At 43.6% G+C, this 144,179-nt stretch overlaps 1 protein-coding gene and 1 long non-coding RNA gene across 8 annotated transcripts; both read right to left on the reverse strand.

Moving 5' to 3' along the window:
• Positions 1-31,330: 31,330 nt before the first annotated feature.
• mtmr14 (myotubularin related protein 14) lies at positions 31,331-92,190 on the reverse strand. Of its 7 annotated transcripts, none has more exons than XM_077199129.1 (20): positions 91,820-92,171; positions 91,470-91,752; positions 80,389-80,537; positions 71,255-71,363; positions 70,784-70,859; positions 63,906-63,966; positions 63,487-63,606; positions 56,452-56,525; positions 56,241-56,311; positions 56,040-56,114; positions 55,526-55,592; positions 55,331-55,416; positions 55,067-55,143; positions 54,316-54,352; positions 53,977-54,047; positions 52,138-52,196; positions 51,560-51,635; positions 50,485-50,682; positions 49,853-50,011; positions 31,331-32,964 (listed from the first exon to the last, which is right to left on the reverse strand). In XM_077199129.1, the coding sequence occupies exons 2-20, from the start codon at positions 91,554-91,556 to the stop codon at positions 32,784-32,786; spliced, it is 1,833 nt and encodes a 610-aa protein (XP_077055244.1). In that variant the 5' UTR covers positions 91,557-91,752; positions 91,820-92,171; the 3' UTR covers positions 31,331-32,783. The 7 variants fall into 7 exon arrangements, with proteins under 7 accessions (XP_077055244.1, XP_077055238.1, XP_077055241.1 ...); XM_077199123.1 differs by having other exon boundaries at positions 50,485-50,694; positions 51,560-51,692; XM_077199126.1 differs by having other exon boundaries at positions 51,560-51,692; positions 91,820-92,170.
• Positions 92,191-100,570: 8,380 nt separating this feature from the next.
• On the reverse strand, positions 100,571-100,825 carry LOC143707264 (uncharacterized). Its single transcript, XR_013193143.1, has 2 exons — positions 100,732-100,825; positions 100,571-100,694 (listed from the first exon to the last, which is right to left on the reverse strand). It is a non-coding gene; the product is annotated as an uncharacterized LOC143707264 (long non-coding RNA).
• Positions 100,826-144,179: the final 43,354 nt, after the last annotated feature.

Genomic DNA, 144,179 nt, shown 5'->3' on the forward strand with positions numbered 1-144,179 from the left:
CCCGTTAGTGTTTGCCAGTGTTTATATAATCTGATGCAGATTGTATGAATATTGGTACTGCTGATGTGCCGCTAAAGGTTTTGTCGTATGTACGTAAGAATTTATGTTTACTGTTAAAGGATAACAGTTATTGTTTTTTCTTGTCAAGAGGGCCTTGAGGATGACAAGTGTACTGATAGAGGTTATCAGTTTTTTATAGATTTAAGTATACTGATATAGGGTATCAGATTTCTGTGTTTCCTATTAAGAGGGCCTTGACGGATAATGGGATAGCATGTACACAGATGAAGTTAAGTATACTGGTAAAGGTTACCAGAACTCTGTGTTACTTATTAAGAGGGCCTTGAGGATAATAAGTTAATTGCATGTGCACAGATTAAGTTTGGTTTATTGTTACCGCCTTGTTATAGGTTAACAAGGGACTGGGTAAGTTTTATGTGGATTTCGCCAAGAGGGCCTGGATGGATGGCGAATATTGCACAGATAAGTTTAGCTTTTGGTTACCGCCTTGTTATAGGTTAACAAGGGACTGTACGGAAAAGCTATGTAGTATATGACTCTGTTGTGTCGGAGGAAGTGAATCGCAGAGGTCTTATTGTTTAAAGTTATTGTATTGTCAATGTGTTGTGTGAGTAGAGTGAATGTAGGATCCTGTCCTGTGTGTCTGCTTGACTGTGACTGTGGTTAAAAATAGGTGACAATGAATGTGTGAATGTGCTTGAGAGACAAGTAATGTATAAATGAGTATTAAAAGTAAAGGAAATAGTAAAAGAAAACAATTGTTTCAAGATATTAGTCTTGCAGATTATTGTAGTATAAATAAGTTAAAGTATAAAATATATATTAATAAATGGACTGATATATATTAATGGATAGATAAATAAGAATGCACGTGCTTAATATATTATATCTTATATCTGAAGACGTCTAAAATTTGTATCTCATTATCCCTGAAGACAAAGTGAGAAAAATGATTCTATTGTAGATAATTAAGTTTGTGCTAAGAAAAAATAACTTGTGCAGTGTGCTAAAAGTGAACAAGATTGAGTGACAAAGTTTCAACAGTCATAAATAATTAACAGCAATCTTAGAATTTTGGTAATGTGAATTGTTGGAAATGGGTGAGAAAGGTTGATTCACCATGGAGTTATTTTGAGCACAGCATGCAAATATAGGAGAAAGATTGATGTCTGATTTATGATAGGGAAAATTATTTAATTGTATTATACTCAGATAGTCAAAAGTTAGAATATTGATGATATTGCAAAGAAGAGATAGCTTGCTTTTTCCTGCAATGAAGAACTTGCTTTACTAAAAACAGAATGGGAGAACTGCTGTTGTCAACCAGTGATTATTATATAGTATAAAAGAACTAGGAAAAAGATGGTTAAAAGTGGAATTTAGATAAAGAGCTAATAGCTCAGGAACAAATATTTATAAAGACTAATTTGATCTATGCAGCTCTCTGAGTGTTCAAGTTTCAGATGGCTTCAGTGTCGAATGGAAGAGGTGAAAGGTAAAAGACACAACTGCAGAGAGAAAAAGAAGAGTGGGTGAGGGGCGTTCAGCTCCCCTTCTGAAGATGACCACTTTCTGGAAAACTCAGCATGGAGAAAGACTGATTTAAAGCTGGAAAAGGTGAAACTTTCACTATTTCACTGGAGACTTTTTCCTGAGGACAAGAGGAAAATCCTGAGATGCAAAGCTGAGGCAAAATCTATCAAAAGCCCAAACTCAGCAGAGGCAGAGAAACAACAGAGCCAATATACAGTCTACTACACCAAGCCTTGAGTGACAGCTAGGCTGACGACACATGCAGAGCGACAGCCAAGAAGCTTCAACAGACTGTTAATCTAAAAACAGAAGAACTGACTGAAACCCTTCCCTTACGGGCAGCACAGGTGTGGCAACTCCGATTATCACTCTAGAGACTGCTTCAAATTTAGTTAATTATTAGATTAACTTTATTCATTCTGATTATTCACTGGTCCCATAAGCAATTCTTTATATTCTCTGCTAAACTAACACTCTCTGCTTTTTCAGTAGGTTCAAGTCCAGCCATATAAAAAAGAAAGAAAATACACTGAAAGAGACAAGTGGGTGCTCAACTCACCAAATAGTTCAAACTGAGGCAGGATTTGTTATAGTAAGGGCTATTAGAAACAACTATAGGGCTTAAAAGCATGAGAAAAATTAATCTGTAGAAAAGTAAAAGATAGACACAAAATGTCAAAGAATTGTTATTATTGTTTGCAAAACAATGATACTGGTCACTCCATTTTGTTTTGGTAAGTTTTTAGAGATATAGATTGGGGAAAAAATTACTCCAAAAGTCCAAAATTATGAAATCGCAAAAAATGCTGTCAAAACTGGGATAATGAGATGGAAATGTTGTTGGCCATGGATCCAAGATTATGCAGAGATCTCCAATTTCTTAAAGCAGCTCATGAGCAAAAAACAAAAAACAATTGGAAAAATCAGAAAAACAAATGACAAAATGTATTTGAAAAATTACAATGACAGGCCTATTATACTAAAATACTTAGTCTATTAGATTTTGTAAAAAGAAAAAAAGGATTATAACAACGGTGTTAAACTAAACCTTATGATCATTGATACTTCACAATAGTGTTTGACATAGTTGTGTTGACCTGATCAACCCTTGACTAAAATTATAGGATGCCTCATTTAGAGCACAACCTGCAAGAATGTATGCTGGCCAGTGTGTGTGTGAGAGAGACACTGAGTGTGAATGAGTGAGAGATGGTGTTTGAAGAAACATCTAAGGCAAATCAATTATTTTGCCAATACAGCTGTATTTAAAATTTAACATGTGGGCCCACAGGGCAAATTCTGCCCAGTAAAATAATGACCATGGATGGATTTGGTTAAATTTCCTGGTCAGGAACTGAAGTAACAACATGAAAAAACAAAGAATGAAAAGAGAAAAATAAAAAGAGAAAAAACAGTGCCACATTTGCGCAGCGCATAACATATCTCACTTTCTTTGCAGCATAACACGTCTGCCTTTCTTTTCAGCATATCGTGATGGAGCTGATCTTTGTCAAAAGTATGAAATATTGTCTTGTAACTTTTGTCAAAGTGGGTTGAGTATTGTCCAAGATGCCTAATAAATAGTGGGTTGATAGTGGAACTCAAGACAAAGAGATAACTGAGTTGAATTGCCTAATTATAAGAGTACATTGAAATTTATTGTGAAAAATTTTTAAAAAGTTGCAAATAATGATGAAAAGTCAAATTTATGAAAAACAAATAGGAATATATGGATTAAACTCCTGCTGTTAATGAAGGCAGAAAGGACACCACTCAGCCCACATGACCTTTCTACAGGTAACATCGAGAAGTACAATGGGACAGGTGAGCAGATGATTGAAATCACATGTTGTTTTCACTAACAAAAATAATTAAGCTTTAATTTACAGATAGCAGCAGCTCAATTCCAGGAAGGATTCTGGAACAAGTCTAACAAAAAGAACCAGTAACTGTGCTTTGTAATTTCAGAGGAAGTGATCAACAGTGTGACATTTGAGTCCATGCCTCTCAACTTAAAATACACCAACTGACTTCAGCAACCCCCCACAACTGAAGTGAGGGATCAAGGACATGCTGACAATGAGAGAAAGAGTCCATTGCAATGAACCCCTCAAGAGTCACCCTGGTGAAGACTAACAGAATGATCAAATTATGAATGGAAAAAGAAGACAAACTTGACCAGAAACACAGAAATGAGAGGAACTGTGCAAAGAAGAGAGAATCAACAGAAATGAGTACAAGCTCAAACAATAGTCAACATCAACCAACTTTCCTACGAATGAATGTTCAGCCCTTGAATAGATTCAGTAGCAACTTAATAATAACCCCACCATAAAAAAAATGATTGAAGCGAAAAATATATTACGCAACATAGAAAACAATGATGATGACTAATTAAGAAAAGAAACTAAAATAATGTTAACAATTAATTTAAGAAATTGATATAGCATAATGGGAATTAAGACATTTCATGAAGGAAAAAATTAGAACTAAAAATAACTTAAAATAAATCTTAAAGGGTACTCAGATGTAACTTGTCAATACAAGGGTAGACTTAATTAATTTAAGGCTACAGTTGAAATTAAAGCAAGTATTAACACTGGGTATTAACAAATATTCAATGTCAAAATTGAATTTATAAGATTTGATTCAATATGCAATTGACTAATATTAAGTAGTACTTATAGAAAGTTTATAGACTTACAAGAAGTTATTGAAATTCAGTAACAAACAAGCCCTTATGAACAATCTAAATGGCACCAGAGGGGGGGTCAAAAATTAGATATTTGGCATTCACATGAAGGACAGATTGTTGAACCAATGAATACTTTTGAATATTCTCAGTCCAGATGCGCAATGGGTTTAAACCAGTGCGCAAAGGGGGGAGTAAGGTAAGGAAATTAAAAATTAAAATGAAGATAAAATTAAAGGCATTTTAAATTAAAAGGCATTTTTGCAAAGTTTTGTGAAATTTGTGGCAAAAACAAAGTTAAGAAAAGAACAGCGACAAAAATAGGCCATATATCAGTATACCAGAAGAACGTCTACGGTTACGTATGTAACCCTCGTTCACTGAGTAGGGAACGGAGACGTTACGTCGGATGACGACGAATGGGGTTTCGCTTAGAACACCTATCGACTTCGAGTATTACAAAACGAGCCAATGGCAAAGAAATGCCATGGGTCTGCGGAATTTGCATAGCGTATCTCCGCCTTACCTCGTGGGTATAAAAGGAGGACGCCAGCAACATGCAGATATGTTTCTTCGCTGAGGAGCCAAGACTGAGCTCAGGCGATCCCCGCGGTACAGCGGAAAGTGGCAGGCAGACGTAACGTCTCCGTTCCCTACTCAGGGAACGAGGGTTACATACGTAACCGTAGACGTTCCCTTTCGTTGTCACTCCGAGTTACGTCGGATGACGACGAATGGGGTTACCAGTCTAATCACGCCACCTTCTCAGCTGTCTTCCAGTGCCCTGCGTAAATCGAGATCCCTGTCAGCCTGGACAAAGGACTCCATTTATCACAGGAATACCAAAGTACACTGGGAAGCATATCCCAAGCTTAGGGGAAGTATGCAATTAATGCCAACCCAGAGGGGGGGGGGACTTAGAGAATACACATATGACCCGAAGGAAGCATATGGAAAACACTGGGGTGTCCAGCCGCAGGTGGAATATTTCAACCCCAGGGGTGGCAAGGTGGCTTGCCAAGGGAAAGACACATGCTCAGAGAGGCTTACAGTGGAAATACACATGTGGGGGTCGCTCAGAGGAGGGACCGTGCACACGGGAGGCACCTAGCCGACGCACAGGCAATAGACACTGGCGCCGACGTCAGGAGTGCTGGAGTCAGGGCTTTCAGGAAAGCTAACCTGAGGAAAATATCGCACGTATCCAGTCCGTGGAGTGGAATGGCGAGCAAGCGAAGACACCTGAGCGGGTCCGGTACTAGCTGGTTGAAGCGAGTACACAAGAGGACACAGGCTCCACTCGGAGATTATAGAATCTGGCGAATGTGTTAGGTGTCGCCCAGCCTGCAGCTCTGCAGATGTCTGTTAGCGAGGCGCCATGCGCTAGAGCCCAAGAGGACGCCACACTCCGGGTGGAGTGGGCAGTCACACCAAGGGGGCACGGTCGACCTTGCTGCTGGTATGCCAAAGCATTGGAGTCCACTATCCAGTGAGACAACCTTTGCTTGGAGAGAGCCTTTCCCTTCAGCTTCCCACCATAACAGACAAAGAGCTGGTCAGAGGTCCTGAAACACTGCGTTCTGTCTACATAGGCCGGGGTCTCAGGATCACGTGAGAGGAAGCCGGCCCAAATTCCAGGCACGCTTCGTCAACGGAGAATGCGTGCAGGTCCCCAACCCTCTTGATGGAGGCCAGTGCAACCAGGAGCGCTGTCTTCATAGACAGGAACTTAAGCTCGACTGATTGCAGGGGCTCAAAGGGAGCATTCTTCAGGGCAGTTAGAACCACTGAGAGGTCCCAAGAGGGAACGAGAGGAGGCGAGGCGGATTTAGTCTCCTCGCTCCTCTCAGGAACCTGATGACCAGGTCGTGCTTCCCCACCGACTTACGGCAACATAGACCTTCAGGGTGGAGGGAGACAGCCTTCGCTCCAACCCCTGTTGAAGGAAGGAAAGCACAACGCTGATCGAGCATCTCCGGGGGTCTTCTCGGTGAGAAGAGCACCAGTTGACGAAGAGGTTCCACTTCAACGCATAGACGTGTCTCGTGGACGACGCTCTAGCGGAAGTGATGGTAGCCACCACTGCTGGTGGTAGGGTACTCAAACCTGCCTCGTCCCATCCAGGAGCCACACGTGGAGGCTCCAAAGATCGGGACGAGGGTGCCATAGGGTGCCCCGTCCCTGAGAAAGAAGGTTCTTCCTCAGAGGGATCGGCCAGGGAGGTGCTGTCGCGAGGAGTACTAGTTCGGGGAACCAGGTCCGGTTGGGCCAGTAAGGGGCAACCAGAATGACCTGCTCCTCGTCCTCCCTGACCTTGCGCAAGATGTGCGCAAGAAGGCTCACTGGGGGAAACGCATACTTGCGGCCCTGCGGCCAGCTGTGCGCCAGAGCATCCGTGCCGAGCGTGCCCTCGGTCAGGGAATAAAACTGGGCGCAATGGGTCGAGTCGTGAGAGGCAAACAGATCTATCTGCGCGTCCCCGAACTGGTCCCAAATCAGCTGAACCGACTGGGGATGGAGTCGCCATTCTCCAGGGAGTGGCCGAAGCCGTGAGAGCTCGTCGGCTGCACAGTTCAGGACTCCGGAATGAAAATGGCTCGAAGCGACCTCAGATGCTTCTGACTCCATAAGAGGAGGTGGCGGGCGAGTTGCGACATACGGCGCGAGCGTAGACCACCTTGATGGTTGATGTACGCTACTGTGGCGGTATTGTCTGATCGGACTAGTACGTGTTGACCCCAGAGCAACGCCCGGAAGCGGTGCAGGGCAAGGCGTACTGCCAGCAACTCGAGGCAATAGACATGCCATACTGCTCAACACTACATGCGAGAATCACTGAGCTTCAGGAGCAACCTTGCTCAACACCTGCGTGTGATAAATCTCACAGAATTTTTCAGGAGCATTTCTGCTCAACATGAGAGTGTGACAGCATGTCCATTGCGCATGGCGCCCCAGCCCGTGGAGGCATCTGTTGAGACAACAACATGCCGGGAAGCTCGTTCCAGGGGCACTCGGGCCCGTAGAAAACTGAGGTTCGACCACGGGGTGAGTACTGACGGCAGGTCGGAGTAACTGGTACTCGGAGGGTGCCGTGTTGCCATGCCCACCTCGGGACTCGGTCGCGAAGCCAAAGCTGAAGCGGTCTCATATAAAGCAATCTGAGCGACGTACCGCGGCTGCAGATGGCATATGCCCCAGGAGCCTCTGAAAAAACTTCAGTGGAACCGCACTCTTGCGCTTGATAGTCTCAGGCAAGTCAGCAATGGCTGAGTGGAGAAGGCGAGCAAGTCCATACCGAGAAAAGAGATCCTCTGCACGGGGCAAAGTTTACTCCTTCCCCAGTTGACCCGAAGGCCCAGACGAGCTAGGTGCCAGAGCACTGGGTCCCTGTATTCGCAAACCTGGTCTCAGGAGTGGGCTTAAGACAGCCAGTCACCGAGATAGTTCAGGATGCGAACCCCGTGTTCCCATGGAGGAACAAGGGCTGCCTCAACAACCCCTGTGAAGGCGCGAGGAGACAGGGCTAGCCCAAATGGGAGAACAGCGTACTGATATGCGCGTGCCCTGACAGCAAACCGTAGGTATGGTCTGAGTCGAAGGAGAACGAAGACATAAAAGTAGGCGTCCTTCAGGTCGATTGCTGCAAACCAATCCTGTGGCCGCACACATCCAGAAATGCGTTTGGCCAGGAGCACCTTGAACGGCAGCCTGTGAAGGGAGCGGTTCAGATGCGTAGGTCCAGGATTGGCCGTGACCCACCAGACTTCTCCGGGACAATGAGGTAGGGGCTGTAAACCCGGACCTCATTTCGGCTGGAGGAACAGTCTCAATCGCACCCATCGCCAGTAGGGTAGCAACCTCCGCTCTCATGATAGGGGCATAGCCACCGACCAAAGTGGAGCAGACTCCCCTGAAGCGGGGAGGAGACCGTGCGAACTGAATCGCAAGCCGAGCCGATGGTTCGCGCTACCCAGCGGAACAGAAGGGAAGCTCTAGGCAGGCTCCCAACTGTAGCAGCGGCGTCAAGAACCACAGACGTCCCCCGGGTGGTGCAGCGAAGCGGAATGACCGGCCCAGACGTGGACGGCATAGCGGCCCGGTGTGGGGGCAAGGTCATAACCGCACCCTGACAGAGGAACCCAGGGAAGGACCAGCGTTCCACGGGGGCCTGCTCTGTCAGGGGTCTGGCGACAGAGGGGGACAGGGGCGAAGCGGTCCGTGGACGGCACGCCGTGTCAACCGCCTCTGGAACAAAGGGGGACGAGGAGAGCACGGCTTGTGGGCGGCGCTCTGTGTCGTCCGAGAACTCTATATGCTCAGAGACGAGAGAGTCAGTTCTTTCTGAATAAGGATTCTTCGCCAGCCCTCCACCGGGGAAAGGAGTGGCCCTGCTACCAACTCCTGGAAGAACTGAGTCTCATCTCTGAGCAGCCCATCTCAAAAGTGCCGCTAACCCGGCGTTTAGCGGGGGGCGGGGCTGCAGAGGGCTGTGGCGTCCCAGCTACGGTCTTCCAGAGCCAGGCCCGGGTGAATGGGCGGGGTTGGAACCGTAGGAGGGTGCCTTCGGCGGTGGGCAGACTGAGGGATCTGAGCGGACGGCGGGGCCGTCGGGCAGAATAACCTCAATCTGCTCATGGGCGGTTGAGAACTGTAGGGCAGAAGCACTCAACCGCACCGCCGAAGAGGCCGACTTGGGAGATGGGGGTGTCGAGCAGACGGGTCCACCCGACATCGTGCACCTCAGACCGGTCAGCCCCAGAATGGTGAACATCACCTGACTCCGAGAGCGTACGGCCACTTTCGTCGCTCGGAGAGCAAGGTCAGTGGCGGCGCGCAGCTCACTGAAGAGCCTCGGGTCAGTCCCGCCCTCCTGCATGTCCATGAGCATCTGGGTCAGGTAGACCAGCAGAACGGTCATGGGATGCAGTGAGGCGGCTGCCTGTCCTGTGGCACTATAGGATTTCGCCACAGATTAGTGTAGACGAAAAGAACTACAGGCTTTGGACGGGTGCTCAGGATTGCGCCGGGAAGCACTCTGAGGACACAGTAGCATGGCAACAGAGCGTTCAACCGGGGGGACCCCAGTGTACCCATGGGCAGCGGCCCCTGAGGGGAGGAAAGGCGGATGAGACCAACGAGCGGACCCGTGATCTCATCATGCACGTCCGGGAGGAAAGATATTGGGGTTTGCCGTGGACGCGGGTCGGCGGCCTCACCCAAAAACCAATCGTCCCGGGAAAGCATGGCCGTCATCTCCGGATCAGACTCAGGCACAACCGTATGCACACCAGAGGGTGGCAGCTGTGACGAGTCGTCATTTCCAGAAGAATCAAGCCCACCTAGTGATGCTGCTACAGACACAGCATCATCCTCTGTAGCTTCAAATGAAAACACTGAGAGCATAACTGAGGGAGCTGGATTTTGAAACTACACTCTGGAAAAAAACTAGTGAAAGTGAGGCTTAGATAAGCCTCAGAGGAGGGAATGTAGAAGATTTTATTATTTAGAAAACAAGTAATTTTGCTATATATTTGGACACAATTATTTCTTCTGTCTGTGACTTTGGATTTCCTCTGTGTATGTGAAAGACCTTGAATGGAATGTTGTTTGCTGCAGAAAATTCTATTCTGAGAAGTCACATGGTAAAAGACCTTTACCCAAAACTAGCTATAGGGTGTGTTACCTTCTATGGGAGAAGATGTATGTATATAACTCTGAACCAAAATATACTCGGGAGCGCACTGGAAGGCCAGAGGGCCAGTGGGCCGCAGGCCAGAGCGTTAGAGTGTCGTTCTATGGAACGGAACGGCATTCGAAAATAAAGTCTAATTATTTCTGGCACCAAAGATCTCTGCGAAGTAATTTTTCAGAAAGATTGAAAACCACAACACCTCCCACAATCATCACTTAGATGTTTGCAGTTGGTACAAAACGCAGCAGCGCGTCTTTTAACTGGCACCAGGAGGCGTGAGCACATCACCCCCATTCTGGCCTCCTTGCATTGGCTCCCAGTCCTTTTTAGGATTCAGTTTAAAGTTTTACTGTTTGTTTTTAAGGCACTTAATGGGCTCGCCCCAACCTATATCACCAACCTTGTACAGCCATATTCAGTTCAAAGGTCACTAAGATCCTCAAACAAAGGGCTCCTGCTTGTGCCGCGCTCACTTGCTTAAACAAAGGGGTGACAGAGCTTTTGCAGTTGCTGCTTCACGGTTGTGGAACCAGCTCCCTCAGGATATTAGATCTGCCCCCTCCATTGCTGTATTCAAATCCAGGCTAAAAACTCATTTTTATTCCATGGCCTTCCTTGTTCCCTAACCTGGCACTCCTGTTTGTTCTAAGTTGTATTTCTGTGTTGTGTGCCCTGATATTGAAGGTTTTCTTTTTATTCATGTTTTATATGCTTATGACTATTGATTCCACGTGTTTTTATTCTTTGTCTTTTTAGTTATTCATTGTACAGCACTTTGGTCAGTTTTGCGCTGTGTGTAAATGTGCTTTATAAATTAAAATTACTTACTTACACTCACACAGTCCGATCGCGCCCGCGCGCCTCTCTCTCTCTCTCTCTCTCTCTCTCTCTCTCTCTCTCTCTCTCACACACACACACAGTTCGATCGCGCCTCTCTCTCTCCTTCTCTCTCTCTCTCTCTCTCTCTCTCTCTCTCTCTGTTATTTTTGTAGGTAAATCTGAGACGTTGGCAGCACACATGTCTGCTGCGTCTTCTGAACAAACCAAAGAAGTGAATTTGATGACGCTTCGCAGGAGACCGCGATGATTGGTCAAAGTTGCAGAAAAATTGCGGTGATTGGTCAAAATTGCAAGGCGCACTGAATTCACGGGGATTTGTTGAGTTGCCTTGATAGTTGCGATTGCGACATCCTGGAGGGACTGATTGCTCCAGAATGAACAGAACTGTGTCCATGGCAATGCTCTGTTTTTCATGGCAATGGTGTTATACTTGGCAGTGGTCTGTTATCAAGAAATAACATCAAGAAATAACTGTTATCAAGAAATAGCAGACCGCATTCAATATTAGTATTCAACCAAGCCATGTAATAATAACAATTAAACTACAGAGCTCCAGCAATAGAATAATATGTAAGCTATTAGTAATAATAAAGCATTTTAACATTTAAGTTACAGAGCTACAGAATACCATTTAAGGTCCAGTGCAGAGGAGACTATAGCTAGAAATTACCACTGCATTTGTGTGTCTATAGGCTGATGCTTTCTAGAAGTGTAAGGTACAAATTATGACATAGCTTGTCAGTACACTAACCTAGTCTATCCACCAAAATCTAGATGAATAAACGATCGAGGTGACAATGCTAATCGAGAAATGATATGCTGATTTGGCTAACAGCAGCTACATCAGTATAACAGCTTGCCCCCAAAACACAGCAACGTACTTACTGCTTTAACGTTAATATGTACAGCAGAACTTTAGTTAACTGCTAAATGACTACATTCAATGTAAATGTAGCTAGCTAGTTAACTCTGGCAGCTGAAAATCTTTTGACCATGTGATAAAAATATCAGTTATCGTTAGCCGTTAGCGCTAACGGACTTGACTACAAAGCAAAGCAAAAAGACCACCACTTATATGATTTATGAGGCGTTTGCCCTGTTGATCGTGAGACCGATTACAGCAGTTCACAATACAGCAATACTGAACCATTTTCCTAAAACTTAGCTTAGGCTACTAAAACGAACACCAAAACTAAATCATATGGATCAACGTTGTTTATCGCGGACTGTTTATCCAAACAACTTTTTTTGGCTGTGGCATTTAGTTTCATAATGCAACACTGCGTGACGTACCTTCACATTCCCTATAGCCGCAATGGTATCCAGCTGCAGAGCCGCAGCAGTCCCATAGACAGTAAAATAAATGGACAGAGCGACCCCCTTGATTTCAACGGAGAAAACTGAAGCCCATTAGAAGCACTCACTTCCTGATGGCTGAGCTTACTGCGCAGGCTCAAACTGAGCTTGACGACATAGATGTGACGTGAGCAACCTGTCTGACAATTGTAAGTCTTCTAGTAGCTGTGCCAAGAAAAATCTGAATCACCTAATAATTTCCAATTCCTCAAAAACGTTGGTGAAATATTTTGTCCCGTTGCTTTTATGGACTCTCTATCTATGGGCTTTTCCCTTGACTTTATGCCTCTATGTTCCCCCGATTGCCTCATAGACAGTAAAAGATTGTCTGCGAGCTTCTCCTCCTGTCTATACGGTAATTTCTCTAAAGTGCGACATAGAGTCACGTGGTTATGACGCAATCGTTAGCCTATTTTTACAAAAACGGCTTCTACGGGGCCATAACGTAAGATACAAAGTAATGGAGCCTTTTATACATTGTCGTGTTTCTTTAGAAATAAATAATGGACAAATGGAGTCTTTGGACGCCTCAGATATATAGTTATTCGCTGTCAAATTGACGCCAAAATGAATGGGAGTCAATGGAATGCTAACAGCAGGTGATGGTCTGCTACAATGGCGGCCCCCAGGGAGGCTTCAGTTTCCGGCTGATGAATTAACCCCTTGAGCAGTCCAGCAGCCACAGAGTGGGAGTCAGAGGTGGAGCTTATCGACACAATTTTCTTTTATAGTGGGTTTGCACCTACGTCACGATTTGGTCAGTTACCCGGATGCGCGGCCATATTGGAGATACTCGGATGTAAACAACAGCTGTTTATGTACTACTGAACACATTGTCACACAAATTTATGATGTCTAAACTACGGAAAAAAACACATGGAAGCTGCAAAATCATATAGAGAAGGACTTCTGGAGGATCTTAAAAAGTTGCCCACGACAGATCTAAAGTATCCAGATTGAAATTTGTTGCCCATTCTCAATGAGAAAGTGACCAAGCAACATTGCTCAGCAACATTGCCCGGCAACATTGCTCAAAAAGTTGCCCTGTGTATCATCACCTTTAGTAAGCAGGTAAGAGCGCAGAATTTTGACGAACTAAAGTTAATATGTGGTAAAGATCCAAATGAGCTAGCTTCTCTAGCCCTTAACGCCATTCTTCCTTCTATTTCTTATCCCGACATAGATTGATCTATTTGATTGATTGTTCAGATTGTCAGTCCAAAAAAAGCACATGAAATCTGTTTCAAGCTACATCCAAATGATCCTTGGATTTGAAATCCTATTCATATCACATTATCAGGAAATCTACTTCAGTCTGAACGCTCTGATTGGATTTCGCGTGGTATGTGACTTTCTCACGTCACGTAAAATGTAAACCTCAGACGTTGTTATAGGGAACATGCCTGTTGTATTTCCCTTGTGTGTATGTGTGAGAAGGAAGGAGACCGGGGTCGGCTGGCTGAGGCTCGTGGTTATTTTATTCAATAAACTCAGATCACACTCGCGCCACATGCGCTCGTCAACATAAATCTCATTCACAGTACAAAGTACTCGGTAACTTGTCAATAGAGTCCTCTTTCCTCCACGATCCCACGAGTCCTCAGCCCTCTCTCCTCGAACGCTGGTTCCCATCTGACTTTATACGATCTGACTCCCCACGCCAATTACTGCAACGAGACACAGGTGTCAGTCATTTTGCACTTGACCCACTTACCGCCGCTCGTCTCTCCACTCTCTCTCTCGTCGCAGACCTCGCTGAACCACGCCTCCCCCGCCACATACCCCCACCGCCCGACTCAGGCCGGGGAGCCATCCGGCCTGCAGCCCCCCCCCCCCATTCCTAGAGAGGAAGTCAGCCACAGCCATCTGCACCCCCGGCCTGTGGATCACCTTGAACTTAAAAGGCTGTAAAGCGAGATACCAACGGGTGATCCGCGCGTTGGTGTCCTTCATGCGGTGGAGCCACTGCAGGGGCGCGTGGTCCGAACAGAGGGTGAACTCCCGCCCCAGGAGGTAATAGCGCAGGGTGAGGACCGCACATCTGATGGCCAAACACTCCTTCTCTATGGTGCTGTACTTAGTCTCTCTCTTCGAGAGCTTACGACTAATGTACAGCACCGGGCGGTCCTCCACCTCCTGGGACAGGACAGCGCCCAGCCCCCTGTCCGACGCGTCAGTCTGCAACAGAGAAGGGAGAGAGAAATTAGGAGAGTGCAGGAGCGGGCCACCACACCAGTGTTACAAATTGGTGTAATCCAAACGGCGTGGTGAAGGCTGTTTTTTCTTTGGACATGGGAGACAAGGGGATCTGCCAATATCCTTTCGTTAAGTCCAGCGTTGAATAAAAGCGAGCCGTACCTAACCGATCAAGCAGCTCGTCAATCCGCGGCATTGGATAAGCGTCGAATTTCGACACTGCATTCACCCTGCGATAGTCCACACAAAACCGTAGCGAGCCGTCCGTTTTAGGAACTAAAACTATCGGGCTTGCCCAGTCACTGTGGGACTCCTCAATTACTCCCATCTCCAGCATTGCCTCTAATTCCGTCTGAACCACTTTTTTTTTGTGTTCAGGCAATCTGTATGGCCGCCCGCGAACTACCACGCCCGGCTCTGTCTCAATATGGTGCTGGATCAGATTAGTACGACCAGGCAGGGGTGAAAACACATCGGCAAACTCTCTTTGCAACCTTGTGATGTCAGTGAGCTGCGAGGGCGAGAGGTGATCCCCCCCCCGGGGCCAGGGCGAGAGATTTCCCTTTGATGATCGCCTCTGGCCGGAGATCCTCCTCTCCACTCACTGCCGTCGCAAGCAACACTGACTCCTCCTCACACCATTTTTTTAGGAGGTTGAGATGGTAGATTTGCCGTGAATCACCCCTGTCTGTTCGTACTACCTCATAATTGAGATCCCCTATCCGCTGTGTGACCTCAAAGGGTCCTTGCCACTTCGCTAACAATTTGGAGCTGGAGGTTGGTAGTAAAATGAGCACTTTATCTCCCGTTGTAAACTCTCGAAGCTTAGTTCCCCTGTTATACAGCCGGCTTTGTCTGTCCTGAGCCTGAAGCAAATTCTCCATAGAGAGCCGCCCCAGTGTATGGAGTTTTGCTCTCAGGTCCATGACATACTGAATTTCATTTTTGCTATCTGAGTGTCCGTGCTCCCAAGTTTCTTTTAGGACGTCTAAATCCCCACGGGGCTGACGTCCAAAAAGAAGCTCAAAGGGGGAAAACCCCGTGGAGGCTTGCGGGACCTCTCGCACGGCGAACAAGAGGGGTTCTAGCCATCTGTCCCAATTTTTCGCGTCTTGCTGTACGAATTTACGAATCATTGTTTTCAACGTGCGATTAAATCGTTCGACCAGTCCGTCCGTTTGTGGGTGATAGACGCTGGTACGCACCGATTTAATGCCCAATAATTCATATAATTCGCTTAACGTGCGTGTCATAAACGCGGTGCCTTGATCCGTGAGAATCTCTTTCGGGATTCAAACGCGGGAGATTAAACGAAACAGGGCGTCTGCCACACTTTTCGCTAATATAGTGCATAGCGCCACTGCTTCAGGATATCGCGTTGCGTAGTCTACTATAACTAACGCAAAGCGATGTCCCCGTGCCGATCGTTCTAATGGCCCGATGAGGTCCATACCAATTCTCTCGAAGGGGACCTGCACAAGAGGTAGAGGGCGCAACGGCGCTTTTGGGGCGGCCGGTGGGTTTACCAACTGACATTCACGACACGACGCGCACCACCTGCGTACGTTCTCGTGAATGCCCGGCCAGAAGAATCGGGTCATTAAACGATTTAACGTAGCTGTCATCCCTAGATGCCCCGCCATCAGATTACAATGTGCCGTCTGGAAAAGCATTTCCCGACGGCCCCGTGGAACTAACAATTGGGTTGTATCGTCCTTTGTCTGAGTGTCTTGGGTCACCCGATACAACCTATCTTTTATAATGGCAAAATAAGGATAGGAGAGCGTGCGGTCAGGTTGGAGGATCTGCCCATCGATGGAACGGACCTGTTCAAACGCATGTTTGAGCGTCTCATCTTGGGACTGTTCCAGGGGAAAGTCATCGCGGGTGGAGAGGTTTAGCCTCGCCAAGCCGCTCGGTTCCCCTGAAACAGTTCCGCTGGGTCCAGGAACAGCCTCTCCGACCTGAGCGCTCGCCCCCCTTCCCCGCCTTTTCTTTTTCCCAGAGACATCCGTTGTCAAACAATCCAATAATAGTTCAAAAGCTGGCCAATTCGTTCCCAAAATTAACGGATGCCGGAGGCGCGGGCTAACTGCAACCTCCACACAATGATTTTGTCCCCTGAAATTAATAGTGATGGCCTTTAAGGGGTATTCCACTATATCCCCGTGCACACACCTCACCTTAACCATGCGGCCCGTATCCAATGCCCCGGATTGTATCAGGCGTTGAAGGATGGAGGTCTGGTTACAACCTGAATCCACCAAGGCCTGATAGGTACCCCCCTTAATACTCACAGGTATCTGGTATAACCCGGCTTGATCGGGGGCGGCCTGTGGGACGTCCGGGATCCGGACCAAGGTCCACGAAATGGCCCGGATCCCCGCAACGCCAACAGGCCGGCCCAGGCCTCCCCGCCGCCCTAGTGGCAGGAAGCGGGTCAAGGAATTGGCGTGGGGAGAGCGCAGGAACCGTGTCGAGCCCTTCAGAATGTCCCGGCCCCCCTCCCCTGACGGATCCACGCGACCCGGCTGGACCCTCTGCTCCAGCCTTCCAACGGGGAGGTGCCCTCGGTGGTCCGGTGAAACGGGTCCTGGGAACAGGAACGGTCTTAGGGGAATGGGAAGAGAGAGAGACAGGGGGAGAGAGAGAGAGAGAAATAGATGGCAGGGGTTCGCCGACCCCGGAGCACGCCGCCAGTTGATCCTCCGCCAGCTGGATGGCCAGATCTAGCGACGCCGGCCGGTGGCACTGGACCCACTGGGCAGTCCTCTTCGGTAAGCGTGAGACGAACTGTTCCAGTACCACCTTGTCGATGATGGCCTCGGCGCCGCCTCCTCCGGCCAACAGCCATTTGCGGCACGAGTCCCGGAGCTGCTGCGCCAAGACAAAGGGTCGGCCTACTTCTGCCAGTTCCAGTGAACGGAAACGTTGACGGTGTTGTTCAGGGTTAAGGCCGACCCTCTGGAGAATGGCTCGTTTCAAATCGGCGTATACCAGGAGGTTCTGGACGGGCAGTTGTTGAGCAGCCTTCTGGGCTTCCCCCGACAGCAGTGGTATCAGATGGCGTTCCCGATGTTCCTGACGGAGTTTGCATCTTGACAGCGGCGTTCTCCTTCCTTCCCGGGTTTCGGCACCAGTGTTGTATTTCCCTTGTGTGTATGTGTGAGAAGGAAGGAGACCGGGGTCGGCTGGCTGAGGCTCGTGGTTATTTTATTCAATAAACTCAGATCACACTCGCGCCACATGCGCTCGTCAACATAAATCTCATTCACAGTACAAAGTACTCAGTAACTTGTCAATAGAGTCCTCTTTCCTCCACGATCCCACGAGTCCTCAGCCCTCTCTCCTCGAACGCTGGTTCCCGTCTGACTTTATACGGTCTCCCCACGCCAATTACTGCAACGAGACACAGGTGTCAGTCATTTTGCACTTGACCCACTTACCGCCGCTCGTCTCTCCACTCTCTCTCTCGTCGCAGACCTCGCTGAACCACGCCTCCCCCGCCACAATGCCGAAACAAGGCTGTTGTTGCAAAGTGCCGGACAAGCAGAAAATTATTATTTTGAAACAGGCGTGGAAAAAAAACTGTGAATACCAGCCTCCTACAGTTCTGCAGCTCAAGACACAGGAGTCCAGCGCAGCGGCTACACATTTCCATGTTGTAAAATTTAATAAGGCATCATCTGCAAATGCAAACCCCTCCATCAACGCAACGTCATTGCCAAAGAGCTGCATGAACACACAAATCGGATCTGAACAGTTGCGATACACAGTGTGGACATCACTTTAGATCAGATTCCAATCGGATACAAAGATAATCGTATTTGGACTGACAGTGTGAATGTAGCCATAGTTAACTACTTTACGTCAACATTTTAGTCATAGTAAATGCTTCATTTCCACATGTGGCTAATGCTGTGCCTCTCTCAACCACAAACACCTTTTTCATCCGTTTTTTGCACTCTTCTCTTTAACTTTTGGCAGTCTATAGAACTCAAAATGTTTTTTCCCGGTGCGACCGATTAGTACAGACCAAAACACGACCATTTTTCAGCAGCAATAATCAGCCAAGTATGCAAGTCCGTTCAGTTCAGTGGCATTGTAAACAGGACATAAAGCGAAATGTCAACAGTTAGTACATAATATTTAAATGAACGATTCATAATATATTTAAAAATAGTCTGGATGATTAAGACCTCATTACTGAAACAGAAGTTCCCTTTCGAGGTAGGTTTCTCAACATTGTTTTATTAACTGACGCTTTGGGGAAACTTCTTTCTTCGAAAAAGCTGAAGCCTGACCTAATCAAGCTATTGCAATAGCCAATGGTGCACGAGCGATGGACGGGTCCAACCTATTGCCTCAGAATCTTTCTCCCTCACTCGGCTATGCTGTCTTCAAGAAGCCACCTATCGCTCGCCCTTGAGGTACGCTCTTCAGAGGTCTGTGTACAAAGTACATCAGGATTTATGGGAAGTGTTTCTTGGTTCCGGCTGATCTAAACTATGCAGCCTAACATTGAATTATAGCAATCTATAATGTGTTATGTGTATGCTAAGCCAAAGAGATGTGTTTTTAGTCTAGATTTGAACTGGCAGACTGTGTCTGCTTCCCGGACCATGTTAGGAAGATTGTTCCAAAGTTTTGGTGCCAAGTGGGAAAAGGATCTACCGCCAGCAGTTGATTTTTATATTCTAGGTATTAACAACTGGCCAGAATTTTGAGATAGCAATAGACGTGAAGGCAGAGGTGGGCACAAATACATCAAAAACTATTTTGTTACAAAATACAAATACTGGCTCATGAAATGTAACAAAATAAAATACAAAATACTGATGTGAAAAATGTATTTAAATAAAATACAAGTAATTAGTATTTTGAAAATACAAAAATACTCCCACAATAATCGTAAGTCTTTTTTTATTACTGAAAGGTCAATAACACAAATAGTAGCAATAACACAAATATGAGAAATGTGTAAATTCAAAATGGCGAAGTAGCAAAATAAAAAAGTATGGGCATTTCACTAAATCTCTACAGGGCCTGAAATAGCTCCCTCTGACCTAAATGGTATGTATAGCTAAGTTCACATCAATGGTGTGGTAGGCTGCCCTCCATAGCAAGACGTGTTTGATGTAGGCTACGTAGCCATATTATCAAGTCAAGTCACCTTTATTTATATAGCACTTTTTACAATACAAATTGTTTCAAAGCAGCTTTACAGAGATAACAGGAAAGTAAAGTTGTAATAGTATTGTTAAATTCAAAATTAAATGTTAAATGTCCCCAACTAAGCAAGCCAAAAGCCAATGGCGAATAAAGGCGAAAAAAAGGCGACAGTGACAAGGAACCAAAACTCCATCAGGTGACAGAATGGAGAAAAAAACCTTGGGAGAACCCAGGCTCAATCAGGGGGCCAGTCCTCGTTTGGCCAACAAACGAACAGTGTTCGATTATGATTTAGGCGGCATAATAGGTCAGAAGTCAGATTGGATCAGAACTTTCACAATATTTATCCAGTTCATCTGGTTAGGGGTCGGAGTCATCACCGTTACTCTACTCGTGCCTTAAAGGACAAGTTCGGTGTTTTACACTTAAAGCCCTGTTTTAAGATCGTTTCTGATGAAATCGAACGGTTAAGATTGAAATTTGGACAAATGCTGCTGTCCCGAGAATTTTCGGTTTCTGTGTTAGCACCCCCTGCCACCTCCACAAAGGTTTCATAGGTGCACTGATAGAATCATTCATAAAACACATTAAACTTTAGTTTACAAAGACGTGAAACTCACCGAATGGTCTGAGGTGTTCACTGATATGCTCACACAAAAATCGCTGCAAAAGATGCTTTCCAACAGGTGTTTTACCATTCGTTGTAAAACTTCGGACCTATTTTTCCAAATGCCTCACAACCGGACATTCTTTCTTTGAGAGCTTAAATAATAGACACTCCAGCCCAGTTGGTGGCGATAATGCACCTTTGCCAATGTTTGGATAGCGTAACCTACGATACCGCGACTGGAAGACTACAGAAAGAATACAAACAACCCCATTTCCGTTTCCGGCGGCGGAGTAATACTGTACCTCACAGAACATCCAATACAAGTCAATGCAGTTGGACAAAAACTATGATAAAACCTGTTGGAAAGCATCTTTTGCAGCGATTTTTATGTAAAAATAACAGACCAAGAATTTTCGTCACAAAATCAAAATTCCATTTTAATCATAATATGTGTGGGTTTGTTTTACACACGAGGTCCACTACCCTGACCTTGTATGCCTTTTCCATAGTAGAATCGCGCTGCGTGCGCAATTACTGAAAAACAATAGGATTGATGATTATTTAATACAAAATCAATATCAATATTTCTCTTATGTAATATGTTTAAAAACATGTAAAAACTGCAGATGGATGTTATATTGTGAACGCTTGATTAGCATGGAGATTTCAGTGGAGTTACGACTGACGCGCTGTTTCATAATAGGTAGGGCCTATGATGTCCTTTTAATTTTATGAATGACAACACAGTGCATTGATCTCATAAGGCACAATTATTTTCTCTATAATGCCGTTCAGTGTGCAATATGCGTGTGTGTAGACTGTATATTTTTCACAAAACACTTTACCCTAATTTTGTTTTTAAGAGTTCAAAACTCATTCACTTCTTGGAGGGAGCCCGGTCTGCAGGGTGTCACGTGATTTTTTGTGCATCTAACCTGGACATTGCCATTGCCAATATCAGACCGAAAATGTGGCAAAATCATTTACTATGGTGATTTTTCTTAAGTATTTAAAATACTCTAAATACACTCCCTCAAAGTATTTTGTTACAAACTACATTTTATTTTTCCACACCTGCAAAATACAACTTACAAAATACACTAAAGTAATTAAATACGTATTTAAAATAAATTTAATTGAAATACTGCCCATGTCTGCGTGAAGGACTATAACGGGTTTAGAGCTTGCTCAAGTACTGCGGAGCTAAACCATTTAGTGCTTTGTAAGTAATCAGCAATATTTTAAAATGTATACAATATTTAATAGGGAGCCAATGCAGTGTTGACAGAACCGGGCTAATATGGTCATACTTCCTGGTTCTGGTAAGAACTCTAGCGGCTGCGTTTTGAACTAGCTGTAGTTTGTTTATTAAGCGTACAGGGCAACCACCCAGTAGGGCATTACTATAATCTAGCCTTGAGGTCATGAACGCATGAAGTAATTGTTACGCATTTGTCAATGAGAGCATATGACGTAATTTAGATATATTTTTAAGATGGAAAAATGCGCTTTTACAGATACTAGACACGTGACTTTCAAATGAGAGATTGGTATCAAAGAGCACACCTAGGTTGCTAACTGACGACGAAGACTTAACAGAGCAGCCATCAAGTGTTAAACAGTTAAACAGATTATTGCGTGTGGAAGTTTGTTGTCCAATAATTAGAATCTCTGTTTTTTCAGAATTTAGTAGTAGGAAATTACTAGTCATCCAATTTTTTATATCAGCTATGCATTCCGTTAATTTTGTGAATTGGTAAGTTTCGTTAGGTTTCGAGGAAATATAGAGCTGAGTATCATCGGCATAACAGTGAAAACTAATTCCATGTTTCCTAATGATATCTCCTAACGGTAGCATGTACAGAGTGAACAGGAGCAGTCCTAGTACTGAGCCTTGTGGTACGCCATACTGAACTTTTGACCGATAAGACATCTCTTCATTTACTGCTACAAACTGATAACGGTCAGATAAGTATGATTTAAACCATGCTAGTGCAATTCCACTAATGCCAACATAGTTTTCTAGTCTATTTAATAGAATGTTGTGGTCAATGGTGTCAAATGCAGCACAAAGAGCAAGTAACACTAATAGAGAGATACAACCGCGATCGGATGATAAGAGCAAATCATTTGTGACTTCAATGACAGCAGTCTCAGTACTATGGTATGGTCTAAATCCGGACTGAAAATCCTTGCAGATATCATTGCTTTCAAGAAAGGAACACAGTTGTGAGGATACTGCCTTTTCTAATTTCTTTGACAGAAAAGGCAAATTCGAGATCGGCCTGTAATTGACTAATTCTGTAGGATCAAGTTTCATTTTTTTAACAAGCGGTTTAATCATAGCCAGCTTAAAGGGTTTTGGTACGTATCCCAGAGACAAAGACGAATTAATGATATTGAGAAGAGGATCTATGACCTCTGGAAGTATCTCTTTCAATAGTTTAGTCGGTATAGGGTCTAACATACAAGTTGTCGATTTAGATGAGTTAACGATTTTGCAAAATTATTCTTCTCCTATAGCAACAAATGAATCAATTTTTTTCCTCAGGGAGACTACAAAGCACTCCCTGATGTTATACTGTAGTAGACAGTTGCATAGTTATAATTTTGTCCCTGATATTATCGATCTTATAAGTGAAGAAGTTCATTACTGCTGTGTTTCTTGGAAACTTCTGGGCTTGAAGCTTTCTTTTTCGTTAGTTTAGCCACTTTTTCAAATAAATACCTAGGATTATGTTTATTTTCTTCTAATAGGGTTGAAAAATAAGCAGATCTAGCAGCTGTTAAAGCCTCTCTGTAAGCAATCGAGCTCTCCTTCCATGCAATCCGAAATACCTCTAGTTTTGTTTTCTTCCAGTTGCGCTCCATTTTTCTGGCTGCTCTCTTAAGGGCCTGGGTGTGCTCGTTGTACCACAGCGCTGGACTATTTTCTTTAATCTTCTTTAAGCGCAGCGGAGCAACTGTGTCTAAAGTGCTGGAAAAGAGAGAGTTAAAAGTTTCTGTTGCAATATCAAGTTCTTCTAAGCTATCCGGGATGCTGAGATGATGAAACTGATCAGGAAGATAATTGATAAAGCAATCTTTCATGGCAGAAGTGATAGGTCTAACATATTTATAACACGGGGTCGGCTTTGCAGTATATTTAAAACTAGATTTCTTAGTGGTTTTGAAAATATTACTATAAATTACAGCAACACCTCCCCCTTTGCCTTTCGGACAAGGTTCATGTTTATAACAGTAATTTTGCAGGGTGGACTCATTTAAAGTAATTTAATCGTTTGGTTTTAGCCAGGTTTCTGTCAAAGACAGCACATCTAGGTTATAATCTGAAATCATATCATTAACTATGAGCGCTTTTGAAGTAAGGGATCGAATATTCAGCAACCCAAGCTTTATCATTTGCTCATCTGTATTATATCAGTTTTTTATTTGTTGAACATCAATTACATTTTTAACCTTAGATAGGTTTGGAAGTTTTTTGTATTTCCAAATTCGGGGAACAGACACAGTCTCTATATGATGATATCTAGGTGAAAGAGCCTCTATGTGATGGGATTTATCTGACCTTGGTGATGCGAGGCCGCTAGCAGACAGTCAGTTTAGCCAGTCTGTCTGCTTCCTGACCTAAACCCCAGATTGTCATGTTTTATCTCTAAGACTATGAGCCAAATTACTAGAGAGAAGAGCAGCACCATCCCAGGAGGGATGAATACCATCTCTTTTCAACAGGCCAGGTTTGCCCCAAAAACTTTTCCAATTGTCTACGAATTCTATATTATTTTGCGGACACCACATAGACAGCCAGCCATTGAGTGAACACAATCTACTATCTCATCACTTCTTCGAACAGGAAGGGGGCCAGAGCAAATTACAGTGCCTGACATCGTACTTGCGAGTTCAAACACCTCTTTAATGTTAATTTTGGTGATCTCCGACTGGCGGAGTCGAACATCATTAGTGCCGACGTGAATAATAATCTTAGAGAATTTACGATTTTCATTAGCCAGCACTTTTAAATTTGCTTTGATGTCAGGCGCTCTGGTTCCCGGCAAACATGTGACTATGCTGGCTGGTGTCTCTATTTTCACGTTCCGTGTAATAGAATCGCCAATAACTAGGCCACATTCAACAAAATTCTCAGTCGGTGTTTCACTGAGTGGGGCAAATCGATTTTTTATGGTAATCGGAACGGAAGAGCTGTTTTTTGATCCGCGACTTGAGCGATCCCTCACTGTCACCCATCTGCCTGGCTGCACGGGCTCTACTTCAGCCGGTACCGAATCATGTAAAGAGTTCTCTATGCTAGGCGCATCCAAAATAGTATCTAAAGCTCACGCACATTTACTATCCTCAATTAAAGTTTGGATGCCTGTCTCTAGTTCTGAAATCTTCTCCGTCAGCCTGACTGTTTCCTTGCATTCATCACATATATATCCTATATTGCAGACGGGGAAGGCTATACTAAACATGTGGCATGAAGTGCAGGTGACAATAACAGGACAAGACATTACTCACCGTGTTTGTTGACTGATTCTTTCTCACCTGGGCTTTTATGAACTCAGAGGCGCGGGCGCATGAGAGAAAATGAATAAATAAACTGAGCGCACGGGTGGCTCGTTAACAGACTAGCGAGTTACTAGTGTGTCGTGCTAAGAATAACGGAAGCTAGCGAATGTTAAGTAAGCTGTAATTAGTAGTATAAACAATTAGAAATGATAGTAAATGATGGTTCAAAACAGAAAGAAATACGAAGCTAATACGAGGCTTAGACGGAGCTTACAGCCTCAAAGCAGACAAAACTCACAGCACAGCAGAGTCTCAGAGTCTCAGCTCCCGCGTTCTCTCTCTAATCGCTCACACATTCACAATATATAAGCTGCCCATTACCACAGCAGCAGTCAGTCGTGTACAGTGCACAGAGAAGTTCCAGTCACTCACTCATTCATGCGATATAAGGAGGGCAGCTCTCCCCCCATCTTCGTGCAGTGGTCTGACTAGTACAAAGCAGAAAATGCTCGGGCCACTCGATATTCTCTTGTCGGCTATGCAGCTGTTTTCAGCGCTCTGCACGACTGGGCCTGAGCCAGATATGAAACCAGAAAATTTGTGGCGGAAATGCCAACCGTTCTTAACGTGAGGAAAGTGATGTTCCACTGTACCATGTCAAAGCTGAAAGACTATGCAGAGAGTGCTTCTGTATCAGAATTGTTTTCTCTAATTCGATACATGCCTCCCATCTGGAAGCGGCGGGTTACATATACAAAGCACGGGTTGCCCAGTTTGCCCATTATGAAGCTATGAAACGCCCCAGCGTTACGAGTGCATTATCGTTATTATAGTCCAACACCGTGGTACAACGACCACACTCTGGCCCTTAAGAGAGCAGCCAGAAAAATGGAGCACAACTGTAAGAAAACAAAACTAAGAGTTTTTTTGCATTTCATGGTATGAGAGCACGATTGCGTACAGACAGGCCTTAAAAGCTGCTAGATCTGCTTATTTTTCAATCCTATTTGAAGAAAATAAACAAAACCCTTGGTATTTATTTGAAACAGTGGCTAAATTAACGGGGGGGGGAAAAGCTTCAACCCAAGCAGCACAGCAGTAATGACTTTATGACCTTCTTTACTTACAAGATTGATAATATCAGGGAGAAAATTATAACTATGCAACCGTCTACTACAGTATCGCATCAGGCATTTTAGACTCCTTGAGGAAAAATTTTATTCATTCATTGCTATAGGAGAGGAAGAATTTTCTAAACTCGTTAAATCATCTAAATCAACAACATGTATGTTATACCGACTAAGCTATTGAAAGAGATGCTTGCAGAGGTCATAGATCCTCTTCTTAATATCATTATTTCATCTTTGTCATCAGGATACGTACCAAAAACCTTTAAGCTGGCTATGATTAAACCGCTGGTTAAAAAAGGGCAACTTGATCCTACAGAATTAGTCAATTACAGGCCGATCTCGAATCTACCTTTTCTGTCAAAGATACTAGAAAAGGCAGTATCCTCACAACTACACCGAACAACACTTTTGTTTTTGCCCCCATTTTTCATGAGCTGAACACAAAGATCTAAGACTTTTTCTATGTACACAAATGGTCCGAAAACCAGTCAGTATCTTGTTTGACCACCATTTGCCTCAAGCAGTGCAACACTTCTCCTTCACATAGAGTTGGTCAGGTTGTTGATTGTGTCCTGTGGAATGTTGGTCCACTCCTCTTCAATGGGTGTGCAAAGTTGCTGGATATTGGCAGGACCTGGAACACGCTGTCATATACGCCGATCCAGAGCATCCCAAACATGCTCAATGGGTGACATGTCTGGTGAGTATGCTGGCCATGCAAGAATTGGGATGTTTTCAGCTTCCAGGAATTGTGCACAGATCCTTGGAACATGGGGCCGTGCATTCCCATGCTGCATCATGAGGTGGTGGTCGTGGATGAATGGCACAACAATGGGCCTCAGGATCTCGTCACAGTATCTCTGTGCCTTCAAAATGCCATCAATAAAATGCACCTGTGTTAGTTGTCCATAACATACGCCTGCCCATACCATAACCCCACCGCCACTCGATCCATAACGTTGACATCAGCAAACCGCTCACCCACACAATGCCATACACGCTGTCTGCCATATGCCCTGTACAGTGAAAACCGGGATTCATTCGTGAAGAGAACACCTCTCCAAAGTGCCAGACGCCATCGAATGTGAGCATTTGCCCACTCAAGTCAATGAACTGCAGTCAGGTCGAGACCCCGATGAGGATGACGAGCATGCAGATGAGCTTCCCTGAGACGGTTTCTGACAGTTTGTGCAGAAATTCTTTGGTTATGCAAACTGTCCGGGTGGCAGGTCTCAGACGATCTTGGAGGTGAAGATTCTGGATGTGGAGGTCCTGGGCTGGGGTGGTTACACATGGTCTGCGGTTGTGAGTTGGTTGGATGTACTGCCAAATTCTCTGAACCGCCTTTGGAGACAGCTTATGGTAGAGAAATGAACATTCAATTGATGGGGAACATCTATGGTGGACATTCCTTCAGTCAGCATGCCAATTGCAAGCTCCCTCAAAACTTGCAACATCTGTGGCATTGTACTGTATGAAAATACTGCACATTTTAGAGTGGCCTTTTATTGTGGCCAGCCTAAGGCACACCTGTGCAATAATCATGCTGTCTAATCAGTATCTTGATATGCCACACCTGTGAGGTGGATGGATTATCTCGGCAAAGGAGAAGTGCTCACTAACACAGATTTAGACAGATTTGTGAACAATATTTGAGAGAAATAGGCCATTTGTGTACATAGAAAAAGTCTTAGATCTTTGAGTTTAGCTCATGAAAAATGGGGGCAAAAACAAAAGTGCTGCGTTTATAATTTTGTTCGGTGTATGTTCCTTTTTAGAAAGAAATGGTATCTGCGAGGATTTTCACTCAGGATTTAGATTGTACCATAGTACGAAACAGCTTTCATTAGAGTCACAAATGATTTGCTCTTATCACCTGATCGTTTTTGTATCTCTCTATTAGTGTTACTCGATCTAAGTGCTGCATTTGATACCATTGACCACAAAATTCTTTTAAATAGACTCGAAAATTATGTTGGCATTAGTGGAATTACATTAGCATGGTTTAAATCATACTTCTCTGATCGTTATCAGTTTGTAGCAGTAAATGAAGAGATGTCTTATTGATCAAAAGTGCAGTATGGTGTACCACAAGGCTCAGTACTAGGACCATTGCTGTTCACTCTGTATATGCTACCCTTGGGAGATATCATTAGAAATCATGGCATTAGTTTTCACTGTTATGCTGATGATACTCAGCTCTACATTTCTTCACGCCCTGATGAAACTTACCAATTCACAAAATTAACGGAATGCATAGCTGATGTAAAAAACTGGATGACTAGTAATTTCCAACTACTTAACTCTGAAAAAACAGAGATTCTAAACACCTGTCTTTGACCTAGCATACACATAACACATTATAGACTTCTATAAATCAATGTTAGGCTGCATAGATTAGGTCAGCCGGAACCGGAAACACTTCCCATAAATCCTGATGTACTTGGTACATCATAAGAACGATGCCGTCTACGCTAATATTAGTCTCTCTGTTTATCCCAAGGTTTACCGCAGTCCACCGGATCCAGGCCGTATCCAGATCTGATGAAGGACCTGCGCCTGGACATGACGACAACCCAGTCCTGAAATTTCAACTAGTCTCTCCCCTGTGAAGACCTCCTTCCCTTCACCTCTGTACAGATAAAACGTTGGCGGGATATATCCGGTTCACGTGGCTACACGGAAGCGATAAATAATTCTTTATTATAATTTTTTAAGGCCAGACAAGTAGTTTGTAACAATCTCCGTTACTGTTATTTCCTATTATCACTGTAAAGCTGCTTTGAAACAATCTATATTGTTAAAAGCGCTATATAAATGAAGGTGACTTGACTTGGGCTTAGTCTCAGGTATGTCTATTCAGAACATTTGTCTTGGATGGTCTTTGCAAAATACCTTCTCTAGATTCTATAACCTTGAAATCCCTTCTATTGCACCGCATGTGCTGCTGTCTGTGCAACGGGAGATGAGTGAGCCATCATTGTGGCCACACCCGTCCTCAGCGAGTGGTTTCAACTAAAGACCTATTCGGACGGGATTAGTTTAACATGGAGAGGTGGGGTAAAGTAATTACCAGAGCTTCTCAGTGATTTTTGTCCTGTCCGAATGTGCCATCTCAGTAATTATTACGGACAATGTCAGTAAAGATTACGGCGACTTTTACATTCTGTAAAAAGGTCCGGAAAAATTGCCTCAATACTAATCCCTTGTGAATTCGACCTGTTTAAAAGCAGTTTTCTGCGTTTTTTCAAGTATGAAGGTGCTTGAAAAAGCATTCAGTTGCATTCTAGGTAGTGGGACAAGTCTGTGGCAAAACTCAAGTGTTTTCTGCATACCATTCAGATTGAAAAGAAGGTTGAAAGCACTTGTAATAGGCACAAAACTTTTTAGCTTTAGGTAAGTGCCCATTACCAACTGAATCCAATCAGAATTTAATTAATAAATTGTTAGACCGGACCTAACTGTTACATATAGGTTATATATATGGATTTTATGTGTTTGCACACTTGATATCAGGAAGCAACGTGATATGCACATGACGACAGGGATGGCGGTGTGTAAACCGAGTTACCTCTCCCACTTCTGCTAGTTTTACCGAGATTTCTTATCCCGTGCAAATTGCCCATTAATATTACAGACGTTAAAAATTACATTACCCCATCTACCCTTGTAAAACTAATCCCATCCGAATAGGCCTTAAATCGTATAGTCTGGTATGCTGCAGGAAATGCTGGCTCTCTATACATGTTATTATTTATTTTGAACAAATACACAACCTGCAGCATTCTGCATTGGTATTATCATGTTAATCAGGGGCCTCCTGCTGGAAGCTGCCTGCCTCACTGAGTGTGTGTGTGCCATTGTTATTTTTACCTGTGTTATGCTTATGTATAATGCGCTTATGGGCTGTGTACAGTAATCTGCTTGTCTAAGCTGATTGTGTGTTGTGAGTGCACCAATATGTTTTTGTTGCTTCAATATCCTCTCATTGCATTGCACTGGTCTAATGCCATGGCATTATATGTGTTGGTGCTGAAGGCGCCAGCGCATTCTTGGCCGATTGCCAGCTGACTGGTTAAGTGTCTCCACTAGGTCCGGTGGCCGACCTAGGGGGAGCTTGGAACTCTCCTGTATTTATACTCATTCCCGTTTCAACTCTTTTAGATTTAGGGATTGTGTCATTTTTACACGGCAGGGATTTTATATGTACCCCAAAGCATTGCATAAGTTGCTGTGTAAAACCTCCTCAGAGTCTTTACATGTATGCTCTCGCTCGAAGAAAGATTCTGATGCAGTTGCAATAGCAGGAGTCAATCAAGCTTCAGCATATTCGGAGAAAGGAGTTTCACCAAAACGACAGATAGTGACGCAATGTCTCATTCCCTACTCTCAGGGAACCTGAGATGGAATGGTTACGTTGAGTAACCCAAGACGTTCTCTCTACCACAACTGGCCTTAAACTGTAGCGATAGTGTTGCGTAGGATGAGGTACCTTGGCTTTTTTTTTTTTTTTGCTAACAGAAGACAAGCCCTGATGATTTGGCCATTTTTTTTCTAAATGTAAGTTAGACATTAATTAAGTACATTTTCATATAAAATTATTAATATAAAGTTTTTCTAAATGTGGAAATGTAATGATAATCACTCTTGTAGTGTTACATTTTTACCTGGAGAATTATAAAGAGATCTGCTTACCAGCCATCTTGAAAGTTCTGGCACACGTTTTGCTTAATTCTTAATATTTATTTTAAAGTTCTGTGTGTAAACGGTCCTTAAAAATGTTGTGTAGGATGGCAACATCAGTCATGGACACTTCATTTTTCCCACTCTATTTTCATTATATCCAGTCTGTCATTTGAAAACATCTAGTAGAACATTCATTTATTTTTTTCCGAATAGTTTCACTTGAATCTTTTTAAATTACAACATAACATACATTCATAGCTAGACGCATTTCGGTAATGAGAATTTTAGCAGAAAATGTAGTAAAATACAATAATAATTAATTCCTACGTTTTTTTATATTACTAAAATATGTTACATATTTAAAAAGATTAGTGCCGCAGTTTTAATGGTTTGGTGAGAATGATCCAAGTATGTATATGGTTTCAATTTCAGCCCACTAGATTTCCAGCTACTTTTCTGAGGGAAAAAACACTTTTTTTTGTCAAACTCATAAGGTATTCATCTAGCTTCACTAAAATTGGCAAATACAAAACTTACACTATAAGTTTACACTATTAGGACAATTGGGGACATGCAGGCTAAATGTTGTTAGAAACTTTTTTATATATTAAACTGTTCTCATGTAACCAAAAAATATGATGGCAAGATGTCAAAAAGTGTCTGTATAGCAATGCTTTGACATACTTAAATATTGTATGAAACCATACCCTGATAATATCAACTTGGTTACAGTGCCACCTAGTGTATCCTAGTGTAGGTATAATTTTATTTTAATGACTTTCATAATATAATTACTGGGATGCTACAAAACAGATTTGCTGCTGTCATGCTTGACCCTGTAATTCAACAAAAAACAAAAATCCCCCCTCCCCAAAAAAAGAAAATCACACTCATGAATTGACAAGTCTGTATTTTGCCCAACACCAGAAGTTTCTACAGTACAGAAGGACGTTATTGTGTCATAAACGAACAAAAAGAGAAACAGCAAGACATGACCTTAAAATCTAAAAGATGCACAAAATGATGCAGCCATGCATGGAAACAGAATGGTTTTTTTGTATTTTTTTATCATTTATCTCCTTAAAATCAAAAGGCACAATAAAAGGCCCTGAGGTAAAGAGGCCACAATGGTTTTATGTCCAAAATACTAAAAATTCCATGTTTTCAATCCTTGAATTCAAGTGCTACTCTATAGCCATTCATGTAAGTACATGAATCAATATCTGTAATATACTGCCAAGGCAAATCAATTACTTTGAAGCATTTACCAAAAAGAAAAGAATCATTCACAAGAAAAACAAAGTTTTGTCTGATAATAAAACGACTTGGCTTCAGAAAAAGTAAGTGCAGGACATGGACTGCTGCTCTCGATAGTTCTGATAAAATACATTTTTACCATTTGTGTACTTATTTGATACAGTTTAAAAATAATCTGAGTCAACAAAAATGTAATTAACACACTCATTATAACACACTCATTAAATAATCAAAAAATTGTTAATTAAAAGAACAATGATATTGTCTTACATTACCACTGCCCAAACTGTTGCCATTCCTAAAAATACCACAAATCAACTGACAGTCTTTAGGCTTAGTTCAAATCTTGAACTCTGCTTAAGGTCTTTGCAATCTTTACAACAATTTTTACAGAATAATTTTACAATAATTTCTTTTAAGTGTATAAGACAATCAGCATTTAAAATAAAACACGCGTTTAAAATGGAGGAGCAAGAGCCTCTTTGTGTGAATTTTTCCCCCTCAACTACATTTACCTTTTTGTTCCTTGAAGTATATTATTTCATTGTTAAGTTTGGAGATAATTTTCCCTTTTCTGCTTGGATCTCATAAACCCCTCTCTATTTTTCCCTATTACAGTACAAATGTGCAACAATCAAAATAAGTAAAAGAGAGGGTAAAGAAAAATAAAATTGAAGCAGCGCTGCTTAAAATCTAAATTAGAAACAAATGGACATATCATTTGGTCTGTAGAAAACACAAACTCAAAAAGTAAAGGGTAAGTAAAGTAAAAAAAAGAGTAAAAGATAAACAGTCAGTTTAATGTAGCCCTGTATTTAGATTTGGCACTTTTCCTTCCAGCAAGTAGAGAATTGTATCGGAATAAGTGAGGGGAGTGAATAAGAACGAGAAAAGAGGAAGAAAAGAGATGGAAAAGAAGGAGATAAAGAAGAATTTAATGTACAGCTACACCAATGAATGAGGTACTCCCGATGTGGTAGATATGGTGCCACATCAAGGTGTAGTTAGAGGAAAAAAGACAATGACATGAAAAGTCCTGAGGGTGTGTAAAAGAGCTGAGTGAAAATTATGGGGGCAACAGAGGAAGGCTCAGATAATGGCGTTGGTGCCACGAAGGCCAACCCCACGGGCAAACTGCTCCAGCAGGCCTGAGATGGCACCGGAAGGGCTTGGAGATGATGATTTAAGTCCTACTGTAGAGCTATAGACTGAAAGGAACAGCTCCCTCACTGCCTCCAACCTTACCTGCCTTTCAGGTACAAATGTGCACCTTGAAAGAAAAGAGAGAGAAGAAAACTCAGAAACTGCATTCATCATATTCTCTCCCTTCACTTAACATTTTTGTGCCTTCCCTCCACACAAAAACACAGCTCAATATGTACAAAAAAATCTTAATCTATTTTGGGATCCTAAAATATCAGAAATTAACATAACAGTCTTTACATTTCCGGCATATTTACAGTTTTACACCAGCTGTCATGTTTCCACACACAGAATTAGTGATGTTAAAACTACACCATAATAAAACAATATATATATATATATATATATATATATATATATATATATATATATATATATCGATAATATCTTTCTGCAGTGATGGTAGTATAGACTTAAGTGTGTGCTCCATATAGTAGTGATCATTTCACATTTATGCATTCGGTAGGACCTTTCATCCAAAGTGAATTAGGATGACCTTGGACATGGCAAGCCCCATGCTCTACTACTTGAGCTACAGGAACACTTATCCTATTCACTTTGAAGACTTAACATTACACTGTAAGAGTTTGTATTTTACATTTCAATTTCGAAATGCCCTACTAAGGCATTGCTTATGCCATATGGAATGAAGGATATATTTGATGTAGAAAACTCACTCGCTATGTCCGAATATCTCTACTTCCATACTAGTAGGTGAAAAACAGTATATGTGCTGTGTAGTATGTCCGAATTCATAGTACTCATAAAAGAGCAGGTGAAAAATACCTGGTGACCTGCTAATTATGGCGAGATTTTGAAGTGTGCATACTATAGAAACTTTACTATCCCATGAGGCCATAGGAGAGGATTTGTGAATGGAAGTGAAGAGATGCAACTGACAATGTAGGTCACATGACAATGACAACATGGTGTATGTAGTACATCCGAATTTCATTCATACTACACACATTCATTCTATACAGGCCGTACTTTTTTAATGATCACGATGTAAGTTTCAAACCAAATGTAATACCTACTACACAGTAAGGGATTTCGGACACAGCAACTGACTGATATTGCATTTGTGACCCTGGACCACAAAACCAGTCACATGGGTCAATTTTTTTAAATTGCTGATTTATACATCAACTGAAAGCTGAATAAATAAGCTTTCCATTGATGTACGGTTTGTTATGACAGGATGATATTTGTCCGAGATACAACTATTTTTAAATCTGGAATCTGACGGTGCATAAAAATCTAAACAATAGCCGCGTTTCCACTGTCGGGCCAGGGCCGGGCCAGGGCTAACAGCGAGCCGAGCCGGGCCAGTGGTTTCGGGCCTCAAGCACCGGGCTTGCGTTTCCACTGCCGGGCCAGTAGGCCCGTAACGCTGCCCTAAACCCCGCCCTTAACAGTCCTTTCTGGATCAAACGTCATACAACCTAACCAATTTCAGCGGGTATTATGAATTTATTATTTTAGTTAGGAAGATAGCATGTATATGAACTCATAGGCCGTGGCTGCCATAGTGTCCCGACTTGTCTCGCCACTAACAGAGGGACTGTGACCCAGCACACTGTCCCATTAAGTCGAACCATGGAAAGTTCCTTCTCTCTGCTTCGCTTTGTCCATTGTGCGTTTTAATCGCCTCACACTGCGTCCGCAACTTTTTAATTTTTTCCCGAACTTAAAGCTTTGTTCGCTGAATTCTTAGCTTCAGCAACGATGTATTTTATAACGTCCTCGTTTCTGCACACGCCGTCAAATTGACGTTGTACCCTTTCTTCTGCCCAAATGCTCAGAAGAGCTTTGGTATCTTCGACAGGCAGTAATGTTACAGGCGATTCCCCATTTTGAGCAGCGATTATTTTGCGCTATATAAAAAAGTGAATTGTGCATCTTGCCGCAGACCATAACTTTCCCTAACACCGATAAACTATGCCTTTTACCTTGACAACGCCTCTAGCCCGAGCTGGCCCGCTTTTGCCCAAGGTATTCGACGGGATCGAAATCCTGTCCGTTAGCCCAGAGTAAGCCCCGATCAAGCCCCGGAAGTGACAGAGGAAACGCGACTGGCCTTGGCACGCACTAGCACGGCTCGGCCCTGGCCCCGCAGGGGAAACACGGCTATTGAGAAAATCGCTTTTTGAAGTTGTCCATTTATGTTCGCGCATTCACTCACAAAAATAAATGTTGTTAAATATCTTCATGGAACATGATGTTTACTTAATATGTTAATGTTTACTTAACCTAATGATTTTTGACATAAAAGAAAAATCGATCATTTTGACCCATACAATATATTGCTGGCTATTGCCACAAATATACCCGTGCTACTTGTGATTGGTTTTGTGATCCAGGATCACATTTGTGACATTTAATTTGTGTACATGCTCTATAAAGAGTTTGCACAATTATCTGCGAGCATAGGATCATCAAGCATAGGATAGGCTACCCAAATATTAAATTCTGTCAATTACTCATCCTCTTGTCATTTCAAACCAATAAGACTTTCAATTTTAAAACACAACTGAAGATATTTGAAAACGGAGTGATTTCTGTCCCTCCATTCCACCAATTGATACTTCATAAAGTTCATAAAGATATTGTAAAAGAAATCGTATTGAATCAAGTGGTTTAATCTAAGTCTTCTGAAGAGACGTGATCTCTTTAAATGATGAACAGATAATATTTTGGCCTTTATTCACATATAAACATTGATTAGTGCATTTAGATAGAGAATATCAAATATGGTAAACAGAAGCTTAACACAAGCTACTTGCTTGATGCACGAAAACAAACTTCTTTTGTTCTTTCTTAAGCTTAAACTTGCTTGTGTGACAAGCAGAAACAAACTTAATTGACAAATCTCAACAGTTTGAATCGTCAGTGTTTTGGGTAAATAGAGAGAGGGAGAGAAATCTCGGACTTCTTTAAAAATATCTTTATCTGTATTTCAAGAGGAAACAAAGTCTTATGGGTTTGAAATGAGGGTGATTAAATAATGACTGAATTTTCATTTTTGGATGAACCCTTCAAATGCACTTGAATGACGCAAAATTAATGTAAACAGTAAGTTATGTCTTAAGGGATTGTAAACAGATGTGACAAAACATCTTAAATGTCAGAATAGATCTGTACATTAGGTATGCCCATAAGGAAATGCAGCCTATTAGACCTGCCCTGTCTATGATGTCATTAATAATAAATCAAACACCAAAGCCCCTTTCACACAGCGCGTTGATCCCGGGAAATTGCTGGGAAATTGCCAGAACGCCTTCTGTGTGAACGCAAACACGACCCGGGATTGATACCGGCATCGATGCCGGGTTGGGGACCTAGTAACATTGCTGGAATCAGTCCCGGAACGTGCGCTGTGTGAACAAAAGCCAGGACCGATGCCATAAGGGATGTGTCATAGTGATGACGCTCGTGCCATCGCGCGACTCTGTTGCTTAGAAGAAAGTTTGTGTTCGTCATCAACAAAGAAAGGACGAACAAATGTCTAGAAACTGGAACGAAGCAGAGACCAGGAGCACTATCCAAGCTGAAGCTGAGATCGTTCGCCAGCTTTGTGGAACGGTATGCGTGTGTACATGTTTTCGATGCGAACGTACATGTCTCATCCCGATGTCGTGTCTTTACGGGATCTTTATGGGTTGTGTGTAAACGCCCTCACAGATCCCGGCAAATCACTGGCAGTGTGAATGAACCGAAATCAAACAATCCCGGGACAAATGCCGGTTCACATTATCCGTGTATTTTCCGGAATCTCTGTAGCCCCTTTCACACAGAGATACGAAATCAGAGAGTGCGTTCACACACAACCCGTAAAAATCCCGTAATGACAAGTGACATCGATGTGACATGTAATGTCTCAGCAGCATCTATAGTTTGCTTATTTCTCTCTCGAGAAACCACGCTTGTGCATTTTTTTCTCTGATTCGATCATAAACTAGCACATTACGTAGCCTACCGTTTCACGCTGGCGAACGAATCCGGCTTCAGCGCTATCATTACGACACGGCATTGATTACGGCTTTTGTTCACACAGCGCGCGTTCCGGGACTGAACACGGCAATGTTACTAGGTCCCCATCCCGGCATCAATCCCGGGTCGTGTTTGCATTCACACAGAAGGTGTTCTGGCAATTTCCCGGCAATTTCCCGGGATCAACGCGCTGTGTGAAAGGGGCTCAATAATGCTTAGAAAAAAAAAGAAAAAAAACTCATTGCTCTTGTCTAAAACTTTAGCAGCTATAATATGCCCTCTACAGTTAGATACTTAAATCATTCTTTGTTTATTGCTTGTAACGTGTTTTTCTGTTCTTCTTTATGTTTTTTGAAGTTGACGACATCACTACATGCTGCTGTTTAATTTTACTCTTTTCAATTATATTAATAGTACATTCAAAATGAATTTTTTTTATACCATACTCCTTTAAAGTAGTTAGGTTAAAGATTCAGTGAAGTAAATCAGTTGTCTTACAAACTCACTGATGTGTGTGAATACTAATGAAAGACCAAGAATTTTTTGGTCTCTTTTGGATTTAATAAAAATGTTCACATCTTCCACTGATGAAGCTGGCTTGGTAGCCTATTCCTATCATGAAAATCATGACTCATAATATCTACTTTTTTTTCTTTTTTGTAAATATAATACATTGATCTTTTAATCTCATTACAACTTTGTCAATTTTTCTACATGCCAAAATTCTGTTGTACAGAGAGCACATAAAGTTTGGAACAAGTATTTCTGATTTCTGTTAAACTACACAGCCTCAACCGACTGGGTCTGATGAAGCAGAATGATAAAAATGGTTGAAACAAAAGAGAATGAGGGAAAAGAGAGCTAAATTGTATACATCTATGATCTTTGCAAACACCTTGTGACAGTCAATGATCTGTGTTTTCCTATTCTGTACTGGGGATGGCGCTGTTGAGCGTGGGAACCAGGTGGGAAGTTATTTAAGGAAGTGTGATTGCGTTTCTCTTTCTCTCTCTCTCGCTCTTTAGCCTTTGTTGTCAGGTGCGGTCGTGGTCACTCTAGTGGATGGCTTGTGAGTATTGTTGTTGTAGCCCCTGTTGCATTGATGTGTTAATGCTGCGGTCTTGTTCTGTTTTAATGCTTAAAATTCATATTTTGAGGAATATGTTTCCCTGATTGAATTTCGTAAAGCATTGGAAAGTTGTGTCGAGAGCGATTTGGTGATTGGCGTTTAAATGGAGCGGTTGAGAGAGAGCTATTTCCAATCCGGTTATGTTGTGGTTTAGACGTTGACTCAGGGCATTATAGGTAGTATGTTTTGAGGAGGTTTTGGTGTTTATTTTGGGAAGGGTTTTCTTTTGGTGTTTATTTCGGCGCTCGGATTGCCGAATTATTTTGTAAATATTGTGTGTGATGTAATGAATTGCATTTCAGTCCTAGTAGGTTAATGAGTGACATGGTAAGCAAACGTTTTCTTTTCTTTTTGCCTGTTTTCTTCTAATGTGGTTGCCGTATTATATTTTGATTAATTTTCGTTCTTACATAAGATTTATTGCATTGCATTTAATTATTTGAATTATTTAATCATTTTGATTTATCTGTCATTCATTTATTGTTGTGAGGTAACTAAAAGGTAAATGTTTCTGGGACTGAAATTAATAGTTGTTTTGTTTAATTATTTTTTTTCTCTGCTCTATTTTTTTTTGTTGATTGAATCCATTGATGTACTGAATTGAATGTAATATGACTGGATTTGAACTTTGAATAGAAATCTTCTAAATCAATTTCCTTGTAGTTCCTTGTTCTGTTACTTTATAATTGCTAATGTTTCTAATGAGGGATTAATTCAATAATTGTGGTGGGGTTTTTTACCCCTGGCGCTCGGTTCAGGGAACCAAGCAGATGATTTAACTATATTTTCTCAAGCAATTGATTCACCTAGGAGTGTATTTGTGGACACTGTAGCCTGGCAAAAAAAATGGTTTGAGGAAAATGCTAGACTTTGTACTAAAGACGTTCCTAGAGAGACGTTAACACTAGTTGAAAAGGCGCAAACTGATTTTTTGATCGTTCTTAATGATCGTATGAAAATTTTTACCAATCAAACAATGGATGCCATTAAGTGGAATGCAAAACAGTCATGTACCGAGTTTAAGGAATTAGTTGATGATGCTAGTAATTCATTACTTTCTTCTTTTAAAACAGCTATCAAAGAACATAGTGTAGGTGGAAAGGAGTTGCAAGAAGAAGTACGCAGTCTGAAGCAGCAAGTGTTTACTATGCAAACTTCTCTGGATGCCTTTATGCAGAAAAGCCCGCAACTTGACATTAAGATAGTTGAACGGGAGGATGTTGTTTCTACTCAGGTATGTTTGGGTTCAACTGTAGAATGTAATACTGGTGATTTGGTTAGTCAGGTTTTTGCTCCATCTAATTTGACCTGTGGCCGTGTCCTACCTATTAAGATGATATTTCAATCCTTTGGGGGGGGGGGGGTGCATGATGAGAACGATCCACTAGTTTACTTGGAAAGATGTAAAGATTTCTTAACTCTTAGACCAATGTCAAATGGTGAAATTCTTGCAACAATGCGTAGTGTTCTGCATGCTTCTGCCCCTGATTAGTGGGAGACAGTGAGATTTAAGGTTGATACTTGGGAGAGTTTTCAGCAAGCTTTTTTAGCTGTTTGTTTTACCGGAAGACTATCAAGATGTGTTGGAGGATCAGGTACGAAATCGGTTACAAGGAACAAATGAAAGTGTTTTTACTTTCTCATTTCAAGCTTTGTTTAAGCGTTGGAAACCAGAAGCTACTGAGGATGAGGTTTTAAAGCTCTGTTTAAAGCTATGAACCCTTGTTTTGTTAGTCAGCTTCGAGGTCGTGTACAGACAGTTGAGGAACTAGTAAGGCTGGGAACTCAAATAGAAAGGGATCACGATCATCAGAGAAAGTATAATCAGCTTCAGTTGTCTAAGAGCACTACATTTGACCAGAATTCACAGGCTAGGAAAATAAAAGAGGTAGAACCAAAAGCTATCTTGCCTTCAGAGCAACGAAATACAAGCTTGTTGTGTTGGAGGTGTCATGAAAATCATTCTCCAGGTTCTTGTCCTAATTTCAAAGCTTCTTTGAGTGGAAAACACTTTGGAGGGCACGCACAGGGTGGGAAAGAACCTCAGGTTCGTAGTCATCAACAAGGTGTAGTTTCTGCTTATGATGTTCAACGATGTTCAGCTCTTAAACAGTTAGTTGTTCCCTTAACTGTGAGAAAATGCACTGGGAAAGCACTTGTAGATACAGGGGCCACCTATACATTGTTGCATTTTGATTTATGGAACAAGATGAAAGGACCTAAAGAGCAACTTGATGCATGGCGTGAAGGACCACTTTATCTGGCTAATGGGGATGCTACGGTTCCTCTTGGACAGAAAATGCTTGATTTTTATTTGCATGATTGGCAATTTCAGGTTACTACAGTAGTCCTTCCAGCTCAGAAACTTGTCTATTCAATGGTGCTGGGGTTAGACTTTATAGCGTTGACTGGTTTGCAGCTTAATATTAAAGATCAGTTATAAAGTTTTTCGGGGGACCTGGAAAATCGTGTTTTCCCCTTCCAACCACCAATTACCTCGGGGGATTCTTCTTGGAGGTCTTGTAAACCACCTGTGTATTGTAAGCCTATTGCTTCTCTTTATTCCTCTGTTTCTCCTGTCCAGCTGGAGTGGTCAGTGACTGAGTATATGGAGAACTATGTGCAGGAAAAAACTGTTACAGAACTTGTCGAGCTAGTACAAAGCAAAGTCAATGAGAGTAAGTTATCAGACAAAGAGTCTCATGTTCTTTTTACGCATTTGTATGATCATCCTGAAGTGTGTACTCCTTCTCTTGGTAGAACTCATCTGGTTCAGCATAAGATCGCTGTCCGTACAGATGTGGTTGTAGCGCAAAAGCCCTATAGATTACCAGTACATAAAAAGGAAATAGTTAAGGATCAAATTGATGATATGCTTTCAGAAGACATTATTCAGCCATCTCATTCTCCTTGGGCATTTCCTATTGTACTGGTTCCTAAAAAAGATGGAGGCCAGCGCTTTTGTGTTGATTATCGACGATTAAATCCTATGAGTGAAAGTGATGCATTCCCTCTCCCTACTGTGGGTGAAATCCTGGAGTCACTTGCTGGAGCCGGTGTGTTCAGTACTCTGGATCTTAACAGCGGGTACTGGCAAGTGGCAATGGACCCAGACAGTATGGCTAAGACTGCCTTTGTGTCCCCTTTTGGGTTGTATGAATTCAAGGTTTTACCTTTTGGTTTGAAGAATGCCCCAGCCACATTTCAACGGCTCATGAATAGGGTGTTGGCTGAATGTTTAGGACAGTGTTGTTTGGTGTATTTAGATGACATATTCATTTATTCATCAAATTTCAGTCAGCATATACAAGATCTCCAAAGGGTTTTCAGGTGTTTACAAAAGGCAGGATTAACTCTGAAACTTCAGAAATGTCATTTCTGTTTAACCCTCTGCTATGTGAAAAAACCCCAGCAAAACGCGCCGGCGCGTTTGTCGACCCCATAGGGTTAACAGAAGTTTCTTGGCCACGTGGTGACCACTGAATGGGTGAAAGCGGATCCTGCTAAAACCGAGGCAATTCAGAACTTCCCTGTACCAAAAAATCTAAAGAACTTCAGCGGTTCTTGGGGATTAGTGGATGGTATCATAGGTATGTTCCTAATTTTTCAGCTATTGCCGAACCCTTAAACGCCTTGAAACGAAAAGGAGCCCGTTTCCAGTGGTCAGCTGACTGTCAGGCTTCTTTTGAGAATTTAAAAATGCATCTTTCTTCTTCACCAATATTGGGACACCCTAACCATGCTTGCACATTTATAGTCTATACAGATGCTAGTTCAACAGGTTTGGGTGCTATTCTTGGTCAACGACCAACTACATTTGGTACGACTGAGGAAGTACTAGCATATGCAAGCCGTACACTTACTGGTGCAGAAAGGAATTATTCCACCACAGAGAGGGAGTGTTTGGCTGTTGTTTGGGCGGTCGAAAGGTGGCGGCATTATTTGGAGGGCAAGTCTTTTATTGTTGTGACTGATCATGCGTCCCTCCTTTGGGTGTTTAACACTACCAAGGCAAACTCTCGTCTGATTCGTTGGGCTTTGAAATTGCAAGAGTTTGAATTTACTCTGGAATATCGCAAGGGAAAGCTTAACAGTGCTCCCGATGCTTTGTCCCGTGTTAGTAACCATGACTCTACTCCATTAATTGCTGTTTATACTAAGCAAACCCCAGATAGTCTAGATATCTGGACAGCACAACAGCAAGATATAGAGGTCCAAAAAGTATATCAGAGTGTAGTTGATAATATGCAGAGTCCTGATGAGTCTGGTTCTGGATTTGTTATTTTAGAGGAAAAGGTTTACCGGAAGGTGAATCATCCTTCCAAGGGAACATATTTTCAAGTGCATGTCCCACAGATCCTTCGCCAGACTATGTTGGAAGCATATCATTCCGACCCGCTAAGTGGGCATTTTGGTCGTTATAAGACACAAAAAAGGTTAATGGAAGTTGCTTTTTGGCCAAAAATGTGGGGGGATTTTTCAAAGTTTGTTAAAAATTGTGTCAGTTGTCAACAATGTAAGCCTTAGTGTCGTAAACCAGCAGGCCTGTTACAGCAGAATGAAGCACATGAACCATGGGAATTTCTCGGCGTGGATCTTATGGGACCATTGCCTTGTAGTATGCAAGGTAACACCCAGTTAATGGAGATAGAAGATTATTATAGCCATTGGGTAGAGTTGTTTCCACTTCGAAAAGCTACTGCTATGGCAATCGCACAGATGTTAAGGAGGGAAATTTTGACACGGTGGGGTGTTCCGAAATTTTTGTTGTCGGACAGAGGTCCTCAATTTACCTCTGAAATTTTGCGAGAGCTGTTTAGTAGGCGGGAGTGGTGCAAAAATTGACAACAGCATACCATCCCCAAACCAACTTTACACAATGTGTGAATCGGACTGTTAAGGGGATGATATCATCTTACGTGTTTGATGAGCATAATCATTGGGATCATTATTTGCCAGAGCTGAGGTATGCAATCAATTCTGCTGTTCAGGAGAGTACTGGATACTCCCCAGCAGAATTACTCTTGCAAAGGAGGTTGAAAGGACCTTTTGAATGTGTTTAAGAACCCCATCAGACTAGTCTCAGGGTTCTTAAAGATTTGCAGGAGATTGTAGAAAAGAACTTGTCTCGAGCTAAGGAAAAGCAGAAATGTTTTTATGATGCCGGTCGTAGGAACGTGACTTACTCTAGGAAAGATAGAGTTTGGATGAAGGCACATCCCCTCTCCAAGGCCTCTCAACAATTTGCAGCCAAGTTTGCAATCGAATTGTAGAAAAATTAGGTCCAGTAAACTTTCGGGTTGTGCGTGAGGACAATTGAAAGGACTTGCGTACTGTCCATGTGTGAAATTTGAAGCCTGCCTTTCCTGCTGCTGCCGAGTTTGGTTATAAGGAAAGGGAGGAAGTCTTGAATTTTTTTTACTGAGGAGTCAGATGATGAGGAGTTTCTGGGGTTTTAGTAATTATGTTCTGGATTAATTAGTAGTCCGTTTTGCAAGGCCAATTGACTTAAAAATGACGGAAATCTAAATGTTGAATGTAGAAACTAATGTTTAATGCTGTTGTTATTGCAGGGTTTTATGCATTGACATTTCCCTGTTGATGAGCATATATATGTGTAATGTTACAGAATGTTAGGGGATCTTTCTTCACGGGGTGAAGAATGTGAATCTGTGTTCCCTTTCGTAGTCACTCCGAGTTACGTCGGATGACGACGAATGGGGGTTTCACCTAGAAAGCCAATCATCTCCATGTATTATAAAACGAGCCAATGGCGATGAAATGCCATGGGTCTGCGGAATTTACATAGCGTATCTCCGCCCCACCGCGTGGGTATAAAAGGAGAGACGCCGGCAAAGGCAGATCATGTTTTCGCTTCGGAGCCAAGAGCTTCTCTTCACTCCACAAGCCAAATCCTGAGTTTTCTGTGACATCATCTTCTTCGAGACGAGCGAACTCTCCGGTGTTGGTGTGACGGCAGTACCCAGCGAGTTTCACATTGCCTGCGATCTGAGCAGTGATCTGCCAGTCTGTGTGCTTCTCCCTGGTCGCCTCAGCATCGCTGAGTTTTTCCTCTCTAAAACAGCTGCACGTGGCACGTCTTTTTAAAGATGTCTCGCCCGTGTTCTTCTGGGTGCGGTCGATTCCTGTCTTCCTTTGATGGGCACAATCGCTGCTTTGCGTGTTTGGGCTTAGAGCACGCTAAAGCAGCGCTTGTGGATGACTCATGTTCCTTCTGTGGGAACATGGCCATCGCAACACTAAGGTCGAGACTCAATGATCTCATTCGAGATATAGTCCCCTCATCCACACCCCGATCTACACCCTCCACGAGATGTGGTACTTCGGCTGGTGGACAGGGTGACTTGAGGGTGACGGTGTGGAACAATCCGACGATGCGTCCTCGGACCACGCCCCCCTCTACAGTGTTGCAACCCGCGAGCTCTGCGGTGATTCTAACGGGTCCATCTACTGATGCCCCGCGTGTTTCATTCGGCGCTCCAGAGGAGGACTCGATGTCGATCGCGGCATCACAAAGCGGGCAGGAGTCATCGGGAAGTGACGATGTGGCTGCGTTGCCTCCTTCTGGAGTACCTGTGTTGCCCGTATCAGATCACGAGATGACGGCCATGCTCTCCCGGGCCGCCTGCAAGCATCGGGCTTGAGTGGAACCCTCCGCCCTGCCCTGAGCGCTCGCGGTTGGATGACTGGTTTTTGGGTTCGGCTGCCGTCTCATGGCCACAGCCAACCCCAATACCATTCTTCCTGGAAGTGCATGAGGAGCTGGCGAAATCATGGAAGGCTCCCTTGACCTCCCGTGTACGTTTGTCAGCTTTCTCCACCTTTCCCCCCCTCGATTGGGCGGTCGCCCATGGGTACACTGGGATTCCCCCGGTTGAACGCTCTGTTGCCATGCAACTGTGTCCTTAGAGTGCTTCATCTCGTGGTATCATCTATTCATCTCGGATATTCATCTCGGAGCGGTTGAGGACTTTGCCCAGCAGTTCTCAACCGCACAGAAGCAGTCTGAGGCGATCAAACATATTCTGCACCGACGGCCTGCTGCTGCCTCCACCCAGCCGTCGGTACAGACGTCTCAGCCTGCTCGCCGCCAAGGGCGCCCTCCTGTGGCTCCCTCCCCTCCCGCACGGCCCCAGCAGCAGCCTTCACCCGGGCCGCGTCGCGGAGGAGGCCGCAGGAAGGCGAAACAGCCCTCTCCAGCCCCGCTAAACGCCAGGCTAAGCGGCGCTCCTGAGACGGGCTGCTCAGTGATGGTGTCGGTTTTTCCCCAGGAGGTGGTTGCAGGTCCCCTCCTTCCCCCGGCTGAGGGCCTCGCCGCTCTCATCCCTCTCTGTCACAGAGTTCTCGGACCGCAGTGTGCGCCGCCCCCGGGCCTCGCCATTCCCGTCCCCCTCTGTCTCAGAGGGTGCAGATGACAGTGCGTGCCGTCTCCGGACCTCACCACTCTCGTCCCCCTCTGTCGCCAGACCCCTGGCAGAGCAAACCCCCGTGGAACGCTGGTCCTTCCCTGGTCTCCTCTGTCAGGACGCGGAGCATGACCGCGCCCCAGCTCCGGGCCGCTATGCCACCCACGCCTGGGCCGGTCACTCTGCTTCGCTGCCCCTCCAGGGGGACGTCTGTGGTTCGCTTGACCCCGCTGGTTCAGTTCCTGGCAGCTTGGTTAGAGCTCCCCAGCCTGTCCCGCTGGGTGGCCCGAACTATCAGGCTCGGCTATGCGATTCAGTTCGCATGGTCTCCTCCCCGCTTCAGGGGAGTTCGCTTCACTATGGTCGGTGGCAATGCCCCTATCATGAGAGCGGAGGTTGCTACCCTGCTGGCGACGGGTGCAATCGAGACTGTCCCTTCAGCCGAGATGAAGTCAGGGTTCTACAGCCCGCACTTCATTGTCCCCAAGAAGACCGGTGGGTTACGACCGATCCTGGATCTGCGTGTCTTGAACCGCTCCCTTCACAGGCTGCTGTTCAAGATGCTCACGGCCAAACGCATTTTCGAATGCGTGCGGCCACAGGATTGGTTTGCAGCGATAGACCTGAAGGACGCCTACTTTCATGTCTCCATTTTACCTCGACACAGACCGTTTCTCCGGTTTGCTTTCGAGGGGCAGGCATACCAATACGCGGTTCTCCCATTCGGGTTGGCTCTGTCTCCTCGCGTCTTTACGAAGGTCGTCGAGGCAGCCCTTGTTCCCCTACGCGAACACGGGGTTCGCATCCTGAATTACCTCGACGACTGGCTAATATTAGCTCACTCTCGAGATCAGGTTTGCGAACACGGAGACTTAGTGCTCCGGCACCTAGCCTGTCTGGGCCTTCGGGTCAACTGGGAAAAGAGCAAACTCTGCCCTGTGCAGAGGATCTCTTTTCTCGGTATGGAGATCGACTCGGTCGCCATGTCTGCGCAGCTTACGAGCGAGCGCGCACACTCACTGCTGACTTGTCTTCGACAGTTCGATGGCAAGAGTGCGGTCCCACTGAAATTGTTTCAGAGGCTCCTGGGGCATATGGCATCTGCAGCCGCGGCAACGCCGCTCGGATTGCTTCATATAAGACCGCTTCAGCTGTGGCCTTGCGATCGAGTCCCGAGGTGGGCATGGCATCATGGCACGCTCCGAGTCCCAGTGACTCCGACCTGCCGTCAGACCTTCACGACGTGGAGGAACCTCAGTTTTCTACGGGCCGGAGTTCCCCTAGAACGAGATTCTCTGAGAAAGGATCTCCTTTCTCAGAGACGGGGCACCCTCTGGCACCCTCGACCCGATCTTTGGAGGCTCCACATGTGGCTCCTGGACGGGAAGAGGCAGGTTTGACTACCATCACTTCCGCTAGAGCATCGTCCATGAGACATGTCTATACGTTGAAGTGGAACCTCTTCGTCAACTGGTGCTCTTCTCGCAGAGAAGACCCCAGGAGATGCTCGGTCAGTGTCGTGCTTTCCTTCCTGCAAGATGGGCTGTAGCGAAGGCTGTCTCCCTCCACCCTGAAGGTGTATGTAGCCGCTATCGCAGCATATCACGAAGCAGTGGAAGGTAAGTCTCTGGGGAAGCACGACCTGATCGTCAGGTTCCTGAGAGGAGCGAGGAGATTGAATCCTCCTCGCCCTCCTCTCGTTCCCTCTTGGGACCTCTCAGTGGTGTTAAATGCCTTGCAGAGGGCTCTCTTTGAGCCCCTGCAATCAGTTGAGCTTAAGTTCCTGTCTATGAAGACAGTGCTCCTGGTTGCATTGGCCTCCATCAAGAGGGTAGGGGACCTGCACGCATTCTCCGTTGACGAAGCGTGCCTGGAATTCGGGCCCGGTCACTCTCACGTGATCCTGAGACCCCGGCCTGGATATGTGCCCAAGGTTCCCACCACTCCCTTCCGGGACCAGGTGGTGAACCTGCAAGCGCTGCCCCTGGAGGAGGCAGACCCAGCCTTGGCACTGCTCTGTCCAGTACGCGCTCTCCGTGCTTACGTAGACAGGACGCAGTGTTTCAGGACCTCAGACCAGCTCTTTGTCTGTTTTGGTGGGAGAATGAAGGGAAAGGCTCTCTCAAAGCAGAGGTTGTCCCACTGGATAGTGGACGCCATTGCTTTGGCTTACCAACAGCAAGGCCGACCGTGCCCCCTTGGTGTGACAGCCCACTCCAACTGGAGTGTGGCTTCCTCTTGGGCTCTAGTGCATGGCGCCTCGCTAACAGACATCTGTAGAGCTGCAGGCTGGGCGACACCCAACACATTCGCCAGATTTTATAATCTCCGAGTGGAGCCTGTGTCCTCGCTTCAGTCAGCTAGTACTGGACCCGCTCAGGTGTCTTCGCTTGCTCGCCATTCCACTCCACGGACTGGATACGTGCGATATTCCTCAGGTGAGCTTTCCTCTCTGAAGCCCTGAGTTCCTCCAGCACTGTTGAAGCTGGTGCTAGTGTCTATTGCCTGTGCGTTGGCTCGGTGCCTCCGTGAGCATGGTTCCTCCCCTGAGTAACCCCCACATGTGTATTTCCACTGTAAGCCTCCTTGAGCATGTGTCTTTCCCTCGGCAAGCCACCTTGCCACTCCTGGAGTTGAAAGTTGCAACCCCTCGGGCTGGTCACTCCAGCGTTCCTCCATATGAAGCCCTCCGGCCATATGTGTGTTCTTAAGTCCTCCCTACGGGTAGGCATGCTGCGGCATATTTCCTCTGAGATATGCTTCCCAGTGTACCTTGGTATTCCTGTGTTAAGTAGGACTCCTTCGTCCGTGCCAGTATCACGACAGGGGGATCAGACTTTCGCAGGGCACTGGAAGACAGCTGTGAAGGTGGCGTGATTTCACAGGGACCCCCATTCGTCGTCATCTGACGTAACTCGGAGTGACTACGAAAGGGAACGTCTCGGTTACGTATGTAACCCTCATTCCCTGAGTAGGGAACGGAGACGTTACGTCTCCCTGCCACTTTCGCTGTACCGCTGGGTAGACGCCTGAGTTCAGTCTCGGCTCCTCAGCGAAGACATGATCTGCCTTTGCCGGCGTCTCTCCTTTTATACCCACGCGGTGGGGCGGAGATACGCTATGCAAATTCCGCAGACCCATGGCATTTCATCGCCATTGGCTCGTTTTATAATACACAAAGATGATTGGCTTTCTAGGCGAAACCCCCATTCGTCGTCATCTGACGTAACGTCTCCGTTCCCTACTCAGGGAACGAGGGTTACATACGTAACCGAGTTGTTTCCTATTCCGTACTGGGGATGGTGCTGTTGAGCGTATATTCAGGGAACCAGGTGGGAAGTTATTTAAGGAAGTGTGATTGCGTTTCTTTTTCTCTCTCTCTCGCTCTTTAGCCTTTGTTGTCAGGTGCGGTCGTGGTCACGCTAGCGGATGGCTTGTGAGTATTGTTGTTGTAGCCCCTGTTGCATTGATGTGTTAATGCTGCGGTCTTGTTCTGTTTTAATGCTTACGATTCATATTTTGAGGAATATGTTTCCCTCATTGAATTTCGTAAAGCATTGGGAAGTTGTGTCGAGAGCGATTTGGTGATTGGCGTTTAAATGGAGCGGTTGAGAGAGAGCTATTTCCAATCCGGTTATGTTGTGGTTTAGACGTTCACTCAGGGCATTATAGGTAGTATGTTTTGAGGAGGTTTTGGTGTTTATTTTGGGAAGGGTTTTCTTTTGGTGTTTATTTCGGCGCTCGAGTTGCCGAATTATTTTGTAAATATTGTGTGTGATGTAATGAATTGCATTTCAGTCCCAGTAGGTTAATGAGTGACATGGTAAGCAAACGTTTTCTTTTCTTTTTGCCTGTTTTCTTCTAATGTGGTTGCCTTATTATATATTTTGATTCATTTTCGTTCTTACATAAGATTAATTGCATTGCATTTAATTATTTGAATTATTTAATTATTTTGATTTATCTGTCATTCATTTATTGTTGTGAGGTAACTAAAAGGTAAATGTTTCTGGGACTGAAAGTAATAGTTGATTTGTTTAATTACTTTTTTTCTCTGCTCTATTTTTTTTTTGATTGAATCCATTGATGTACTGAATTGAATGTAATCTGACTGGAATTGAACTTTGAATAGAAATCTTCTAAATCAATTTCCTTGTGGTTCCTTGTTCTGTTACTTTATAATTGATAATGTTTCTAATGAGGGATTAATTCAATAATTGTGGTGGGTTTTTTTTACCCCTGGCGCCCGAACTCAACCTTTAAAGACCAAATACCGTCACAACCTTCTTACTTTAAGTTACTTAAAATCTAGTGCACAAATCATCTTAGTGGTAAACAGAAGGACAGGTAGCGGAGAATACAAGAATACAGTAAATAGGAGTGGTAGGAGTGTGTATGAGACTTGCATTCGTCCACTGGGACCCTCATCCTGGAAGCTGAATGGAAAAGGAGACTCTGAGGGCACCGGGGGAAGATCATGGATGCTCCCACATCCTGAGACAATCTGCCAACTGCCATAATCTGTGGATAGCGAGGAGCCTGATCGAGCATACTCGACTATTGGTCTGAGATTGAGAGAGACATTCAAAGTATTAAAAGATTAATAGAGCAAGAAAAAAATAAAAGACAGGTCATTTTGGCCAGTAGGGTTGGGTCCAATAAAAAATGTTTGGCTCTTTGGTACTTAAAATTATTATTAAAGTGTGTATGTGTTGACAAATTTCATTCTAAATTATATAATATCATTATAAATGTTATCATTCACACCTTTCGATCACTAAACTGCTCATATAATTATTTGTATCCACTTTCAAGTTCAAAAACAGGAATTGGTTATTCACTCAGTTTACTTTTGGGTTCACAAATGGGTCTAAATTGGCTCTTTTACAGAAGACTAATTGTGAAAATATCATAAGGTGCTTTCATCAAGTATGTACACTGAAAGACAAATTGGCCCTTCCAAACACAGACAAAACAAATTCATCAAGTTTCAAGCAAAAAACACAAGCACTACAAAATAAACTTTACAAGTACCCACCTCCTTCCTGGTACAGCTAATGGGGTGCTTCCCGCTGGCCGTGTAAAATTTTGATCTGAGTGGTTGGATGAGGAAGAGCTTGAGGACTTAAAGGACCCCAGAGGACTGGCCTCAGTGATAACATTAGGTATTCGCTCCTCTGAAGTGATCGGTCGGTTCCAAAGCATAGAAGTAGAAGACAATGGGATGCCCTTCCTCCTGTGATAAACACTAAATAAGTCAACAGCATTTAAAACTGCAATTGTCAAGACAAATATTTACTCATAAAATGTGAACAAGAAAATAACAAATATTTAGTTAATTTCTGTGATTATTATGGATTGTTTAATGCATTAATAATAATGGTAACACTTTACAATAAGATTGTAATCATTTGTTAACATTAGTTCAATCATGACAACTCTCGCAATGAATTTAACCAGCATTTATTAATAAACATAGGCTTGTATATATGGCATGTACATAGGCTTGGTCTTGAGGATAGATCTAAAAATTGACATGGAAACAGTGAACTGAATTCAGGCTGCTGCAAGGAAACATAGGGAGACCCCCCGTGCAGATCTTAGCAGGTGGTGCTGGGGAAGGTGGAGGGCTAACGAAATCCCATGGCATGAAATCCCATCCCATGCTTCTACAGCATCTTAGTTAATTTCAGCATTAACTAATATGAACAAACAATGAACAATTATATTTTTACTAACCAACATTAAGACATTAACAAATTCTTTAAAAAAAAATTATTGCTCATTATTAGTTCATGTAACTAATGCATTAAAGTTGTAACTAAAGTTACAAATGAGACCTTATAGTAAAGTGTTACCATAAAAATGCAGCATTCGTTTTTCCCTCCATTCCTGAGGTTACGCCTAATATATTTTCTCCACTTTCTGTGGCTAGATATGTATGCTCACAGTAGAGTGCTGATCTCCCTTGGCCGAGTGAAGCAGACCGGAGGACAGTGCGCACATATCTTATGATTGGCCACACTCCTGATCTTGCCAGTAACTTGTCTAACACAGGTGTAAGTGCATTCATACTATTAAGCCATGAAAGGTGCTTATTTTGTAAGTCCTACCCGCTAGAAGCCTGTGGTCCAGTGGTAATCAGGTCTGTAGCTTCTGCAGGTATACTGGAGGGAGCAGATGTATCTTCTGTGATGAGAGAAAAATCACTGCTCAGACTTGTCACACTACCCCGATCTCTGGACTCTGAGAGAGATAGAGAGATGGAAAGTAAGAGAAAGAAAGAGAGAGAGAGAGAGAGAGAGAGAGAGAGAGAGAGAGAGAGAGAGAGAGAGAGAGAGAGAGAGAGAGAGAGAGAGAGAGAGAGAGAGAAAGAAAGAAAGAAAGAAAGAAAGAAAGAAAGAAAGAAAGAAAGAAAGAAAGAAAGAAAGAAAGAATGAAAGACAGACCATAAAACAGCAAGCCATGTATAATAAAGTCTGTAGTCTATTTAAAAAACAATCCTGCAGGGACAACCACAAGCAGGAGTATCTACTATTGGTTATGTATACTAGACAGTTCTTATAATCATAGCATACATAAAGTTTTGTGAATCTGCAGTTTGGCCATTGTAGTCAGAATATTCACTGAATCACTAATTTTAATTAATAGCTATTCTGAAACTGCAGTAATTTAGGAAAACAGGACTTACTTAACTGGCAGAGGTCATCAACTGTAAAGTCAGCATCTTTGAAATGAGAATTTTTTCTTCTGTTAAGAGTTATAGAAAAGACAAAAAGAAAAAGAAAAAAAATGGGGAAAAGTACAATACTACAGTCATAAGATGCAATTATTTGGGTCCAAGTGCATTGAGAAATGGAACCAATATTAACTTAGTTTCCGAATTTATCAGAACAGAATACGTTTTTCATCAATTTGGCATTTAAAACTTTAATTTATGAAACAATCACAGAAATATGTTGAACTTACAGCCTGCCTTATTAGTGGAATTCTACGGAATTTTGAGTGCAATGCAAAATGTTTTTGCTAAACAATTTAATCTGTTTTTGCTGTGTGGGAATAATACATACAGGTACAACATTTCACAATTCACACTAATTAGACAAACAATCTGGGAGGAGCTTGATTTTCATTCAAAAAAATGATCTAATCTAAAGTTGTGAAAAGTTATCAAAGAAATAGAAATCCATATGGCCATTTGATTTGGAGGTACAGGCACATTTAGAGGAAGAAAAAGCCTTTTTCGTTATCAGGCTGGTGCAAATCTCACACATGGAATTTTGTAAAACTGTTTAACTTGTTCAGGTTTTATACATAATTTGTGATGTTATGCAATGCCTATAATTACTGACGGACCTGTAGATATGCTGAATTCAAAGTTCAACATTTATTTGATCATTACGGACCTATGAATCCTACTCCAAAGAATCTTCCTGCACAGTTTTTTTTTACTTAAGCAAAAATCCTTTTTTACTTAAGCAAAAATTTGTAAAATTAGGTTTCGCAAATAATAATAAAAAAAGATTAACTCAAGAAACACAAATGTAAAAGCAAAGTTGTTCAAAGTGAGGGCCTATAATATGTGGTTTTGATTTTTTTGTTGTTGTTTTTTTTTTTTTTGAGGAAATACAATTGGAGACAAGAGACCGTAATTCCAATGATACAATACTCCTGAGTCTATGATAAACACTTATAGGCCAAATATAGGCCAAAATGCTTTATTGCCAAATTGAAATATTTCCAGTTATTGATCTATTGATCTAACTGTTTATGTTGAGATCATACAAAAAAAACCTTATAGTTTGCTAACTTTATGCCATCTTAAATGTTTTCTAAAAGTTTTAACCAACACCTCTGGTTCGTAGGGCAAAGTTCATCTGCGGTAAATCAAACAATTTTGCCTGCAAGTAAAAAAAATTCAAGTGGGTGATTTTTTTTTCCCTACAAATTTTCCACAGACCCCCAAGATTTAAATAAGTCAACCGTATTGTGTTTCCAATTGAGCTTGTCTAATAGCTACTGTAAGTTGGGCTGAGCAACTCTGTGCCTTGAGATCCCCTTTCCAGCAGAGCTTAGCTGAAACTAATCAAATACACCTGAACAAGCGAATCAAAGTCTGATGGCACTACAGACAAAATAAAAAAAGTGCAGTCAGGTTCTGAAAAAAAGAAGACCAAGAAAAAAAGTTACATTTCTTAACCTGTAGGTGGCTCTAAGCCAAAACATCTACTCACATTGTGCATATTTTTTTCAAAATCAAGGTGGGAACCAACCTGTACTGAAATTACTGGTTATTACGCAACTTTAAAAAATCACACCCTTGTAATCCACCACATATGGTTGCACCAAAAGGTCACCTAACAGTAAGCTCACAATACAATTAAAATAAAAAAGATTAAAAGCTTACATTTAAAAAAAAAAAGCTTATTGTTTCTATTTAGATTCAAAGACTATCAAATTGCTCTATTCTATACTCATGAGACACACAAAGATTATTCTTATATTTAAAATCATAAGTATGATAGCTTACCTTTGTTTCTTTTTGACTGAAAACATTTCACAAACAATATGCTTCAGAAAATTGAAGCAGAAAAAGAAAATCTAGGAGAGAGAATATCAAAACTTAAATTGTTTTCATACAAAATAAAATGATGAAACACAACACTCTTGACTTATGTGCAATAAACACACCACCAATAATCATCTATACAATTCTCACACATGAAAAATGACTGTATGGTGCACACCAAACCATAATTACCATATAAATCACATATTCCATTCAAAAGTATTCCATATTCCATTCCATCTATTCCATTCCAAAGTAACAGACAATTTCATGGTGTAGGTTTAAAATGTGAAGTCTCACCTCCTCTCCTTTAGAGAGCCGGTCAGGCAACATGTGACTAGTGAAAAGGACAAAAAACAAATCTGAGAGAATATCCTTATATGTTAGATCAAACATCACTTCCTGCAGACATATTTTCTTTTTATTCACCCTTCAGACATGTAGCAAAAAATATATATATTCATGTTGTTGGACAAAATGTGAAAATCATATATATATGTATATATATATATATATATATATATATATATATATATATATATATATATACATCTTCGTGTTTTGTGATTATTGCTTGCAAATTGAAAACTGCCTTTTTTTATATATATATATAAAAAAAACTAAACTTGAATGAATCAAAGGGAACACTTGGTGCCGTGTAGCTTTCTGGGTTTCCAAAAGGTTAACATCATAAAGCTGCTATATAGTTATCAAATAATTTACAGTCACATGGCAGACTGCAGGTCACATACTTCCTGGGCTGCATGTGCCAGTCAAACAAGTGCCAAGAGATTAATGAAAATGTTAAAGAACTGCTCTTTCAGTATATCAGAACTCCTTGCAGTGTTAGTTGTGTGCATTTAGTAATATTAGGGTTAGTGCGATCATGCATTCAATGAGTTTGGTACTTTAGTACCATTAAATGTTACCTTGTGATTTATTTTATATTTAAGATAAATTAAAGTGAAAAGAATTATCAGCTTATGCCAGTCGTTTAATATTGGTACATTACAAAACACAGATGTGTAAGTCAAACAGGAATGAGACTAACCCAAAAAGAAACCAGTCATATGCGATTGTCAGGTAGAGGATCTCAGACGGCTCCAGACTAGCATGAATGGCACCGTCCTATGAAAATGCAAAATTAATTCAAACATTGAACTCTCAAAACTTAATAATTGCCAAACATTAGTCACAACTCAAAGAATTGTAAGGATAGGAATGGGGGAAGAAATGAGGGTAGTTAGCACTGTGGGGTGAATAAAGTTATACAATTAGGTCATATGTAATGAGAGACGGAAGAATGGATACTCACCGCCCACAAAGAGAGTCTAAGTAGGGACACAAAGAGAGGTGTCCTGTCCCAGCCTGATATACAGTGCACCAGTAAACCGTTCTCATCTACAACACACAACAGGCCACAACACACCAAATAGTTATCTAAAACTATACAGACGGGTAAAACATGTTGTACAGTTTGGTGAGGACGTGTGTAAGTATAATAGTTTACCATCAGAGTTAATGATGTGTAGAAGCAGTTTCAGGTAGTTCTGAGTCTGCTGCACCAGGTCCCATGACTGAAAAACACGAAGGCCATAATTCAATTTAAGAACATAAATCTGTGGATCACCATCCTGCATTCTTTATTAACCTTTGTTAGAGTATTAACCATTAAGCTACACTGTTTATGATAACAATGCCATTATTCAAATTTTTCATTTAATTTTGTGGAGACACCTAAAAGCTACCAGTCAATACAATCCTCACCCTCTAGGACTACATTTTATTATGTATCAGTAAGCATTGTGCCTTGCACCAATTACTAAACTATTTTTGACAAAAACTCTACAAATTCACTCTCAAATGATCCAAAAAGTATTACTGCAGGCAGTGTAGTTTGCATTTTGAATGTGAAATCTTCCCGCTGAGTTTACATACAGCTTGTGCCGTTTCCTTAAACCCAAACAATTCCTGTTTGTCCATCTAAAAGACAGTCAATAAAGGTGATGAGGAGGTCTGAGAACCTGGTATTCACTCCAGTTTGTGTTGAGGTTTCTTGTAAAGCAATCAGGGATTGTCAAAGGAGCATCCACATAGTCCTACACACACAAACACCCAAACATGATGGTCAGTGTAAAATCAACTTTGTTTACTCTGTCCAAACAACAATCTAGCCAAGTATGCAGACATATGAAAGTGACTTTGTGTTTGTACTTGGTATGGACCTGATTCCAGTTGAAGACAAGTCCTTCTGCTGTGTAATCTCTGTCTTTATATTCCCTGAAGAATTCACATCCTGAAAACAAGCACATGAAATTACTATTATTAAAACTACAGTACAATGTACTGATTACTACCATTTAATAAGTAGAATGTAACAAAACGTGTTCCTTAAAATGAAATCAGCATGAGCATTAAGTCAGGCAAGATCTACACCTGGATAAGGCACAGAGAGTAGGGTGAAGTCAGCATAGCGTTGGGCCTTGTCCACCTTTTCTGAGGAAGTCACACTGAAGACGAACAAAATTGTAAAGAGAGTAAAAGATCACTGAGAAAGACAACACAAACACAAAACACTGTCATGTCATAATGAACAGTGGCAAGGGTCCAAAATTAACTCCTGCAGAGTGCCAAAAGTGGGTAAATTCTCCATTTGGCCAGGAAAATGATGAATTCCATGCCAGCCAGTCATGACAGGTAATAAATTCATTGCAGATTATTTGGATATGCTGTGGTGTTACAGAAAACCTTACAGAAGTTGAAGTATGAAAACGTCTCCAGTTACTTTCGTAACCTTGGTTCCCTGAGAGGCGAGAACGAGACATTGCGTCAGCTGACGCTGTGAGAACTCCCGAAGAATCCCATTAGGGGAAAGTTTCGAAAAATACACAAATATATCCCATTCATACGCCTATTCATTCTTTTTCTCACGTGAAAAGGGTAAAAATTTTAACCTTTAGATATCACCATGAAAATTACTGAGTTGATTACTTACATCAAGACAAACAAAAAATGTATTACAAGTTTTTTGAAATTGTTTGCTAACATGGACAAACGGTGCATAATATAATTACGTATTAGCTAATTTGCATAATTACCCAAACAGGTCTAAACATTGGGTATAGCCCGGTGAAAATGTCTTGTTGAATCTTGTTGACATATAACAGTAAACTATTTAATATTAAGGTCTGAATGGAACCCATTTAGGCTACCCATGAACATTAATGCAGGAAGAAGTACTTTAGAAACCAGCCTTTATTAATTATTATGGCAGAGATGGGGTTTGGGGCTGGGTCAGTGGGACTGTTTCTGGGGGATGAGTCTGAGGGAAGAACAGGAGACACGGGTAAGGAGAATGCAGAAGACAAAAGGTAGGTGAAATAAAAAGTGTCTGGATCAAAAAATCTAATTACGTACACAATGCACTCAATGCCCAAACCCCATCACTGCAATAATAATTAATAAAGGCTGGTTTCTAAAGTACTTCTTCCTGTATTAATGTTCATGGGTAGCATAAATGGGTTCCATTCAGACCTTAAGGTCTGTTGTATAGGACTAGATGTTGATATCCCTCTATACATGCATACTTGAGGCACCGATTGGACTCCGTGGGATTGTCAAATGAGTGATGTCACCCTTGGGTTATCAAATGGGCGCCCTCCTTCTTTGGTGTTTCGCTGATAGGCCCACGACACCTCCAGAGGGTTCAGCAGTGAATCCCGGTGTCCCAGGTTCACTCCCTAGGTGCCATCAATTAATTTGAAGGCCCAGACGGAGTCCTTTCTCTTCATCCACAGCTGCTGGCTTCCCTTTTCAGCAGCCCTTGAGAGGTCTTTGACTGCCTGCCGGTGGGCCTTCCCTCGCACTCCCATCTCCCTTAGTAGCCTAGATGTTGAGGTGGCTACGAACCCTCTGCAGCCTACTTCCACTGGGCGTATTTTCGCTTTCCAGCCTTGTTTTTGCACATCGGCTGCAAGTTCAGCGTACATCAGCCTTTTCCTTTCATAAGCCTCCTTCACTGCACCCTCCCAGGGCATGGTGAGCTCGATGATGTAAACAAGCTTGAGTGAGGTTGACCACAGAACAAGGTCTGGTTGCTGATTTGTAGCTGCGATCTCAGCTGGGAAGCAGAGTTTCTTGCCCAAGTCTGCCAGCAGCTTCCAGTCCCGTGCTCTCCCCAGCTGACCAGTGTCTGGTCTTGTGGCGGTGAGGCTGGCTTGACCCTCGCCCTCTCGAACAAATGGTATTAGCTGCCCCCGGGATGATGGAAGAGGAAGGGCATTCACACTTGCCCGTCGACTTTCTAGCACCGCTGCAAGACTCTTTAGCACCTGATTGTGCCGCCAGGTATAACGACCTTGGGTGAGGCTGGTCTTGCATCCCACTAAGATGTGCTTTAGTGTTGCTAGACTGGGACATAGAGGGCACGTGGGGTCTTCGGCGTACCACTGGCTTAGGTTAGCAGGGGAAGGCAGGACATCGTAGGCAGCCTTGATTGTAAAACATGCCCTTGAATGCCTCCATCTCCCACAACTCTTTCCAGGAGATCTTCCTCTTCTCCACTCCTTTCCATGCCATCCCCTGCCCTTGTTTTGCCTGCGCCACAGCTTGGGCGCACCTTCCTGCTTCCTCCTCTCGACGTATCTCCTGGACCACCAGCTTGCGTCTCTGAGATGTAGAGGCCTTGCTCCACGCTGGTGTACTGACCCCGAGGCCTAGACCACTTTCCCCCCCTCCTGCACTCGGCCCACGATGTCCTTGTGTCTGAGTGCTGCCTTTGCCTGCTCAGTAGCAGCCAATGGGGTCCACTTCCTCCCGGTGGCCAGGATGGGGGCCGCTTGGGCTACAAAATGATCACTCGAGTCCAGCAGCATCATCTCCAGTCTGACTTTGACGCACTTGTACTCCTCTGTTAGACTGGAAATGGGCAGTTGTAACATCCCCTTGCCGTAAAGCCCAATTCTGCTGAGGCACCTGGGAAGGCCAAGCCACTTCCTTATATATGAGCTGACCAGTCTCTCCAGCTTCTCCACCTTTGAGAGCGGGACTTCATAAAGAGTTAGCGGCCACAGGAGACCTGGAAGTAGTCCATACTGCATGCAACAGAGCTTGATGTTCTACAGGCCGGTGGCTACCTTCCTCCTGAGCTGCTCTACTTGCTCTTTGTCTTTGTCTAGGCTTTTCACTGGCTTCTCGGAAACCGTTGGAATGGGTTCCTCACCAATGTGAAAGCGGTGGTCTGACAGCTTCCCCTTGATAATAGAGATGCTTCTGGACTTGCTTGGCTTGATTTTCATGCGAGCCCGCTCAATGTTTTCCTGGAGCTTTCTTAGTAGCCGCACAGTGCAAACCTTGGTCGTGGTGAGAGTTGTGAGGTTGTCCATGTAGGCTCTAAGTGGTGGCAGCCTCAGCCCTGGTCTTACTCGCTGTCCGCCAACCGTCCATCGAGAGGCCCGGATGATGACTTCCATGGCCAGGGTGAAGGCCAGTGGGGAGATGGTGCAGCCGGCCATGATTCCCACTTCCAGGTGCTGCCATGCTGTTGTGTATTCTATTGTTGTCAAGCAGAGTTGGACATCCTTGAAGTAGGCCTTGACTAGGGTTGTGAGCGCTACTGGGACCCTGAAGTAGTCAAAGGCTGTCCACAAGAGGTTGTGAGGGACTGAGCCAAAGGCATTCGCGAGATCCAGGAACACCACATGAAGATCTGTTCCCTCCTTTTTGGCGACCTGAATCTGATGCCAGATGACACTGGTGTGTTCTACACAACCAGAGAAGCCTGAGATGCCGGCTTTCTGGATTGACGTGTCAATCAGGTTGTTCCTTTGCAGGTATCCTGTCAGCCTGTGAGCGACTACGCTGAAGAAGATTTTTCCCTCGACGTTTAGCAGACTGATCTGGCGGAACTGCCCGATCTCTGAGGAGTCCTTTTCCTTGGGGATTAGGATCCCTCCAGCTCTCCGTCAGGACGTTGGTATCTCCTTCTTTTGCCACACAACCCTCATCAGTTTCCAGAGGAATCGTAGGACGTCTGGTGCGTTTTTGTAAAGCCTGTATGGGGCTCCGTTGGGACCTGGAGATAATGCGGCCCTTGCTCTGCGCACGGTTTGTTCTACCTCACTCCATCTGGGTAGACTGACATCCAGTTCGTGCTCTGGTGGATTGACTGGTGGCATGTCAGGAGGGAGCGCAACTTCTTCCTGGTGTCGGTCATCTGTGCAGGAATTTTTCAGATATTCTTCCAGGTCGGCCTTTGAAACTCAGAGACTTCCGCTCTTCTCCTTTGTAAAGAGGCTCTTCACAAATTTGAATGGGTCTTTGTAGAAGCGTGATCTTGTTTGCACCTTCCTTCTGCGCTTCCTCAGAAGGTTTTCAGCCCTCCTCAGTGTTACAAGCCTGCTCTGAATCTCTTCCTGTAGCAGGTTTATACCTTCCTTCTCCTCCTCTGTGACCTTCCTCCATTGCTTCTTCAGCTGCCTCCTCTCTTTGACTGGGCGGTCTATTTCTATCTGCCTTCTGGATTTGGTGGGGATTAACGGGGTAGCTCGTTTGCCTTCGATCACTCCAAACCGTTCCACCCCATAGGTATAGATAAGATCACCCATTCTATCCAACTTTTTCATGGTTGTACCTCTGATCCCTTCCAGTATGTTGCAGAGATCAGTGTTGACCTCCTTCAACTGCGTCTTGTCGCAGGCTTTTGGCCATTTGACTAATGGCCTTCGCCCCTGGATCTTCTTCTCTGCTGTTGGTCGTGATGGATTGGGTTCAGGCTGCTCTCCTGTGCCTTGCTCTTCCTCCTCTCGGACAGGGATGTTGATGTCCTGCAGACTGTGGTGTGTGTCCTGCTGCTGAACTTCTGTCGACTGACTCGGCCTGCTTCTCAGAAAGTAGCTGTCGATGCGACTTCCCTGTTGACCCTTCCTTAGGCACCCTTTCTTGCCCTGGTGTATTTAATTTTAATATTAAAGGGACACTTCACCCATTTGCATTAAGCTTTGTATTGTTAGAAACCCAGTCATATATTATAATTATCGTGGATTTTTCCTTTATTTTTCCCTGAGATGGGAGAAATAAGGATTTAAGTGTTTTACTTCCTGCTTTTTATGACGTAAAAATCGTCATTTTGCATCATAAAAAGCAGGAAGTCCCATTTAATTGAAAATTGTGTGGGACCCACTCACGCTACAGACCTATTACAGATCAGTGGGTGGGACTTCACTTGCAGATCACAGAAAGCAATACCAGCCATCTTGTTTGGAAGCTAAGCTAACAAGCGCTGTGGAGATAGGAAGTTACGACAATGACGGAAGAAACTAAACATGATATGGAAGAAGAGGATTGTGAAATTCTGCTGCTCGAATCCGGTTTTCGTGGCTATCTTTACGAGCCGCGATATAGTGAAGAGCAGCTGAGGCTGATCAGGAGGCTGAGGAACAGGAGGCGGCTGCCTGTCGCGGACGAGGAGCCCGGACTGGCTCGAGCTGGGCAGACTGCTGATGCCTGTGCTCTCGCTGTGCGCTACGGACACAGATAGAGTCCGTCTGCTGCAGAGAATTTCAACGATGGCAATTTCTCCTGGAAGAAATCTCTGAATCAGACGAGCACACGGACGTTTGTGTTGTGATCCATCCTAGTTTCGCACCGCATTCTGACTGAACATCCAGGTATCATGCAATAATTCACCATATAAAAAGAAATACAAACGAGGAGTAATTCACTAATGAGTTTGCCAATGTAACGGGGTTCGTTGTTGTGGGAAGAATGAGGCGGGAACCGGCGAACATTTAAACATTTTAATAGTAAAATAAACAAATACAAAACAAAAATATAAGCCAGCAGCCCCTCACCGCTGGCCACACACAACATAAACAAAACACAACATAAAATCAGGCCTGTTCCTCACTCGATCTGCCCTGTCGTCGCTCCTTGTTTTATGCGTCCGCTCCTCGGTGAGAGATGCGAGAGAGACCGGCGCGTCTCACAGGTGTCGTTCATTATCACTCACGCCACCGGCCTCGCGCCATCCTCTCACGTCCCTCGCCCTCGTCCTGCTCGCCACAGCCAACTAACTAGAAATTTTGTGTGAAATGAATTTCTAACTCTGGTAGCAGCTAACGTCTGCCTTGTAGACGGAAGAGTGATTTATCTGATGTTTGCGCTGTTCTGGATTAGTGGGAGTGGCTTGCGGAGCTGTATTTCGACTACATATATGACCCACTTTCAATAAAGATTAATGTTGAAATGGGTGAAGTGTTCCTTTAAATAGTTTACTGTTATATGTCAACGATTCAACAAGACATTTTCACCCAATGTTTAGAACTGTTTGGGTAATTATGTAAATTAGCTAATACATAATTATATTATGCACAGTTTGTCCATGTTAACAAACAATTTCAAAAAACTTGTAATACATTTTTTGTTTGTCTTGATGTAAGTAATCAACTCGGCGATTTTCATGATGATATCTAAGGGTTAAAATTTTTACCCTTTTCACGTGAGAAAAAGAATGAATAGGCGTATGAATGGGATATATTTGGGTCTTTTTCGAAACTTTCCCTTAATGGGATTCTTCGGGGCTTTTTTTTCATAAAATGACTGGACTATATAGGATAACGCCAGCTTGGAACAGCTGGCCAATTGTCGCGAAGAATGCAAATACTGAAAGGCTTGCAAAAATGCATGGGCACGACAATTGCGTCAGAATCACGACTGAACGCTTACACAACTGATCGAACAGTGAACACGCCGGCTAACGGAATGTCTCATTCCCACCTCTCAGGGAACCGAGGTTACAATAGTAACCAGAGATGTTCCCTTTCGAGAGCGGTAACTTCTACATTGTGCCAGCTGACACTGCGGGAACTGTATCCCACCATGAGAGTAGTGAAGATAAGCCCGGAGAAAACGGGGCCAAGCTACACCAGCTACGTAAGAGACAAACAGTCAGCCAATAGCCGTGCTTCTAGGAGTGCTCGCATCTGATAGGCGGAACTAGACCAATGAGACATCAGCTCGGACCCTATCAAAATTTGCATATACAAACGCAATGAAAGTGAAGGCTGCACTGATCCAGGGCAGACACAACATAATAAGTACTCAAGCATGAAAGCAAAACACTATGTCAACGATGGTAGTGGTAACAACTGTATTAAGCTGTATTAAGTGTATATTTTAACATTTATGTTTAATCTCTTTGGCACACAATATAGAACATATAAAAAATATTTTCAGAATAAATTTAGAATAACAGAATAAAAATAAAGATTTCAATGGTAATTGTTTTGCCACCTTGGCTGGTAGGCAAAAAGTTCATTTTGGACCCTGATATTTTGGGTGTGAAAGGCCTACATTATTGTACATTATTCTATTCTATTCATAATTATTCTACATTATGGCACATGCCATTCGGAGAATGGCACATTATGTAATTTTTAACAAAAGCATGAATTTAATTGGAAGTTCACTCACTTGAGGCCAAACTTGACCTTCTTCTTCTCCACCATGAGGTCACAAATGTAGTGTACAGACAAATACTTCAACAGCTTAATGTCAGAGCCCCTAACCTTATCAAACAACTGTGAATCATTCCTGTAGAGTGAGAAAGAAAGAAAGAAAGAAAGAAAGAAAGAAAGAAAGAAAGAAAGAAAGAAAGAAAGAAAGAAAGAAAGAAAGAAAGAAAGAAAGAAAGAAAGAAAGAAAGAAAGAAAGAAAGAAAGAAAGAAAGAAAGAAAGAAAGAAAGAAAGAAAGAAAGAAAGAAAGAAAGAAAGAAAGAAAGAAAGAAAGAAAGAAAGAAAGAAAGAAAGAAAGAAATTAGTCTCACAAAATCAATTAATAATTCGAACATTTGGCTCCTTGTAAGATTGTGTTCCTTGCCAGCTTATCTTACCGAACTGCACAGTCATCCTCCAGAACCTCTTCAGCATCACCCAAGGTGTCATCTGAACCGCCTGAAATAGTTTGAGATTAAACCTAATGCAACCCAACAAGTAATTTTCACAGCAACATCTATACTGCCCCACAGTTTAAGGTCAGTCAATAACTGTAGCTTGAGCAGTTCAGATTAATGGCAGGCAGTCGCGGCCTAATGATTAGAGAGTTAGACTGGATTCTAAAGGATGCAGGTTCTATTCTCAGTACCAGCAGGGAAAAAATGTAGGTGGGGAAGTGAATGAACAGCACTTTCTTTCACCCTCAATACCCACGACTGAGCTGCCCTTGAGCAAGCCACCAAACTCCAATTGCTCCCTGGGTGCCCAATCACTACCCACTGTGTGTGTGTGTGTGTGTGTGTGTGTGTGTGTGTGTGTGTGTGTGTGTGTGTGTGTGTGTGTGTGTGTGTGTGTGTGTGTGTGTGTGTGTGTGTGTGTGTGTGTGTGTGTGTGTGTGTGTGTGTGTGTGTGTGTTAGGGCTGCAACTAACGATTATTTTGATAATCGATTAATCGGACGATTATTTTTTCGATTAATCGGATAGAAATTAAATTAGATTTTTTTTTTATTATAACTAAATAAAACCGTAAATCAGGGTATTTATGTGTAAGATTGTACTTTAAAAAGTGCAAAAGCCACACATTGAGTTTTACTAATATCAATATTTGCATTGTTTTTAATGATAATTACTGATGGCAAGTTGACAAACATGCTTATTGTTAAAAAAATGATATCCAACATATTATGTTTTAACACAATTTTTGTTAAAACAAATTTACACAGACATGTTGTTCAGATGTGAATATCTGAACTAAAAACAAACTAAAAACATCCATTTAATTCATTTAATTTTTATTTAAAATTAATTATATATAAGGAATATAAGGATAAAGAATATAATATATATTATATATATAATATATAAAAGAATATAATATAAGGATAAATTGATTAAATAAATATAGAAAGACTGAAAACAATTGTGTGAATGTAGAGCCGCAGTAGATCGCGTTTGAAAAACAATTAAAACTTAGTAGACAAATGCTATAAAAAGAGAACGGAATGGAGGTAACGTTACCCAGCAAGCTAACAGGCTTGAGTAAAGGACAGGAGAAATTATGCATTAGTGCACAAGCATTCGCTGAAAACCACTGAGTACAGTGACTAAAAAACAATATTTTACTGCTGCTGTTATTAACTGCCTTTGTATTTAATGCTTCACTTTGTAAAGACCGTTTTAATTTAACCTATTTCTGCGGTAGCGCTATTTTAATCCATCACTTACGTTGCGAGCGAACTGATTGCGCAACCTGATGCTCGAGACAAAATACAGACATCCCAAGATCCCGGAAGTCCCGGGAGTCTCCCGCATATTGATTGCGGCTCCCTGATGCCCGCGAATTAGTTCAAACTCCCGAAATCTAGAGCGCGCAAGCAAGAGCGCGCATGCGAGACTGCTCCAAACCGTGTAGCGCGCGCGCTCGGCAGGGCGCCTGAGGGAGAGAGACCTTGCGTGTGTGTGCGTACCAGTAAACGCTCCCCGTGACGTAAGCAGACCAACTAATCGATAATGACATTCGTTGACAACGATTTTCATAATCGATTATAATCGATTTTATCGATTAGTTGTTGCAGCCCTAGTGTGTGTGTGTGTGTGTGTGTGTGTGTGTGTGTGTGTGTCCACGGTTTTCACTATGCTGTGTGTGTGTTCAATACTCACTTTTCGTAATATGTTGGGAGAAAATTGTATTTGGATGATCCATGCATTAGTTCTTAAAGTGACAGTAGCCTAAACCCTTAATATTAATATAATATTAATTCAAACAACAAAAGATAAAGAGAAAATCACTCACTGCTCTTGACTAACTTTGGTATTTTGAATAAGGGTTTATACACGGGAGACTATTAACTGTTATTTTACATTTGATTACATTATTCAATTTCTGTAGGTATTTTTTCTTAACTGAATACTACTGTTAAACCTACCTGACAACCTTAAAGGGATTGTTTGCCCAAAAATTAAAATTATCTTCACTTACTCACCCTAGAGTTCCAAACCTGTACAAGTTTATTTCTTCTGTTGAACACATAAGAAGATATTTTAAAGAATGTTGGTAATCAAACAGTTGACGGTAGCCATTCACTTCCATAGTAGGAAATAAATACTATGGAAGTCAATGGGTACTTATCTAAATGGCATTTTAGTCAAAAAACGTTGACAAAAACTAAATCAAGTCCGCTCGTGCGGACGTGTCGATTATAAACAAGGCTTTAGGTGTGAGATCTGTGAGATCTTTAGGTGAGGTTTGAGATCTGTGTTTATGACGCTGAGGAGAGGACGCTGGCGTTGTTTGTTCGCCGCTTCTTCGTCCGAAAATCCTTGTGGCAACAATTGTTGCCATTTAACCAGGCTATACAGTATGTTTATTGACCAGCACTACTACGTCCAGTAAATATAACGAGTGCAAACTTTATGGATGTGTTTGTGCGGATTTCGCCGATTCCAGCTGTTGTCAACTTACCAGTCTGCCTTCGCCCGGAGCTTTTCCTGTGTCTGTGCATCGCCTCCTACCATCGAGAGGATCCTGACCAGGCTGTTGCTGAGGTCTGCGGGATTCTGTTGAGTCTGGCGGCTCTCCTCTGCTCAGCACGGGCGCTGTGGCCGGACACCAGGCCGTTTTCCGCGAGTGGCACAATGTTTAAGTATTCCGTCACCCAACTGAGGAGTTTCAACAACTGCATTGTTCCATCATGCATACCAGTTATTAAACAACTTGGATTGTTTCGCCGGCCGCGCTACACTCACAGGAGCTGCGGCAGAAAGTTTGTTTTCTCCCGGTCTGATCATGGCATTCCATCCCTCTGGTCTGGCGCACACCCTGTCGCACTTCCAACACGTCATCAGGGCGCTACCCTTCCCAGAATAAGTAACGCTGGAGTTTCAACGGCAGCGCTGAGCACGGATCGGGAGGGAAAACGTGGAGTGGATTTCAGTCTACTCCGGCCAATACAGAGACACACTGCTCCATCTACCATCACGATTGAACTGTTCAATGCACAATCCATCACAAATAAATCCTGCCTTATACAGGAACATATTCTGGATAAATGTCGAGATTTGGTGTGCCTTACAGAAACCTGGCACAAACCAGATGTTTTCTCTGTTTTAAATGAGACCTGTCCTCCTGGTTACTGTTACCTACAGAAAGCCCGTAATACAGGGCGCGGCGGCGGTCTGGCTGTCATGCACCGAAGTGATCTGGGCCTGTCCCCCATTACCATGCCTGAGCCATCTTCTTTTGAATACCTCGCTTTTAAGTGCAAGCCTCCTCTCTCCACAACAATATTTCTCATTTATCGGCCACCCAGACCGAACCCGTCTTTCATCCCAGAAATGTCTAACCTTCTGACAACACTCTGTACTATGTCTGCCAATATCATAGTTCTTGGAGATATGAATATCCATGTCAACTCCCCCACCTGTCGTTTTGCAGCGGAATTCCTTCAATTACTGGACTGTTTTAATCTAACTCAACTTGTCGATGTCCCCACTCACACTAGGGGACACACACTCGATCTGGTTATTACAAACTCTGACCATCTCAGCAATCTCCGGGTTTATGATCTGGGCATCTCTGACCACAAGGTCATTTCTATGACGATGTCTTCACCGTCCGCCCTCATCAAGCCTAAGCGCCAAATCTGTTTTAGAAATCTAAAAAACATCAACTCAGATTCATTGGCACCCGACCTTCAACATCTTCTTTCTGTTAACTGCTCACCAGTCATTAACCCTGTGGACTACTACAACAACACCCTCAAGAGCCTCCTAGATATCCACGCACCAGTAAAAACTAGAACAGTGAGCTTCTCCCGAACAGCCCCCTGGTACACCAGTGAGCTACGGAAAATGAAGGCATTTGGGCGGGCCATTGAGCGGAGATATAAAGCCACTGGTCACACTGTCCACCAACAAGCTTTTCGGAAACACCAAAATAAATACTCTAAGTCGCTAATAAAGGCACGGTCATCATTCTACTCTAATATCATCAAAAACAGTCCCGGAAACTCAAAGCAGCTGTTCTCCACCATTAATCATCTTCTAAAACCACAGACCCACTCATTCACGGAAAACACAGAAGAACACTGCAATAACTTACTGGACTTTTTCAAAACTAAAATAGATTCAATCCGCTCTTCCATTCATGGATCCTCAATCCAATCTGCCCCATCTGTACACTCTCAGCTTGCAATCGCCCAGCCCCTGAAATGCTTTCCAGAAATCTCGAATAAGGAGGTAGAGATGATCATCAAAAGGATGAGAGCCACCACCTGTGCCCTGGACCCTTTTCCTACTGCTCTTGTCAAAGCAAACTCCGTTATTCTAAGCCCTCTCATCACCACTGTAATAAGCCAGTCTATCCTGTCCGGCATTGTTCCATCTGCTCTTAAAACCGCCATAATCAGACCTCTTCTGAAAAAACCCACTCTTGCTCCTGATATATTATCAACCTATAGGCCAATTTCAAATCTTCCGTTCATCTCAAAAGTCTTGGAAAAAGTTGTTGCCACTCATCTCCAGGACCACCTCAAAAACAACCACCTATTCGAAAAGTTCCAATCTGGTTTCCGCACAGCTCTTAGCACAGAAACAGCGCTCGTCAGAGTCACAAATGACCTACGAATGGCAGCTGATGCTGGCTCACCTTCCCTTCTCATACTGCTCGACCTGTCCTCTGCTTTCGACACTGTGGACCATGGCATTCTACTCGACCGGCTGCATCAAACCACTGGACTTACTGAAATTGCCCTGGACTGGTTCAATTCATATCTGACGGACAGAAAAGAGTACATTTCGCTTGGAAAATCAAGGTCCCGGGAACACACAGTTACCTGCGGAGTACCTCAGGGGTCGGTTCTTGGCCCCATTCTCTTTATCATTTATATCCTGCCACTCGGACATGTCATCAGCCGCCATGGAGTGTCTTTTCACTGCTATGCTGACGACACACAACTGTACATGAAATCTGATCCACAACCAACTGCAGCACCGCAAACATCATCTCCGTCTCCAACACTCACTGCCTGTCTCGAGGAGATAAAGGTGTGGATGAAACAGAATTTTCTCCAACTAAACAGTTCCAAAACTGAAGCAATTCTCATTGGCACCTCGCACCAAATTCAGTCATCCTCACTTTCCGGTATAACTGTCTCTGGCCAAGACATCCCCCTTTCCAAAACAGTTACCAATCTCGTTGTGAGATTTGATCCACAACTCACCTTTGAAGTCCATATCAAAAATCTCTGTAAGATCTCCTTTCATCATCTCAGAATCATCGCAAAACTCCGTTCTACGCTTACCTTAGCCGATGCTGAGAAACTGGTCCACGCCTTCGTCTCCTCTAAACTGGATTACTGTAACGCTCTTCTCATCGGGATCCCCAACAAGAGTCTGCAAAAGCTGCAGTACGTCCAGAACAGCGCTGCTAGGATCCTGATGAGAGTGCGAAAGTATGAACACATCACTCCCATCCTCCACACACTTCACTGGCTTCCCGTGTCTGCTAGGATCGAATATAAGGTTTCACTTCTCACTCACCAATGCATCTATGGAAACGCACCCCCCTTCCTGAAATAACTACTTACCCCTGTTTCTACAGCACGATCCCTCCGATCACAAAACTCAAACCGCCTTTTAATACCAAAAACTAAACTCTGCACAATGGGCGATCGTGCTTTTTGCTCTGCCGCTCCCCGGATTTGGAATGCCCTCCCGGACCATCTGAGGTCACCACAGACCACCAAGACTTTTAAAAAGGGACTAAAGACATTACTTTTTAGCAGATCTTATGGATTTTAACAATGTCTAGATATTGTTCTTAGAATCAGACCTGTAGCACTTTGAGGTTTTTTCTTAAAACGTAAAGTGCTTTTACAAATAAAATTTATTATTATTATTATTATTAGGTGTATATGACATTCTTCTTTCAGACGAATACAATCATAGTTATATAAAAAAAATGTCCTGGCTCTTCCAAGCTTTATATTGGGAGTGCATGGGTGTATTTCTTTGGAAGTCCATCAAAGCGCATCCATTCATGACTAAAGTGCTCCACGCGTCTCCGGGGGTTAATAAAGGCCTTCTGAAGTGAAGCGATGCGTTCGTGTAAGAAAAATATCCATATTTAAAACTTTATCGACTAAAATAACTAGCTTCCGGCAGACGGCCGTATGCATCGATTTACGGCAAAGGAGTAACCTTTGAACTGACGCACAAACTTTCGTTCGTTTGTCAGAAGAGAACTGTCTCCCTGACTGAGCCTGATTTGTCCCAAGGTTTTTTCTCCATTCTGTCACCTGCAGCAGTTTAGGTTCCTTCCCACTGTCACTTCTAGCTTGCTTAGTTGGAGACACTTAATATACAACAATATTATTGATCAGACTGTACTGACACTGATGTTTGAGAAATGAAAAACTGAGCTGGACAAAGACATAATTAATTGCAGAACTGGTTTATAGATTAAATGAAAAAATTTAATAATTGATGATCTTTACAATGGAATTGAATCAACACTGAACTGACTTCTGCTGAACAACAGCCAAAATGCATAATTTTCCTGTTATCACTGTAAATCTGTATTTTCTAAAGCGCTTTATAAATAAAGGTGGCTTGACTTGCACCATTGTTGGGAAAATGTCTTTGGCAGTTGCACCACAGCTCCTGATATTTTCAGCATCTGTCAACTTTTGACACATCATTTTGATGCTGGTACAGCTTGTTTTGGAAAGAGGAACAAACACAGAGCTGTCTTAATAACTAATAGAGAGTGTGTACCTGAAAAAATGTAGTTGTATCCAGTGCGTCCATAAAGTTCGCCCCAACCTGCTAGTGTGGAGGATCGACACACATGCTACAACAGAGGACAAAAAAATAAGAGTTAAGGTTGCCACAACAAAAAAAGAAACACAAAAAAGAAAAACCCTGGTAAAGGAGGCTTGAAGCTTGTTGTTAGCTCCCAGTAAATTATACCAAGTTAAAGGCTGATAGTCCAGAACTCAACACTTCAGTACTAAAAATCCTGACAGCCAGATTTCACAATAAAACATTAAATCTGTTATTTACACTTTGATTGGTCTACTATCAATATATTCAAATGTCTAAAAGGGGCATGTGATACATGGATAACATAGTTTATTGAAGCAGCATGAACATGAAACATGAAGCAGCAACAGAAAGCATCTGGTGGTCGAAAAAATAATACTATGAGGCAAACTACCCATTTGATTGGAGTGGCAAGATAGTTACCTTTCCATTGTAGAGGATGACAGGACAGACAAATCTCCCTCTACAACGAGCCATCTTACTACGGTTGACCAAATCCTGCAATTTACTGATCTGCACTGTACTCTCAAAGCTGAACAAAAATGAAGAAAAAGAAGAAAAGAACAATTAAAAAAAATATATTACAATACACTGGTGACAGACCAAAATATTGGCTGATAATCTACCATTTGATCAACCAAGAACTTTGCCCACTTGACCAATTAACAAAAATTAAATTTCAACATTATGCCAAAAAAGGTATGGCTTCAGATTTCATTACAGATTTTAGCCTGTATTTAGAGAACATTAGGGGATCAAACATAAAATGTCTTTCCATGAAGTCTTCCCACATTGTTCTTAACTGCAGATATTGCATTACAATTGAGCAGGTAGATAGAGATGTAGTTGCATTAGACAAAGTAGATCAAAATTTCTATATGAATAATTAAAAGGCAATTACAAGGTAGTAACTGATTAATCTAAGTAGTTAGGCTACTTCTGTTTGATCAGCTACGATAAAGTTCCATGTCCATGTTTTAACATTTAAATTAAAAGCATTAAAAACTGGCCACTACAATGGAACTGTAAAATTTCAGATGCAAGATTCTGGTTTAGTGCTAACCAAGCGGCAACATTCTAATCTGAAAAATGAAGCCTACCCGGAAGTGCGAAAAACTGCAATACATCGAAAATCCGCTAGGGGCAGGTCCCAAAAGGGAGCAAAATATCCATAGACCCCCATGTTAAAATGTCCGTTTTCACAGCATAAATTAATGTTTTTACAGGTTGGTCCCATGGACTTTTATTGTATTTTTCGATAGGTTCCGAGTGCCTGACAACTGTGAGGGGGTGAACTCGTTAGTTTAGATCGTATTTAGATATAAAATGTATGACAAATAAGGGCGTGGTTAACTTTGATTGACAGGGTGATTGACAGCTGATAACGGGCTGCACTGAGTGGAATTCCTGAAATTTGGCGTCTCGGCCATGATCTGACACAACACATACCTTCTCTGTATCCTTTCTGAACAAGATTTTCTAAGATGGCGCCACCCATACCCCCCATAAACGGCCTCAAAACCGTTCTTCAGAAAGTCTATGGGTGACGTCACAGACGCTTTGTCCATATTTTTTACAGGCTATGGTGCTAACCTAATTTAGATCTAAATTAGCATTGTTTTGGATGTTCGGTAAGTTTCGTCTCAAAATAGGGAATACGTCATAAGAGCCGACCAATCAGGTTGTGAAGATATTATCTATTTGCCTTGAGGTTTGGTGAAAATTTCTTCGGACACTGCAACAGATAAGGCATTACATCATCCTCTGTGGTGCCTTCTTTAAAAACATGAATTTAAAAAGTAACGAATAATAATTAAATCCAAAACATAGACTTATTTAATATACTCTACTTTCCTGCAATGATGAAAACAGCTTAATTAAAAAAATTGTTAAAATCTTTCGTAAGGAAACAATACTCCCCAATTTGATTTTTTTTTTCTTTAACACTCCACGTAGGGTTTTGCAGTTGCACGGTCTCTTATTAATTGTTTTATTTGTTTTGATGTATTTATCACATAGTCTGTAATGTGATCCTTAACAAGTCCCAGTCAGGTCCCCACTGTCCTTTTAAATAAAAGAGCAAAAAGCTAATAATCAAAACAAAAAAGGATTTAGATATATCTATCATCTATAAACACAAAAGTGTGATTTACATTTAAAAAAATTACAGCATAAAAAAATTAACAGTGAATATTAATTTCTGATATTCGGAACCATTTGTTAAAGCAGAACTCAGCTACTTGGTTGTAAGAAAAGTAATGTCGTCACATAATATGGCATTGATACAATAAAAAGCATTAGAAGTAGTGTTGATGAGCTGTGCATGTCTGTTTGCTGGTTTTAGAACTTAGTCAGGGTAGACGCCACACTGAATTTCATGTGCATGAAAACAAGGCAGTGAGTGATATACGTAAGGGGGTCACATATGGCGTTTCGATCGGCTATTTAATATGACTTTGCAACATGCACTAGTCTCAATGAACGTGTCTGCATCTGCCAATTATTTTTTTTTTTAATTATTATTATTTTTAAATTGAACAAAGATCACAGGAGACACATGTAATCACACACAAGAAAATAGGATAAGGAACTCGAGGTAGAGCAAGGCAAGAAAGTACATTTTCAAACAAGATACAATAAGAAAACTACTAAAAAAAATTCATGAAACATTTAAAGCATTAGAAATTAAACATACATGATTAAAAATAAATTTCACTTTTTTTTCCATCTTCAGGAAATCAGGAGATAACATAATGAAACCATTTTTTTTTAACAACAAAGCAGTTTTAGTGGCTTTCTTGTTAGCTGACTGTGGCGAACAGGACGAGGCCGAGAGACGTGAGAGAAAGGTGCGAGGCCGGTGGTGCGAGTGTTAATGAGCTACACCTGTGAGGCACACCGGTCTCGCATCTCTCAAGGAGGAGCGGAAGTATAAAGGAGGAGCGACGACGTTGATGATCGAGAGAGGAACAGGCCTGCGTTTTATTTGCGTTTGGTTTTTGTTTTGTGTAGCCAGCAGTCGTCCGCGAGGGGCTGCTGGCAGACTTTTGGTTTTTGTATTTGTGTTTTATTTTGGTAGACAGCAGTCGTCCGCGAGGGGCTGCTGGCAGTTCTTTTTGTTTTATTTGAAAATTAAAATTATTTGAATGTCTGCTGGTTCCCGCCTCCTTCTTCCCTGAATCATAAACTTTGTTACACTGATTAACAAAGAGAGTCATAGAATAACTTTAAATGAACACAGAAAAGCCTAAAATTGGGCTTAGAATTAGTGACTACATTTATGGAGATGAAACTGTCCACATAGAGTTAGAAGTTTTAATCTGTCGTCCATCTCTTTTGACCCAAGTCCCAAATCAAAAAATTGAGTCCCAAATCAAAAACAGTACATTCTTTATTTGAAAAATAAAAAGTTTGTTGCAAGCAGAGAAAATAAAAACACAGCAGCAGGTTTATTAAATGCACGGAATTAGGGCTGGGCGGTATATCGAGTTTGTACAATATATCGATATTTTTTATCCCCACGATATGGAATGAGGTAATACCGTTTATATCGATACAGTAGTTTGATACGAGCACATCTGAAAAATAGCGGAGGACGCAGTGTGAGCTCCTGCAGTGAAAGTAGCCTACATGGTAGCCTACAATTTGTCCTAAACATGACACAAGCTTATATTAAGCGCTTTAAAATAACTGGTAAGATATAGTTAACAAGTTTAAAGCAGCTTGCCCTGTCAGATGCTGTTGCTGACTGACAGATAAATACTTGCGCTGTTTAATGCGTTTGAGACGTGGTGCTTTCCTCAGTGCTTAACTTACATTTCACAGGTATATTCTCCATCTGTAAATGTTAGAAAATCAAACAAATATGTCCATTTCACTGTCAGGAGAGGACGAGCTTCAGCAAGTGAATCTCCGCTAAAATTCAAGCTTCCGTTATTGAGCGCCGCCGCGCGCATGTGTGCCAAACAGACGAGCACAATAGAACAGTAGCGCAATAATTCTGACTAAAATATACATAGGCTATTGCTAAAATATTTGTTGTTGGAGACAATAAATGTGCCATATGTGGAATTTTAAACCTACAAGTATATTTTTATGAAAGTATCCATTATAATGGGGTAATCAAATGCAGGCTAATATAATTAGTTTGTGCTTTTGTTTTTATTTTTTATTTTTTATTTAGCCTTTAGTCATTTTAAAAACAAAATAATTATATATGTTTTTAGTTTGTAATGTTACAATGTAATAATAATGCATAAGTCTTATATAGCGCTTTCCAAGGAACTCAAAGACGCTTTACAAATGAAACAAACAAAAAATGATGAGAGTGTTATTATAGGTTGTAGGCAAGCTGAAACAGGTGGGTTTTGAGCAGTTTTTTGTAGGTGGTCAGTGAATCTGAGTTTCTAATGTGGATAGGGAGTGAGTTCCAAAGGGTGGGGGCAGCGATGGCGAATGCTCGATCCCCCAAAGTTCGGTGCATTGATTTGGTGATGGGTTTGAGAAGGCCCAAGTCGGCAGAGCGGAGGCGTCGGGAGGGGCGGTGATGCTGTAAGAGGTTTGTGAGATATGGAGGTGCCAAGTTATTGAGGGCTTTGTAAGTGATGAGCAGAACTTTGTAATGGATGCGCTGTTGTACAGGGAGCCAATGAAGCTGTTGAAGAACAGGGGTGATGTGGTCTCTGGAGCTAGTGTGGGTGAGGAGGCGAGCAGCGGAATTTTGAACGTATTGCAGTTTTTTTATATCAGAGGATGGGAGGCCATATAGGAGACTATTGCAGTAGTCGAGTCTTGATGCAATGAATGTATGGATGAGAGTTTCTGCAGCAGATATGGAGAGGATAGGGCGTAGACGAGCAATATTTCGTAGGTGGAAAAAGGCAGTTTTGGTGATATGACGGATATGGGGCTTAAATGTGAGTGTGGGGTCAAAAATGAAACCAAGATTTCGGATCTGGGGAGAGGTGGTAACTGTATGGCCATCGATGGAGAGAGTGAAGTCTTCGGAGGAGGGGAGGAGAAATTTGGGACCGATGACGATAATTTCCGATTTATTGTAATTGAGTTTTAGGAAGTTGGCGTTCATCCAGGATTTTATTGCAGAGAGGCAGGTTGTGATGGTTGATACTGTGGCAGAAGTGATGGATTTGGTGCTGAGGTATAGTTGTGTGTCGTCAGCATAACTATGGAATTTTAATCCATGATTATGAATGATAAGTCCAAGGGGAAGCATATACAGGATAAACAGAAGGGGACCTAACACCGAGCTGACTGATAGAGAGGGGAGAATTATGTGAAATGGAAAGGATGAGGTAGATTGGTGATCTATACTAGGAGAAATGTTCACAGAGAGTTCTTGGTGAATGCTGTCAATTTTGTATTTAAAGAAGTCGATGAAATTATTGCATTTGTCCATGGTGAATGAATGAGTGATTTTGTCAATGGGTTTGAGAAATTTATTAACTGTGGCAAACAGAGTCAGAGATCCAGTTGGTGGATCGAGAGTGAATGATCCCAGAATAAAAAGCTGTTCGGGCTGATGTGAGCGCTGATCTATAATGATGGCTGTGATCCTTGTAGGCTTGAAGGTGTACAGTGAGTCCAGTTTTCTTATGTAGGCGTTCCAGTTGTCTGCGCTCTTTTTTGAGTTTGTGCAGTTCAGGAGTGAACCAGGGAGCAAAGTGGGCAAATGTAACTATTGCAGTTTTTACTGGTGCGAGAGTATTTAGGCTCGATGTGAGTGTGCGGTTGTAGTGAACTAGTAGGTCAGCGGTGGTTGAATTTTCAGGGATGCTGGATATGGAAATTGTGTTTGCAATATGGGAGGAAAAAGAGGTGAGACAGAGGGACTTTAGATTTCGGTAAGATATGGTGCGTGTCTGGTTGAAGTAAGGGCTGGGGATTTTGAGGTGAAATGTTATGGCGAGATGATCAGATATGGCCAGATCTGTGTGTGTGAGAGTGTCAATATTAAGTCCAGTAGAGCAGACCAAGTCCAAAGTGTGTCCACGGGTGTGGGTGGGGAAATTGACATGTTGTATGAAGTTAAAACTGTGTATGATGTCCAAGAAATCCGTGGCGGGTTTGGAGGTGGAAGAATCGATATGGAAATTGAAGTCACCTACAAGTAATATGGTTAATGAAGTTGTACAGAGTTGAGTTATAAATTCTGAAAAATCTGACAGGAAGGAAGGATTGGGTTTGGGAGGGCGATAAATTGTTGAAATAGTCAGAGGAGTGGGGCCTAAGAGCTCAAATGAGAGGTGTTCAAAAGAGGGAACAGATGGGATGGGGAGAGGGCGAAGCTTGAGGGTTTGTCTATAGATGACAGCAATACCACCGCCCCTGCCTTCAGGACGAGGTTGGTCCATGTATGAGAATCCAGTGGGGGTGGCTTGGTTGAGGGAAAAGTAATCGTGGGGTGTTTGCCAGGTTTCAGTTAAACAGATTAATTCTAATTGTGAGTCCAGGATGAATTCGTTGAGAATGATGCTTTTGTTGTTAAGGGATCTTATGTTCAGTAGTCCAAACTTGAGAGACTTTTGTTTTGAAGGGGATGATACAGAAACGGGAACTGACCGGAGGTTGAAATGGTTCACGTGACGTTGGCTCTGATGACGCTGTGCGTTGCTGTTTCGGTGCCAGGACGCGGAAGAGAAGCAATGAGGGAGTGTTGCGCCGAAGCTTTCATTCCCGGTGGATATGTGTATTAAGTTTCTACGGGAGCCTCTGTGGATGTAACGGTGTCGTTGAAGTAATCCGAAGGTTTTTATTTCAGCGATGAGTTCCGGAGTAGCCGATGGATAACAGTTTAGCTGGAGTAGCTGTTTAGCTGAGTACCAGAAAACCATGAAGTTGTTAGTGGAGTTTTGCAACCAAGGAGGCAGGATGGAGAGCAGAAAAATAACTAGGACCAGGTACTGCATCGCCAGGAGGAAAGATTGAGTCGTCTTGGGAGAAGTTAGCGTAGCCGCCCGAAAGCGCGGGTGTTAACCCGATCGATCCAGCGGCGTTGCCAACTATACAATCCGTAGTCCCAAAATGCTGCCGAACCAAACTGGGTCGGGTCCTTCGGTAGCGGAGACGTGCAGGCGAAAAGGTCCAGGTAAGTGCTGAGGCAGTTTTGAATCAATAAGTAGTTTTGATTTGATTTCCCCGGAGGGAGAAGCGGCAGCCAAGAAACGCGCCAGCGTCCTCTCCCAGCCGAGTTTTAATGTGATTTTAACCACCTTTTTGCACATAATAGCCTACATTACATTCACTATATTTGTTTCCATATCCTTCAATATCAACATTGTTTGGATATCATTGAGCAGGTTGTGAAATAATTTTTTAAAAATAAATACAGATTTTCTTTATCCAAATAGAAAAACGTAGAAAGTACCGAGATATATATCGTATATCGCCATTTAACCAAAAAATACCGAGATATGATTTTTTGGCCATATCGCCCAGCCCTACACGGAATATACTGTTACACATCCGTTTAACGTTTATGTTCACTTAAAGCAGGTTTTATCAAAAGTTTAGAGTGAGATTTAGGGGATGAGCCACACAAATATTTGCAGCAGCGGTCCCTCGACCCAACCAAATTCGCTTCAATTTTTGCTAGCAGTTCAATTTTGCCTATTGTTCATAATTGACCAGCACAAATGGAAATTATAACAATTGTTAAATCTGATAAAAAGACAAATTCATCCAAATAAAATAAATAGTTACATTTAAAAAATACAAATTTATTGAAAAATAAAAATAAATTTGACCCCAAACAAGCCAGCTGAACATCAGTGCTCAATGTAACATTGTGTCATAACAACTTGGCCTGAGCATGTATAACCGGTCACCTTTACAGGGGTCATCGGATGCCCATTTTCCACAAGTTGGTATGATTCTTTTGGGTCTTCATGTAAAGTTTGTAACATACTTTGGTTAAAATTTTTCAATCGTTGTGTAAAACAACACCCTTTTTACCTCTTCAAAAACAGCTCTATTCACAGTGACCCGTTTCGGTGCATGTCTCTTTAAATGATAATGAGCAACAACCTTTTGGCTTTTTGAGGATTAAAAAAAACGTGAATGGATTTTTTTCATTGCATGGTGATAGTGTCCACACACTGCAAAGACACATTTATTTGCAAATACCATATAAAAGTGTATTTTGCATCCGATGACCCCTTTAAAAGCAGTTGGAGAGTTTTTGAAGGCATCAAAAATAATTTAGCACGAATTTGGCTGTACTCCTTAACATCAGCTCTCACTGTCTTTGATCACAGGCAAGAGATATCGTCCAGGAATCGTAAAATCAAAATGCTAAAAAAAATTTTTTAAATAAATGAAGATGTCCGCAAACCGCATTCATCAGATCGTGCTCTTTCAACTTCCACTCCGTCTGTGCGCGTGTTGTCTAGTAACGAACGTGCTTGCAGTGGGAACACATAATTTACCCGGAAACAACTAATTCTAATTTCTGATTGGCTGGTAGCTAGCATTTAACTCTGTATAACTCGTCGAGACAGATGCTATGAACTTGGCAGAGAAATTCCCCCCGTTTGCCTGCGCCTCGTCCATTAATTGTATAGCGGGACAAGTTCCCTTACTCCTCAGGGTGAGAAATACAAGGTGTGGCGTGTGAGCGTGTGAACGGGTTGAAATGCGTGTGTCTCACGCCCAATGCGTGAGACTTGAGAGCCCTGCTTAAAGACATAACCAACTACATTTACTAGGATACTCGCAAATATGCTTTTTTTACACAATTTTTTGTGAATTCATCAGTTCAAGCACAAGGCGGCAGGAAAGAATTCAATACAGTATACAAAATAAACTTCTTGTCTGTAAATGTCCTGTAATAATGTTGGGAACCACTCATTATACATAAATTATGTACCAGTTCAAGTTTTTACTTGCATATATGATTTAGTTTTAATCCAAATAACGCATGTGTGCTGAGTGAGTGATCAGCAATCACCATGAGTTACATTTACATTTTACATTTATGCATTTGGCAGATGCTTTTATCCAAAGCAATTTACATTGCATTTCAAGGTACAAATTTCCATTCTTATAAGTTCTTGCTTTCCCTGGGAATCGAACCATGGCGCTGCAAGCATAGCATATTGACATAGGCCTATACGACCAAACTACAAACTTCCCAGCGATGTCTGTGAAAAAGGGATGTGCTTGACAAACTTGTGAATATACTCAGAGTTTCGCTAATCAGCTCACGCAGAGCATCTTTGGGCATAAATATTTAATTTGTTTTACATTCTATTAATTCAATACTTCATTGACATCCTTCTCTGATATATCTATTCTGCTCTTTGTTTGCTCTGTTGTTGGTGTTTCTGTCACAAGCACTGTGTAATGTGCATGCTGCGTGGTATCAGAGCATTTTATAGTACGAGTACCTGAGCGCAGTATTGGGCGTGATATCGATACTGGTTTCGGTATCGGTGCATCCCTATATAAAATGTTTTTTGCTGAAATTCACTTTTCCCCAATATTACTACTATGTCTACTGTGCGTCTTCAGTAGACTAACAGAGATGGTGATTTTATTACCTCTCTTTATTATTGTCTGAAGATTCATATTCCAGAAACACGATCTTCCGTGGGTAGTGACCACACACCTCCCCATTGGTGTTGTGGATGATGCTATACTTGTAGTCCCGGTCAAACAGCTCCAGATAGCGCTTCTCTATTCTTTCTATCTGAAAATACATATAGAATACATAAAGCTTTTAAATGCTTTTTAAAAACTTTTCACACAGCAAAAAATTATGTTATCAGAAGAAGCAAGTTCAAACACTCTAATTTTAGAAAGAAAATAAACCCTAAGTATTTTACTTTTTTGAATGATGTAATTTAATCATAAGTTAGCAGCAAAAAATAATTGGTAAATAAAATGAGATTCAGTCCTCTTAATAAGTCCTATTATATACTTGTGTTTGTATTGTACTGTATATTTGCATTTCCTTAAATTGTGACTTCTTCTCATCACTCATTTACACGGATGTTACACCTTTGTAAAGCATTCACACTGATTTTGGCCGTTAGGGCCATATGAGTGTCCGTGTCAGTGCAAATTAATTTCAGAGAGCCGGGGTTCCATTTATTTATTGCTTGGCTTCTGAATTGAACTGTAGCCTGAACCTATTAACTAAACTTAAACTGAAGTGATTCTTTAACAGTTCTGGGTAAAACAGGGTAACTTTGGAATGAAAACCCAAGAGTGGCATCATTCTACATTCTACCCAAAATCCATAAGTGTACTGAGAACCCTGCAGGGGGACCTGTTATCTCAGGTAATGAATGAAAGTCTCACTGATCCAGTCTCTAAGTACATTGACTATTTTATTAAACCTTGTTTGCCTTCACTTCCAGCATTTGTCCAAGACACCACAGATGTTCTGAATAAGATCACACAACTACAAGACATAGGCTCTGAGATCTAGTCACTATGGATGTAGAAGCGTTGTACACTAACATTGAACATACGCAGGGTCTGGCAGCTCTGACTCATTTTTTAAGTAGGAGACCTGAGTCGGAAATGCCACCCACTGATTTTGTTTACTGTCATTAACTGAATGGACATTGAATAATAATATCTTCATCTTCCAGGATAAGACTTTCAAACAGATTAAAGGTTGTTCAATGGGGGCCTGTTACAGCCCATCATATGCAGGTCTATTTCTGGGAAAATGGGAAGAAGATTTTGTCTCTATTTCTGGGAAAATGGGAAGAAAATTTTGTCTTAAACCAGGAAAGGAATGCCTACTTCAAATATATTGTCTGGTGGGGAAGTTTCATTGATGATGTTTGAAGGATTTGAAGGAGTTCCCTTTATTGAATAACATTAATCCCAACATTTAACTATCTTTGGAATATAGTAAAGATTGTATTAATTTCCTTGATCTAACTAGGGCCTATCTTTAAAGACAATCATGGTCTACAGACTTCACACTTCAGAAAACCGACTGACAGGAACACCATTCTGCATGTTAAGTGGTTGAAGGAAAATGTTCCTTATGGGTAATTCTAGAGTCAGGAGAATTTGTGACCAAGACAATTCATTTGTAAAGCAAAAGATTTGACGTCACATTTTAAGGAACGGGGTTATAAAAGCACAACTCTCCAAAAAGCATATATCAGGGCCAAATTTGTAAATAGGGCATCACTTCTACAAAGAAACCCACCCAAGCCAACAAAAGACAGACCCATTTTTGTCACGTATGTACATTTGTTTACGCATAGTACAGAGGAAGAACAAATTAAGAGAATAATAAGAAAAAATGGGGGTATTATTGAAAGTGATGATGTGCTTGGCCAGCTGTTTCCTGAGCCACCTCTGGTCACTTTCAGGAGATGTCCTGCAATTCGAGACAAACTGGTCTGGAGCCATTTGAAATCAGAAGGCCAACAAACTTGGTTGGGATCTAAGCTCAAAGGGTCTTACAAATGGCAACACTGTAATCATTGTACAAATGTATTATCGACTAAAACCTTTGGTGATGTTGTAGGCCTATCCCAAAAACAATTTACCATTAACCATTTCATAAGCTGTAAAACTGTATTTGTTCTAGACTGGAATGCCCTGAATACAAAATGTTTAATATAGGATGAACAAAGAGCTGTTACAGGACAGATTGGCTGAACATAAATATGCAATCTGCACGGGCAACATGAACTATCCTATGGCGAAGCACTACAGGGAACACCATAATAGTGACCCATCTACAGTACAGGCCTGTGAGATTGACCATATACCACTGTCACTAAGGAAAGGGGACAGACAAAAACTAAGCCAGAGAGAAAGTTTCTGGATTGACAAACTACAGGCTACTAGATACCAGGCCTAAAAGAAGAACTTGATTTTAGTATTTTCCTGTAAACCACACCCTTTATTTTAGACATGCAGGACAGGAATTGGCTTGTGACAGGAATTGGCCGATTTTCACGAGATCGGCCATGATCGGCGACCGGCCGGTCAGTCTGACATATTCCGATTTTATGCCGGTCAAATGCATTCGGGCGCCACGTGATTAACATCGCGCAACAACATCAGCATCCCACGTGCACGCGGAACGCACAAGTAGGAAACCTCCCGAATAACGGACGTTTCACACCGTAAGCGTGAGCAGCGCATTTATTTTCCGCCGTACATGTTAATCAATGAGTGCATTCAGATTCACACCACGAGAAGGAGCAGCGCGTGATCAACGGTGAAGCGGGTTTCGGCGCAGTCTATTTTTGCTGCGCTGCTCGCGCTCAATTTAAGTGAAAGCACACTTTTGATGGACAAAGTAAATATGATTTCACACAAAAAGTGCCCAAAATGCACAGAATTTGCATGTCTGGTATGTTTTAACAGAACTGTTTGCGAAATAAAACTTGCCATTGATGTAACGTTACAAGTGATTGCAATAGGCCTGTGTGTGTGTGGGTGTGTTTTGAGAAATATCTTTATACTTCAATCAAGGCTATATTTATTTTATTTTTATTTTTATTTGCTATTTATATATTATTGCCATTACCTGTTTTCATTCAGAAGTTGAAGTAAATATATCACTTTTTTTTAGTTGAATATTGGAAGTCAAAATGGTTCTTCCATACCATAACACTGCACTTAGGCCCCGTCCACACTACTGCGTTTTCGTTTAAAAACGGAGAATTAAAACGAAAACGATCTCCGTCCACACCAGCGTTTTAGCTGCGTATTAGAATAGAGATTGCTAATGTGATGTCATCGTGACGTTTTACCAGTGGTGAACGCAAAGCATTTTGGGAATCCGCGGCACAAACAGAAGGCGCCAGATTTGATTGCATGGAGGGAAGAACGCAGTGTTCAAGATGCCGTCTACCTGCTGTGTTATAAATTGCAATAGTCCTTCTTGCACAGTTTTGAAAACGAACGCTAAGTGTTGTTTTAAGGACATGTTTGTGTATGCTCGTAGACAGCCACTCTGAAGCGGTCAGAGGCGATTCTAAAAGATTCAAAAAGTCGAGACAGGACCTATCCTCAAAATTATACCCACCACTTTAACTTAGTTCATCCAAAACAAACTAGAAAATAGACTCAAAGTGCTAAATACCTGAATTATCCTTTAAGAACGGATCAATATATTTGTTTTCCTTAATTTTAATGAACCCTAACTTTATTCTCATCTGAATGGTAAATAATTGATTTTCGTATAAAATTATTCTACCATTAAAAACACATTTGATTTTTTTAATCAATGTAGAATATGTAACTGCTCTGAAGAAAATAAATGAAAACCAATGCGATATGATTAATGTCCAAAAGATGTAACCCACAGACTGTTTTGAAATGGGGTTGGATAAATATGTTGCTTTTAAAACTGTGTGTGTTTGGTTGGGTGACAGTTGTAGGTTACAGTTTGACAAGAGTTTAGAGTGTGACAAAAGCACAATGTTGTGTTTTATTGCGAGTGTAAGTTACACAAATATTAGTAAACACTTTGCAGTTTGAATGATAACCTCTATGAACAAAATGACGGAGTATGTTTTTTTTATGTTTCCAACTTCCACTGTTCGACCGCGCCTCTCTCTCTCTCTCTCTCTCTCTCTCTCTCTCTCTCTCTCTCTCTCTCTCTCTCTCTCTCACACACACACACACACACACACAGTTCGATTGCGTCTCTCTTGACATGAATTTTGACTGCATGCAGATAGATGAGAGAGAGCGAGGAGTGTGGTGCTTAAAACATTACATTTGAACGGACGACAGTTTTCTGGTATGGTCCGACAATGTTTTCTTTAGCCCGCTGCATTTTGTAGGATTAGCCTATATTCTGTTTTTCACGCTATTTTTTTTTTCATGCCAGAACACTAGCCTGCTATGCCAGCCCATGTAATCGGGCCAAACATACCCATAATTCTTTGCGTTCTGATGACGTTGCCGCCCAGTTGGTCACATGTCTTAGCGATCTCTATTGATCTCCGTCCACATTTAAACGACTGAAAACTCGGAACACGTGACCATTCTCCAACACTGTGCATGCGCGTGCCGGTGTAAACAGGAAACGGATGGACTATTCCTCAGATTTGATGAGGAAGCAAGTAACGTTAGCTACCTCTGCAAAGATTAGAAAATGTCGAAGACCAGAGATTTCTTTTCATGGACCGCCGCTGCACACGGGAATTGTCATAGATCGCTCGAATAATAGTTTGCCTCCGGCGCATGTAGGCAGTTATAGCATTGTAAAATGCAGAATTTGCTTGCACAACAGCTGCTAACAAAGACATCAAAGTCAGTAACGCTTGTAATTCGTTATCCATGTTGCACTCACTGGGTGCTTCTCATTTCTTATTTGTGCATCCTCGTTTCCTTTCCTCGCTTCCTTTCCTAGCGCCTCAGCTCCTCCCCCTGTAGGTTGTGAGGGAAGGACGCAAGGAGAGAAAGTGAGGACGGAGGAATCGAATGAAAGTTTTTTTTTATACATTGGAATACTTGATCACTCGAGCGTCACTTCACAGCGTCATCAGCAGCGCTCAAAGGATCTGCCCTTATGTTGTTGAAGTTTGTTTATTTAAGAAATGCATAATGAATAATAATAAAACAAGATACCCTGTTGAAATATGGGAGATGTGTAGTTTATATAAACAGCAAGGGTAACTTATAAATTCAAATTATTTGGACCGAAATGAAGGGGGAGGAGAATAGGTGCGTCACGTTTAGTCAATAAAACTCTTCCGCATAGGATACACCTGTGTATCCTCGCTCATGACTCCTCTGAAAGCCTCCTCACTCCTCGATCCTCGACTCCTCGCGGTGCACTTAGAGAATTGAGATGTCCTTCAAGATGGCTGTGCTTGATTGGTTTCCGGGTCATAGGATGGAGGACAGAGGAGCGAGGAGACGAGGAGGGATATTGAGAAGCACCCACTAACATCAGCTACGTAGTCCAGGATGTTTTTGTTTGTTTTCTTCCGGTGACGGGACATGTGATGGGTGGCTGACGAATCAGGGAAGGATACGTCATGGGTGATGACACCCAGTCATAGAGCTGAGCGTGACCTTCTACATCATCGTTTCTAAACTCCTCCGTTTTGTCCCGTCTACACTAAAACGCCCTCCGGAGATTCAAAACGAAAAACGGAGCTGCAGCGTTTCTAAACTTCTCCGTTTTGGGTCTTCGTTTTTCCCGTTTTAGTGTGGACGGGAGGTGCAAACGTAGCAAAAGGTCTCCGTTTTTAAACGAAAACGCAGTAGTGTGGACGGGGCCTTAGATATGTGTGAATTTCCCACACCAGGAGTAATAATTTATAATTCTAATTTATTTTATTTGTACAAAAAATGTTCTATGTAAAATGTTCTATTAAAGAAAAGATAGAAAATAAATATTTGTGTTTGCTGCAAAGTGGTTAGAAACAATGAAATCGGAATCGTATAAAATCGGTATCGGCAGGCCAAACTCATGAAAAATCGGAATCGGCCAAGAAAATTGTAATCGGTGCATCTCTACTTTATTTCTATTTTTACTTTATATGTATTGTAGTGATGCATGCATTGTATGTAACCTTGGTGTGTAGTTACGAACATTTTGTTCTATAAAGTACAAAAGAGGACATCTAGTGGTCTTTCTATAATACTACAACTCTGAACCGGCTTCTGCCAAATGGAGGCTTCTGATTGGTTGTTTGAAAGCTTATAAGAAAGTCTCTCCCTTTTTGAATACGGTCGACTCCCTGACGAAGGCTTGTATGATGAAACGCATCAGAGTGTTTTTTTTAAGTTTTAAGATGACCAAGCCATAACAATAAAGGCTTGTTAATCTTCCTAATGAGAGTGCCTTGGAGTTTCCTGAATTTTTGTTACAGGGTAACTTAGGTGTCAATTATGAAATGCTGATGCTATGAGAATACTTTCAATAAGACAAGCTGACTATGTTACAATGGAATATTTAACTGTGTTTAAAAGTATGATAATGAAGTTGTTCAATATGGCTTGGCCATCTTTATTTAGCAATTATCAATGCTAAAACTCAACATATTTACATTTGCAGAAAAGCATTAGGCCACAATGTATGAGGACGGTTATGTCATTTTGACAGAACATTCATTATTTCCCTGGACTTAAAATCTCAAAACATGCACAGGTTTGAAACGACACCAAATATTTACCTAACATTCCATTAAATTAAATTCACATTTATTTGTACGTATAGCGCTTTCACACAAGCATATCATTTCAAAGCAGCTTTACAGAAAATACAGAAAGACAGAAACAATGAGCTCATTTAAGTAATGAATACATGTTGTTAACAACATGTTCCACAACACTGAGCCATGATGCTCATGTGGGAAATACTATGGAATTATTTTTGTCTAAAAAAAAAATGAACGTAACTTTATAAAACTGAACATAACTTTTTCAAAAACTATCAAAAATATGCCATTACAAAAGAAGAAAAACACGATGAAAATGAAAAAAATGAACTCAGTCGCACAAATTTAACAGGCTCTTCAAATATGCTTCATTCTTTGTTAATGTTTTTCAAAGATTCGTTATTGCACATCGTGGATTCTGAATGCAATGCCACAGACTTCGCTTACTCTTCGCAGTTTTTCGTTTGGTGTTTTGAGACAAACCCCTTGTGGGGGTGGGCTTAACAGTGACCTACTCTGATTGGATAGGGCGCTTTTGATGGAAAGGTGCTCTCTGACTTGGAAGTACAGACGTCACTCAGTGGCGCGCATATTTGAAAGCTCTCGCAGTGATTTGTATGCAATACATCGTGCTTTTTATTACTAAATATGTAAATAATACTTTACCTTCGATCGTCTCAGTCTGTAAAGATGAGCTCTCAGGAGAGACACGGAGCGGCATCATCTTCCTCCGACGCTTGTCCTTCAAGGCAGCTTGCAGTAGTTCGTATTACTGAATTAACCAATAATATCGATACAAGTTTTATTCATGTAAGCCTACAGTGTGCAACAGTTCTGGCTTTATTTTAAGTCCAAACCTTCTTCCATGAAATATTTCCCACAAATGTGTTCCATTTTGTAGCAACAAGAGGAGTGGAAACACAATCATTGAGAAAGAGAAAACGAATATCTCTATTATTATTTTTTTTTATGTAGATTTAAAACATATTCTGCCTAGTGCCTACATAGGCTACGTGTCTGCCGGGTCTGGGAGAGGCAATTCAGAACTTGTCAAAAAAACTATTATGGCCCTTAAATAGCATAATGACACCATTAGGGATAGCACCAAATACAGTGGCAAACTGTTTTGGAGTAACATTAATATTATAATGAGAGATAAATTCTTGATAAGTAAATAAGTAACCATCCTGATTAAATAATTGTCTAACCCGATTGATCCCAATCACCGCGAGAGCTTTCCAATATGCGCGCCACTGAGTGACGTCTGTACTTCCAAGTCAGAGAGCACCTGTCCTTCAAAAGCGCCCTATCCAATCAGAGTAGGTTACTGTTAAGCCCCACCCCTACGAGAGGTTTGTCTCAAAACAGCAAACGAAAAACTGCGAAGCGTAAGCGAAATCTGTGGCAATGCATTCAGAATCCACGATGTGCGAAAATGAATCTTTGAAAAACATTAACAAAGAAGAAACCTGTTAAATTTGTGCGACTGAGTTCATTTTTTTCATTTTCATTGTTTTTTTCTTCTTTTGTAATGGCATTTTTTTGATAGTTTCTGAAAAAGTTACGTCAGTTTTATAAAGTTACGTTCAGTTTTATAAAGTTACGTTCATTTTTTTTGAGACAAAAATAATTCCATACAATACAAGGTTGAAAATGTGTCCTGCATTTAAAGATAGGGTACTAGGCAATTTCAGATAGGCTCGCAATAGAGTAGCTTACTAGCTTTAAAAGCATAAGATCCCACCCTTCCTTCAGAGCGCTCTCCAAAGCCATGCCTCCTCCAAAACACATGAACGCAAAGTCTGCAAAGCGTCACGAGAAGGCATTAAATTGCCTCATTTCACACAGCATATATAGTCATGGTCAGAATTAATGGCACCCCTGGTAAATATGATCAAAACTGGCTGTAAAAAATAAATCTGCATTGTTTATCCTTTTGCAGGGGGGGGGGGGGGCAATCACGTTATTAAATAAATGTTTTTCTCCAAAACACGTTGGCTACAATTATGGGCACCCCATATAATTTTTTTACGAGTAAAATATGTCTGAAGTATATTCCCATTAATATTTACATTTTTTAGCACACCAGGGTGACTAGGAACATGACATTGTCCAGCCATGACTTCTTGTTTCACAGGAGTTTAAATATGAGGAAACACAAATGCCAAATCCCCTTAATCATTCATCACAATGAGTAAAACCAAAGAAAATAGTTCTGATGTGCATTAAAAGAATGGCTATAAGAAAATAGCTAAAGAATTGAAAATCCCCATTTTGACCATCAGGGCAATAATTAAGACGTTCCAATCAACTAAAGATGTTATGAATCTGCCAGGAAGAGGACGTGTGTCTATATTGCCTTAATGCACAGTGAGGAGGAGAGTTTGAGTGGCCAACAACTCTTCAAGGATCACAGATGGAGAATTGCAGAGATTACTTGAGCCGTGGGGTCAGAAAGCCAAAAAAAAAACTACAAAAAAACCTACATCACCTCATGTTGTTTGGGAGGGTTTCAAGAAAAATCTTCCTCGCTCATCCAAAAACAAACTAAAAAAAAAAACAAATTCAGTTGTCAGACACGACTGGAACTTCAAACGGCACAGGCTTCTGTGGTCAGATGAAACTAAAAAAAGAGCTTTTTGGCAGCGAACACGCTAGATGGGTTTGGAGCACACAAGGATAAAGAGTACCCCATGTGTAAAATTTAATATACCGCTGGATCTTTAATGTTGTGGGCATATTTTTCTGCTGAAGGTCCTGGACTTCTTGTTCAGATACATGGCATCGTGGATTCTATCAAATATCAACAGATAAAAAATCAAAACCTGACGCCTTCTGCTAGAAATCTTATAATGGGCTGTGGTTGGATCTTCCATCTTCCAAAAGTTACGGACAGCTGTAAAGAGTGCTGACTTGTACCACCTGACTGCTGGAGATTAATTTTCACCGTTGTTAGTGTTGCCATTGAAATGCATAAATCCGAGTCTGAGGACATGAACCGCTCCAGGTAGAACGTCACGGGTTGCCATCACTTCATTACAGTAGTTATGGCGATAATGCAGCATAAGCTCATTGTATTGGTTCAAGAGGAACTGTAAAAGATGGCTGCTGTTTGTTTGCAGCGCCCAGTGACTGTCTATCTACAAATCTGCATTGCCACATGAAATGCGCTGATGACATGTGATGTCTGCGGAAATATATACTTTGGCAAGCAGGTAGAACATCCTATTGCATTGATTGGACAAACATTTTTGGTCCAGTGACTTAAACAGAATACACATGCAGGGCTCGAATTTCGGTGCGGGATTGCGGGTATTGCACATCATTTTAATCATTCCCGCAGGTCTTGTGTTTATAATGCGGGAAATTACAGCAAACATTCATTCAATCTAGCATGTAGGCCTATGAGTGAATTTAACCTAACAGATTATAAGATCAAATCAGTCATTTTAAAACTTTATGCGAGACGCAATTTCACAAACAGCGTGAGTGATTCTGCCAATGCCGCATCTTCTCTGTCTCTCAAAATGTGTTGAACAAGGCAAGTCAATCGCGCTGCACTGCAGGCGGCGACTCTAGACTCTCGCGTTTCAGGAGTCCGGACATATGATGGAAATGTCACTTGCACAATCGGGCCATTGCATCATCACTAATGTTTATAATTTGTGCGTCTTTTTAACTCTTACCTATTTAAACATTCAAGCGATTTTAAACCGCATAACAAACAGCTCGTGATTAACAAAACGGAGTTATTTTTCGCGAATTATAGCGATAATTATATGTATTTGGGGTCTATATGACCCCAGACATAAATAGAGCAAAAAAATTGTACAAAAAAATATACATTTTAATAATACAAATTATATATCATTTGTTTTGTTTACTTCTCATCTATATTTTTATGCTGTGTTTTGGGGGATATGAAGTACTTTTTTACCTTTTTACTGCAAAATTCCTCTACAAAACCATTAGCATAAATATGAAATATTACATTTTTATGAAAAAAACACATTAATGATGATCAAATTTAAATAGGAATTGTTTCTGGATATTGATCTAGGTGTTAGATGCATAATTCTGCCATCTGCTGGTTAGATGTTTTTTTGTAGATAATATATTTTTAGCCTTAAAGTGTAATTACCATATACTTCCAGCAGAGGCCCCATAGAGATCCATTCATTTTTCTGGATGTGACTTCCTGCTCTTATAACAGTTTTTTTATGAATATATATATTTAAACGTTTAAAATACATTAAATCAGTATTTTGTGAAAGTTTAGAATTATTTTTGTTGTTGTTTGAGGTCTTTTGAAGTATCTTGTTATTGCAATAATGCTATATACATTTTTTTAAAAATCATCATAAACGTTTTTTAAAATCATTTTAAACCAACAATGGACTACATTTATAAGAATGTGTGATGTGTTTTTTTTCTTTATCAAGTCAGTGGCCCATTTAATAGCTGCTGTGCATGATGGGAAAGAACTGACTGATGTTTGACGTGTTCGGTCTTACCCACGGAGTGACCTCCTTCGCTCTGAACTGGCTCTTAGAGAACTCATAGATCAGATCGGTTATCTCCTCACTCCTACTAGCCATCATCGAGCACGCGCCGTCAGCCGCCTTCTGCTCGATTCGAACCCGCCCTTCCTTAAACAGCGCAGCTCCCTGGGGCCGAGAGGATCCTCCAGGCCATCCCTTCAGGACAAGCTTCTTCCTCACTGCCCGCCTTAAGGCGCCGGGGCCGGGGACGCGTCCCGAGTTCAGGGTCCTGGCGAGATTATCCCCCTCCACAGCACTGGTGATCAAAATAGCCCGTTACCAACGGTACTATAAGACACGAGAAAGACTTCAAGACTTCTTACCGCTATTATTTATCCAATCGGCAAAATAAAAGTATTGTCCGTTTACGTTATAATGAAACACCCGCTTTGGTTTGTCTTTTATTTTTAGAGCTCACATAAGAACACCGCATCCCACAAAGTAATCTCATCCACTGCTACCAAAACAATCACAGGAAATCCGCGCCACAAGTCTTCAACTTAAATTTGATATGGAGACAAATCATTCATTGTTGTTTACAACGCCAAAACTTTCGGATGTGTGTAAAAGCATACAAAAGAACGGTTTTGTAATATTGCAATGAAATCTATCCGTGTTTGGATATAGCCAAGGAACTTTAACCAGGGTCAGTAGTAAACAGGAAACTGACGTGATCATGTGATCAATACTTCCTGAAATGTGACGTCAGCGTCGCTTAATGTAGAATTTTGTGGATTTATTTATATTTATTTGCGTATTTATTTTATTTATTGTTTTTGCAGGTTTCGTCCTCCATACGCGGTTGTGGGGGGTTGATGTCTGGTACAAATATGACATACAAATGTCTTAATATAAATATAGAATAAACAGTATTAGCCTATTATTATTATATTATTATTATTATTATTATTATTATTATTATTATTATTATTATTATTATTATTATTATTATGTAATCATGGGTCGCCGTTGTGGGGGTACTTTGTGTCTGGTTCAAATATGACATATAGAAATATATAGAAATAGAAAACCAATTAGGATCACACCGGAATATTTAAACCCCCTTTTGCACGTTTTTTTGCATGTTATTCAAAACAGCTTCACGTGTTTTCAATAACACACCATTGTTATTTCTGTTGCAAACATTAACAAAAGCATTAGAATAACAATTTATAATCCGGTTAAACACTGCTGTTTTGGCAGCGATCAAAATGAGTAGTATAAATGACATAAAATAAGTTTTTAAAAAACATTAAATGATTCTAAATGTTCCATCAAAATGGGCCAAGTGAGATCAATGGAAAATGTTTTAGCACCCTTGTTATTTAAAATTTTAACTGTAAAAACGTACACCCTTCACTCTACAGTTGTTTGAAAGGGTGCAAAAGAGGCACCCTTGTCAAAAAGTCAATCAAGCAGAGTGTATATTGGAAAATACAGATTTTCTTTTTACTGGTAAAACCCTAATTTTAGTAGCTTTTGCACGTGAAACAACTGGCCCAATCAGATTCTAATACCTATATTAGCACTAGACAGACATGGGCAGTATTTCAATTAAATGTATTTTAAATACGTATTTAATTACTTTAGTGTATTTTGTAATTTGTATTTTGCAGGTGTGGAAAAAAGTAAATGTATTTTGTAACAAAATATTTTGAGGGAGTGTATTTGGAGTATTTCAAATACTTAAATACTTAAGAAAAATCACCATAGTAAATGATTTTGCCATATTTTCGGTCTTATGTTGGCAATGACAATGTCCAGGTTAGATGCACGAAAATCACAAGACACCCTGTAGACCGGGCTCCCTCCAAGAAGTGAATGAGTTTTGAACTCTTAAAAACGGCATTAAAGGGTTAGTTCACCCAAAAATGAAAATTATGTCATTAATGACTCACCCTCATGTCGTTCCAAGCCCGTAAGACCTCCGTTCATCTTCGGAACACAGTTTAAGATATTTTAGATTCAGTCCGAGAGCTGTTTGTCCCTCCATTGAATATCTATGTACGGTATACTGTACTTGTCCAGAAAGGCAATAAAGACATCATCAAAGTAGTCCATGTGACCTCAGTGAGTTAGTTAGAATTTTTTGAAGCATCGAAAATACATTTTGTTCCAAAAATAACAAAAACGACGACTTTATTCAGCATTGTATTCTCTTCCGGTTCTGTTGTCAATCCGCGTTCATAAGTCCGCTGACGTAAGACGAGCTGACGTGTTATCTGGTGCGCCCGAGCTTCGTTCACAGTCTGAGGGAGACGCACGCTGTAAACAAAACAATCTTTGCAAACATGTCTAAGGATTTCGACACAGGGGAAGACTTGCATTTTTTTTTAACCAGACATATTTATTTGAACCCGAATACACGGACGCACCAGATAACACGTCAGCAGCGTCTTACGTCAGCAGCGTCACTGGCCTCGTGAACGCTGATTGACAACAGAACCGGAAGAGAATACAATGCTGAATAAAGTCGTCGTTTTTGTTATTTTTGGAACAAAATGTATTTTCGATGCTTCAAAAAATTCTAACTAACCCCCTGAGGTCACGTGGGCTACTTTGATGATGTCTTTATTGCCTTTCTGGACAAGGACAGTATACCGCACATAGATTTTCAATGAAGGGACAGAAAACTCTCGGACTAAATCTAAAATATCTTAAACTGTGTTGCGAAGATGATCAGTATTTTGTATTTTATTTTGTTACATTTTATGAGCCAGTATTTGTATTTTGTAACAAAATAGTTTTTGATGTATTTGTGCCCTCCTCTGCCACTAGACTACTGACGTCAAAATGATCACTAGTTTGCTCATTGATGGTTAACAATGGATACAGTGTTTTCCACAGGATTTTGTGAGATTATGAGGGTGGAACAAGAAATGTTTCTACATTTTAAAGTTACATGCATCAATCTAGAGCACTTTGAGAGTTCAGAAATATAAGAGCTCAAACCCATGTTTAGTGTGCACATGGAACAGTAAAAAGTATTGTACCTGGACTTTAGTGGACTCAAACCTCTGTTTAGTTGTAGCCTAATATAGTTTCACTTTAGGAAGCCAAACAATTAGAATAGGCTATATCTTAGAGAGAAGTATTATTTTTTAACCCAAAATAGGATTGACTGAGCATTACTGATTTCCGGTGTTGGGCAAGCTACTTAGAAAATGTAGTGAGCTAAGCTAGCAGTTACTCTACATTTAATGTTGCTTCACTACACTGCTACCACCTTGGGAAATGTAGCAAGCTAAGCTACAGCAATATGGCAAAAATAGTTTACTACATCTAAGCTACTTTTTCAAATGTAATTTTTATATTGAACCAACTTAATTCCAAGTCAATGCTATCTCAGTGATCAATAAAACTGTCAATCAAACATATAGGCAGGCATAATTTGTCAGTTCAATTGTTTATTCAACAACTGTAACAAAACAATTTGGCAAAAAAAAACAACAACATAACTATATAAAACCATAGAACTATATAAAACTATAACAAAACCAGGTGTCAAGAGTGTGTGCAACTTTTTCCATTTCTCACGTGTCAGCCCAAGGATTGATATTGGTACGTGATGTCACACCATACGGAGCAGAAGGTGGTGGTAATGCACCAAAAAGCTGGTTTGTTGGGCCCTATGAAATCCATTTTATTTTTTCCCACATTCCAAATTCAGTTTTATTTTGTTTTTATTTTTCTGGACTCCAATTTTAATGGTTAAATAAAATGTTAGTAATCAAAAACATGTATAATTAATTGAATCATGAAACGTATACAATTTAACAATAATTTATTAACATTTTAAATAAATTACATTTTAAGGGCACTATGAAATATATTTTTTTAATGGTTTAAATTGTAAAGACCAATTTTTTAAAATGTAGGCCTAATGATTTAAGCAAAACTTTCTTCAAAGGTTAAACCAACCTTTTATTTTGACAGGTTGCCGTGTAGCTAGACATTTGAGTCTCTGTTTTTTTTTTTTGTTTTTTTTTTATATGACGATAGTTTTTCTCAAATCAAGCTAAAATGCTGCTAAAATGACTCTCAGAGCGGCTGTGTAGATTAAGTTCATCGATCCATTACTGAAAACATTGCAAGCGTCATGGGTGCTTCAGTGTGTGGTAAATGAATCCGTGCGTCTGAGCCATTCATTTACAGAGACACGCAGAACATGCATGATTCCTTTTTAAATAGTCTTTATGCGGTTTAATATTCACAGACACTAGTCTATATCGCGATTTTATTTAAAATTACTTAGCCTACCTTCTTTTCATCCAAGATCTGACAAATTCCGTGAAATTCCGCGTTATACAGTAAATTTCGTTTTTATGCATGGATACTGCGATTCAGTCCATGATTTCCCTATTGATGTAATGCAATCTTATGGCCCTATGATTGCCAACAACCGTAAACCGAGAAGAAGAAGAAGTCACCGTCACTAACTGATCCAGCATCATCGATACTTGGCAGTTGTATTTCCGATTTGAGCTTGAGCTTGAGCTTTAGAAATGCTTGGAAAAAATGTAGCTGGTGTGGACGCTACCGCACTACTTGATAAAAAAAAGAGCTTTGCTACTGAAAAGTTATTTGATTCAGAAAACAGCGACGCTACCACCACGCTACTGAGAAATGTATTTAAACTAGTAGTGTCACTACTTGTAGCGACGCTACTGCCCAACACTGCTGATTTCTGTTTTGTTCATACTGGAAGGGCGTCCTCGTGCAGAAACTCCAAATATATCTCTGAGAAGACATATTACTTATGACGTCCCAGGAAATCCCTAATCCAGGTAAGGCATCCAGCTATCACTGTAGCTAAATAAAAAGATAGAAACGCTTTGACTGATTAAACATGAAGACAATAAACAGACGACTGCGACAATGTGGTTTATCTGAGTTTCCTTTCGAAGGAACTCACACTGCGTCAGAACGACACTTTGGGGAACGTCCCCCAGCATAGCGCCTCTGAAGCATGACTGAAACTAAGCCAATTGGGATTGGTGTCGCGTCATGACGTAACGTGTGACGACATACACTGAAGCTACAAAGGGATGCCGGCACACAACAGAGTTAGCTTTCTGTTCTTCAGCAAGCGCTCTCTGTTGTTGTATACCTATTTGGTGTTGTCTGTCACAAGCGATCTCACTATATCTGCTCTGTATATTATTTAAAGCATGGTGAGTCAGCAATACAAGAGATGTGTGCAACCCTGCCCTAGATTCATCATGGGTGGGGACACATTGTTTGGGAGTGAAGCACGCTCAGGATTGTGAAGCTTTTCCAAACCGAGTGTTGCACTCCTGCCTGGCCATCTTCCGTGACGATGGTCAGGCTCGCGCTCCCCGTGGTTCCTGCGGCGACTCATATCATGGGGTTCGCAGATGGATCTGACAGGGGACCCTGAGACTGCTGAGGTATTTCCTCAGGATTCCTCTGCCAGTTCTTATGTTCTCCCTCGCCGTGCGGAAGCCCGCCCAACGGCTTCTTCCTCACGAGTGGAGAACCTGATGCTTGAGCTATCTGCTTCTGAGGAAGTGGATGTGCTCAGCATCGAAGACGGGGACTTTGAAGATGACTCTCCACTCCATGTCCGCATATGGGGAGCTGGCAGAGGTTGTTTCTCGTGCCGTGGACCGGTTAAACATCATCTGGCCATGTGAAAGGCAAGAAGCATTCACCTCAGTTTGCTTTTCACCTCTTGACAGGGGATTCCTCCTTGATGCCCCAATTTCGCCTTCTGGCCTGTTCGGCGACACCGTCAGAACAGTCGTCCACAGGTTTCAGGAGGCAAAGAAACAGTCTGCAGCCTTTAAGCAGTACCTCCCTCGCCGCTCAAAAGCGAAGAAGTCTGCCTCCAATGGCCTCCATCCACCAGCTCCTCACACAGGCAGGCACAACAAGAGACCATCGTGTCTAGAGCCCCCACTTAAGGAGCTTGGGGGCATAGACGGCGCTTTCAACCGAAGGCTTTCGCAGAAGCAGGGTGACCTGAGGGCCGCCATGCTGGCTATGAAGGCTTCGGGAAAGAGGTCCTATCTGCCATAGGGCCTCTTTGGACTCTCCCCCCCCCCCCCCCCCCCCCCCCCCACCGGCAGCGCTCGTGTCCGCAAATCGAGAATCTTTTTGGATTATTCCCTGCCAGAAAGCCGCTTCAGGGGGTCGCGAACAAATCTCGAACGATACCTGAAATCAGCCTCGAGAGGCTGGTTCCCTTAGTAGAATATATCGAGGCATGGCAAAACCTACCGAAAATTTCTCCTTGGGTCCTGAATACGATACAGAAGGGTACAGACTGCAGTTCGATTTCTGCCCACAGAAATTCTACAGGGGTGGTATGGACTGCAATCGACCCAGAGCAGGGTTGGGTATTGGAACAGGAAGTAAACTCCCTGCTGGTAAAGGAGGCCATAAAAGGTGTTCCTCCACCAGACAGGGAGTCCAGGTTTTACAGCCACTACTTCATAGTTCCCAAGAAGGATGGAGGGTTGCATCCAATTTTAGATCTAAGGTACCTGAATCGGTCTCTGAGGAAATACAGGTTCAAGATGCTAGATAGATGATAGATCTGAATGATGCATACTTCCACATATCCATCCTTCCATCTCACAGGAGGTTCCTGAGGTACACTTTCGGGGGTGAAGCGTTCCAATATCGGGTTCTTCCGTTTTCCCTAGCTCTCTCCCCTTGCGTCTTCACCAAATGCATGGACGCAGCTCTAGCTCCGCTGAGGCTTCAAGGTATCCGGGTGTTAAATTACATTGACGACTAGCTTAATATGGCCCAGTTGCAGGAGCTGTCAGTTCGGCCTCAAGATGTGGATGAAAAGTGAAGAAAAGCGTGTTGATGCCCACCTAGAGAACCATGTTCCTGGGAGTGGTGTGGGACTCAGTTTCTCAGTCTTCTGCACGGATCGAGTCCATTCTGGCCACTGTGACCAGGATGAAGCTAGGCCAGCCCATCACTGTGAAACATTTTCAGAGAGTGTTAGGACTCATGACAGCAGCGTCCAACATCATTCCATTCGGCCTGCTGCACATGAGGGCCCTGCATTGGTGGTTGAAAACCAAGGGATTATCCCAGATGGGGGAAACCCATTCTGCGTGATCAGGGTTACGCGCAGATGCCTTCATTCCCTATCTATGTGGAATAAACCTTGGTTGCTGTCCCAAGGTCCTGTGCTGGGAGCGTCATGTCGCTGGAAAGCTGTTTCGACAGACGCCTCCCTCACGGGCTGGGGCGCGGTCATGGACGGGCACTTTACGAGAGGTTTATGGTGGGACCATCATTCGTCCTGGCACATAAATTGCCTGAAAATGCTGGCTGTCTTCCGAGCTCTAAGAAGTTTCCTGCCAAACATCAAGGGTCACCATGAGGCAGGGGCTTAGGCCCGGGGAATGGAGACATGCGAGAGGTTCAGCCCAGTGGAAGTGCATCTGTACGCTCTGCCCCCGGGAGTTCTGGAGAGGGTCCATCGCGACAGGGTCAGTCTACTGATAGTAATCCCATTGTGGCTGGCCCGAGTATGGTTCTCAGACATCTCAGACATGGGAGATCCCAATCAGGAGGGACCTGCTTTCGCAGGCAGAGGCCTCAATATTCCACCCTCGGCCTGAGCTATGGAAACTGTGGGTCTGGCCCCTGAGGGGGCACAGTACCTAAAAGGAGTAATCGAGACAGCAGGACTCCCTCCACGGAGAAATTGTACGGCCTAAAATGGAATGTGTTCACTAATTGGTGTAGAGAGTGTAGTGTGGACCCAGTTAACTGCCTGGTGGCTTCAGTGCTGGAGTTCCTCCAAGACCGCTTCTCTGCTGGTATTTCTCCGTTCACACTGAAGGTGTACATGGCTGCCACTGTGGCTTTCCACACTCCTCTGGGCCTATAGAATGACATCAGCGAACGTTTTCTCCATGGGGCTTGGAGGATAAGACCTGCGACTCGGACTAGAGTTCCCACATGGGACCTGGCAGTGGTTCTTGAAGCGCTGGTCGAGAACCCTTACGAACCTTTAGAGTCGCATCACGGCTGGTCGTGAGGGCTCACTCAACCAGAGGCATGGCATCTTCTAGAGGAGTGTTTCTCAAAGTGTGGTACGCGTACCACTAGTGGTACGCAGGGTCCCTCTACTCAGAGGAATCACTGAATTTCGCAGGTACGATCAAACCGGTGTGATCAGCCTTGGCTGTCTGGTCCCTGGAGCGTACGATCACACCGATGTGAGTGGAACGGTCCATGCATCACATAATCAACTGCTAAATTCAAATGTGCTTTTGCGCATTGGCTGGCGCTGAGCCAGAGACGGACGCACTCAATGCTGTCATATATCACAACTATTCAATACGGGGTAATACACAAGAACTATCAAAACAATACATTACAATACAAAACAATACAATACAGTACAAAACAATACATTTAGAATTTGTAAAATACACACGGAAGTCTATGGAAGCGGCAATAATAATAATTTCCATTATAATTAGACAACATGTTGTATCAGATATACACATTGTGTAAGTAACTTTCAAGTTTACTCTATTCTTCTACCAGTTCACCGTCCACTTACTTTCATATATTTCGGGAGAAGTGGATGAATTCACGTGTTGTAAATCCAACAGATCCGATTCTCTGAACAGTGGCACAAACTAACATGGTGTCGCCCATATAGCTCAACTAACGCGATCAGGTGTTTAAACAACAAAACACTTCCACTTGCATATATTTGACAATAGGAATTTCAGATGTTTAATTCCATAGCTAACACATTCCTGAATATTTTAAATAAAAAAGGAAATTAAAGCAGATCATAGTCACCCAGCGCTGCTGTGTCACGTAACAAGCAATGCGCGTCACCATGGAAACAATAAAGTGATAAGTTAAGTAAGGGTCGCCATGAAAAACTCACTTGGGTCAGCCAGAATGTTTTAAATGCATGTGTAAAAAGGTTAAATAATACACAGCATGTGTTATCTTTTTTTTTATTAAGTACAGTACCTCTTTTACTTCATATTTTAAGTCCAGTACAGTTTTTATTTCACTTTTAGGTGCAATACATTTGAATTTAACCATTATTTAAGTTCTTTTTACCTGTATGTAAGCAGCACAGTGCAGTGTTAATTTTCAAACTGTGTTTTTACAATGTTTAAAGTTGCTGACAATAATAAATATTCTTATTAGAAATAAAACTGCCTCATTTTTGAGCTGTGCATAACTGTAGCTGAATAGTTAGGCCTACTACGCTACTGTATTTTCATATTGGTCATTATGGTGGTACTTGGAGAGCAAAATATTTTCTGAGGTGGTACTTGGTGTAAAAAGTTTGAGAACCACTGCTCTAGAGCCCTCCTTTCAGGAGCCCCTATCCAGGAGGTACAGGTCCTTCTAAAAAAATTAGCATATTGTGATAAAGTTCATTATTTTCCATAATGTAATGATAAAAATTAAACTTTCATATATTTTAGATTCATTGCACACCAACTGAAATATTTCAGGTCTTTTATTGTTTTAATACTGATGATTTTGGCATACAGCTCATGAAAACCCAAAATTCCTGTCTCAAAAAATTTGCATATTTCATCCGACCAATAAAAGAAGTGTTTTTAATACAAAAAAAAGTCAACCTTCAATTAATTATGTTCAGTTATGCACTCAATACTTGGTCGGGAATCCTTTTGCAGAAATGACTGCTTCAATGTGGCGTGGCATGGAGGCAATCAGCCTGTGGCACTGCTGAGGTGTTATGGAGGCCGAGGATGCTTTGATAGCGGCATTAAGCTCATCCAGTGTGTTGGGTCTTGCGTCTCTCAACTTTCTCTTCACAATATCCCACAGATTCTCTATGGGGTTCAGGTCAGGAGAGTTGGCAGGGCAATTGAGTAATACCATGGTCAGTAAACCATTTACCAGTGGTTTTGGCACTGTGAGCAGGTGCCAGGTCGTTCTGAAAAGTGAAATCTTCATCTCCATATAGCTTTTCAGCAGATGGAAGCATGAAGTGCTCCAAAATCTCCTGATAGCTAGCTGCATTGACCCTGCCCTTGATAAAACACAGTGGACCAACACCAGCAGCTGACATGGCACCCCAGACCATCACTGACTGTGGGTACTTGACACTGGACTTCAGGCATTTTGGCATTTCCTTCTCCCCAGTCTTCCTCCAGACTCTGGCACCTTGATTTCCGAATGTCATGCAAAATTTGCTTTCATCCGAAAAAAGTACTTTGGACCACTGAGCAACAGTCCAGTGCTGCTTCTCTGTAGCCCAGGTCAGGCGCTTCTGCCGCTGTTTCTGGTTCAAAAGTGGCTTGACCTGGGGAATGCGGCACCTGTAGCCCATTTCCTGCACACGCCTGTGCACGGTGGCTCTGGATGTTTCTACTCCAGACTCAGTCCACTGCTTCCGCAGGTCCCCCAAGGTCTGGAATCGGTCCTTCTCCACAATATTCCCCAGGGTCTGGTCCCCTCTTCTCGTTGTGCAGCGTTTTTTGCCACACTTTTTCCTTCCCACAGACTTCCCACTGAGGTGCCTTGATACAGCACTCTGGGAACAGCCTATTTGTTCAGAAATTTCTTTCTGTCTTACCCTCTTGCTTGAGGGTGTCAATGATGGCCTTCTGAACAGCAGTCAGGTCGGCAGTCTTACCCATGATTGCGGTTTTGAGTAATGAAACAGGCTGGGAGTTTTTAAAAGCCTCAGGAATCTTTTGCAGGTGTTTAGAGTTAATTAGTTGATTCAGAGGATTAGGTTAATAGCTCGTTTAGAGAACCTTTTCATGATATGCTAATTTTTTGAGATAGGAATTTTGGGTTTTCATGAGCTGTATGCCAAAATCATCAGTATTAAAACAATAAAAGACCTGAAATATTTCAGTTGGTGTGCAATGAATCTAAAATATATGAAAGTTTAATTTTTATCATTACATTATGGAAAATAATTAACTTTATCACAATATGCTAATTTTTTTAGAAGGACCTGTATGTGATGCGGCTGGCTGGGCCACTCCGTTCACACATTCACGGTTTTATAGCCTGAACCTCCCTTCTATGCCGGGTGCATGAGTGCTCTCATCCTAAATTGTGCCTGTGAGTCTGTGCCAGCTTCATACTAGGACTGGCGGGGTTTTTTGTGGCATAGTGGATATAAGTTCCCCAAAGTGTTGTTCCAACGCAGTGTGAGTTCCCTTGAAAGGGAACGTCTCAGGTTACGACTTTCCCTTGTTCCCTGAGAAGGGAACGAGACACTGCGTCCCTTTGCCATGTTTGGTATCATTTAAAGTGTCTCAGTGCGCCTGGTAAAATGGTCTCATTCTCCTAACCATAATAGAAAGCTAAAAGAAGTTACAAAATATGAGAAGTAGGGTGTCCTTCTAAGGTGTTCCCTCCCCCAGATCCTCCATTCTGATCTCACAGTTGTGAGCCCCTCACTAGGGGACCAAATCTAATTATAATGACAGACACCACCATTTGGTAAGCAAATTGAATTATCTGGGTTTATAAGGAAAATGGGCAAAAGGTTCTGGGAGTCTGTAGGTTGACTGCCCACACAATCGCTGTGTGTAATTTTCATTGCCAGGTAATACTTTCTACAAATTCATGATTTCTGTTATGATATGATCAACTGATGATTTTATTCTCATGAATTGGATTTTGAATTATTGCTTCATTACCTGGTCAATAAATTGTAAACTTTTGATTTTACTCTGATTGACTCTTGAGATTGTTCTCCCAAAGAGATTATCGGATTTGTATGCTCCCGCAATTCTGAGTCAGATTGGCGACGGCGAATACTTTGTCACTAGTTCAAGTGTACTTGCTTTGTAGAGACGGGTCATTCCGTTTAGGGGTAGCTAACGTGCTGCCTGACCAGCCTAAATTTGGGTACGTCTATTTTACCTCTGTCTTAATTTAATGTAACTTTAGATAAGTGTACGTGAGAGATCACGGGCTTGGCCAGTCTAAACTATTATGAGGAAAGTATCGTTGGTCAACTCATACCTATAATAGGGCCAAAACCTCTACTAAAGTATAACTATTGAATTAAGTTCAAGTGTATGCAATTCAAGGGGACTAAAAGAAAAGTATCTCTGATTGTGTTTTGGGTGAATCCGACCGTCTGAGATATTAGTCAAAACCTCCGTTTAGTGACGAAACTGATGAGATTGTGATCGTGAGACCCGCAGAAGATGCGAGGACCTCTAAGCTGCATAGTTTCCTAATCTGAACGGGTAAAACATAATTAAAGAGTCTCAAAAGAATAATCAAACATTCGCTCACTTTTAATGATACCCAGATATCATTAAAATCCTCTTTTCATTTATGGAGTCAGATGAAATAACGAGTCAATACATATGAGAAAAATGTGTTCCATTTAATCTTGTTGTGTTGCATAAAAGGAAAGACAGTAACCCGCAGAGACCTTCACCTGTATTATTGGAAACCCTCATTGGACCAATAAACAGGCTTACAGTCCTAACCCAAGACGTTCTTCAAGCCTTCTCTGGTATTTTCATAAGAATAAAGTATATTTATAATCCAATGCTAATAGACAGCATTTATCATACTATGTATAGAATACTATAAAATAAAATATTGTCTTTTGTTGGACAACTGGTTTATGAATGCTTCGCATTACAAGTGTTGGAAGATGTTTGAAGCATTTTGCTTTTTTAAATAAACATTATAAGTGACTCAAACTCGCAGTACTTTCAGAGATGGATCAGCATTTATCTCTGATCACAGAGCCGCTCTGCACCAGGGCTGGCAACTTTTGAGTACAGCTTGGAGTGAGAAATAATTTGAGGGTTTGGGAGATTTGGCAGGGTTGTAAAAAAAAAAAAAAAAAAAAAAAAAACTTGCATCGCAATACATGTATTGTGATTGACAAAACATTTGGTAACTAAAAAGATTTTCATTACATTTTCTAACAACATGTTTGTCACACACACAGAAGGGAACAGACAGATGGTAATGTAAAACTGGTTTATTGAAAAGCAAAGGAGACAAACAGCGGGAACCAGGCGATTGTGAGTGGATGGTGACTGAAAATTGTAGATAGTGTCTTAGTTGGCTGTAGATTGATGTGGAGTTTCTGTGTAGATTGTGAGGAAACACAATGATTTGTGAACGGGATCTTGAAGACGGGAGACAGAAGACAGGATACTGCCGTGACGATCTCTGGTGAGTATTCAGGTAAGGAGTCTGGGTGTCGATGTGGCATTGATGATACCAGACCATGATGGAGAGGAAAGTGACCTGAGATATAGGGTGTGATAATGAGGGTGATGGTTAGCAGGTGTGGGGGATAGAGGAGTGTGATCAGGTTTGAGCCAGGGAGGATGATGGGAAGTGTAGTGCTGAGGGTGACTGTGACAGTACTTCCAACCTTACACGAGAAAGGTCAAGTGGGATGATAGGGTGGGCGCCCTGGAGGCTGGTCAGGCGTGTGCTTAGGGATACTGACGGGAAGCCTCCAGGGGAGAGGCCGCAGCTCGGGGGACCACGGCGGATCAGGCAGATCAGGTGGCCATGGCGCTGCAGGAAGGTCAGGGAGCCCTAGAACAGCAAAAGTGGCTGTGTCCGTGGACGGATAGCCCCCCTCCCCAAAATTTTCTGTGGGCACTGGAGCAAACTCAGGGACTGAACGCCTCTCTGGACACAGGACGGGGACTGCAGGCCTCTTTAGACAAAGGATGAAGACGTGGACTGGAGATTCGGGCACAGCGGTCATCTTGTCAGAGGGCTCTGGCGTGGCGGCGATCTTGGATAGAGGGCTAGGGTGTGGCGGAGGCCATCTTGGCAGAGGGTTCTGGCATGGCGGTGGAGGTGGCCATCTTGGGTATGAGACTCTGGAATGGCGGCCATCTTGGGACGAGACTCTAGAACGGCGGCCATCTTGGGACAAGGCTCTGGAACGGTGGCGGCCATCTCAGGACGAGGTTCTGGAAGGGTGGCCATCTTAGGACAAGACTCTGGGGTGGACAAGGGTGACTGTGGTTGAGTGGTGGTGGTGTCTTCACCAACCGTGAGGGAAGAACAATAGCACATAATCAATATAATGAGCCAGGGAAAATGTGATAGCTGCCGCAGGAACTTGTTGATAGAGGTGATTGTCCAAACCACAACAAAAAATTGTCTTTAATGTGTCCTCCTTCCAGGGTCCTTGATATAACAGCTTGAGGAACTCTTCTACATAGTCCTCAAACAGGCAGCCAATTTGAAAGAGACAGATAATTGGGTCTGCGGGGATGAGGAGTTTGCTCATGTTGTCCCTTTGTTTTAGGTCTGGTCTTCTGTCACACACACAGAGGGGAACAGACAGATGGTAATTTAAAACTAGTTTATCGAAAAGCAAAGGAGGTAAATAGCGGGAACCAGGCAATTGTGAGTGGATGGTGACTGAAGATTGTAGATGGTGACTTAGATGGCTGTAGTATGATGTGGAGTTTCTGTGTAGATGGTGAGGAAACACAATGACTGGGTGAACGGGATCTTGAAGATGGGAGAACAGACGGAAGACAGAATATTGGAGTGAGAATCTCTGGTGAGTATGGTGAGTCTGGGTGTCGATGTGGCATTGACGAGACCAGACCATGATCATTAAAAAAATATTATACATTATTATAATAACCACATTATATTCGAGTTGTTTAATTTAACATTTGATAATAATACCATTATCAAAGTGACTGAAGATATATGGTGTGATAATGAGGGTGATGGTTTGCAGGTGTGGGTGATAGAGGAGTGTGATCAGGTGTGAGCCAGGGAGGATGATGGGAAGTGTAGTGCTGAGGGTGACTGTGACAATGTTACAATATTTAAATCGATTAATTTGGATAAATATGAGGCACAGCAGCTACATGTTAATTTTTCTCAAGGAAAAAATCTCTCGCTGATGCTGTTAACACAAAGGGAGCCCTGCCAGCTGGTATTATTTCCAAATGTTAAATTAAACAACTCAAATATAATGCAGTTTTTATAATAATAATGTATAATATTTTTTAATGATATGAGTAAAAATATAATATGTAATATAGTGCATATAGCTAGCAAAATGCTCCTTTCTATAGATAATTTTTCTAGCTATGGTCATTAAATGGTTTTCCTGAGGTAAATGTTGCGTTACGTGACATAGCCTATAGTTCCCTTTCGAGGGAACTCCAACTGCGTCGAATGACACTTTGGGGGAACGCCCCTCAGCGTAGCGCCTCTGAAGTATGGATGAAACCGAGCCGATCTCTGATTGGTGCAACGTCATGACGTAATGTGTGACGGCAGATAGGCGGAAGCTATAAAAGCAGCCGGCACACATAAGATGTCAGCTTTCTGTTCTTCAGCAAGCGCTATCTGTGACTGTTTGTCTTATTTATTGTTGTCTGTTACTGAGTGAGTGAAATGGCGAGTGTGAGCTTCAGGAAGTGCGTGCATCCTTGCCCTCGCTACATCACGGGCGGGGACACACACCAACTGTGCACACATTGTTTGGGAATGCAGCACGCGCAGGCAGCTCTCGAGGGGGCTGCTTGCGAGGATTCTGAAAAGTTGACAATCCGTGTGCTGCGTTCCCGGCTGGCTATCTTTGATAAAGATGGTCAGCCTCGCGAGCCCCGTGGTGCGGGACCCGCGTCCGCTGAGGCGGCGCGGCGGCGCGGCGACGCTCTTCATGGGGCTCGCAAAGAGATCTGTCCGGGGTTCTCGAGGCTGTTGAGGCACCTTCTCGGGATTCATCGGGCAGTTCTGATGTCCTCGAGCCTCGCGCAGAAGCCCGCCCCGCGGCTTCTTCTGCGCGAGTCGAGGATCCGATGTTTGAGCTGTCTGCCTCTGAGGAGGTTGACGTGCTCAGCATCGAGGGCGGGGATTTCGGGGACGACTCGCCGCCCCGTGTCCCCGCGTATGAGGAGCTGGTTGAGGTTGTTTCCCGTGCGGTGGCTCATTTAAATATCAGCTGGCCACAAGAGAGGCAGGAAGCGCAGTCTAAAAGTAAACTGGATGAGCGCTTCCTGCAGCACAGGGAACAACCTCATCACCGGGGCTTGCAGTTCTTTCCCGATCTGCACAACGAGTTGTGTAGATCGTGGAAAAAACCACACTCTTCTCGTGTCTCCAATCCCCCTATTATAAATTATAGTAACATCATGGGGGCACGAGAGAACGGTTATGGGATGATGCCGCGCATTGAACAGCCTTTGGCGAATTATTTATCGCCTGAGTCGGCATCATCCCTTAAAGCCTCGGTGCTGCCCACTAAGCCGTGTAGAGACACATCAGCGCTAGTGGGCAGGGCTTATACGGCTGCGGGTCGGGCTGGTGCGAGTCTTCACACCATGGCTATGCTCCAGGCGTACCAGGCCGACCTTCTTAAGGACATTGATGAGGGCAAGGGTCCAACTCCGGAAGATATTGCGGAGTTGAGGAAGGTCGCTGATTTGTCTCTCCGAGTCACCAAGGAGACGGCCCGCGCTGTCGGTCGCTCCATGGCAGCTATGGTGGTCTCGGAGAGGCATTTATGGTTAAATCTTACGGGCATCAGGGAGAAAGACAGGGCTTTCCTCCTTGATGCCCCGATTTCGCCTTCTGGCCTGTTCGGCGACGCCGTTAATACCGTCGTCGACAGGTTTCAGGAGGCGAAAAAACAATCAGCGGCCTTCAAACAATATCTCCCTCGCCGCTCAGTGTCCAAGAAGTCTGCCCCCAGTGGGCAGCCGCAGCCACAGCCATCAGCCAGCTCCTCCGCCTATAGACAGGCTCAAAAACAGAGCGTCGCGTCTAGAGCCCCCCCTCAAGGAGCTTGGGGGCATAGACAGCGCTCTCAGGCGAAGCCTCAGCCTAAGAAGGGCGACCTGAGGGCCGTCCTGCAGGCTAAAAAGGCTTCGTCAAAGAGATCCTAGCTACTCTAGGATCTCTGCGGGCGGCCCCACCCGTGGTGGAACGACCGAGGTCGTCTCCTTCACGGAGCCCGCAGGAAATCGATGTTGCTCTCCCGCCGTTAAACACGCTTCGGGACACATCGGTATCCAGCGAACGCAGGCTGCACTGTCCGCCCCACAGGCTTGCGGTCAGGCAGCTTTCGCGTCCGCCCATCGAGAATCGTTTTCGGTTCAGCCCTGCCGGGAATCCGCTTCAGGGGGCCGAGAACGAATCCCGATTAATACCCGAAGCCAGGCTCGAGAGCCTGGTTCCCTTGGTAAAATATTTCGATGCATGGAAAAATCTGGCGAATATTTCTCCTTGGGCCCTGTGCACCATTCAAAATGGGTACAGGCTGCAGTTCAGTTCCCGCCCACCCAGATTCAACGGGGTGGTCTGAACTGTAGTCGACCCAGTGCAGGGTCGGGTATTGGAACAGGAAGTAAACTCCCTGCTGGCAAAGGAGGCTATAGATCGTATTCCTCCACCGGACAGGGAGTCTGGGTTTTACAGCCGCTACTTCATAGTTCCCAAGAAGGATGGGGGGTTGCGTCCAATAATAGATCTCAGGCACCTGAACCGTTCTCTGAGGAGATTCAGGTTCAAGATGCTCACTATTCCCATTATAGTGAGTCAAATTCAGTCCGAGGATTGGTTTGTCACGATAGATCTAAAGGACGCATACTTCCACCTATCCATCCTTCCATCTCACAGGAAGTTCCTGAGGTTCGCTTTCGGGGGCGAAGCGTACCAATATCGGGTTCTTCCGTTCGGCCTAGCTCTCTCCCCTCGCACATTTACCAAATGTATGGATGCAGCTCTGGCACCGCTGAGGCTTCAGGGCATCAGGGTGCTCAATTATATCGACGACTGGCTGATTTTAGCACAGTCACAGGAGCTGGCGGTTCGGCATCGAGATGTCGTCCTCGCTCACATCCAGAGCCTGGGGTTGAGACTCAACACGGAAAAGAGCGTGTTGACACCAGCCCAGAGAACTACGTTGCTGGGAGTGGTGTGGGACTCGGTCACGATGCGGGCACAATTGTCTCCCGCGCGGATCGAGTCCATCCTGACCACAGTGTACAGGATAAGGCTAGGCCAAGCCATCACTGTGAAGCACTTCCAGAGAGTGTTGGGGCTCATGGCAGCAGCGTCCAGTGTCATTCCATTCGGCCTGCTGCACATTAGGGCCCTTCAGTGGTGGTTAAAAACCAAGGGGTTCTCCCCGAGGGGAAACCCGTTCCGCATGATCAGGGTTACGCGCAGATGCCTTCGTTCCCTATCTATTTGGAAGAAAGCTTGGTTTCTGTCCCAAGGGCCAGTGTTGGGAGCGTCATGTTGCCGGAGAACCGTTTCGACAGACGCCTCCCTCACGGGCTGGGGCGCGGTCATGGACGGCCGCTTTACGTCAGGCCTATGGCAGGACCATCATGCCTCCTGGCACATAAACTGCCTGGAGATGTTGGCGGCGTTCCGAGCTCTGAGGAGCTTCCTGCCGGACCTCAAAGGTCATCATGTCCTTGTGAGGTCAGACAATATGTCGGTAGTGGCCTATATAAACCATCAGGGGGGTCTGAGGTCTCGCCCTCTATGCAGACTGGCGCATCAGATCCTCCTGTGGTCCCAGGGGAAGTTGTTGTCTCTAAAAGCAACATTCATCCCGGGGAGTCAAAATCAGGGAGCAGACATCCTGTCGAGACAGGGGCTGAGGCCCGGGGAGTGGAGACTCCACCCCGAGGTGGTGGAGTCAATATCTCAGAGGTTTGGCCCAGAGGAAGTGGACTTGTTCGCGTCTCGAGAGACGACCCACTGTCCACTGTGGTTTTCCCTCACCCATCCAGCCCCGCTGGGGTTGGATGCCATGGTGCAGACGTGGCCGAGGTTACGTCTGTACGCATTTCCCCCGATCGCTCTGCTCCCGGGAGTTCTAGAGAGAGTCCGTCGCGACGGGATCAGTCTACTGTTGGTAGCCCCGTTGTGGCCGGCCCGAGTTTGGTTCTCCGACATAATTTTGCTCCTGGACGGCCCTCCATGGGAGATTCCCATCAGGAGGGACCTGCTGACACAGGCAGAGGGCTCAATATTTCACCCTCGGCCCGAGTTATGGAAACTGTGGGTCTGGCCCCTGAGGGGGCACAGTACCTAGAGGCCGGCCTATCAGCTGGAGTAGTGGAGACCATACTCAGCTCTAGAGCTCCATCCACGAGGAAATTGTACGGCCTAAAGTGGAACGTCTTCACCGTTTGGTGTAGGGAGCGTGAGGTGGACCCAGTTAACTGCCCAGTGGCTTCAGTGCTGGAGTTCCTCCAAGATCGCTTATCCACTGGTCTTACCCCGTCCACACTCAAGGTGTACGTGGCTGCCATTGCGGCTTTCCACGCTCCTCTGAGTGATGGGCCTCTGGGGAGACACCAATTGGTCGTACGTTTCCTCCGTGGGGCTTGGAGGATGAGACCAGCGGCTCGTACCAGGGTTCCCACTTAGGACCTGGCAGTGGTTCTCGAAGGACTGGCCGAGGCCCCCTTCGAGCCGCTGGAGTCGGCTGAGGCCAAGAACCTTTCGTTGAAGGTGGTCTTTTTGTTGGCCATTACTTCTCTGAGGAGGGTAGGAGATCTCCAGGCGCTCTCCATATCTAACGAGTGCCTGGAGTTTGCTCCAGGCAACATTAAGGCCATTCTTCACCCTAGGCCCGGCTATTTGCCTAAGGTGCCGTCCAGTGCGGCACGGCCTACGGTTCTGCAGGCTTTTCATCCTCCACCTCACGTGACGGCGAATGAAGAGAGACTTCACATGCTCTGCCCTGTCAGAGCACTGAATATTTACATTCAGAGGTCCTCTTCATGGCGGAAGTCGGACCAGTTGCTGGTGTGTTTCGGGTCGCCCAGAAAGGGGCTTCCCGCCTCAAAGCAGACCATCAGCAACTGGATTGTCCAAGCGATTTCCACGGCCTATCAGGTGCGCGGTATGCCTTCACCTTTGGCCGTGAGGGCTCATTCTACCAGAGGCATGGCGTCCTCTAGAGCCCTTCTCGCGGGGGCCCCCATCCAGGAGGTCTGCGATGCAGCAGGATGGGCTACCCCTCATACCTTTATTAGGTTTTATAGTTTGGACATTCCGTCTACACCCGGCTCTCTTGTGCTCGCCTCCTAAGTGTGCCTGTGAGCAGCTTCACACTAGGGCAGGCAGGGCGCGTTGTGGCGTAGTGGGTACTCGTTCCCCCAAAGTGTCATTCGACGCAGTTGGAAAGGGAACCTCGAAAGGGAACGTCCTCGGGTTACGACTGTAACCCTTGTTCCCTGAGAAGGGAACGAGAACTGCGTCCCTTGGCTAGCCTTCCCCTGCCTGAGAGCGCTTGCTTCATCACAGAAGCTGACATCTTATGTGTGCCGGCTGCTTTTATAGCTCCACCTATCTGCCGTCACACATTACGTCATGACGTTGCACCAATCAGAGATCGGCTCGGTTTCATTCATACTTCAGAGGCGCTACGCTGAGGGGCGTTCCCTCAAAGTGTCATTCGACGCAGTTCTCGTTCCCTTCTCAGGGAACAAGGGTTACAGTCGTAACCCAAGGACGTTTGTTTGCACATGACTGTGGCGTGAAATGCAGATGGAGGGCAGGAAGCGATTTTCTACATAGGAAGTACTATAACAAACTCAAAATAAACAAGGTAGGACTCATTTATGGCATTACCACCAGAAAATGTGTAGTAGTATTTAATTATAGGCATAGTGTAATATCGAGTGATATTGTATATTGTCTAAAGAAAATAAACAATATCAAGGTTATCTTTCTTTTACTTTCAGGTTTTACCAATTGTAATAAGACCTGAATGACTGCCATGCACTATGATGCTGATATAATGTATTTTAATGAATAAAGTGAAAATCAATAATTGAATTATAAAAAAATGAATTTATAAAAAAAAAAAAGAACTGTTCTCTCTATGGCTTCCGGGTTTCTACAAATAAATTAGACTTGAATTGTAATTGTTGTGGTCTTTGTTAAACTTCGTTTAGCATTGACGACACATACACAAAGGAGTTAGCACGCTGCACTTCTTTTACTAGTCTGCAGACCCAAGAACTCCCGGTCATACCAACTACACAAACTGTATAGGGGTGTACTAGTCAGAACCATTCACTGCATATACTACATGCCCCTTCGTAAGCATTCAACAAAATATCACTCAGACATAAAGTAAGGACAGTATGCTGAAAATATCACCAGTGTATAAAATAACATATGCTATGAACAAGCAATATTAACACTAAACTAGTTTACTTAGGTAAGCACATAATCCTTAAACCGTGCCGGTTGTCTGACAATGCATCCAGCTCTTGTGCATTCCGGACATCGCACTCTCCTTTCCACATCTTGAGGAGGCTCAATTGGAGCCGGTTTTGAAACAGAGTCATTGCACAAGTCATTGCCAGTGTACATGAAACAGTCAGGTTGTGAGTCGTAGATCGTGTAGATCGTGCCTGATGATGTGACAACGTCGTATGAGCGAGGCTCATCTCGGATACTGACAACTGTAGCTGGTTTCCTAGTGTTTTTGATTCTCATATATACTCTATGTCCCCCCTTGAAGGCTGAAAGTGGGGCTGCTGTTCTATTGTACCATCTCTTTTGCTGTGATTGAAGATGCTGCAGCTCTTCCTGGGTGTGCTCAGCTATGGACGGTTGCAGAACAGCTTTGCTGGTCGGTATAGTGGAACGTAAGACTCTGCCCATAAGGATCTGGGCTGGGGAGTATTTGAGACCAGTGACAGGAGTGTTGCGGAGAGTCAATAAAGCTAGGTGAGGGTCAGTGCCGGACTGAGCAGCAGCTTTCAGCATAGATTTGACAGTCTTTACAGCCCGCTCTGCCATGCCGTTGGACTGAGGGAAATATGGGCTGGAGTGTGTGATGTTGAAACCCCAGTCATGGGCAAATCGAGTCATTAAAGCACTGGCAAAGGGTACATGATCTGCAATCAGAGTCTCAGGCACACCATGTCTTGCAAACACTGCTTTGAATTGTGCTATCAGTGAGCCTGCCGTTTTGTCTGGCAGTTTTAGGACTTCTGGATATTTAGAGAAATAGTCCACAATCAGAAGAAATGAACGTCCTTGAAAGTCAAAAGTTTTGGCAGCTATTTTCTGCCAGGGTCCCTCTGGAACTGGATGTGAGAGAAGTGGCTCCTTTTGATTTTCAGGACGACTCTCTTGAAAGTAACTGCAGGCTTTTACCATGTGACGTACAACCTCAGTGAGTCCTGGCCAGTAGAAACATGATCTGGCATGTGCTAGAGACCGCTGTATACCCTGGTGCACCACATGAAGTCGTTTCAGCACTTCTGGTCGCAGTGCACGCGGAATGATGATGCGATCATCTTTCATGAGTAGCCCATTTATGCCAATAGTGTATCTGACGGGCCAGTAAGCTTGTGCCGCCAGTGGGACATTTTTCTTTCTGTCCGGCCATCCTTGCTCATGTAGCTGCCGTATCAGGTATCTGATATAGGCAGGGCTCTCAAGTCTCACGCATTGGGCGTGAGACACACGCATTTCAACCCGTTCACACGCTCACACGCCACACCTTGTATTTCTCACGCTGAGGAGTAAGGGAACTTGTCCCGCTATACAATTAATGGACGAGACGCAGGCAAACGGAGGGAAGTTCTCTGCCGAGTTCATAGCATCTGTCTCGAGTTATACAGAGTTAAATGCTAGCTACCAGCCAATCAGAAATTAGAATTAGTTGTTTCCGGGTAAATTATGTGTTCCCGCTGCAAGCACGTTCGTTACTAGACAACACGCGCACATACGGAGTGGAAGTTGAAAGAGCACGATCTGATGAATGCGGTTTGCGGACATCTTCATTTATTTTTATTTTTTTTAGCATTTTGATTTTACGATTCCTGGACGATATCTCTTGCCTGTGATCAAAGACAGTGAGAGATGATGTTGAGGAGTATAGCCAAATTCGTGCTAAATTATTTTTGATGCATTCAAAAACTCTCCAACTGCTTTTAAAGGGGTCATCGGATGCAAAATACACTTTTATATGGTATTTGCAAATAAATGTGTCTTTGCAGTGTGTGGACACCATCACCATGCAATGAAAAAAATCCATTCACGTTTTTTTTAATCCTCAAAAAGCCAAAACGTTGTTGCTCATTATCATTTAAAGAGACATGCACCGAAACGGGTCACTGTGAATAGAGCTGTTTTTGAAGAAGTAAAAAGGGTGTTGTTTTACACAACGATTGAGAAATTTTAACCAAAGTATGTTACAAACTTTACATGAAGACCCAAAAGAATCATACCAACTTGTGGAAAATGGGCATCCGATGACCCCTGTAAAGGTGACGGGTTTGGGTCTTGACATACATGCTCACAAGTTGTTATGACACAATGTTATGTACATTGAGCACTGATGTTACGTTGGCTTGTTTGGGGTCAAATTTATTTTTCTTTTTCAATAAATTTGTATTTTTTAAATATAACTATTTATTTTATTTGGATGAATTTGTCTTTTTATCAGATTTAACAATTGTTATAATTTCCATTTGTGCTGGTCAATTATGAACAATAGGCAAAATTGAACTGCTAGCAAAAATTTAAGCGAATTTGGTTGGGTCGAGGGACCGCTGCTGCAGAAATTTGGAATCTCAATCTAAATCTCACTCTAAACTTTTGATAAAACTTGAGAGCCCTGTATAGGTATAACAAGTGTATCTGGCTTGTTGTATCATGTGCATGATGTTACCACAAAGTGATTCTCCATTCACTGCGTAGATGACTTTCTCTTCGCTCAGGTCTATACTCTCTGTTTTTTTGTTGTTTTGTTTTGTTTTGTTTTTTATTGTGACAGAGAGCGTGTCATACCTACCAGATGTTGAAGGGCTTTTCTGTCAGTGGGAGGGGGAAATTGCAATATTGCTGAAACCTTGGACTCATCAGGCTTCACCCCCTCATAGGAGATAACGTGCCCTAGCTAAGTCACCTCATTGACCATGTATTGCAACTTATCTTTGTTGAATTTCACGTTTAGACTCACAGCTCTGTTCATCACTTTCTCTAGGATGATGTCATGCTCTGCTTTGGTGGATGCCGCTATGATCATGTCATCGGCCACCATGAAGACACCTTCAATGTCCCCAAAGCTTTCTGAGTTCAAGCGTTGGAATACTTCGCTCGCTGACTTTATGCCAAAAGGCATGCAATGAAAATGATACCTGCCCCACGGCGTGTTGAAAGTACAGAGATCTGCTGACTCCTCATCTAGTTGAATCTGCCAATAGCCGTCCTTCTCATCCATGATGGTGAACAACCTTTTGCCAGCTAACTTACACCGTATGTCCTCCAGAATGGTAATATTGTAGTGCTGGCGGAGTATGGCCCTGTTTAGGTCTCTGGGGTCCAGGCAGACTCTCAGTGCGCCGTTTTTTTTCTTTTTCTGTGATGCAGAGACTGCTCACCCATGCAGTAGGTTTAGAGACTTTGCTTATGACACCCGTTTTCTCCAATTCATCCAGTGTCCCTCTAAGTCTGTCATGGACTGCATACGGAATCTTCCTGCAGCCGTGTATTACCGGGGGAACGGAAGGGTCAGTGTGAATGTGGTGCAATCCTGGAAACTGGCCCAAACCTTGAAACACTAATGCATAGCGGTTGAGGAGCTCAGTTTTTGTAGTGGGTGATGATGGTGTGAGAGCGTCCACTTTCCTTATAAGGTCCAACTGCACACATGCCTGTCTCCCCAGTAGGGCTATGTCTGATGCTGTAGTCACAAAGAATGTCAGTTGTTTTATTTTTAGCCTGCACATGGAGTTTAATAAAAAAAAGGTGCACCACATGCGCCTTCACCGTAGACACGTCTACAGCACAGTTCAAAAATACTCTTGCCTGCTGACTCAGCTCTCAGTCCACTTTTATCAAACTCTTCCCGATGTGTAAACTCAGTCCATTCATAAAATTCTTTCCAATGTGTAAACTCAGTCCATTCATAAACTCTTTCCGATGTGTATCCTCAGTCCGTTTGTCAGCCAGCAGGACGCGAGTGTTGGTACGAGTCCCCAGTCCTCATCTCTCTCGCTCTCTTGCACCAGCCGGCTTTTATGTGGTCTCCCCACGCCAATTACTGCAATCAGACACAGGTGTTCGTCATTTTGCACTTGACCTACTGACTTACCGCTCGGCTCCTCCCTCACTCTCCCGCTGCAAACTCCGCAAAACCACGCCCCCCTCATCACAGTGTCTTACCCAGATATCTCGGTATCTATATCTAGTGCATCCATTTTGGCTCTTTATTTGCACACAAGTGCGAAGTGGTTCTTTTTGCCACCTTTTTACACACTGCATTATAGGCAGGGCATTGCCTTGGAATGTGAATGCGTCGGCATTTGCCAACATTTTTTGAATGTCCTTTAGTTGGCACTGTCATTTGTTTGTTATCTGCTGGTTTGTTTGATCTCCATTTAGGCTGCTGGCCTTTTTTTGTGATGGCATGCACACATTGTGTTTCTGATGATGCTGCCATAGCTGTGACTTGTGCCCTCGTGACTCTTTTAGCTCTACACATGTCAACGGCTTTTGAAAGGGTTAACTCCGATATAGACAGTAATCGTTCACGAAGACCCGTGTCTGTTATGCTGAATACTATTTTGTCTCGTATCATGAGATCTTCAGTTCCCTTTCAAGGGAACTCGAGCTGCGTTGAGACGCGGTGGGAACGCTCTGCGTGATTGCGTCGTGAAGCACGTGTATAATCAGTCCAATGGAAGAGCGAGACGTCATAGGCGGTGACGTCATAGACCAGGAAGCTATAAAGCACACCAGAAAACAGACCGCGACAGCTTCTGTTGCCTTCAGCAAGCGATCTGTGTATTCTGTCCTTGTCATATTTATTGTTGTCTGTCAAGTTGCAATATATATATATATATTATGGCAAAAGAGAGCAAGCAGCTTTTGTGTTGTTCCCTGCCCACGTTATATCACGGGTGGGGACACACACATCAGCTTTTTGTTACTATTTGGGAGTGGAGCATGCTACAGTCAGTTCTCGAGGGGGCTGACTGTGAGCATTGCGAGAAACTGTCCGTGAGGACGCTCCGCTCCCGCCGGGCGTCCTTCGAGGAGGACGGTTCGGTTCGCGCTCCCCGCGCGGGTCCCGCTGTTGCCGATGCACGGCGGCGACTCGCATTTTGGGGTTCGCAAACGGATCTGACAGCGGGGGTTGGGACGGGCTCTGCCCTATCTCAGCTTTCACCTGCCAGATCCAGTGCTGGCGATTTCCAGTTCCGAGGAATTGGTATCGTTAGTGTTTTGTTTAGAAAAAGAGAACAAAACAAATAAAGATATTAAGAAAAGGCAGATGTTTGAGTTTTCAATAAATGAATAAATAAGTCAGCTCATAACTCTGTTGAATAAAGAGGAGCTTTAAAAGGAGGTTTATCTAGTGTTGTTGCTAGTTAAATATTTTCTGGCCAGCTGAACTTTATGAGAGTGAAAATAAGGAGTTTATTAGATGAAATAAATCTAAAAACAGAAAAACTCTGTATCTCAGCCTCCTCGTCGGGGACTGCCGTTTTTCCCTATCTCCACACCACACTGAGGTGTCAAGATCGTGGAATAAGTCGGTTTCTATTTTATGTGTTTAATGCCCTACGTCTAACTATAGTAATGCTATGGGTATTAAGTATCATGGTATGACAGTGCCTCGGGTTAAAGAGACGCTTGCTAGCTTTCTCTCTCCCGAGTCGGCGTCATAATTTTTAACCCCGACGTTACCCACCAGCCATCTAAATAAAAAAAATAAAAATTTTAGGCAACGCTGGTGGGTAAATTATAAAGACATGGATGAATGTGAGGTTGTCAGCACTGACGCTATTCGAGAATTGCGTCGTGCAAAAACAGATAAACTATACTGGGGAGGGACGGTTTCGAGAAATCGTTTCTCCTCTGCGTCCTCTGGGTGGCGACTCTCTGAGGAGGGTCGCACACGGCCAGTTCGGTTGTTTTCCTGCTGGTGGCCACGGACTGATATATATATATATATATATATATATATATATATATATATAAGTTTTTCTGATTTAAAAGTAAAGAAAAATAAGATAAAATTATGTCTGTTCTTCTGGATGCTCCGCTTTCAAGAAACTAAGAATAAACCGTTCAGCGGCGTTCCAGAGGTTTCTTCCTCACCAATCTATGTTCCTGAGACTGCTGGGCGGAGCAGTCTCAGTCTACTAAGCTCATCGCAGCACAGCGAGCATCGCCATTTGGGCTCCTCCACAATCAAAGGGGACTTGGGTGGCGGTAGCAGTCTAGCCAGTTAGAGATATGCAAGATCTGAGGACTATTTTATCTCTAAAAAAGCTTGGACAATAGGAAGCCCTGATGCCGAGGCTATCAGGCTTCTAAAGGGTGGTCCCCTCCGGGGTAGGGATGGTTTTTGAGAAAATCGTTTCTCCTCAGCGCCCTCTGGGGTGCGACTCTCTGAGGAGGGTCGCAGCGCTGCCAGTTCGGTTTTCCTGCCGGTTCGCCGTTCAGGACACCAAGGTGTCAGTGTCCCCAAACGATCCTCCGAGGGGGGTCGTAGAGCAGTCAGTTCGGTTTCCCTGCCGGTTCGCCGTTTCAGGGTGCCGAGGTGCCTGCTTTTTCCAATGATCCTCCGAGGAGGGTCATTGGAACTAAGTTATTTAAAGGGAGGCAAGATCTGAGGACTGTCATCTCTAATAAAGCTTCTGAGGGCTCCTCCGGGGCAGGGACGGTTTTGAGAAATCGTTTCTCCTCGGCGCCCTCTGGGGTGCGACTCTCTGAGGAGGGGGAAATCCGAGGGGAAATCCGTTTTCGCATGATCAAGGTCACGCGGCTATGCCTTCGTGCCTCGGTCATGTGGAAGAACCTTGGTTCCTCGCCCAGGCCCAGTGTTGGGGGCTTATTGTCGACGCATAATGCTATCGACGGATGTTTCCCTCACAAGTCGGGGGCAATCATGAGTGGTTGGTCGGCGAAGGGTCCGGACAACACACTGATGGTCTCGTATATTAGAGCAGATATCATGTTGAGGCAGGGGCTGTGGCCCGGGGAATGGAGACTTCACCCCGAGGTGGTGGAGCTTCTTAGGGAGAACTTCGGTCAAACTACAAGTCGACCTTTCGCATCGCTTGTACAATGCATTGCCCTTGTGTTTCTCCCTCACGCATCCAGCTCCGCTTGGACTGGATGTAATGTAATAGGTGTGGTTGCCACTACACCTATACGCTTTTCCCGATATCTTTGCTCCTGGGAGCTCTGGAGTTGTGGATACTGTGGGCTCGGCCTCTGAGGGGGCCCAGCTCATAGATTCAGGTTTCTCGACCGAGGTCGTGGAGACCATACTCCAGTCTAGAGCTCCCTCCACGAGAAGACTAATATGCTGTTCTCTGCCTGGTGCAGAGAACGCCTTCTGAATCTCGTTTCTGCCCTTTTTGGTACAGTACTTGATTTCTGTAATGAATGTTTCTTTGCTGGGCTATCTCTGAGGAGAGATCCCTAATTTCGTCTTCTCCGTGGTACATGAGGCTGAGGCCTGCACGTACTTGGATTTGCACCTGGTTGGTGGTAGTATTTCTTCACCCCAGATCGGGCTGTATTTCTAGGTCCCTACTAAATGTGCGGTCATTTGTGCTCCAGGCCTTCTGTCCTCCACTTTTAATACCCCAGATCAGGAAAATCTTAAATCTGTTATGCCCTGTCCGGGCTTTGGATGCTTAGGTCCACAGAGCTGCTCAGTGGCGTTTATCAGAACAATTATTTGTCTGCTTCGGGTAACCTAAGATAGGTTGCCTTGCATCTAAACAGATAATGAGCAAGTGGGTAGTTGAGGCTATCTCACTTGCTTATGAAGCGGCCGGACAGCGTTCACCTGTGGCTGTTCAGGCCCATTCTACTAGGAGTATGGCTGCCTCTAGGCTTTAATTTCGGGTGTTTCCCTTCAGGATATTTGTAATGCGGCAGGCTGGTCCTCACCTCATACATTTGTCAGATTTTATGACCTACACCTCTCCACTCCCGGGGCTAGCTTGCTTGCTTCTAGTGTGCGCAAGGACTTCACACAGAACGGGCATTTGTCTTATGGCGTAGTGGGTATGGGGTTCCCACCGCGTCTCAACGCAGCTCGAGTTCCCTTGAAAGGGAACGTCTCAGGTTACGTATGTAACCCTGGTTCCCTGAGAGGGAACGAGACGCTGCGTTCTCCCGCCATACTTCCTGCATGCCCTGATCGACTTGCTTCAGGCTTTTTCAGAAGCTGTCGCGGTCTGTTTTCTGGTGTGCTTTATAGCTTCCTGGTCTATGACGTCACCGCCTATGACGTCTCGCTCTTCCATTGGACTGATTATACACGTGCTTCACGACGCAATCACGCAGAGCGTTCCCACCGCGTCTCAACGCAGCGTCTCGTTCCCTCTCAGGGAACCAGGGTTACATACGTAACCTGAGACGTTTCTCCGAATTCGCAATTGTGTGCTTTGTTTCTTAGCTCCGAGAGGAATTTGTCTATGCCTGCTTGCTCAGAGAATGAAGACGGTAATTCTTTCGCGGAGGCACAGTATTTTCGCAGTACTGCGAGGACCTCTGATAATTTTTTATCTTGTGGATCCCCGTATTCAATCTCAAGCGAGTTATAAATGTCTAGCGCCTCTTCTCCTATGCAATGCAGCAGCACAGCGATTTGTCTCGTCTCAGATTTATCCACTAGAGCTGAGGCAGTAAGATACAAATTAAATCTTTGTTCCCACTTACGCCAATTTTCAGCCAAGTTCCCCGTCAAGGGCAAAGGTGGCGGCGGATGAAGCATTTCCATTTTGTCTGTCTCGTTAGCACGTAGGGCTCGCTGGGATAATCAGGCAGTGCTGCTGTTCGTCACTGTTCACCTGCGCCACGGTGATCTTCAGTCACAGCCTGATGTGTGCAGTGTTATTCAGTGGATTCATTAACTTCTGACACCATGTTGTGGTCTTTGTTAAACTTCGGTTAGCATTAAAGACACATACACGAAGGAGTTAGCACGCTGAACTTCTTTTACTAGTCTGCAGACCCAAGAACGCCCGGTCATACCAACCACACAAACTGTATAGGGGTGTTCTAGTCAGAACCATTCACTGCATATACTACAGTAATGATTTATGACGTGTCATGTATGATATAATGCTTTTTAATGATAAAGATTTTAATAAATAAATGTATTCTGTCTATGGCTTTCAGATTTCAACAATTAAATTACAATAACATTTTTTGTGATTAATATCACTGCTATATATGCCCTATAAATCTGTTTTTTAATGAAAAGATTTAAATCTAATTTTAAATGTGGTTTTATGCGCACTGTACGGACCAGTAATCTGCAGCTAATAGAGCAATTCACATTCTTTTTTTCTGCTTAGTAAAGCACATTCGACAAACATTTGCAGTTCCACATTTACTAGAGACATAACACCAAAAATATAAGAAACTGTGCAACGTAAACTGTAACTGACTGTCATAAAACTGGCAGTCATTGGCCACTGATTTCATTGCCATTATATGATAGGCTGTGGTGCCTCACGTAATTCAAGTTAGCCTTTATGTTTTTTGTTTTTTTTTTAGAATAAAAAAAGCGTAATGCCTGCTAATGCTGCGGTACACATGTAAGGAGACCAGGGGCTGTTTTTTTTTAATGGATGTCAATGGAGGAGAGGCTTCGCTATGCTGAATAAACCGCTTTTGTGAGGAAATAGCTTATAATTTAATGTTTCGACAGGCCATCGGTTAATCTTAAACATGTTTGCTCTTAAACATTCATTTTGGATTCATCTATTTTTAGAGTTTACACCCCAAAAAATGCTGTTTTATAAGAGAAGTCACAGACAATTGTGCGACAGTTATGATTCAGTTTATGGCACATCTCATTTACTTCTATGGTATTCACAAACAGTGACTGACTGTCACATAGCTCTTAACTAAATTCAAAGGCTGTATATGTTTATGTATGTATATATTGGTGCTCTATTTATTTAAATTACATGATAAAATATTTCAAATATTTCAAAGAAAATTACTTCAACCCGGAATGTGTAAATCATGTTTTTAAACATTTTTTTATTGAACTTAAGATAAAACCTCTTGAATGTGTCAGGGAAAAGCTCTTATTCCTGGCCTGAGCCTGTACATACTTGTACATATTTTCCAAAAGAAAAGACATAATTAGAGATGAGACAAGATGGCGCTGTTGTGTTTGGCACCCCGTCTGGCGCTCTTTCTTGTTCTGTCGTTTTTATGCATGTCTTTTTTAATCACTGGCTGTAGAATGGCGTTGACGACGTACGATCGTCAAACACTTATGAACATTCGAGTGGCTGTTGAAACTACCAGGTGTGAAATTTGCCTGCCTCGTCCCTCTCCTTTGCCTACCCACACTTCCCAGCAAACATGCCAGTGTGGGCCCACTGTGGGTAAGTGTGGGTTTTCTGTGGGACAGTGTGGGCAAGGAAAAACCCTTTGGGGGCCCCATGTGGGCTTTCTGTGGGCAAGCCCACAGTGGGCTTGCCCAAATAAAACCCACACGGGCCCCCAGAAGTATCCCTTTAATGCTTATAAATCAGTGTATAATGGATTATGAGCATGCGCATTGAAAGAGCAAATTAGTGACTTTTAAGGAATTATAAAAATTAATATAAATTTAACTATATATACTATAGATATATAGTCTATAGTCTTATAGTATAGTTTATATACTATAACTATATCTATATCTATAACTATAATGCAGGTCTCAATGAGTCTTTATAAATATACTTATAGAATAGTAATATTGCTCCTAAAAAAGTATAAAGGGAGCTATAATTCATCATAAGCATGGTCTGCATAGAAAGTGTTACCATATTTATTAAATAAAATTAACTTATTTGTCACAATAAAACAATGCAAATTGGTTGACTGATTTGTTTTGGTATTCAACAGTTATGTATTTATTATTATAAAAATTATATTTTTTATACTAATAAATACATCACTGATTAATTATATATAATATATTATATAATATTATATTCTGAAACTGCAAAAGAAAAAAGAAAAATTATAAGTAATACAGTAGATGGCGTCATCACGTGATTAATTCTAACCAATTAGACTGTTGGAACTTTCCATCGCTAAGGAGCTGTCTTTCTGGATTCGACTGGGTACCGCCAGAGACATGCCACTTCCTCGATCCTCAAACCCGTATCGCCAAAGATGGCGTTTGTGTGCAAATGTCCCGCCCATAGACAGTAAAAGAAATGGACAGAGTGACCCCGTTGATTTCAACGGAGAGAGTTGAAGCCAAACATGGGTACTCACTTCCTGATAGCCAAGCGTTCTGCGCAGGCTCAAACTGAGCTTGATGACGTAGATGTCACGTGAGCAACCTGACTGGGAGTTGTAAATCTTCTAGTAGCTGTGCCAAGACAAATCTTAATCACCCGTAGACAGTCACCCAACCGCGACCTGCAGCAACTTTTGGTAAGTATTCTGATTAATTATTTTGTCATTTTGCTTAATATTTATTTATTTAAAATTTAACGTCAGTACGCCATATTAAGTTAATGCTCTATATTAATAAGTTATGTAAAATGATATTCAAGAACTTATTAATTCATACCCAATATGTATATGTAAGGAGATACTAGGCAAAGGCTAATTATTGCTAACTAAATGATAGTTAAGATTAGTAATTTATTATAAACATTTACAATGTTTATTAATATATTACAATAATATTAATATAACTACTTACGCTATATAATTACAATATGACATCTTACATTAAAACATTATAGGCCTGGCAAAAGAAGTGGCTAAAATCGACTTTAAAATAGCCTACTTTTGGATTGTAATCGTTTGAGTAGCCTGCAGTTCTAGTAATTTTAGTTAGTTAGTTTATTTAGCTTATTTTGAACATGTTTATATATATATATATATATATATATATATATATATATATATATACACACACACACACACACACATATATATATATAATACAATCAAAAATAACAGATAAATAAGTACATGTACATCTCAGCACAATCTTCCAAAATTATTAAAAGTGATTCAAATAGGCACATACATACATAAACGCACACATTTACAATTGTTCTTTTTCGTTTCCTTCTACATCAAACAGAATAATAACCCATCCAAAAAAGACTTATTAGTATATAAGCCCAGGAACCATACTATAAAATACTATCCCCTCGCGTCATTTTCGTATATTCAATGTGACCATATAATATTCCAAAATATAAATCATGTAGTTTTGGCTAATAAATCATGATCAAAAACACTTGAACAAAAACGTTTTTCTTTATTTCACGTTATGTAGGCTAGGACATTTGTACATGGCTTCCGAACGGGATCATTCATCTTCAAGCGTAGATCTATAGATAAATAAAGGAACAACGTTAACCGCGATAGACATTGAGGGTTTTTTCTTCTTCCATTGCATGTATAATTTCCTGATAATTTCCCCATCCCCCGTTAATATATATAGGTGAAGTAGATAAATAATTTAAAGTTCGTGGATAAATGTTACTTCATATGTATTCACTTGCCACATATCAAATTATTTCGAATTATTTCAAATTCATCAAAAACGTTGTTGAAATATTTTGTCGCGTTGCTTTTATGGACTCTATCTATGCCATGGGCTGACTTTAGACAGTAAAAGATTGCCTGCGAGCTTCTCCTCCTGTCTATACGGTAATGTCTCTATTGTGCGACATAAAGTCGCGTGGTTATGACGCAATTTTTAGCCTATTTTTACAAGAATGGCTTCTACGGGGCCATAACGTAAGATACAAAGTAATGGAGCCTTTTATACATTGTCGTGTTTCTTTAGAAATAAATAATGGACAAATGGAGTCTTTGGACGCCTCAGATGTAAAGTTATTCGCTGTCAAAGTGACGCCAAAATGAATGGGAGTCAATGGGATGCTAACAGCAGGTGATAGCCAGCTACAATGGCGGCCCCCGGAGGCAGCTTCAACTTCCGGCTGATGGATTACCCCCTTGGTCCCGCCCCTCCCGCTGGAGCACACATATGCTTCAAACCGTGTAGTGCGTGCACGACACAGAGGGATAGAACCCTTGCGCATGCGTAGTAAAAGCATAACCTGTGGGGGGAAAGGCGTTTTAAACCTTATTTTGGGGCAAAGTCATCAAACTTTTTCAGCGATTTTTACCATATTTTACTGCTGTTTCTATACATGCAGTTTTTAGGTCCCGGTGACCAGTGAAAGTGCAGTTATGACTAGTAATTTGAGTTTTCTATTAAAATTAGTGAAACGGGTTGTTAGAATCGCAATGAAATGGTCCAAACGAGAAGTGCCACAAAACTTGGTCTTTTTATTCAAGAAGATTATGAATCAACAATTCACAGAAACCAGTGCTGGGTAGAGAAGGGTCTCACCCAATATCCTTTGTTTAGGGTTTATATAGTGAAAGTCTTAAGGGAACGAATACAAGTCTAACCAATAGAACTATACATTACATCATAGGATATCATATACTGTAGACCAGTGGTTCCCAAACTGTGGTCCCTGGACCACTAGTGGTCCGTGAGGGTACTGCAGGTGGTCCGTGGAAAGGCAAATTAAAATATAAAATAATATTTTTTACCTTCATTTTACCAGGAATCCCCAAAAAAAACAAAAAGTAAAAAGAATATGTATGTCTATATTGATATAAAATTTAAATTAAATTGTCAGGTTATTGTGTGATTACTAAAATAGGCTAGTGGTGCTCGGCCGTGACGTTCAAGTTCAGTGCCGTTAGAACCACAACATGGATCGCAACAGGTTCTCTGAAGAGGAAAGCGGCAGAGGCAAATATTTTGCCATTATATAAAATATATGTCTGATTATAATTTCACCAACAGTAATTCTGGATTGCCTCCACCAAACAAGTAAATAGGAAATAAGCAAATCCGAATAGCCTACTGCACGCCAAAACAGCAGTATGCGCGCAAGCGTGAAACGCTAGTGTTTCTTCTTGGTGCTCTCCAACACGTCGCACGATTGGAGGTAGCTCGTCAAGGGGCCGTTCACATATCGTGTCTTTTGCGCTCTCAAGTTCATTATTTCATGTAGGCGCACGGCAAGTGTGCTCATAATTGAAGTGACGCACTCATTTGTTTAGGCGCAGCGAGATGAAAACACCTCAACTTTTCATAATGCAGCAAACGCACCGCAGTTCATGTGACAAAAACAAACAAATCAGCTTCATCCTTTCCGTAAACATTGAAAGCTCAGTCAATGAAGAATGCAAGAATGCACGTGCACCCAAACACTACGGGTGTTTTTCTCTTCTCCGTAAATAAATCTTGTAGCAGAGCCACAGCAAGCGTTTTTCGGTGGTGGAAATCTATTAGCTACTAAGCACAACTAAGTTGTGGAGGGCGCGCATAGCAACGACAGACGGCACGGGAAAATCGGACCGAATTTTACTATTAGCTAATAATAAAAGATAAGCTAATGCGCATCGATGTAAATGTCAAGTAATTTATCTTTTTTTTACTCATTCTTTTTATAAAATGATTTAAAGGCTGAAATATGTGAGGTTTATCTTTTTATAAAACTTTTTTTGTTAAAACTTTATTTGAATTTCATTTTACTATATGTGCCTATAGGGGTGGCAGGGGTTGGCGCCAATGTAAGTATCTGGATATTTGCCGCAGGGCGAGGGCTTCGATTACCTCTCTCTTTTTGAGAGTAAATAAATAAATTAAATATGTGGCAGCCGTTGTGTGCAGTATAGGCCTACTTTCTTTTAACAAGCTGTTGTACTGATGTGATGACCAGTTATAGTTTTAATGTTAGTAAGCCTATTTAGAGGTGCGGATTAATTCAGGAAGGACTGTGTGTAGATTTTATTTTGTGTATTATGAGGTGGTCCGTGAAAATTCTTGATTACAAATAGTGGTCCACACTCACAAAAAGTTTGAAAACCCCTGCTGTAGACTTTATATAACAGCTTCTTTATATGGGCAGTATCCGCTAGAATCTCCTTCTAATCCTGGGGATCCAAACGGCGTTTGTTAATACACATTTTATAGAAAAGAACGAACAGCAAGAATAGAGAGGGGAGGGGTGAGGGACTCATTCCTCCATTTATTGAATACCAGATGTTTAACTTACATACAGAAAAGAATGTGCCAGCGTGGCTATTCTGCTGGACCATAGAATATAGATTTTATATTGAGGGAAAGCTATATTTCTAACACGGGTCAAAATGGTAATTAATTAATTAATTGGTATTAAATTACACTCATTTTATTGTTATCTGATTATAGCTAACGTAACGGTGCTTACGGTCTACTAACGTTAGCTGCTCAGACAGTCCGTTTTTTGGTAATCTCCGAGGTAATATATACTTTAAAACTAAATTAATTCAAGTTTGTATACGTGTAAGTGTAATGTAAGTGTTTTACATAGCTTTTGGTGCTATTATAATTTGGTTTATTATTGTTTTACCGTTTACGCGATGAACTAGGGCCGAGCTAGACAATGGCCCAGCTGAATCAGTGATGTCTTTGTTTTAAAGTTTTAAATAGCGATGTAAACGAGTATTTATGTAGTCTAAATACAATAGATAAGCTACACAGGCTAACTACATCTCGTTAAATATGATTATGACCGTTTATAATTGATAGACACCTGTAAACACTGCGCGCTGACAGACAGCAAATCATATAGGCTATTTACATAACGTCATAACTATCATGTTAACGTGAGCTAACGTTACAAATAAAATATTTTACAATTCTGACTTTAATTGATAACTGAAATGAAATCAACCATCTGTAACATTTAATTAACTTAATTATGAAAAAATATAATGGAAGTAAAACATTTAGGCCATGAAATAATATTCATTCATTTAATAACATTTTATTCTTACGTTTATCCATACAGATACTGTAAATATTTCACTGAAATATTAATATTTGTTCCTTTTTGCTCCTATTAATAAAAAACATGTAACTATTTTTCTGGAACTCAAATTATTCTACAGTCAAAGTGCAGAAGATTCTTTGTTTTCTGAGGTGGAAAACACAAAAGTGTATGAATTACACGTGGAACATTCCCCGTTTTTTTAATTCATTTTTTTATGTTAGCATTTCAGTTGTTGTTGTTGTTTTTTTCTCACTTTAGATGCTGACACAGCTGAAGCAGCATCCAAAGGGGTTGATGCTGATCCTAATGCAAGAGACTGGGATGGTGGAAGGAGTAAGTTACTCCGGTATCCGAGGGGATTAATTTATTTTATTAGAGGATTCATAATCCACCCTAATGTGTTGTGATGTGGTTCTCTTACGAGAGTATCTCTCGTACTGCGTAATACGCAGTACGCTATGGGGAAAACCTCTTTTCCACGAGATATTGAAGCCAAAAATTATCCTTAATTTTGAATTAATGTAAATCGCTTGCCGGCAGCATGCAGACATAGGCAAGACGGCTTGCGCGCCTATTGGCTGCCCTGCAGCAACAGCAGCAGCCTATCGAGAGAGGCCCTGCGTGACGTGATACCAAATGGGGGCGTTTCGCACCCATTTCGTCACGTCCCACCAGAATAGGCGTGCCCTTGGCCTATAAATACTCTCGACAGGCTGATACAAACTGATTTTCATCTCTTCAGCGAAGCACTACTGCATCGCTGGATCCGGAGTGAGAAGCTGCGCCTTTGACAGAAAGCCTTCTGCGGGACAAGCCTTCGAGCCTGAAGCCGCTAGCCTTCACCTCGCTGCCTTCAGCCGCCGTACCTGCTACGCTTTCCGGCATCTATATCCTTTCACTGCTAAGAGTGTGTGTTCGCCGCTGCGACTCACACTCTCACTGTATATCTCTCTCTCTCCTAAAAGAGCTGCGTCTTTTTAAAGATGCAAAGATCCTGCGGCTCGTGCCAAGCCACACTCAGCGACGGGGACCGTCATCTGCGCTTCCTGCCTGGGTGAGGATAACGCGGCTCTCGCTGACGGCGAATGCGCTCATTACGAGCTGATGCCATGGTGACTCTGAGGACTCGCCTGGCATCCTTCTCAGAGCCTGCTCTTCCGCCCGCTGTAGTGCCGCGCCGTAAAAGCGCCGTACTCAGCGGGTCCCCGAGCCTTCTCCAGCCCGTGAAAGCTCGCCGGTTCGCCCACCAGCTTCACCAGCTTCACTCGAGTCGCTTGCTGACGGACAACGGCCGCCGCGCGCCGCTGCTTCCGCCGTTAATGACGACGAGACGTCTGCAAACAAACGCCGAAACACACAAAACTGATGACGCTATCAACCCGTGGGCACGCGTCACCGGCAAAATGAGGAAAGATTGTGTTTTTGTCCCGCCGAGGCCGGACCAATCTCCATTTCTCAAACATTTCTCAGCTCGTAGTCTGAGCGGCTGAAAATGTCAATATTGCAGCAATGAGCCTGTTGTATAACACGCAAGCCTGCAAACAAACGCCAACACACACACAAAACTATGCTGACGCTCTCTTATCTGCACGAGAGACCCGTGTTCGATCCCAGCTCTCGCAGCAGATTAAAAATAAAAATAAAAACAGTCTCGCCACGGCCAGACTTCCACCGAACTTCCTTCAGTTCCAGAAAATGCGACTGTTCCAGTGTATTTTGCAGTAAACAAGCCGGTACCATGGCCCGCTTGCCTGCACACAAATGCCGTTTCCTAGGCGACCCAGAAAAATCGTATAATATTATCACATCACATCAATAATATAATCACCATATTTTCTGGTATTCCGGCCACAGCCGATGGTGTTATGAGTGTAATAAAAATGCTGACAGCCCAGTGTTCATTTCTACACACAAACACAGCCCGCCACAGTGCAGGGCTCGCACAAATGAGGTCGACTCAGGTCAATTGTGCATTAAATGTAGTGAATGTGCCCACAACCCAGTGCCCACAAACACTACACACTGCATGTACCACGGTTTCTGTAAAACAAAACCAACACACATACAGTCAGCTAAGACCCACGGTGTTTAAGTCTCGCCGTTCAGTTCCAAACAATGTGACTGTTCCAGTGCATTTCGCAGTATACAAGCCGGTACCACAGCCCGCTTGCCTGCACACAAACGCCATTTTTACGGCGACCCAGATAAATCCCAAAAAAGAGTGTATTTTCTGGTATTCCGGCCACGGCCGATGGTGTTATGAGTGTTGTAAGAATGCCCACGTCTCAGTGCCCATTCCCACACACAGACACAGCCCGCCACAGTTCAACAATGAAGTATCTACTTCGAGCCGAAATAGCGAAACTGCTGAGCAAAGGGGCCATAGAACCTTTATCTCAGGCTCAGAGCGTAGGGGGGCTATACAGCAGATATTTTCTGGTACCGAAAAAAGACGGGAGTCTCAGACCCATTCTAGATCTGCGACAGCTGAACAGAGTGCTTATGAAGCGCCAGTTCAGAATGCTGACAACCAGGAAAATCCTAGCGCAAGTGCGCCAGGGAGACTGGTTTATGTCAATAGATCTGAAAGACGCCTTTTTCCAAAAAGAAATTGCGTCACGTCACAGGCGATTCTTGAGATTCGCCTTCGAGGGCCAGGCATATCAATACACAGTCCTACCGTGCGGCCTATCCCTAGCACCCCGTACATTTATGAAGTGCATGGACGCGGCCCTTGCACCCCTGATACTTCAGGGCATGCGAGTTTTGAAGTACTTTGACGATTGGCTGATTCTAGCTCGATCACATTCAGAGCTCATAGAACACAGAACCACATTACTCGAGCATCTCGAGAATCTGGGTCTCACAGTCAAGAGTTCGCTGTTTCCCAGCCAGAAAATCTCTTTTCTGGGAACAGTGCTTGACTCGTGTCTATGACAGCATGTCTGTCGCCGGAGCGCGAACTGGACATTTAGCGCGCCGTGAAATCCTTTCGCCGCGGCTCTATAGTCCCGCTCAAAAGGTTTTAGAAAATGCTGGGCCTCATGGCCTCGGCATCTTCGGTACTTCAGCTGGGCCTGCTTCGAATACGCCCACTGCAGTCATGGCTGAAAGCGCGAGTTCCACCCCGGGCATGGACCTCTGGTCTGTTTAGCCTCAGGGTCGACATGAAATGCGTTTCGGCTCTGGAACCTTGGAAAATAGCCGACTGGTGTCAGTCAGGCGTGAGTCTGGGGACTCCCTCGAGTGTGAGGGTGGTGTCCACGGATGCCTCCACCTCGGGATGGGGAGCGCTGCTCGAGGGCAGACCGTTCTTTGGCCAGTGGTCAGAACGGGAAAAGCTCCTACACATAAACTGTCTGGAAATGCTGGCAGTCGACAACGCGCTATGGCGCGTTTGTCCCCAGATAAAAGGCCGCCACGTCTTAGTCCGGTCGGACAACATGTCAGTGGTGGGATACATAAATCGCCAGGGTGGCGTCAGGTCCCGAAACCTTTACAGGCTGACGGAACACCTCCTGGTCTGGGCTCAGCACAACCTGCTTTCACTGAAAGCAGCGCATGTGCCTGGTCGCCTGAATCTTGGACCAGACTGTCTGTCCAGAAACAATGTCCCAGCAGGGGAGTGGTCGCTGCACCCGCAGTCGATCCAACTGCTGTGGGAGACATTCGGCAGAGCGCAGGTGGACTTGTTCGCGTCCCAAGAAAACGCTCACTGTCCGAACTTTTTCTCCCAGAGGGAGTGTTAAACACAATCACGCAGGCTAGAGCCCCGTCTACTAGACGGCTCTATTCCTCAAAGTGGTCGGTGTTCTCTGCCTGGTGTCAAGCTCAGGGCTTTTAACCCGCAGACTGCGGGGTTACGGAAGTGCTCTCCTTCCTTCAGGAGCTGCTGGATAAGGGCAGAATCCCATCCCCGCTCAAAGTGTACGTGGCGGCCATTGCGGCGTTTGCAAAACCGACGTCTGGCCAGTCACTGGGGAAAAACGACCTGGTCGTGCGATTCCTCAGGGGAGCTCGGAGGCTGAATCCTCCCAGACCCCCCTCAGTCCCTGTGTGGGACCTTTCTACGGTTTTTGAAGCCATGAAAGGTGCCCCATTCTAGCCAATCCCTTTGTCAGACATGAAACATCTGTCTCTCAAAACGGTATTCCTTATGGCTCTCGCTTCAGTGAAGTGCGTAGGGGACTTGCAAGCGTTTTCAGTAAACACGTCATGCATGGAGTTTGGGCCTAATGACTCAAAATTCATACTCAAACCAATGTATGGATACGTGCCCAAATCCCTCAACACACCGTTCAGGGCCCAGGTTATTTCACTGTAGGCAGGCTGGGCTGGGCCTCGCCGTCTACATTTATAAGGTTTTATAACCTAGAGGTTCCCGCCTTACAGGCCAAGCTGCTGTCGGTCTAGAATTCAGTACTATCTGCCCCGCTGCGCCAGCGCAGAATGCTGAGTTTGGCTTGTGCATTGCTCGCTGATCGATAGAACAGCTCCATGGGTGTGAATAACCCGTACTTATACCCTGTTCAGGCTGAACACGTTCACCCTGTCTGCGTGAAAACTGTTAACTTAACTAGCTCCTGTGGGATGCTATTTCATGGGGAATGATGCTTGTAGCCTCTCTTCTCCGACTCTCTGTGAGTCTACAGTGATTATGCACTATATGAGCCCTGGGCTACTGCCCTTGGGAATTTGGTGTCGGATCCCAGTACGCACGGCGTGTTGCATTGTGTTCCCCATAGCGTAAGATATCATGCAGTACGAGAGATACTCTCGTAAGAGAACGTACTCGGTTACTAACGTAACCTCGGTTCTCTCTAGAGAGGGAACGAGTACTGCGTATCTTGCCGTGCATACAACAGCGCTGGTTCGCTTCAGTGATGAAAACCAGTTTGTATCAGCCTGTCGAGCGTATTTATAGGCCAAGGCCACGCCTATTCTGGCGGCACGTGACGAAATGGGCGCGAAGCGCCCCCATTGGGTATCACGTCACGCAGGGCCTCTCTCGATAGGCTGCTGCTGTTGCCGCAGGGCAGCCAATAGGCGCGCGAGCCGTCTTGCCTATGTCTGCATGCTGCCGCACAGCGTTTTACATTAATTCAAAATTAAGGATAATTTTTGGCTTCAGTATCTCGTGGAAAAGAGGTTTTCCCCATAGCGTAAGATATTACGCGGTACTCGTTCCCTCTCTAGAGAGAACCGAGGTTACGTTAGTAACCGAGTACGTTTTATATGATTTTTTTGTTTTGACTTTTTTTTTTTACTCAAAATCTTTTTCAAATAAATGCTACTCTTTTGACAGTTCTGTTCAACATTCCTGAATTTTTTTCACGATTTACATGCTGACGACTGGATGCTAGTTACTGAAAATTCAGTTCCCTTTCGTTGTCACTCCGAGTTACGTCGGATGACGACGAATGGGGTTTCGCTTAGAAAGCCTATCAACTTCGAGTATTACAAAACGAGCCAATGGCAAAGAAATGCCATGGGTCTGCGGAATTTGCATGGCGTAACTCCGCCCCACCTCGTGGGTATAAAAGGAGGAAGCCGGCAGCAAGCAGATATGTTTTCGCTTCGGAGCCAAGTGTATTCTTCTCTCCACAAGCCATCTCTGAATTGTCAGCTTTACAAACGAGTACCTCGAGTGTTGGTGTGACGGCGATCTACGGCGAGAGCGTGCTTCCTGCTGATCTGTTGCAGTGGTCTGCCAGTTGGTGCGTTTCTCCCCGGGTGCTTCAACACTTGAGTTTTCTCTCACTAAAAGAGCTTACACGTGGCACGTCTTTTTAAAGACGGCTCGCCCGTGCATTTCTGGTTGCAGCGGACTGGTATCGGACTCTGATGGGCACGAGCGCTGTCTAGTGTGTTTGGGCTTTGATCATGCTTGAACAGCGCTCGTGGATGACTCATGTTCTCGCTGGGAACGTGATCATCGCGTCATATATAGGTCGAGACTCGGTGAACTCGCAAGAGTGAGAGTCCCCTCATCCACCCCCCGATCTTCGGCTGGTGGCCAGGGTGACCTGAGGGTTACGGTCTGGATCTAGGCGCCGACTATGTGTCCGTGACCCCAGCCCCCCTCTTCAATGACGGTGCCCGCTAGTGATCTGCTGATTCCCGCGAGTCTACCCTTTGGTGGCCCGCGTGTTTCAGTTGAAGCTACAGAGGAAGATGCCATGTCTGTTGCAGCATCACTAGGTGGGTTTGAGTCTTCTGGAAGTGAGGGCTCGTCACAGCTGCCACCTTCCGGTGTGCATACGGCTGTGCCTGAGTCTGATCCGGAGATGACGACCATGCTTTCCTGGGACGATGGGTTTTGGGTAAGGCCGCCGACCCTCGTCCACGGCAAACCCCAATACCTCTCTTCCCGGATGTGCATGATGAGATCTCGAAGTCCAAGAAGACCCCCTTGTCTTCTCGGGACCGCTCGCTGATCTCATCCGCCTTTCCTCCCCTCGATGGGGCCGCTGCCCATGGGTACACTGGGGTTCCCCCAGCTGAACGCTCTGTTGCGATGCTATGTGTCCTCAGAGTGCTTCTTCTCGGCGCAATCCTAAGCACCCGCCCGTGGCCTGTAGTTTTTCGTCTACGCTTGTGGCGAGATCCTATAGCGCCACGGGACTGGCAGCCGCCTCACTGCATGCCATGGTCATTCTGCTGGTCCACCTGACCCAGATGCTCATGGACCTGCACGAGGGCGGGACTGACCCAGGGCTCTTCACTGAGCTGCGCGCCGCCACTGACCTTGCTCTCTGAGCGACGAAAATGGCCGTACGCTCCCTGGGTCAGGTGATGCTCACCAGTCTGTGGCTGAACCTGTCTGATGTGCTGGATGTCGCGCGGACCCGTCTGTCCGACATTCCCATATCCCAGGTCGGCCTCTTCGGCGGTGCGGTTGAGGGCTTGCCCAACAGCTCTCAGCCGCCCATGAGCAGAGTGAGGTTGATTCTGTCCCGACGGCCCCGCCGTCCGCTCAGATCCCTCGTCTGCCCACCGCCGAAGGCGCCCTCCCGCGGCTCCCACCCCGCCCGTTCACGGGCCGGCTCTGGGGGCCGCGGGCGGACGCCACAGCCCTCTCCAGCCCCGCCCCCCGCTACACGCCGGGTTAAGCGGCGCTCGTGAGACGGGCACCTCGGCGATGGAGCAGACTGAGGTTGATTCTGTCCCGACGGCCCCGCCGTCCGCTCAGATCCCTCGGTCTGCCCACTGCCGAGGGCGCCCCCCCGCGGCTCCCACCCCGCCCGTTCACCCGGGTCGGCTCTGGGGGCCGCGGTCGGACGCCACAGTCCTCTCCAGCCCCGCACCCCGCTACACGCCGGGTTAAGCGGCGCTCTTGAGTTGGGCTCCTCAGAGATGGGACTCAGTTCTTTCCAGGAGTTGGTAGCAGGACCACTCCTTTCCCCGGGGAGGGCCGGGGAAGAATCCTTATTCTCCAAAGAGCTGATTCTCCCGTCTCTGAGCACAGAGTTCTCGGACGTCACAGAGCGCCGCCCACAAGCCGTGCTCTCCTCGTCCCCCTCCGTCCCAGAGGTGGTTGACATGGCGTGCCGTCCACGGACCGCTTCGCCGCTGTCCCCCTCTGTCGCCAGACCCCTGGCAGAGCAGGCCCCCGCGGGACGACCAGCCTGGTCCTCCCCTGGCCCCCTCTGCCAGAGCGCGGTTGCTAACTGTGCCCCCTCTCCGGGCCGCTATGCCGTCCACATCTGGGCCAGTTACTCCGCTTCGCTGCCCCTCCGGGGGGACGCCTGTGGCTCGCATGATCCCGTTGGTTCAGTTCCTGGGAGCCTGGCTAGAGCTTCCCCGTCTGTCCCACTGGATCGTGCGTACCGTCAGGCTCGTCTATGCGATTCAGTTCGCACGGTCTCCTCCCCGCTTCAGGGGAGTCCGCTCCACTTTGGTCGGTGGCAATGCCCCTATCATGAGAGCAGAGATTGCCACCCTGCTGGCGAAGGGTGCAATCGAGACTGTCCCTCCAGCCGAGATGAGGTCCGGCTTCTACAGCCCCTACTTCATTGTCCCCAAGAAGACCGGTGGGTTACGGCCAATCCTGGACTTGCGCGTGCTGAACCGCTCCCTTCACCGGATGCCGTTCAAGATGCTCACCGCCAAACGCGTTTTCGAATGCATACGGCCCCAGGATTGGTTTGCAGCGATCGACCTGAAGGACGCCTACTTTCATGTCTCCATTCTTCCTCGACACAGACCGTTCCTCCGGTTTGCTTTCGAGGGGCAGGCATACCAGTACGCGGTTCTCCCTTTCGGGCTAGGCCTGTCCCCTCGCATCTTCACGAAGGTCGTCGAGGCGGCCCTTGTTCCCCTTCAAGAACAAGGGGTTCGCATCCTGAGTTATATCGACGACTGGCTGATCCTAGCTCACTCTCGAGATCAGGTTTGCGAACACAGGGACCTAGTGCTCCGGCACCTAGCCCGTCTGGGCCTTCGGGTCAACTGGGAGAAGAGCAAACTTTGCCCCGTGCAGAGGATCTCTTTTCTCGGTATGGACATCGACTCGGTCGCCATGTCCGCGCAGCTTACGAGCGAGCGCGCGCAGTCACTGCTGACTTGCCTAAGACAATTCGAGGGCAAGAGTGCGGTTCCACTGAAACTTTTTCAGAGGCTCCTGGGGCATATGGCATCTGCAGCCGCGGTCACGCCGCTCGGATTGCTTCATATGAGACCGCTTCAGCTTTGGCTTCGCGACCGAGTCCCTAGGTGGGCATGGCAACACGGCACGTTCCGAGTACCAGTTACTCCGACCTGCCGTCAGTTCTTCACCCCGTGGTCGAACCTCGATTTTCTCAGGGCCGGTGTCCCCCTGGCACGAGCTTCCCGGCATGTTGTTGTCTCAACAGATGCCTCCACCACGGGCTGGGGCGCCATGTGCAATGGACATGCTGCTGCGGGCTCCTGGACAGGACCCCAGCGGCTGTGGCATGTCAATTGCCTCGAGTTGTTGGCAGTACGCCTTGCCCTGCACCGCTTCCGGGCGTTGCTCAGGGGTCAACACGTACTAGTCCGCTCAGACAATACCGCCACTGTAGCGTACATCAACCATCAAGGTGGTCTACGCTCCCGCCGTATGTCACAACTCGCTCGCCACCTCCTCCTATGGAGTCAGAAGCATCTGAGGTCGCTTCGAGCCATCTTCATTCCCGGAGCGCTGAACTGTGCAGCCGACGAGCTCTCACGGCTTCAGCCCCTCCCTGGAGAATGGCGACTCCATCCCCAGTCGGTTCAGCTGATTTGGGACCAGTTCGGGGACGCGCAGATAGATCTGTTTGCCTCTCACGACTCGACCCATTGCGCCCAGTTCTATTCCCTGACCGAGGGCACGCTCGGCACGGATGCTCTGGCGCACAGCTGGCCGCAGGGCCGCAAGTATGCGTTTCCCCCAGTGAGCCTTCTTGCGCACACTTTGCGCAAGGTCAGGGAGGACGAGGAGCAGGTCATTCTGGTTGCCCCTTACTGGCCCAACCGGACCTGGTTCCCCGAGCTAGTACTCCTCGCGACAGCACCTCCCTGGCCGATCCCTCTGAGGAAGAACCTTCTTTCTCAGGGACGGGGCACCCTATGGCACCCTCGTCCCGATCTTTGGAACCTCCACGTGTGGCTCCTGGATGAGACGAGGCAGGTTTGAGTACCCTACCACCAGCGGTGGTGGCTACCATCACTTCCGCTAGAGCGTCGTCCACGAGACACGTCTATGCGTTGAAGTGGAACCTCTTCGTCAACTGGTGCTCTTCTCACCGAGAAGACCCCCGGAGATGCTCGATCAGTGTTTTGCTTTCCTTCCTTCAACAGGGGCTGGAGCGAAGGCTGTCTCCCTCCACCCTGAAGGTCTATGTTGCCGCCATTGCCGCACATCATGACCTCATCGAAGGTAAGTCGGTGGGGAAGCACGACCTGATCATCAGGTTCCTGAGAGGAGCGAGGAGACTAAATCCTCCTCGTCCTCCTCTCGTTCCCTCTTGGGACCTCTCAGTGGCTCTAACTGCCCTGAAGAGTGCTCCCTTTGAGCCCCTGCAATCAGTCGAGCTTAAGTTCCTGTCTATGAAGACAGCGCTCCTGGTTGCACTGGCCTCCATCAAGAGGGTTGGGGACCTGCACGCATTCTCCGTTGACGAAGCGTGCCCGGAATTTGGGCCGGCTTCCTCTCACGTGATCCTGAGACCCCGGCCTGGATATGTGCCCAAGGTTCCTACCACTCCCTTTCGGGACCAGGTGGTGAACCTGCAAGCGCTGCCCTCGGAGGAGGCAGACCCAGCCTTGGCACTGCTCTGTCCAGTACGCGCTCTCCGCGCCTATGTAGACAGAACGCAGTGTTTCAGGACCTCAGACCAGCTCTTTGTCTGTTATGGTGGGAAGCTGAAGGGAAAGGCTCTCTCCAAGCAAAGGTTGTCTCACTGGATAGTGGACACCATTGCTTTGGCTTACCAGCAGCAAGGTCGACCGTGCCCCCTTGGTGTGACTGCCCACTCCACCCGGAGTGTGGCGTCCTCTTGGGCTCTAGCGCATGGCGCCTCGCTAACAGACATCTGCAGAGCTGCAGGCTGGGCGACACCTAACACATTCGCCAGATTCTATAATCTCCGAGTGGAGCCTGTGTCCTCTCGTGTACTCGCTTCAACCAGCTAGTACCGGACCCGCTCAGGTGTCTTCGCTTGCTCGCCATTCCACTCCACGGACTGGATACGTGCGATACTTTCCTCAGGTGAGCTTCTCCGAAAGCCCTGAGCTCCTCCAGCACTCCTGACGTCGGCGCCAGTGTCTATTGCCTGTGCGTCGGCTAGGTGCCTCCCGTGTGCATGGTCCCTCCTCTGAGCGACCCCCACATGTGTATTTCCACTGTAAGCCTCTCTGAGCGTGTGTCTTTCCCTTGGCAAGCCACCTTGCCACCCCTGTGGTTGAAATATTCCACCTGCGGCTGGACACCCCAGTGTTTTCCATATGCTTCCTTCGGGTCATAGGTGTATTCTCTAAGTCCCCCCCCTCCGGGCTGGCATTAATTGCATACTTCCCCTAAGCTTGGGATATGCTTCCCAGTGTACCTTGGTATTCCTGTGTTATATGGAGTCCTTTGTCCAGGCTGACAGGGATCTCGATTTACGCAGGGCACTGGAAGACAGCTGAGAAGGTGGCGTGATTAGACTGGTAACCCCATTCGTCGTCATCCGACGTAACTCGGAGTGACAACGAAAGGGAACGTCTACGGTTACGTATGTAACCCTCGTTCCCTGAGTAGGGAACGGAGACGTTACGTCTGCCTGCCACTTTCCGCTGTACCGCGGGGATCGCCTGAGCTCAGTCTTGGCTCCTCAGCGAAGAAACATATCTGCTTGCTGCCGGCTTCCTCCTTTTATACCCACGAGGTGGGGCGGAGTTACGCCATGCAAATTCCGCAGACCCATGGCATTTCTTTGCCATTGGCTCGTTTTGTAATACTCGAAGTTGATAGGCTTTCTAAGCGAAACCCCATTCGTCGTCATCCGACGTAACGTCTCCGTTCCCTACTCAGGGAACGAGGGTTACATACGTAACCGTAGACGTTTTATCATCCCAGGAATAATTACTTTGTAAAATTACTTTGTTCAAAAGTAGGGCTATTTAAAAAATCTTACTGACCCCAAAGTTTTGAAAGGTAATGTATTGTATATATTTTTTACATGACTGTGAATAAATCAAATTATTTGAAACATATGAATTCTAATATACTACATCGACTTTCAACAAGTGCAATTATTTTGCATGTATTGTGGCAAATGCAAAGTAGAACCAAACTAATCTTGTTTGTTAAGGCCACAGGTATATTACAACACATCTTTGTATTGTTCGCAGTATGCCCACACTTTACCCACTGTATGCCCACACTTTTCCCAGTGCACCCACTGTATGCCCACACTTTTCCCAGTGCACCCGCTGTATGCCCACACTTTTCATAGCGTTCCCACAGTATGCCCACACTTAACCCAATGTATCCACAGTATACCCACACTTTGCCCACCGCATGGGGACCCACTCGATCCCATAGTGTCGGGCCCATATGTGCCCCCCATTTCACACCAGTATCTGGTAGTGATGCTCCGATTGATCGGCCGCCGATCATGATCGGCCGATATTGGCTTTAAATAGCTCAATCGGCAACCCCCAAAAGCGCCGATCAAAAAAGCCGATCACGTGATGTAAATAACTCGCGCAACTTTTCTGCATGTGGCGCGCGCGGGAACACAATGGCAGAGCAGAGCTGGCTAGACAGCAGCAAAATGACTTCTCCTTCTCCCGTCTGGAGGTTTTTCAAGTGTCAGACAAAGACATAAAATTAGCCATATGCAATACATGTCGTGCTGAAATCCCTCGAGGTGGAATACACCAACGGCATTTTAATACAACCAACATGATTAGGCATCTTCGAACACGCCATACAACAGCTGAATATGCAGAGTATGAGAGACTAAACCAGCCGACGCAAACATCCCCATCCCTCAATCAGCCGACTGTGAGTGATGCCTTTAAACGACGTGAACCATACAGCCGGGATAGTAAGAGATGGAAAGACATCACGTCCAGTATCATGGAATTCATTTGCCTCGACGAACAACCTATCTCCGTTGTGGAGGATAAAGGGTTCCGTCGCCTGCTAACCTGCCTTGATCCACGATACGACCCCCCAGGCAGGAAATATCTAACTGATGTGTTTCTCCCCGCGTTGTACAAATCCGTGCACACACACATTGACAAGCTTCTGAATGATAGCGTACATATTAGCTTCACAAGCGATATATGGAGTGCAGACACCTGTCCAATGTCCCTGCTAAGCTTAACAGCGCACTTTATTGACTCAAACTTCAAAAGACACAACATTGTGCTACACTGTCAGGATTTCACGGGGTCACATTCTGCGGAGGCTTTGGCGAACAATGTTGTGTCTTTTTTAGCAGCATGTTTCAGTCATGGGGGATCCAAAAAGAGAAAATCCACGCAATTCTAACCGACAACGCCAAAAACATGCAGAAAGCAATGAGAGACGCAGATTTCCCTGGCCTGCCGTGTATGGCACACACTCTCCAGCTTGCTGTGCATGAGGGGGTATTGTCCCAGCGAAGTATTTTGGATATCACAGCCTCAGGGAGACGCATAGTTGGGCACTTTAAACATTCGCCGTTGGCTTACAGCCGTCTGGAAAATGTGCAAAAGCAACTCGGCCAGCCTATTAAAAAACTTCGCCAGGACGTGTCCACTCGATGGAACAGTACATTGTACATGCTCCAGAGTCTATTAGAGCAGAAATTGGCGCTTGCAGCATATGCTGTAGAATACGAATTGCCATGCACGTTTACAATTCACCAGTGGAAATTAATCGAAAATATGATCTCCATCCTTGCCCCGTTTGAAGAGCTGACACAAAAAATCAGCTCCTCAACTGCGTCAGCTGCGGATGTGATTCCGTGTATAAGAGCTCTCACCCGACTCTTGGAGAAGACGGAGTCTGACCATGGCGTGAAAACATCAAAAACAGTGCTACTGGAAGCTGTCAGAAGACGATTTGCTGACATTGATACACATATGCAATTGCGACTATCCTAGATCCAAGGTAAGAGAAACTTATCACTTATCATTAGTCTTCCATTGTCTTTTAGTCTTAGGCCAACTACCTCTTTGTTTAAAATACGTAATTATGCTTTTCTTATGCCTTATTTGAAGGGATCAAATATATTATTAAATTAATATAGTAGGCTTGCTAGGCTTTAGTAATCTAAAATATTTTTAAACTATGTAATATTTTTTGTCATAGTTGGAAATACTATCGAGTAGGCCTATTTCATGTTTTGAGATTTAACCTGTAGGCCTATGCATTGCTCATATTGACCGTTTAACCATTAACCTAATTTTTTTTGACCGATTAATAGCCTTTTTTTTGCTGCATGGTTAAAAAAAACTATATGGCTATGCCTATATTTGTTAACTCAATGTGGCGCATCGATACGCAACTATAGCCCTACAGACATATTTCAAAAAAATAAATAAATCCGGTTTTCAGCTGAAAACTGATTCAGTGTTTTCTTTTTGTCGTCATAATTTAATTGTTTAAGTTAAAACAATATTTATTTTAGGCCTATTTTATGTTTTTTATTTTTATTATTCTGTTTTTCTCTGTTGACACTGTCAGAAATGCTGCAGGTGTGTGAACATTTTATATGAATCCAGATTCTGTTATTGATCTGTTTGCACGTTAAACCCGTGATTTTTATTTTTTATTTTTTACGGGTCACAGACACTCGTAAATTAAATTTTGTCTGTCGAAAATTAACCAAAATGAGCATTCTGACACAAATGGATGTGTGGATGTGTGCATGGCATGTCACTCTAGTTGATTTTACATAGTTTTCAATTTTTACATCTATTTCATTTCAGGTACAAAGACAGATACTTTCCAGAGGCACTCAAACCAACTGTGCATGATCTGTTTCGGGAAGCCGTTGGAGCCCATTGCAGGACTGAACTGCCAAGCAGCGTGGAGGTGCCCGGTTCCAGCAGGTCAACAGAAAAAAGCCCACCAGCTTGCTCTTTACAGGCAATGTTTGCTGAACTGGTGGAGGAGGATACAGGACAAACTGATGAGGAAATCACAATAGTCTCGCAGATCAACCAATATCTAGCAGAGCCCGTAATGTCACACAGTGGACATCCACTTGCTTATTGGCAGGCGAATAAAGGCCGTTTCGCAGCACTTGCACAGGCAGCAAGAGCATATCTTTGTTCACCGTGCACAAGTGTGGATAGTGAGCGACTATTTAGCACGGCTGCAAACGTTATTGATGACAAAAGAAACCGTCTGACATCAAAAAATGCAGAGATGCTCATAGTCATCAAGAGCAACTTGCCTTTAGTTTATGATTGAGACCTGAATGATTTTGTCCTTTGTGAGGCCAAGCAAGTTTTCGTTTGAAACATTTTGTGGCCAATTGTTTAATTTTATTACATTAAAAAACACTACATTTTACAAGTAGCCTGGGCCTAAATGTGATCTCATCCTATCCCAAGTTCATGTGGGTTGGTAACTATCTGCTTGGCCTCCTTTTGTTTTTCTGCCTTGTTATTTATGAAGGATGGCATTGGCTTACAGTATAGCTACATCTAGCTATACATTATTTTATTTTTTGGATCTGATGTAGTTAGTTCCTCAACTACATCCATTGTAGTCTGCCTGACCCCTCTTTGTTTTGAAAAATGTTACTCTGCCTTATTTGGAAAAGATGGCATACAGTAGCCTTATGTTATCTTGTTTTCTAACTACAATCAAATAAACATTGGTGGTTCTTTAAGATTTTCTTGACTCTAGCATATTTCTACTGATAAAAGATTCCCATTCCCCTGCCATTCTGTGATCGGCAGTGATCGGCAATCGGCAGATCATGATTTTGGTGATCGGTAATCGGTGATCGGCCCCAAAAATGCTGATCGGAGCATCACTAGTATCTGGGCCCACAGTGGGCTGCCCACAATGGCCCCACACGGCCCCTAAGGGGTTTGCTGGGGGCCCACTCTACTTAGTGTGGGCCAGCCCGCAGTCTGCCCACACTTTGGGCTGTCCCCCTGGGGTCCCACCTGGGCCCCATATTGTGGGGCCCACATCTGCCCCGCATTTTACACCGGTATCTGGGCCCACAGTGGGCTGCCCACAATGGCCCCACACGGGCCCCTAAGGGGTTTGCTGTGGGCCCACAACTGGCCCCAATTGGGGCCCACTCTACTTAGTGTGGGCCAGCCCACAGTCAGCCCACACTTTGGGCTGTCCTACTGGGGACCCACCTGGGCCCCATAGTGTGGGGCCCAC

This window comes from Siphateles boraxobius, unplaced genomic scaffold (genome assembly GCF_051911475.1).
Source record: "Siphateles boraxobius isolate OS27281-9 unplaced genomic scaffold, OSU_SipBor_1 41, whole genome shotgun sequence".
NCBI classification, from domain to species: Eukaryota; Metazoa; Chordata; class Actinopteri; order Cypriniformes; family Leuciscidae; genus Siphateles; species Siphateles boraxobius.

What these genes read in the sequence shown, in the direction of transcription:
- mtmr14 (XM_077199123.1), bottom strand. Translation starts at nt 91,556, where the DNA reads ATGATGGCTAGTAGGAGTGAGGAGATAACCGATCTGATCTATGAGTTC. An exon ending in AAGGTCAAGTTTGGCCTCAA is followed by an intron (nt 56,526 to 63,486) that starts GTGAGTGAACTT and finishes GTTCGTCTTCAG; the next exon opens with TGTGACTTCCTCAGAAAAGG. An exon ending in GGACCACAGGCTTCTAGCGG is followed by an intron (nt 50,695 to 51,559) that starts GTAGGACTTACA and finishes TGACTTATTTAG; the next exon opens with TGTTTATCACAGGAGGAAGG.